Source organism: Eubalaena glacialis, chromosome 1 (assembly GCF_028564815.1).
Source record: "Eubalaena glacialis isolate mEubGla1 chromosome 1, mEubGla1.1.hap2.+ XY, whole genome shotgun sequence".
Taxonomy (NCBI): Eukaryota; Metazoa; Chordata; class Mammalia; order Artiodactyla; family Balaenidae; genus Eubalaena; species Eubalaena glacialis.
The window spans coordinates 231,819,465-231,963,643 of record NC_083716.1 but is presented as its reverse complement, the minus strand read 5'-3'; the positions used below and the strand labels follow the sequence as shown (position 1 = coordinate 231,963,643).

Genomic DNA, 144,179 nt, shown 5'->3' with positions numbered 1-144,179 from the left:
ATGCCTCCCTGCTTGGAGCTCTCCTCTCTCCCCACACCCTTCCCTCAGGAAAAGGGTAGAAAATGCCTGAAAGACACCCCCCCCCCCATCACACATGTATCACCAGGCCAGTGGCCCGCAGCCTCCAGCACCATGGGATGGAGACACAGGATGGAGAGGTGACCTGGCGCATCCCATACCCCCTCACAGGCTGGGCCATCTGCAGGCCTGGGGCCTCTCCCCACCCTGGCCCTGCTGCAGGGGTGCTGCGATCGAAACCAGAGAAGCACCTGGTGAGACCACCCCCCTGGCTGGCATCTCCTCGGCATGCTGGGGCTCCCTGGGGGCAATAACCAAGGTCACTAGCACACTTGTGTGGCAACTGCCCACAGGGCCTCCAGGGACAGCTGCCAGTGGGAGGGGGTGGGGGACTGCAAGTGTTTTGACTTTCCAACCGGCTCCCGGGATCAGCCCAGGACGGGGCGACCCGATGACCAAGCTCTGCCAGCGTCTCGCAGGAACAAGCCACCCAGGGGCTCCAGCCATCCTCAGTGGGTCCTAAGGAAAGGTGGGTGACGCAGAAGAAAGGCCAGGCGCCACACCCACTGGGAATCCTGCCCTGGGGGCACAACATTTGTATTCAGCGAGACCAGTGGGGCTGCAGGGACCCGGAGGCCCCCAGCAGCGGCTGCGATCCATGCGTGGGGAGCATCCCAGCCTGCTGACCCTCCAACCCTCTGCTGGTCCTCCTGTGAAATGTGAGCAGACTCTTCCTGACACGGTTTTGTTGGGATTAAAGGAGACAGAGACCCTGAAAGCCCTTTGTAAAGGATAAAGTGTTAGATAAAAATAGCAGATCTTTATCAGCTAAAGCTCTCCTTTTTTTTTTTGAGGGCCACCACCAGTCAGCTGTCGAGGCTGCACAGTGGCCATGCTTTGCTCCTGCGTTTGTTCGTTTGGGAAAACCAGAGAAGCAAAAGCAAGCTTATGAGAATCGCTTTTAAAAAAACCAGAAAACAAAAAAAAGTCAATGGGCTACAAAGCAAGAGCCCGAGGGCCAGCTCCACAATTGAAGCTCACAGACAAGGTGAGGCCTACCAGTTTTATAGCTGCCTTTCTGCTCCCGGCTGGGTCAGGTGTTTCTATGCGCCTGGGGGAGGGGCCGGGCAGGGGGGCCAGGCTGCCCCAGGTGGGGAGGAGGAGGTCAGGGAGGACGGGGAGTGAGGAGCGGCTCCAGAGGAAAATGAGGCAAGGCTAATGTGGCTGAGGACAGTCTCCAGCCGGGACCCCTGGATGCCACCCTGTGTCCTCACACGCCTCTGTGGGGGTCCCTGTGAAGGCTGGGGATCCCCCCCTTTCCCAGAGCAGTGGACAGTGGCTTCCTATCCTGCTCCTGCTGACACCTCTAGGGCACACCCATGGCTCACGCCCTGCTCCCCTCCCTACCCGACACCCCTCGGCCTGGCATGCAGAGGCCAAACCCCCAGAAGCATCATGGCTGAGCAGGAGGGATGGAAGGGAAAGCAGGCCCAGAGGCTGCTGGTGTCCCGGCTTTGAGACAGAGGCACTGGGACTGGGACGTAAAGCCCCACGTGGGCGGAAGGCCCCTGAATCCTGCCCTCGCTGTCAGTGCTTGAGAGGTCAGCCCTCAGAGGCCTCTGGGGAGCCTGTAGGCAGCCAGGGCTGCAACCTGGGGCCTCACCCCTTAGGATCCTGGGGGGCTTCCAGAAAGTAGAAAAATACTGTTTCTATGGCAACTGGGCTTCCTGAGCCACAGGCCTCGCTGTGCACTCGTGTGGGGCACGTGGGCCACATGTCCGGGGACCCGAGAGGGGCCCAGGCCTCGGCCTGCCTGTTTCACGGAGCCTGCGGTGGAGCTCCTTAAATGATTAGGCAAAGCCAGAGCCAGAAGAGTCAAGGGGAACTCAGCCAACTTAAGCATTAACTCAGAAGACCCGCAGGGCTCATGGACAGAGCTCCCCAGCTACCTTCCCTCGGTAACGATGTCGAAATTAACTGCAAGCAGATTAACTACAGTTGCAGGCTGCTCGGAGGAGGCTAGCAGGAAGCCAGAAATGCAGCCACAGCAGGCCCAGGCAGACGGCTGGGGGCGGGTCTCGCTTCACCTCCCCAGCACCAGTGCCCCCTCCTCAGCATCTTTCTTTCCCAGGCTGCAGACCACAACGGCAAGGGCACCAGTGAGAGAGAAAGAGAGAGACAGACAGACAGAAGCCTAGCAGGGGTCAGGGGGCTGGGCCTCTGCCCACCGAGCACACAGAGCTGTGCTCAGACGTACAGACATCAGCTGGGTAAATGCTGATAAGGCATCGTGAACTTGCCATCAGGGAAACCCATTCCTGCCTGTGACCCACTGGTGCCCACGGTGCAGGCCGTGTGAGGAGGAAGGGCGTGGACCCCGAGACACTCTCCACAGCCCTCTGCTCTGCGCTGCTTGGCTGGGCCAGGCAGATTCCCTCTTCTGTTCTGTTCCTGACAGTCAAGATGAGACCCCAGAGAACAAAGGCTGGGGAGGACGAGAAGCAGAGCTGCGGCTGGAAGGGCTCTCCTGGGGGAGACACAGCTCAGAGACACTGCAGGGGCTGCGCCTCCCTGCTCTTACCATAAACATTTTGTTTATGGGAAGAGAAACTCATCCTCTGTGGCAATCTGCTGACAGCCTTGAAACATGCAAGGATGGGCCGCGGGGAGAACAGAGAAGAGAGGGAAATGAGAGAGAAAGCAGAAAAACCACTGTGGCACAAGTCCAGACGCCACAGCCCCTCAGGGAAGGCCCAGGGCAGGCGGGCAAAGGGCAGGACTGCCCATTCACCAAGGTCCTCTTGGCCCAGGCCGAAGGGCTGGCGGGGATGGGGCACTGGGGCAGGAGGACCCTCCCCCAACCACTCCAGGAGACTCAGCTCCCTCCTGCCGAGGACCTGAGGCCAGGACGAGGAAAGTGAAATCTGATCCCCAGGTATGCGGGCTGGGGGAGGGGGTGACACAGGGGCCATTAATCAAAGGCAAAAGCCAAGGAGAAAATTACAGCGCTGAGATGACTGTATTGAACACGTTTCTCTCCTCTTGCAGGCCCCCAGGCCCGACTGTTCACGAGTCTCTACATGCCCACACCTGGCTGTGTGTGTGTGTGTGTGCGCTCGCGTGCGCACACATGGGGGAGCAAAGACACAGGCAGATGGTGGGGAGAGGGGAACTGGGCTGAGAGGCCCAGGGCAGGCCACGGGGCCTCCAAAGGGGAAGAATGACCCGGCCAGAGCGTACTAAGAGGGGGTGCTTCCCGTGCAGCCCACTTTCCAGGCTGGCTTGCTGCCAGCTGCCCATCAGCGCAGCATTATCTGGGAGGCAAGCACCACGTGGGCAGGGTGGGCAGCTGGAGGCGCAGCTGGGCCCTCACACCCATCCCTTCCTGGCCCACCGAGGCACTTCCTTCCAGCGGCACGTCTGGGGACAAAATCCTCCTTGTTTCAGTTTTTACTCAGAAGCAGGGGGAGGCCCAATGTAAGAATGCTCCTGCTGCCCTACCCTGGCCCCTGGGGCCTGCACACAGGTTGAAATTTTATTAGGACAGTTAGAGGGTGGCTCATTGGTGAAAGGCACTCGTGAACTCATCTGTTCATCGAGTGGTCCTTCCAGGGCTTTAAATCTTATTTTTGAGCCCAGTTCAGTAACCAAGGAGGGTTCCAGGGTCACCCCCAGCCAGAACAGACCTGATAAGCTTTCCTCTGGCAGGCCCATCAGCACGGGACAAACCCAAATGCCCTGTCTTGATGAAGCAGCTCCTGGGGCCTCCCAGTCTGCCTGCCCCAGGCTGATGCTGTCCTGGGCTACTGTGAATGCCGGGGGCCTGCTGAGCTTACTGGGCGAGGTAGGAGGCAAGAATGGGGGGGCTTGCTCTACGTCGGGCACTGGATGTGGGGGAAACGTACCCACTGGCCAGGCGAGGCCACAAGAGGCTCACAGAAGTGAACTCTCTTCCCAAGGCTCCGATTCCACCAGGCGACTGGCAGAGCCAACGTGCGACACCCAAAAGCCTCCCCTGATCCCCTGAGGGCCAGTGAGCTGTGAAAGTTTACTAATAAGCAGATCTGTCCTAAAGGGGCTGGGATTTTAATCCTCCTCCTGGGGCCCCATCGCTCCCCCTTGCCAATGAAGAGAGCTAGGGGACCCTACCCAACTAACAAGGTCTGGGGGGGAGGCATACCCAGCAGGCTCGAAGCCATTGAAAACAGCACAGGGAAAATGTTGATATTTCCATTTCATGCTGGATGAGGGGGCAGAGAGGACGCTTGACTTTGGAGCCAGAAGCTGGATGTCAGGTGATGCTGGCATCTGCCATCCCGCCTGACACCATCAGCAGGCTGCTGCCAGAGAATGTGCCACTCCTGTGAAATTCGGCAGAACTTCTGATGGAGTTTGAAATCCATCCTTCCACTGTCTGGCTGGTCCTCCCTCCTGCCCGAATCCTATAGCTTTTGGAGGCAGGGTCCAGTTTTCCAGGCCTCAGCTGGGTGCCCGGCCCTGGGAGTAGCAGCTGGGAGAAGACAGGGGTGAGTGTGCTGCCTTGGGCCCCCAGCCCTGCACCCTCCAGGGGCTAAGTGGAAGGGAGGAAGGAGGTTTAAAGGGCCCCCCGCATACTTTTAAAGCTGCAGGCCATGCCTTCAACTATGAAGTGTCCCCCCCCCCATCGAAGCATCAGAAGAAGATGGAGCTGCTCTGGTGGGGGCTGCAGAGCCCCCCCCCCCGCAAACCCAGCCCCGGGGGTCACTGATGCTGCAGCGACCACACCAGGGCAGGGGAGCGTGCCAAGGCTCTTCCTGGAACTCCCCACTTAGGTATCTTTGCTCTGGCTATAACACCCACCTCTGAGGACCCTCTCCTGTGTCCTCTCTTCCAGGGCACAGGTCATCCTGAAGCACCCACCCTCCCATACCCCCAAGCAAGGTTTAGTTTGAGCCATCAACTTGGGGAGGGGCCTTGGCGCTGAGGAAGACTTCCCATAAGCCAGCAACGGGAAGGGGGAGGGGGGGGGACGGGAGCTCGGTGCGCCCCAAGAACGCCAGGAGCGACGGCCGCGTGGAAGCAGCGTAGACGCCTCTGCCGAGGCACCACAGAGCCAGGCTGGACCAGCTCTCTCTCCCTCCCCTCCTTGCCCGCCACGCGTCCTGCCCCCTCTGGGCCCTCCCCCGGTCGGACTCCACACAGCTCAGACAGTTTTCCACGGCGGAAATGCCTCCTCTCCCCCAGGCCGTTGGGAAAGGGGAGGAGGGGAGGCCGCTGGAGGGGGCGGGGTACACCGAGGCCCGCCTCCACAAAGCGCAGCCTGGGTGCTAGAGGGCACCAGGGCACCGCGGGGTGGAGGGGGTAGCCCAGTGCGCGAGGGAGCCGGGAGGGGAAGGAAGAGGGCAGGAAGGCCCAGGCGGCAGCGGGGGGGCGGTGGGATCAGGGCACCCAGCCTCGTAACCCCGAATCTCGAATCCCGGACGTGCGGCCAGGCGGATTCTGGTTTATCTCCATTTCACGTATCATCACTTTCTGGTCCACCAATTCAGGTGCAGACTAACAGCACATCCCTTGCCCCCAGCAGTCCCCCGTTTGGGACGCAATCAATAGTCCCACCCCCTTCGTTGGCACCAGACCCCCTCTCCCCATTCCCCACCAATCACAACCCACCGCCCTACTTTGGGGAAACAATGTCCAACCCTCCTCCCATCCCCCACCTGGGGACTCGACCCGCGGCCCCTCCTCCATGATTGGAACCAGACACACATACCCCCACCGACATTCCTCGAACCTCTCCGGACCAGCTCCCTCCCCTATTCTGGGGCCAGGCGCCTAGGGCTCGGTCCACTTTTGGAAGAGACCTTGAGCGCTTCCTCACCTGGGACCAGCGATTCGGACCCCCTCCCATTCTTCAGACTTATGCTTTCGGCTGCCGCTGAAGGCCAGGACCCAAGGCCCCTCCCCACTTTGGGATGGCTGACCCATTCCGGAATCCCACTCCCGCTCCGCTCGAGGCTTCGGGGTCCCGATGCGCCTCGGGTAGTCGCCGGAGCCGGCAAGGCGCGCTTTGATCCCCCGTCCCCTGCCTGAGACCCCCGGTCTCTCTCACCCGAGCCGGCGTCAGCAGGATCTCAGCGGCTGGGGAGGGCGCCGGGGCCGAGGCCGAAGCCTTGTCGGCCTTGTCGGCCTTGTCGCCCTTGATACCGGCCACCGCGGGCTGGAAGCTGATCTTCACCATGGCTGCGCCGGGCCGCGCGTCCGCCCTGCAGCCTCCGGCCGTGCAGCCGCTCTCTGTGCAGCCTCTATCTGTACCACAGCCGCTCGGCTCTCCGCAGGCACCGGAAGTTTGGATCGCGATGGGTCCTTTCCTCTAACCCCACCCCCAGCCCGCCCCGCCCCCGCCCCCGCCCCCCCAAGGGAGGGCCTTGGCGCCCTGCGCGCCTGCGCCCCCTTCCCGCCAGCGAGGCTCGCAGTGACCCCTGCCGGGCGCGCTGCTCCGACCTGGGGAAGTCTAAGGTTCCCTTAACCACTCACTCACTCACTCCATCCATCCATCGCATCCATCCATCCAATCAGGCATGGACTCAGTCCCCATCGCTGCTTTATCCCTTCCAGCTGCCTCTCCAAGACCAGCATCTCCAGAACATACAGTTTTTGTTAAAACCGTGTTTGCCAGGCAAATGCATCTACTAGACAAGTTCCCGGTGCCCTCTATCCCACTTCATACCCTCCTCTTTGGAAATGCTGGAGCCCCCACTGAACCTGCTCACACCGCTCCCTCCTCCCACTTCCTTTTCCGACGTGTCCTGGGCCCTGGCAGGAGGCTTCAGGGCCAGGTGCCCAATTGCTTGCCTTTATCCTGCATCCTGCATCCATCTACACATCCTTCATTCTCCATCATCCTTTTTCCTTCATCCTTAATTCCTGCAGAACCTTCCGGGGCGTGCATGCGGAGGACACTGGGAGCAGAGAAATGAAGGCAGCCCCTGCTCTTTGACTCTCTTGTGTAACCTGTGGCCTCAGTTGCTGAGTGAAGGGTCCTGTTGGCCATTTCTCACCCACCCAGGAGGATTATGGCAAGTGTGATGGGAAGATCCGCAGGGCAGGGTGTCTGGAGGCTCAGTCCCCATCTTACTTGGGATGCCTTTGGGCTGCTCCACCGCGCCCTCACCTGTGACTCCTCCCACTCCCCATCAACCCAGTTGAGGAGCCAGGATTGGCCCCAGTAGGAAGGTCTCCTGGAATCAACCCCTGCAACAGTTCATTTTAAAACTAAAACCCCAAATGTGAACTTTTACATGTGTTTTACCTCTTTCCCCAAATTGAGTAGTTGAGTGCCTTTCTTAAAAAAGATCGGGTTTATTACAATTGAAATCACTGGTTATTTAAGACTTAACGATGGTAATGAAGCCCTAGAAGGTCAGTGGAGTGGCTTACTGGAAATGCAATGGTCTCGGACAAGTGTATACCCACGACCCTCCGAGTTCTATCAGCTCCCCAGAACTTATTCATCTTATAAATGAAAGTTTGTACCCTTTGACCAACCTCTCCTTATTTCCTCCACCCCCCAGCCTGTGGTAACCACCATGCTGTCTCTGGTTCTATGAGTTAGACTGTTTAAGGTTCTACATACAAATGAGTTCACGCGTAGTATTTGTCTTTGTCTGGTTTATTTCACTTAGCATAACATCCTCCAGGTTCATCCATGTTGTTCACAAATGGCAGGATTTTCTTCATTTTTACAGCTAAATAGTATTCTATTTTATATATACACACATCTTCTTTATCCAGTCATCCATCAATGGACACTTAGGTTGCTTCCATGTCTTGGCTATTGTGAATAATTCTGCAATGAACATGGGAGTGCGGATATCTTTTCAAGATACTGATTTCATTTCCTTTGGCTATATCCCCAGTAGTGGAATTGCCATCATATGGTAGTTCTATTTTTAATTTTTTGAGGCACCTTCATACTGTTTTCCATAATGGCTATACCTGCTAAGTATATCAAAGAGAGCGTTCTGCTGAAAAATATCAGTAGAAAGAGACAAATCTCTGGAAAATCTAATTAATAAATAAGAAAGAAAATATTAATACATTTCTATATCCTATAGAAAGAAGATGTAACTATAGACAAGGTGGATATTACAAATTATAATGTATTTTATATACAATCATATCTAATATATATATTCTGAAGTGATGATTTTATGGAAACGTATAAATGGCCAAAACGGACTCAAGAAGTAGAAGGGGACTTCCCTTGTGGCGCAGTGGTCAAGAATCCGCCTGCCAATGCAGGAGACATGGGTTTGAGCCCTGGTCCAGCAAGATCCCACATGCCGTGGAGCAACTAAGCCTGTGAGCCACAACTACTGAGCCTGCGCTCTAGAGCCGGCATACCACAACTACTGAGCCCGCATGCTGCAACTACTGAGCCTGTGCTCTAGGGCTCGCGAGCCACAACTACTGAGCCCTCGTGCCACAACTACTGAGCCCACACCCCTAGAGCCGGTGCTCCGCAACAAGAGAAGCCACTACAATGAGAAGCCCGTGCACCACAACGAAGAGTAGCCCCCGCTCACCGCAACTAGAGAAAGTCCGCGCACAGCAACGAAGACCCAATGCAGCCAAAAATTAAAAAAAAAAAGAAGTAGAAGATCACAATGCCCTATAATAAAGGAAACTACTGGGAAAAGTTCTCAAGCAATTATCTCAAAAAATGGTTCTGAGCAGCCAGACCACTTAACTGGATAATTCTTTCCAACTAAAGCAATAGTTAATTCCACTGATGCTTTGATTAGTTTTAGGTATAGACTATATCTTCTGATACAAAAATCTGACAAATAAAAGAGAAAAACATAATTTTAGTTATGAATAGAGATACAAAAATTCAGCAGTACCTCACAAGAACAGTGAAATGCCATGTAGGACTTCTCCTAAGAATAAAGACACAGATTTCGTGTTTGGAAATCTATTTGGGGAGAAATTGCTTTGTAAAATAATGCTTAAAAGTAATAGTTATTCAAACTTGAAAAGCAGAGAAAAGCATAAAGAAACAAAACAACTATTATGACAAAACCCACAATAACCACTGTTAGTGTTCTGTTATTTTTTCTCCAATATTTTTTACTCTCTGTGTGTGAGTATGTTTGTGCTGTGTTTTTTTTTTACAAAACTGGAACCACATTTTGTGTGTGTGCCTGTGTGTGTGTGTGTGTGTGTGTGTGTGTGTTCTCAACTGAGGGCAATTTTGACCCTCAGGGAACACTTAGCAATGTTTGGTGACATTTTCGGTTGTCACAGTGGGGGAGGGGGAGGGGGCAGGGTAGGTGCTACCAGCCTCTAGTGGGTAGAAAAGCAAGAGATACAGCTGCACATCCTTTAATGCACAAGACAAAAAATTATCCAGTGTAAAATGTCAATAGTGCCAAGGTTGAGAAACCCTGATTAATATCCTGTCTTTTTTCTTTTAAAAATAATTTCAGCATGTTCTCATGTGGTAGGCAGAATACCCACCCACCCCGCTCCCCATATCCTAATTTCTGGACCCTGTGAATTTGTTACCTTGCATGGTGAAAGGAACTTTGCAGATGTAATTAAGGTTATGAACCTTAAAGTAGGGAGATTATCGTGGATTATCTGTGCGAGCCCAGTCTAATCACACAAGCCCTTAAAAGCAGAGAACTTTCTCCGGTTAGAGTGAGAAAGATGTGGCAGAAGGAGGATGGAGATTTGAACTATGAGAAGGACTGGATGTGGCGTTGCTGGTTTGAAGATGATGTGGGCTGGGGGCAGGTGTTGTCAGGGAAACAGGTGCCCTTAAAGCCAGGAGAGAGGCTCCGAGCCGAGAGCAAGAAAACGGAGACCTCCGTCCCACACCCACACAGAATTGAATTCTGCCAACAACCTGAGTGAGCCTGGGAGAACATTCCCCTCCAGAGCCTCCAGATAAGGAGCCCAAGCTGACTGGAACCTTGCTTTTGACCTTGTGAGACTAGGCACAGAGGAAACAGCAGAGCCCACGTGTACTATTGACCTACAGAACTCTGAGATGGGGAAGCTGTGTTGCACTAAATTTATGATAATATGTTACAGCAGCAAAATAAAACAAATACATCTTGCATGATTAAAAATTGTCTCATATTCATGAACCTCTTTGTGTGTAAATCTTGTCTCATCTCATAGACCTTTTTTTTCAAACATTGCCGTGGTCCTCTCCAGAATTATTTTTTTCAATTTATCATCAGCCATATTTGTGAGAAGTGGCTATACTACCTTTGGTGAAGTCATTTAAAATGTGTCCTTTAATTTGATAAGTAAAAACATATACCTCAACATTATACTTTTTAAAATTGAAGTATAGTTGATTTACAATATTGTGTTAGTTTCGGGTGTACAGCATAGTGATTCAGTTATTTTTTCTGATTATATTCCATTATAGGTTATTACAAGATATTGAATATATTTTCCTGTGCTATACAGTAAATCCTTGTTGCTTATCTATTTTATGTAGAGTAGTTTTTAATCTGTTAATCCCATACTCCTAATTTGCCCCCCGCCACCACTTCAGTAACTGTAAGTTTGTTTTCTACATCTGTGAGTCTGTTTCTGTTTTGTATATAGATTCATTTGTATTATTTTTTAGATTCCACATATAAGTGATATATAGCATTTGTCTTTCTCTGTCTGACTTCACTAATCATGATATTCTCTAAGTCCATCCATGTTGCTGCAAATGGCAATATTTCATTCTTTTTTATGGCTAATATTCCATTGTATATATACCACATCTTCTTAAGCCAGTCATCTGTTGATGGGCTCTTGGTTTGTTTCCATGTCTTGGCTATTGTAAATGGTACTGCTATGAACACTGGGGTGCATGTATCTTTCCAAATTAGAGTTTTCATTTTCTTCTGGATGTATACTCAAGAGCGGGGTTGCTGGATCATATGGTAGCTCTATTCAATAATATAACATTTTGTCAATTTTTAATTCAAAAAATTTAAAGTGCCAGATATTTGCTAATTATGTATTTTTTAAAAGAATGTCTTAGATTTATCAATTCTGTTTTTTTTCTGTTTTCTAGTTACTTTATTTCTGCCTTTTAAAAAAGTGAATATTCTTTTTTCTTCAGATTTGTTCTGTTCTTCTTCTTTAACATTTTTTTTTTATTACTAGTGAAAATAAAACATTTGTTCTCATGTTCATTATGTCTCTGCCTACCAATTGGGGGAAATATTACCTATTTCATAGGTAATAATGATTAAGTGATAATATTAGGCTTAAATGAGATAATAAACAGCACAGAACTGGAGGTATCATAACTCAAATAACTTTCTGCTGCTGGTTATTGTTGGGATTACTTTCAGTTTTTCACTATTATAAACAATGCTGCAGTGAACATCCTCACTACTCTTCACAAAGGGCATCCAGTTCAAACCCCACCAGCTCTGCCACTACTGCTGCTTCCTCTCTGTAGTCTCCCCAGTTGGTGGGGGGGTGGGAGGTAGGTTCCATTTAAATCATTTGAAAAAGAGTAGTACTATTTTATCTGAATTTTTCAGAACACTGCTCAGAAAAAATAAAAATATCATCAACAGGTATACGAATTTGAAATATATTTTGAATCATGTTTTTTTACCCCATCACGTTATATGAGACTTAATTTCTAGTAAAATTTTTTAAAATTTAAAATGGAAATACTTTGTTTTTCTGAGGATGCAGTAAATATTTGCATATTGGAGAAATTTCAGACAATATAGGAAGTCAGCTGTATTAGTTAGCGAGGGCAGCCATAACAAAATATCACACATTGAGTGGCTCAAAAAATGGAAATTTTTTGTTTCATAGTTCATAGCTTCATAGTGCCGTGGTTGGTTTCTTCTGAGGTCTGGAAGGGAGAATCTTTTCCATGCCTCTCCCCAGGTTCTGCTGATTTACTGGCAATCTTTGGCGTTCCTTGGTGTGTAAAAGCATCACCCAATCTCTGCCTTCATCTTCACATGGAGTCTTCCATATGTATGTCCGTGTCCAAATTTCCCCTTTAATAAGGGCACCTATCATATTGGATTAAGGCCCCTCTTCATCAGCTCATCTTAACTAATTACATCTGCATCTTAACTAATTACATTACAACTTTGTTTCCAAATAAGGTCATATTCTGAGGTACTGAGGGTTAGGACTTCAACATATGAATTTGGGGGGCACAATTCAGCCCATAGCAGCAGCCTTGTCCAAAATTACGCTTCGCTAGGATAACTTCTGTTATCAGTATCGATACACAATTGGTACATATTCTTCTAGGTCTTCTCTACATGCATATATATACTCACAAAGTTTATCTTGTAAAAAATGGAATTATGCAGTTTTCTAATCTGCTTTTTTCAGTTAACAAAATGTTCTGAACAGCTTTCCATGTCATCAAATACAGATTGTAGTTTAATGAATGTATAGAATTGTATCCTTTGATGTGCCATATGTTATTGATTGAAGAATATTCCAAAATTTTGCTCTTCCAAGCAAAGCAGCCATGAAGATACTTGTATGCTGTGTGCTTCCTTGCTTCCTAGCTTGCTATTTTCCGAAGATACATTGCTACAAGTGGGTCTGCTGGTTTAAATGCCCTACCTCTTGCAAAATATTTTGATACATATTGACAACCTGCCCTTCAGAAAAGCTGCGACTGTTTATACTCCCTTCATCAAAGCACTTCCTCTTTCATACCTGCCCCTCCCCAGCCTTCCACACTTGAGCGAGGACGACTCTGTTCTAGAAGCTAACGCCAGATCTCGATCATCCTGGTGCCTCTTATTGGTCTCACACCCCGCACTGAATCTACCAGCAAGTTCCCTGGTCCAAAGTCTATCCATATCCGACCGCTTCTCCCACCTTGGTCCACGCCATCATCTCACCTGGTCTTTCACCTGACCCTTTGCAGGGTCCTCCCCACCTTTCCCGGCCCCCGCAAAAATCTGTTCTCCCTTCAGCCGCCAGAGGGCGCACTTTAAAAAGTAAATCAACCAAGCCCTGCCTCTCCCCAAGCCTGCCTCTGACTTCTCAGTTCATTCAGGATAAACCCCACAGCCCTGGCCAGGCGGCTCCTGACCCTACTCTTTAGGGTTCTGCCTGTGTCCTTTCCCAGTTTTTCTACTCGTGTGTTTCTCTTCATAAAAAACAGAGATCTCTTTGTATATTAGGAATATTAGCTCTGTCCATCAGAAGTCACTGGTGTTTTTCCACTCCGACACCTGCCTTTTGATTGCATTCATGGACTGTTCTGACATAGAAATCCCTCAAATTTTCCGTTACGATTTCTTCCTTGCCTGTACACTTAGACTCTCTCCTCTTTAAACATATATTCACCAATATTTTCTTCTAGCATTGTTATATATGTAGAATATCGAAATCGTTTGTCATTTCTTTTTCTTTTAAAGTTCTTGACGATTGTAACGTATTGGCTTTTCAAGACACATTTTAGAATGAATTTTCTACTGGTCTGCAAAAACCTATTGGGATTTTTATTGGATTTGCTTTAATTTGGGGGAGAGTCTACATTCCTATCCAGGAATATGGTTTGTCTCGCCATTTAAGCTTTATGGTCCCCAGGAAAGTTTTGTGCCTTTCTTTACACAGGTCATAAAGCTGATTCTTAGGAATTCTGTTTTGTAGTTGCTTTTGTGAGGGAAATATATTCGCAGCCAGCCTTCTTCCTGGGAACCCCATCGCAGGCCGGGCTCCTCTTCCTTCCGTCGGGGTACCTGGAGGGAAGGAGAGGCACGTTTGGGAACGAAGAACTTGGAAGTGGCGGTGGCCACGCCCAGCGTCCGCCGGCCCGGGCTGAGATTGGCACCTCCCCAGCCTGCTCAGGGCGATTAGGTGGCGCCTCCTGGTGGCCACCTCCAGGGCGGCGCTTCTGCTAATTTTCAATTTCACCTTCGCATCACCCCCCTCGATTTTACTTCCCTGCTAGAATTTCGAGACACCGCTCATCAAAGAAGGCAAACATTTTCAACGTTTTTGATTGAGAGAAGTACAATTTGGTAGATGAACTTGAAAAAGTCACTCTAAAGCCAAATCGACTCATAAATGTAGCAGCTATTTTTTCATGCACTCAACACCCGCTGATGGAGGGTGTCTTATGGGCCGGGCTGTAAGGATTTAGGCGTGAACCAAGACAGGCAAGGACCCTACCTTTCCCTTGCATCTTCTATTCTAATGAAAAGAGACCAGAAATAATCAAGTAAATAAATGTGATTGGGCTTCCCTGGTGGTGCAGTGGTTGAGAATCCGCCTGCCAATGCAGGGGACACGGGTTCGAGCCCTGGTCTGGGAAGATCCCACATGCCGCGGAGCAACTGGGCCCGTGAGCCACAACTACTGAGCCTGCGCGTCTGGAGCCTGTGCTGCGCAACAAGAGAGGCCGTGACAGGGAGAGGCCCGCGCACAGCGATGAAGAGTGGCCCCCGCTCGCCACAACTAGAGAAAGCCCTCGCACAGAAACAAAGACCCAACACAGCCAAAAATAAATAAATAAATTTATAAAAAAATAAATATAATAAAAATAAATAAATAAATAAATGTGATTATTCCCGAGTGTTACATGCTTTGAAGAAAATAAAACAGTGATGTGTAAGAATGGAGAAGGGGTCAGGGTGGGCTTCCATGAGGAGGTGTCACTGAAGTGGAGAGCTGGATGGTGAGGAGTCATTGCGGGAGATAGCTGGACTAGAGATTAACCCTCTTATCAAATATAGAGCCTGTATTTTTTTTTAGAAGTGGAAATTCAATCAGGAGACAGTGGAATATATGTGTCTTCGTTGCCTTGTCCATTCTTTCATATTCCTATTTTACGATGCAGCTATGTTTCACCAACAAGGTAAGAGTGAAGTTCCTGTTTGTCTGCAGACCCCGCCATTTGTACTTGTTCAGGGAATGTGGATGTTGTCAGCTTTGACCTGGGCGTGGGACGCATCTTGCCTTAGACCTTGAGCTGTCTTTCAGGCTGTGCTTAAGGATTTTTTTTTTTCTGTAATTATTGCTGTCAATACTGAAAAGAAAGTCTAGGAATTAACAACTCATAGTGTTATGAGCTAAATTGTCACCTCCCCAATTCCTGTGCTGATGTTCTAACCCCCAGTTCCTCAGAATATGACTGTAGGTGGAGAGAGGGCCTTTAACGTGGTGATTAAGTTAAAATGAGGCCATTAGGGTGGGCCCTAATCCCATATAACTGATATCTTTAAAAAAGAGGCGATTAGGACACAGACATGTACAGAAGGAAGACCATGTGAAGACACAGGGAGAAGACGGCTGTCTACAAGCCAAGGAGAAAGGCCTCAGAAGAAACCAGCCCTGCTGACTTGAGCTTGGACTTCTACCTCCAGGATTATGAGAAAATAAATTTCGTTTGTTTAGGCAAGCCGGTCTCTGTTACTTGTTATGACAGCCTTAGCAAACTCATATACTTAGATGAATGTTATCTTTAGAATGAAATTTAAAAGAATCAAAGTATAGTGGTTGAAATAAGTGACTTATTGTAAGAAATACTTGTAAATTTGGGCTTAGAAGGTTGAGCAGCATCCTACTAGGGTTGGGCCATGAGATTATAATGTGTTGAAACCCAAGAAAGCTGAGAGTTAACTAACCATGCTGCACCCGGGCGGGGTGAGGAAAGACTATTAACAGGAAAGAGGCGGAACAGGGAGCTCAACGGGCAGGGACCAGACAGCTTTCAGAAACGCATCCATTCAGCCAACTCAAGTAAGTGTCACCTACTTGCTAGAGGATGGAAGTGAATCAAGTTCAAGGGAGGGACACATGAAGTCAGGAGCAAACTAGACAACAGGGTGAAGCCGTCAGGTTTTCCCACACTCTGCTGAAAAAGACCATCAAACCATCCTAAGCAACCTTCTGGTTTCTAATTTAGCTTTCCACGTCCCCTGACCTGGGAAAGAGGGGTCCATCCCCCACCCCAAGTTTTGTTTATTGAACATCTACTTTGTCCCAGGTCCTGAGACGTACAGTGAGGGATATGGAGAGAAGTGCGTAGATTCGAGATCTGTTGGGAGGTAGAATAAGAAGAACTTGGAGAGAGGTAGGAAGTGTGGGGAGGTGGGAAGGAGAGAGATGACTCGTAGGTTTGGGGCCAAGGGACGGTGGTGAAATGAGATGGTGAAATGAGAAGCTGTAGGGAGGAGAATTAAGAGCTCTCCTAACCATATTGGGTTTGAGATGCCCTTCAAGCATCTAGGAGACATCAAATAATTTGATATGTGAGTTCTGGGCGGAGGCTGGGCTGGAGATATAAATTTGGGGTACAGCAGCTTAGATATTGAATTTAAAGTTGTGGGACTGGATGCGGTCCCAATCACATCATAAATCATAGATGGAGAAGCCAAAGGCCAGGATAAATTTTGTTGTGTTAGGTTTTAATTTTCACTTATATCAAAATATTTTCTTATTTTCCTTGTGATTTCTTCTTTGACACATGGAATACTGTGAAGATTGCTCTTTAATTTCCAAATATTTGGAGATTTGAGAGAGATCTTATGTAATTGACTGCTAATTTCTTTCTACTGTGTTCAAAGAACATCCTCTAACATATGCTATATAATTTCAATCCTTTTCCTTTCAAGTTTTTTGAGAATCACTTTATGGTCCAGCGTATAGTAGACATTGACAAACAGTCCATGTGCACTTGAAAAAAATGTGTATTTTGCAGTTTGGGGTTTAAAGTTCTATTAATGTCCATTACGACAGGTTGTTTGATAATATTGTTCAAATATCCTGTATTCTCACAGACTTTTTTAAAAATTAACTTTTTTTAGAACAGTTTTAGGTTTACAGAAAAATTGTAAATATAGTACGGAGAGTTCCCATATGCCTCACACCCCATTTCCCTTCTGTATGGTACGTTTACATTTGTATGGTACTTTTATTACAATTAATGAATCAATATTGATACATTATTATTAACTAAAGTTCATATTTTATTCAAATTTCCTTAGTTTTTACTTAATGTGCTTTTTCTCTTCCAGGATCTCACTCAGGATCCAACAGGACATTTAGTTATCACATGTCCTTAGGCTCCTCTTGGCTGTGACAGTTCCTCAGATTTTCCTTGTTTTTGATGACTGTTGGACAGTTCTGAGAGATTTTGTAGAATGTCCCTCTAAGAGGGGATTTGTCTGATGTTTTTCACATGATTAGATAGGGGTTATGGGTTTGGGGGAGGAAGATCACAGAGGTAAAGTGCCATTTTCATCACATTACATCAAAGATATATATTATCAGCATCATTTATGGCTGATGATATTGACCTGGCTGGGGTAATATTTGTCAGTTTAACCAGGCGTCCTGTACTTCATCTGGCACCCCCCTCTAGTGGTCCTCTGGGACTCTGCCATATGTCCATTTGGAACATCAGGGACATAAGATGGTCTTCAAAAGATTAAAGTTCCTCCTCAATATTTTTTGTCTGATGTATGAAATGCTTTTCTTACATTATCAAGGTTTCTTTCAGCCAAGAGAGCTCTTAGCCACATTATCATGAGCTTTTTCTCTCATGGGAAATAAGCTGGCTTCAGTAATAGCCCATGAGTCTTTTGAATTCTTCTGATGGAATTTTGGCTTGTACTCTGTAGGTATCCAGCCCAGCTGATCTTGCCATCTGCTTTGGAAAGATTCTCCTATAACGTTAAAGGGCAAATTCTCTCTAGATTGGATACTTGGCGAACATTCGTTTATTTTTCTTGCTATAATTCAGGAAGGACTTGAAATTTCTGCTGGTATTATTGCCTCTCCCTTTTTGTGTTTTTCTAACTTCCGTGAAGCTTTCTTAGTTTGAATACTTTAAATATGAGGGCACTGGCTATTTCATCTTCTTCGGCGAATTTAGTGTACATTCTATTTCTTTTAAAGTGTTTTAAGATAACCCTTTCGTTGAGTGGCATCAATCAGTTTCTTCAAAAGTCCTTTTGATTCATCACCTAAGAAGTCTCCTGTTTTCTGGTGCGTTCGTTATAGCTAACTCCAAGCTCCCACCATCCATGTTGTCTTCTAAGAACGCCAGCCAATTGCTTCTCTGTAGCAAGTGGCCACTTTGAGGCTTGATCAGATTTTCTGCAGAATTTTCTAACATTTCATTGTGTTTAATATGTTCACTCACTCTCCCTTTTCCTTCTTTGGCTTCTTGTGAAAGCAGCTTCGTGCATCCCTAAAAATCATCATTTTCATCCAAAGCATCTTTTAGCATTGTCTAAAGCTGTTCTTTTTTTCTTCTGATGCATTTTGAAGCCTGTTTCAGTTGCAGGTACTTGATATTGGATGTGTTTTGATGAATCTTCTAAAGACTGAATGTTTCTTGTAATGCTAGCCATCACCTCAACTTGTTCTGGATGTTTAGATTTCTCTTTGATACATCCTTTTCTAAAAGCTCCTATTTTAAGCCCAAGTAAAGAGTTGTCAGTTTCCAGCTCTTCATTAATGTCCTCCAGTTTCTTTTTTTAAGAATTAATTTTCTAGAGGAGACTAGATTCACAGCAAAATTGAGTGAAATGTATCCAGATTTCCAGTGTGACCTCCTGACCCCACACATGCACAGCCTTTTCCCTTATCAACATCCCCCATCAGATGGTACATTTGTTACAGTTGATAAACCTACATTGACACATTGTTATCACCCAAATTCCATAGTTTACATTAGGGTTCACTCTTGGTGTTGTACATTCTGTGGGTCTGGACAAATGTATAATAATCTGTATCCATCATTATAGTATCATATAGAGTATTTTCACTGCCCTAAAAATCCTGGCCATTCTAATAGGTGTGTAGTGGTATCACGTTGTTTTAATTTGCATATCTCTGATGACATATGATGTGGAGCATCTTTTCATATGTTTATTTTGCATTTGAATATTTTCTTTGATGAGGTGTCTCTTAAGGTCTTTGACCCATTTTTTTAATCATGGTGTTTGCTTTCTTATTGTTGAGTTTTAAGAGTTCTTTGTATATTTTAGATAATAGTACTTTGTCAGATATATCTTTTGCAATTATTTTCTCCCGGTCTGTGGCTTATCCTCTTGTTCTCTCTGTTTTTATTTTATTTATTTATTTTTGGCTGCGTTGGGTCTTTGTAGCAGCACGCGGGATCTTTCACTGTGGTGCAGGGGCTTCTCTCCATGTGGCGCAGGGGCTCCAGAGCGCGTGGGCTCTGTAGTTTGAGGCACACGGGCTTTCTAGTTGAGGTGCGTGGGCTCAGTAGTTGCGACGTGCGGGTGTAGTTGCCCCGCGGCATGTGGGATCTTAGTTCCCCGACCAGGGATCGAACCTGCATCCCCTGCATTGGAAGGTGGATTCTTAACCACTGCACCACCAGGGAAGTCCCTCTCTCATTCTCTTGATACTGTCTTTTACAGAGCAGAAGTCTTTAATTTTAATAAAATCTAGCTTATCAATAATTTCTTTCATGGGTTTTGCTTTTGATGTTGTATCTAAAAGGTCATCACTATACCCAAAGTCATCTAGGTTTTTCTCTATATTATCTTGTAGGAGCTTTATAATTTTACACTTCACATTTAAGTCTATGATCCATTTTGAGTTAATTTTTGTGAAGGGTGAAAGGTCTGTGTTTAGATCTTTCTTTCTTTCCCTCTCAGTCCCTCCCTCCGTCTCTCCAACCCTCCCTCCCTTCCTTCCTTTCTTTTGCATGCAAATGTCTAGTTGTTTCAGCACCATTTGTTGAAAAAAACATCTCTGCTCCAGTGTATTGCCAGGGGCACCCAGGTCTTGTCCAGCTTGATGAGTAGCTTGATGTTGTTGATAATGAATCTGCAGGTTGACTGGGATTGACTAATTTGGGCTGAACTTGGTTGACAGTTCTGCTGACCTCAGTTGGGCTCACTCCTGCATCTCAGGGTCAGCTGGAGGTTGACTGATGCTGAGATGGGCTGGGTGGCCCTGCTGATCTCGGCTGGGTTTGCTCGTGTGTCTCAGGGTTGGCTGGGTGTCTGCTGAGGTGGGCAGGGCTTAGCTGGGTGCTCGGCTCTTCAAGGCTGCCATGGCCCAGGAACCAGCCTCCAATTGCTGAAGGGAGCTCAGGTGGCCCAGAGCTCCTGCCACCGAGCTCTACCCAGCACCTAGTAATAGCCCCTCAGGGCTTCTTCCTCATCAAACATCTCACTCCTGCAGGAAAAGCTGAAAATCATGCCTTTCTTGCTCAGGTTGGCCTGTAAGTTCTTGAAGAGCCATGTGTCTCTCATCCGCCTCCAAGATGTCAACTACTCTTTTAACGGCGTTTTCTTTTCTCCTCCTGAAGTCATCATCCCCAGGAAGATGGTAGATTTCCGAAACCAGGATATAGAGTAAGAGCAGAGCAGATGTAGTTACCCATTTCTTCTTCTCCTTTTCTTCTTTCTCCTCCTCCTCTTCCTCCTTCACAGCTTTATTGAAGTATATTTGCTATACAAAAAGCTATAGATATTTAATGTATACAATATGATGAGTTTGGACCCATTTCTTCTTTTGTTTCTGTGGCTCGCATCACCTCACCACCCACTAAACAATAGAAAACACATGAAAAAAATCCCTAGCCTAGCGGGGCTCCAGCGAGTGTGGACACTTCCTCCTTGGCAGGATTGGGACCATTTTTTCTGATAGAGCTAGTTTTTGACCATCATAGAGTTTTCAGGAAGGAGTAAGTCAGCATCCGTGTCAAAGCTGCATCTGCTGCTATGCCATCATCCCCCCTACACCTTGTCCAAAGGTTACACGCCTTTCATTCTTGCCCTGGAAGAACAGCTGCAGTAAGAGCTCCAGAATCTCAGCCAACTGGACATCTTGCTCCTCATCTTCTCTTGTTTCCACCTCTCAGAGTCACTGGCCCTCCTTGGGGATTTCCCACGACCCCTCCTTTGGGCTGGGCAGCTGCAGCAAAGTGTGTGGGTGGGGGTGTGGGCATACAGAGGATGCTGTCCCCGTGCAGCAAAGCTGCTGTCTTCACTGGCTTTTGTCTGCTGGTTCCACCAACTACTACGAAAGGTGTGTTTCGATGATGGATTGCTGCATAACAAACCACCCCAAAACTTCACGGCGTAAAACAACTCATTGTTCCCCATGATTCTGTGGGGCCACTGGGCGTTTCTTCTTGTTGAGGTGTTAGCTGGTGTCACCTGTACAGTTGCAACCATCTGGAAGACTCACTCACATGTCTGAGGCCTTGGTACTTGTTGTTGCCTAGGACGCAACAGCTGTCCTCCACGTGGCTTCCCTGTCTCTCATATTCAATAGTCTAGTCCAAGAGAGTAAAAGAGAATCTTCCATGCCTCTTAAGGACTTGGGCTGGAATTGATATAGTGTCACTTCTGCTAAATTCAGTTGGTCAAAGCAAGTCACAAGGACAGTCCGGGTTGAAGAAGCGGGAAAACCGCTCCATCTCATGTTGGAAGGCATGGCACATGGTTGGAGGATGGAGGAACTGGTATTGGCCGTCTTTGGAGACAATCTTACCACAGGGGAGTTGCCTATCCAACGATGATTGTGAATTTAACTATTTCCCACTTAGTTCTGTCAGTTTTCATTTCACGTATTTTGAAACTCTGTTAATAGGCACAGACATATTTAGGATTGTCATGTCATCTTGATGAATGGACCTATTAATTATTAAGAAATATCCCTCTTTATCTCTGGTAATACTTCTTGCCTCAAAGTCTATTTTATTGATATTAATACGGTTACATCAGCTTTCTTGTAATTAGTGTTTGCATTGTAATTTTTTCATCCTTTTAAGTTATCTGTATCTTTATATTTATACTGCACCTATTATAAACAGCATGCAGTTAGGTCTTGCTTTTCTATGCAGTCTGACAATTAATTTTTAATTTTATCAGTCTATTAATACATTTAATGTAAGTATTTATATGGTTGAGTTTCAGTCCGTTATCTTGCTGTTTGTTTTCTATTTATCCTATCTGATCTTTGTTCCTGGTTTCTCTTTTTCTGTCTTCTTTTGAATGAATCAGGTATGTTGTAGTATTCTGTTATTGATTTTGCAGCTGACTTTCTTAATTTTCATTTATTTGAATTTTTTTTAGTGGTTGCTTCAGAGATTAAATAAAGCATGTATTCTTACAGTGTATGTTTAATTAGTATTAAGGAACTTCTGCATAACACAAGAAACTTACAACGATATAATTACTCCTCTCTTGTCTTTCACCTGGGTCATACCGTGCTTCTATATATGTTATAAACTCCACAATATGGCATTATTTTTGCTTTAAAAAGTCAACTGCCTTTTAAAGAAATTAGGAAAGAGAGAAAATAGTCTTCTATGTTTACCCGTGTATTTGCATTTCTGGCACTCTTTATTCCTTTCTATTAGATCTGCATTTCCATCTGGTATCATTTCACTTCAGCCTAATAAGCTCCCTTTAGCATCTCTTGTACTGTGAGTCTGCAGGCTATGAATTCTCTCAGCTGTAATTTTTCTGGAAATGTCTTTATTTCACCTTAATTAAATTTTTTTTTTGTAAAATAGAAATTATTCTTCTTTATGTCCATATTACAATGATATTTTACCATGACTTTGTACTAGAAAAAGTGCATTATCAATTACTACTTTATTTCCCAATGGATTATATTTAGGCAATAGAAAAAAATACAAACAATTTTTATTTGTATTTTAAAGTGTTTCCAAACATTAAGGCAGATGGATAGAAGCAAAATATTCTGTCATATATCTTTTTTTTTTTGGTTGTTAAATGTATACTTTTTTCAATTCAATAATTTTTATTAAATCTGTAGCTGAGCAACCATCTTCACAATCCAGTGTTAGAACATTTCAACCACCTTAAAATGTTCCTTCATGCCCATTTGCAATTCATCCTTGCTCCCATCCTCACCCCTAAACAACTGCTGATCTGCTTTCTCTCTCATAAATTTGGGACATTTCATATAAATGAAATCAGATAATATGTAATCTTTTGTCTGGATTCTTTCCATTCGCGTAATTTTTTTCAGGTTCATCCATGTTGTAGCTTATGTCTGTACTTCTTAACTGCCGAATAGTATTTCATTGTATGAGTCTATCACGTTTTGTTTATACGTTCATTAGTCTTTGGACATTTGGATTGTTTCAAGATTTTCATTATTATGAATAATACTTCTGTGAACATTCAGGTCCATGGTTTTGTGTGGGCATATGCTTTCACTTTTCTTGGGAAGATTCTTTGGAGTGGAATTGCTGGGTGACATGGTAAGCTTATGTTAACTGCATGGTTTATCTTTCTCCATCCTTTTACTTCTAACCTATCTGTGTGTTTGAATCTAAGGTGTGTCTTCTGTAGGTAGAATCTAGCTGGATATTGCTTTTTCACCCAGTCAGACAATATCTGCCTTTTGATTGGGATGTTCAGACCATTCACATTTAATGTAATTATTAATATGTTTGGATTTATATTTGCCATTTGGCTATTTGTTTTCTGTATGCCTTTTCCCCCTCTGTTCCTCATTACTGCCTTCTTTTGTGTTAAATACATATTTTTAGTGTAGCCTTTTAATTCTTTTGTTGATTTTTAAATGACATTTTAAGTTTCTTCCCCCCACAGTGATTGCTTTAGGCATTACAATATGCATTTAACCACAATTTACTTCAGATTGATACTAACTCAATTCTGGTAAAACACAGAACATTTGCTCCAGTCTAGTTCAATTCCATCCCCCTCTCCTCTGTGCTATTATTGTCATAGGCAACAAATCATTCTATCTATCTACCTATATATCTATCCATATGTATATATGTTATATACACAACACTACAGTGTCATACTTATTGCTTTATGCAAATTTATGTCTTTTGGAAGTTAAGGGAAGAAACAAGAGAAAAATATGTTTATCTGTTACATAAACCTACATATTTACCATTTCTATTTCTCTTTACTTCTTCCCATGGATTTAAGATCTGGATTCATTTCCTTTCCCCCAGAGGACTTTATATTTCTTGTAAGGCAGGTCTGCTAGCAATAAAGTCTCTAAGTCTTCATTTATCTGAAAATGTCTCTATTTTACTTCATTTTTGAGGAATCGTTTTACTGGATACACAATTCCTGACTGACAATTTTTTCTTTAGCATTCTGAATATGTCATTCCACTGCCCCTGGCTTCCATCCGTTTAGACAAGAGAAATCAGCTATTATTGTATTGTTGTTTGCCTTTACCGACGAGTTGTTTTTCTCTTGCTGTTATTAAGATGTTCTCTTTGTGGTTTCAACATAATTGAGGTCCTACTACATGGATCTCTTTGTATTTATCTTACTTGGTATTCATTGAGTTTCTTGAATGTGTAGAATAATATTATTGTATACACACTCATGTTGACTATAAGCACTTTCTTCCATCTGGTGCAGGGGTGATCCTTCAGATTCCTCCTAGAACAGGATGAGCTTTGACTGGGCTGCAGTTTTTTTTTTTTTTATTTTTTTTATTTATGTCTGTGTTGGGTCTTCGTTTCTGTGCGAGGGCTTTCTCTAGTTGTGGCAAGCGGGGTCCACTCTTCATCGCGGTGCGCGGGCCTCTCACTATCGCGGCCTCTCTTGTTGCGGAGCACAGGCTCCAGACGCGCAGGCTCAGTAATTGTGGCTCACGGGCCCAGCTGCTCTGCGGCATGTGGGATCTTCCCAGACCAGGGCTCGAACCCGTGTCCCCTGCATTAGCAGGCAGATTCTCAACCACTGCGCCACCAGGGAAGCCCCTGGGCTGCAGTTTTAATTCAACCATGTTCTCTGTGGTTAGCCCAGTCCCCAGTCTCCTGGGCCACTGGCTTTTTTATTTTATCATTTGAACTGGTAGGCATTTGGCTTCAATTTCAGATATTTTTGGTGCATCTTTGGATTCAGCTCTGGCAGAGCCCCAGAATCCAATCACCATAAGAATGTTTGGGATTATGCTGTTTCCTTCTACTTACCATCCTGTACCCTATTGCTGTTTTCTTGCCAAACTCAGAGGAGGAAATTTCTGGGCCAAGTGTCCTTGTGTTTCGTGCTCTTCCAGACTCCAATCTGTACCACAAACCCACTCTGTTTTCCAAGATCTGGCTGATTTCCCCTTATCTTTACAAAGTCTCTCCATCTATGGCAGCATTGCTCTTACCCAGACCAGGTTATGGAAGCTGCCTCAGTTTCCCGTTCACCTATGAAAGTCTCAGTCCTCTTGGGAATTTAGTTCATCAAGGCTTCCTTGTGTTCACTTTTTGCTAGCTTCATAGAAACATATAATTTCTATTTTGTTTGTTTGTTTTCCTTCTTCTTATCACAGGAATAAAGTCTTTTGAGACCTCTAAACCTTGGCTGGAAGCAGAGGTCAAATCTGGAGTTCCCACTGGGTGTACTGAACTGTAGAATGAATGCTCTCAACCACTCTGTTTTACTGTTATCTGAGTCCTGACCTCATAGGGCTCTTGTGAGGATTAAATGAGCTGATGCACGTACACCCTCAGTCCCATGACTGGCAGGCAGGCAGTGCTCAACAACCAATAGCTATAGTGATGATTACTAAGCACGGTGGCCTTGGGCAGGGCAGGTGCTGGGATGTTCCTGAGACTTGCTTTTAACCATCAGCCAGTGTGATGAATCAGGGTAAGGCAGTATTATTCTGAAGGACACTGCTAAAAATGTGACACCTGATGGTTTTTCCAAGCAAGTATTTATTGAGGGCCTACTATCTGCTGGGCACGCTCCTAAGTCCTCATAAACACGGGCTTGTTTCATCCTCATAGAAAGTCTAAGAGGAGGGTTTTACTCTCCGCCCTACACAGAGATGAGGAGACAAAGGAGAGAGGAAATGCATACACGGAAATGTCACTTAAAGTCCTGTATGAACTTGACTTTTTGTCTTATACATTTTCAAAATACAGTAATATTTAAACTGATACATCCTTTCACTGAGACAGTTATTAAACCTCTGACCTTCACAAGTGCAGGTCTGGTGTTATGGATTGTATGTTTGTGTCCCCCAAAATTCATATGTCAAAGTCTAACCCCCAATGTGATGGTATTAGGAGGTGGGGGGGGGTCTTTGGGAGGTGATTAGGTCACGAGGGTGGACTGTTCACCAATGGGATTAACGCCCTTATACAAGAGACCCCAGAGAGCTCTCTCACCCTCTTTCTGCCATGTGAGGACACAGGGAGAGGGTGGCCATCTGTAACCCATAAGAGGGCCCTCACCAGAACTGACCATGCTGGCACTCTGATCTCGGCTTCCAGCCTCCAGAACTGTGAGAAATAAATGTCTGTTGTTTGTAAGCCACCCAGTCTACAGCATTTTGTTATAGCAGACTGAAAGGATTAAGACATCTGGGGCAAAGTCCAACATCCTGCATGAGGAACAAAGGATTTCCCGTCACACTGGCCTCTGTGACATTCCCTCGATGTCAGGGAGCAGCCACTTGGTGGGTGTCCCTGGGAACAGCTATCCATCCCTCCCACTGCCCACACCTGCAGTGGAGTGTTGAACCCCTCCTACAGGGACCTCAGGGACCCTTTCCTTAGGGTGGTGTTTGGATGGATGTGACAGGAAGCCCACAGCGGCGTGGCTGGATCAAACAAGGGTGTGTTCTTGTCACTTACAAACAATCGGAGTGGGGTGTCCAGGCCTGGGCCGAGCCAGAAAGGCACCACGGCTCCGGGACATCTACCTCCTGCTCACCATCCTTAGCCAGCTGATGGGCTCCTGGGCGGAGTGGGTTACATGCGTGGGGTGGATGCAACGGGGCGAGCCTCAGCGAAGGAAACCCCGCCCCCGCAAGTTGCTTCCAGCTGAGTCGCTGCGAGCTGTACACTGAGCTGGGGAGGAACAGCTGGAGCTGCCAGAGGTCTCCCAGCCCTCCCGGGACTCCCTCGGCGGAAGCGAGCGCCTCCCGTGCTTCCCTGGGCCCAGCCCTGGGCGTCCGCTCTGCGCTGCACCCACACGGGCTGGTGCGGAATGAGGAAGGACCGCCGAGCCCGGAGGAGCCTTGCTCCCTCTCAAGCCTCGTCTGCCTGCACCTCGAGCAGGACAGAGATTGCTGCCCCCGTGTCTGCCGGTGAAGCTGCTACCAGCCAGACTCAAAACCCCGGCCAGTGGCAGCTCGGGAATGTCCTCCACGTGCTGGAGGCACGTGGCCCTCCCGGAAGGCCTGATGGCAGGGTGGACGCCTACCTGTCCCCACCGCCAGAGGCTGGACCTTCGTTAAGGCTTGGTTCACAGTTGCTCCAGCACAGTTTGCCGCTCGGCCTCAGGACCCAGGAGATCTCAAGTTCCCAGGGTGGGTGGGCAGCCGCCTCCCTCTTCAGCAAGTCTGAGCACCTGGCCCCAGGGGCGGGGACCGCAGCTACCGGACGACTGGGGTTTTGTTCATTCATTGGGTCAGCGAGAGGCGGCCCCGACGGTGTTTCGCGGGCGCTAAAATAAAGGCGCTTCGCTGCCGCCTGCTGGAGAAGCGTCGAATTAAGTAGACAGCCTGGAGACCATCCGAATGTGAATGGCGCCCCCTGAAAGTGTGCAGCTGCGGCCGCCTTAGTGGGCTGTACCTCTCAGCTGAGCCTTGAGTGAGGGCGGAGGACATAAAGGTGAGTGATATCCCTTCCCCCCCGGCCGTTCCCCATTCCTGATCCTGAGAAGCCTCCTGGTCTGAGGACAGACGCATAAAAATAAACCGCGATACCATGGTGAGGGATGCACAACACGCTGCGGGCGCCCTGCATCACTCTTCCGCCCAGCCCAGACCCGCGCCTTCTCTGGGTGGCCGTGCACAGCTCCCTGTGGGAGCTGGGTTCAGGCCTGACTCAGTCCTCTGGCCCCCGAGGCTGGTCCACACCACAGCCCAGCCCCCCCAGACATTCTCTGGTGGCCACGGCTCAGTGAGCTCTCCGAGACCCGGCATCTCCGCCATGCCCAGCCCCCTGCCTGCCCTCATCCTGGAGAGGCCCGTCCACCTCAAACCCGGACACGTGCTGGAGCTGCTCTTCCTTACTCACTTGCCCTGCCAGGCCTTGCCAGCAGCTGTTTCTGCGGCCAACCCCAGGAGCTGGGTAATCGACACTTGTTTCTTGGCATCTGCAGCTGTCACCTGCCCTCTCTTGCTCCTCCAGGTGTGGTCCTGGGGCCGTAGCGCCTTGGGAGCTTGTTAGAAAAGCAGGATCTCAGGCACCAACCCAGACAGACTGGATGCGAATCAGCTTTTAATCAAGGCCGCACCCCCGCCCCCGGCCCCGCCCCGCCCCGCCCCCCACCAGTGGCATGTTCATATCAGGTTGAGAAGCTGCTCTTAGCCTTGCCTCATGGTTCCAGGAACCTGTGAGGAGGGTGCCAGACAAACGGCCTCTCCTCCTGGGCGTTTAATGTAAACAGTTGGTCAGAGTGGGTGAGATTCTGAGACCCACTTTGCCACTGCTCGTTGGGCCTCAATTATCTGCTCTTGCCAATTTTGGAGGAAGGCAGGCACTTGGAAGAGAATGTAGAGTGTAAGACCGAGAAAGAAGAAAAGAGATGCTGCCTGCTGAGTCCACTTCTGGCTCTGCTACCCACTGCTGTGTGGCCTTGGCTGAGTGGCTTAACCTCTCTGTCCCTCTGTTTCCTCTTCTGTAAAATCAGGGTAATAGAGGGCCTAAGCATCTGAGTGTTATGAGGATTAAGTGAGTTAGCCCTTGTAAAATGCTTGGTAATCACTCAGTCAGTATTAATGAGAATCGTTGGCAGTTAATGAAGAACCTTGAAAGAATGTTGACATGGGTGCTTTAGGAAGATTTAGATGGAGACGGTTAGCAAATATTGGGCCAGCCAAAATGTTCGTTTGGGTTTTCCGTAACATCTTACTTTTTGGCCAGCCCAATATTTACCTACCAGTTACCACAAAAATAAAGTTGATACTTATTCTGTATTGCATCATCATACAACTAAATTTCTAAGTCTGTTTCCAAAGAAGGGAAAAAAGCTTTCTTATAATTTTAGAAGTCTTGTTATAATTGTTGCAAGGACATCTGACTCGAAACCTTGAGACCAAAGCATTTTGAGGCAGAACAAACAGGATTTGCTGTCGACTGGATGGGAGGAGATGGTGGGAGACAAGGCAAGGAATCAAGGATGATTGTTGATTTAAGCAACCAGAGCCCTGAGCCTGGAGGGTGGGAGGCCTGCATGAGTTCCGGTTTGGACCTGGTACATCTGTTGGACATACACGTGCAGCGGTGAAGATGCTGAATGTGCTGCTCTGTCCCCTCACATCCTGAAAACCGGAGTGGCCTTTCACCTTGCATTCAGCCACACATGCTGGGTGTATACCACACCCCACACCCTCAGCCATTTTTTGGATCAGTGATTTTGTTTCGTTTTATTATGAAACGTTTCAAGCAGAAAACGTTTCAGGCAGAAAACTGAAAGGATTTTACAGGGGAAAACGATATAATGGGGCAGGAGAGTCAAAGCTCCCATGCAGAAAAATTCCAAGAAATATATGTAGATACTTGCTTCTAAGGAGATGGAGCCTAACCCCCACCCCTCGAGTGCGGGCTGCTTATATCGACTGCTTCCTAAGAGGACAGAATTGAAAGAGGGAAGATGAAAGAGCAGCTTTGCATTGGAGAAACCTGACAACACTAGCTCAGCCAGGAGATCAAGGTCAGCATCGACAGGAATAGGTCCTGGTGATACTGTGCATCCTTGATATGCTGTGATGAGGATGGCACTTTACTTGTCTTCCTCCCCGAAACCCATAATCTCATTCGAATCATGAGGAAAACATCAGACAAATCCCACCTATGGGAGATTCTACAAAATGCCTGACCAGTGCTCCTCAAAACTGTCATCAAAAACAAGGAAAGTCTGAGAGACTGCACAGCCAAGAGGAGCCTCCGGGGACATGATGACTAAATGTCATGTGGGATCCTGGATGGGATCCTGGCAGAGAAAAAAAGACATTAGGGGAAAATGAAGGATACCTGCATAAAGTATCTTTACTAAGGTCCTTTACATAAAGGACTTTAGTTGATAATAACACATAAGTATTTGTTCATTAATTGTGACAAATGTCCCATACTAATTTAAGATGTTAATAATAGAGAAACCAGGTGCGGGGTATAAGGGAACTCTCTATACTATCTTTGCAATTTTTTTCTGTAAAACTAAAACGCTTCTAAAAAGTAACGTTTCTTAAAAAACACAACAACCATATACCCATCATGTAAATCCTACCCTTCACACTTTACTATCCTTATCACACTTCACATCTGCCCCATCCTCTTTTTTTTTTTAACAGCCTCGCTTGACTACCTCTTCCTGTTTGCTCAAAACGGCACTCAGGAAGCCCGGGACCGCCCGGCGCCCAACTGCCACAGGATCTCTGGGTCCCTTCCCATTTGTTAGGCTGGATTTGCTCTCTGGATGCCCCATGCCCCAGGCTTGGCAGCTGCTGAAAACAAAGAGCTCTACTGTCACCTAGTGGATCTTTAAAAGTAAAGCGTTGAGTGCAGGAAAACGGGAAGGAGGCCCAGAGTTGATTCCACCCTAGTCCCCTTCCCCACTGATCCCCATCTCAATTCTAATTGAGACCCGGATATTTCCTAACTCTGGCCCCGATTCCCAACTGTGCAATCATTTTGTAGGATTATACTATACTTTTCTAAAAAAAGAAAAAACTCTTTTGGAAGGGGGCAGAGCATGAGGGGATTGGGAGTTTCCGTTTTGCCAGCAGTTTTGACGACCGTGGAGAACAATTTTGGGGCCGTGGGTGTGCCCTGTCCAGCCGCCCCCTCCGGCAGCAGCGGCGATGGTCCTGAGCGGCCTCGCTGTGCCGGCCACGGTCTCTCCCGAATACCGAGGCGAGCGGGACGGGAAGGGAGCTTCCGGAGGGTGAGGGAGGCCCCTCACCTGGCCGCCCGCAGGCGTGGCAGTTCATGCCCCGGGGTTAGAAGGAGCACAGCAAGCACGTCTCAGTGGGGTGTCCCTGTAAGCAGAGCCTGGGGCCAGGGTTCAAGTGCTAGTCATTTGCTTGGGTCTCAATCCCGGGAAACCCCATACCGAGCGGGACGTGAGCCAGGGGAGGGAAAGCATCCAATAAAAAGCGTGTCAGCAAACCATGGGCGCGGCGGCTTCGAGCCGAGTGCTGCTGGGGAGCACCCACCCCGGCTGAGGGGCCGGCCGCTGGGTGAGGGCGGCTTCTGGGGACGGTAACTGCTGTACTTCCGGTGCCCGGGGCCACAGCAAGCAGCTTCCGGAGAGCAGAAGGGGGTGCCAAGGGACTGGGGTGAGGCCCTGCCAGGTCCTCTTGGTGTGTCCGTGTGATGGGGGTCGCCACCGGCCCCCACCTACTCAGCCCCAGGGATTTGGTCCCGGGCGGCCTCAGCCCAGGAGGACCGGGCGCTGTCGGGTTAGGAGCGGCGCCTCTGGGACCCTGGCCGCCTCCTGCACACGGGGGAGACTGTAAGGTGGGGAGCTGCAAGGAGGGGCGTGGGGGGTGTGGTTTGCAGGGAGGCCCGCCAGGGAGGAAGCAGAGGGAGCCGGCTGCCCGCCGCCTCTTAGGAAACTTCCCTGGGCCCTGCCCGCCGCCTCCGCACGCGCTTGAATCTCCAACGAATAGAGGACCCAGCTACTGAAAAGCGGAGCGGAAGCGTGCTGCTCGCACGGAACAGCGAGTGTGCAGGCGATACAACTGTCATCGCCAAGAAACAGGAATGCTCACGGGCTGCAGCTCATCTTGCGGAGGACGGTGAAAAACAGAAGCCTTCCCCCAAATCTTGGTGCCTGTCTTCCTGAAGGGCTACCTAGAAACGTGTTTCATAATCTCAGAGCACACGACCTCCTGCGCAGACACCGCTGCTCGCCACGCTTGGGGACCGAGGGAGGGTCCCCGGGCAGCGCGCGGACATCGGCCTTCCGTGCACGCGCTCTGCACCCTCCCGCCGCAGCGGGGACGGGAGCCGAGGCCCGGTGTGCGGCCCCCGCCCGACGGCCATGCGGGGACCCGGGCTGCGCCATCCCCCGAGGGTCACTGTGGGGCCTCGTAAAAGCGCGGCGCCGCGCAGCCACAGCCGGCGCCCCGGAAAGCGTGAACTCCGGGAGGCGGCAGTGCCTGCGAGAAGCTGGAAGGCTCTGGTCGCGTTAACCCTCTGCGGCTGCGCGCCCGGCGGCTGCGAGGGAGCGGAAGTGCGCGCTGGCGCCGGAAGTGGGGTCGCCGCTCGGCGGGAGGGAGGGCCTTGAGACTGAGGCGGGGGAGTCTCACCTCGTCCTTCGTGCCTTCACCTCTCTGCCGGGAGGGTCGTGAGGCGTGGGGAGGGCACAGGAGTGGCCGGTGGCCCGCCTCGGGGCCTCTGCGGGGCGCGGTGGGCGCGGGAACTCACGGCCTCCGGCGGCTCCCGCTTCCAGAACAAGCGCGTGAGCGCGGCCGCCCTCCGCGAGTCTTCGCCACCACGGTCTGTTTGACCCTCACAGATGAAGAAGGGAGAGGCCGGGTAACTTCGGCTGCGGGCGTGGGGACGGGGGGCGGGGCGGGGGGCTGAAGGAGGAAGCGGAACTCGCGTGAGAGCCCGAATCCAGGCCTCGGTGTGGACCCTCCTTCTGCGTGACGCTCAGCCTCAGGAGGGGCAGCGTCGCCTGGTCCCGCCGTCGTCTTTGGAGAAGCACGACAGACACGTGGGTTGAATTACCTATAAGAGATGATAACAAGCAAACGCTGTTATTCAGATTTCAGATAAGTGCTTTTGGCAAGAACACGTCGGGGAGGATGAAGATCCCATCCGCTGGCAAGGGTTACAGTAAACCTCGAGGACAGGGCTGTGTGCCACGTCTTAGCAGGTGGCCTGGAGGACAGACCTCCTTGCAGGTGTCGTTTAACACTGTGCTTCCATAGTTCCTTCAACCTTCATTATAGTTTCACTCAAGGGACTTCGCCCGTGGTCCCAAGGTAGAGAATCCGCCTTCCAATGCAGGGGACTCGGGTTCAATCCCTGGTGGGGGAACTGAGCTCCCACGTGCTCCCACGTGCTGCTAGGCAGCTAAGCCCACGCAGGGCCACTGCTGAGCTCCCGCACCTCAAGGCAGCAACTAAGACCCAACACAGCACCCCCCCCCCCCCAAAAAAAGAAGAAAGAAAATATAATTTCACTCAAGTAATTTATAAATAGTCCTGACAAGTGCTCACTTTTATCTTAGCGTATTAATAATCACAGAACCAGAGACAGGATCTACTCCCCAAATGCTACGGTCTAAGAAGCAACGCTTGTATAAGGCTTAATAATACTTAAGTGTGAAAGGAAGGGCCAGGGAGCTATGACCTAAATGAAAACCACATTTTTGACAACAAAAATAAAACCTCGAATGGGAAAAAAAAAAAGACTTGGAGACTTAGAGGCTTGTGTATTAACTGTTCCTGGGTACAGTTTGTGACAAAGTTTGTGCTAGTGTGTCTCCTGATGGTGGTGTTCACAGTGACACAAATGAATTTATCTATAAGACATCATAAAAACAACCCACAAGGCTGTTTCTCCAAAATTTTATTTTAATTTAAATTACAGGGCCAGCCAGATAATCTGATAAGAAATTTACTTTTCCTCAAGAGAAAGGAAATGCTTCCATGGCATTGTTAACAACTGTATACATCTCCACCTTTTTTTAAGGGTTAAAAATCACATTGAGTAACTGACTTATGTAAAATGAAACCTTTATAACACAAAAAGAAACCACTTCCAGTATAATAGTTTTGGTAATATGAATATATTAAATGATCATAACTTCAAATGCAACTTTTCAACTTTGAAATGTTTTCACATTTTTGTTTAAAAACAACAAAAAACCAAAAGTCTTAACTATCCCCAGATTCCAATGCGATAGTAACACATCAGTGTTTTCTTTGACACGCTGCACCCCTGTCTTCCACACAAAGGCTCTAGTGCTATGACAGCACTGCCAAAGTGGAAGCTGTTGTTTCAAGTTCTAAGAACCAGCTTGGCAAGGAAACCTTTCTTCCACTTGGTGTAATTAATGTTTGCACACGAAATCCAGATACCCAGCACTGGACCACGAGAACAGAATGATGCATCGCAGCCAAGTCTGCCTTCCTAAACGTCTTGGATATTTTCATTTCAAGGAGCTTGGATTGCTTTCTCTAGTTCCGATAGAAAAACATGAATTATTTTACACAGATTTTGGTAAAGACAGCCTCAGGAAAACCAATTGTAAGTGTAGACTGCCATTTCAATTAAATAGAATAAAATACATCTATGTTTTCTGGAGCTGTTTTCCTAACTGGTGCTCCTAGAAGGAGATCTTAAAGCCTGCTGAAACATCAATTGGGAGTCTCACTTTACTGGCTGATAAATAATTCAATTAGTAAGAGAGGCTAGCAAAGAATAATTATATAAATTTCTTAATCAGCTACAGCCATGCTGAATTCGAACTGGCAAACTCTGATTTGTAAGTTGTTAGTTGTGATCTTCATATCACTAAGATGAACAGATACCATTCTAATAACTTTACATAGATATATTCTAGGAGACGTTGTTCTGCCGTGGTCACAGTAACAAAAAAGTGGTGCAAAATCAGTTACTTTATAAATACTGATAATTTGCAGCATTAAGGAACAGGACATAAAAAAAAAAAAATTTCCCCATAGGACACCTATGACTAGGAACTCTTCTTTTCCTAAGAGAAGCCAAAGTTTTAATTATTCAGTTTCACAACTATTGTACTGGATTACTTTAAGAAAGAAAAGGTGCTCTACAGAGGTCTCCCACACACACAAAGAATCGGCGTTAATTTAGCATAATCGGTATCATTCATAGATCTGGAGAACTCATGACTCATTTTAAATGAATAAGGCCAATATTATGCAGGAAAGTGTAGCTGACTTGAGTTCCAGGTCTGTATTGTAGCCTACTGATGGCACCCCATTGGATAACTGAATACAAAGGACTGGTTTACTTTTTCTTTTAATGCTGTGATACTTAAATGTTAAATCAGCATTTTCAGGTGATCTTAAGTATTTCAATTACATATGAGCATTCATTTTTTGCAAAAACTCAATATTAGGTAATAGTTACATACTAATACAATAACATTCCTCTGCTGTACAAATTAAATCATTTAAAAGAAATGAGCATTCTAAGAATTATATACAAAAGAAAACTTTAAGCATTGTTGAAATGAAATGCGAGGTGTCGTTGCTAGCTCTACTGTTTTAAAATACCTTCAAAAAGTAAAATTAACAAATACCCTTCAACATATCCAGGTTTACAAGTCTCAAGAAAATCAAATGTCAAAAAATTCTAGAAAGCTGTGAAAAGCATATATACATTTTCCTTATGACCTTACGAAGCTTCACAATTTTGAGAAGCTGCTAAGTTTCAGTATCAATTTTGTTCGTGTGTCAACTTTATCCACCCAAGAAGCTCACATCTTGGATACAGCTCCCCTATGATTTCAAATAAAGCTCTGCACAATCTTCCATTAGTGAAGGCATATAATCTTACCAAGAATCCACACCCAGATCTTTAACAAAGATAAATGCAAACAAGCAGGTTTGCTCTGATAATATCAGTGCCCTCTTCCCCTCACACACACTATCATCTATGCATTTGCCTTCATGAACCTAGCCATGTTCAGAACTTCTACAGCAAACGGAGTCTTTGAATTCTGAAATGACACAAAGATCAAGAAAAAGTCCACGTGTGCTCTAGTGTGCAAGAAAGCAGCAGCTACGTTCTCCAACTTGGACTAAAAAAAACAAACAAGGTAAAATGAAAACCGTTCACTTAACAGCAGATTAGCAGTAATGTTCCTCATGAATCGATAACAGTGCCTGATGCTGAATAGCTAACAGCAAATGCTGAATTTGGATTTAATATTTTAGATGTTTATTGGAAATTAGGCTTCTTGCTGAGCTGGTCTCTTCAAATCCCTGATCTGTTTAACTAAATAGGTCTTCTCATCGTTAAACTGTTCATCCTCGGTCCTGTCATTCTGGAACTTGCTGAGGAACTCTATAAGTTTGGTCTGGTTCTTGAGGAGGATGTCTAGGATGGGCTGCGTCTTGTTAGGATTGGCTACAAACACCTGCACAGAGAAAAATCAACATCAGCCACAGGGAAAGAACAAGACACGGAGACATCTATGCCGCAGTTAGCAGAGCACATGCTATACACATCCAATGCTTCCCTGGGGCCTGTGGTGAAGCCAGGATTATTAATTCAGAGGTGTTCGCTTTGGAAGACCTTATTTTACAATTTAAAAAAGGGGGAGAATTACATGTTTTAGCACAAAAAGGATTGACATATTCACTCATGCTCTGAAACTCAGCAGTTGGTATTAAATATAGACTTTGATTTTAGAATAAAATGAGCAGGAGTTATTTCTGGGCAGAGGAGGTCAGAATGGATTTTAAGAACAAAAAGCTCCGTGGAAAGCATTAAGAAATGGATTACCCTTTATTTGTGATTAATAATCTTCTATGCCAAAGATAAATGACACCACTCTACAAACAAACTTTTCTTGTTCCCAAATGCAAATGGTATATACCCTGTTTCTGGGTCTATTTTTGTTTAAATGTTGTACCACACAACTATGAAAACTGACTGAACTGAGCTGTGTCACTGAGGTTACCAAAATGAACCTAATAAAACTTCAGTAATTTGTAAATGAAATGGGATGAACAACTAGTGTTTATGCTTTTAGTACTCTACCTTAAAAACGTGGAAGGCCTCAAACTGGATGTTACGGCTTTTGTCTCGTAGAAGGTTCATCATTAACTTGAGGTTCTCAGGTTTACTGATGTATTTTGTCATAATTGTGAAGTTGTGTCTGTCTAATAGTAGCTCACCGAGAAGCTGAGAAGACAAACAATTACTCTTCCATTATCATTTAAGATTTGAAGTAAAACCAAAGTTTTAAAAACAATTCATTAAATAATCATCATTATTAAGCACAGAATATTAGTAGGCACTCAACAGACTGATGAACTGAATTATGACCTAAAAGCTAACGAGTGCCTCCTATTTGTTACTTGAACACCTACCTACCTTTTCTTCTGGGGTTTAAACCTATGGTGAGTCTGACGCTGCTCTCTGAAGAGGACATTCAAGTCACATTTGGCCCAGAATCTGAGCCTGTCAGAACCTACTCTTTAAATATGCATTTGTGTTATCTCAGTAAAAAGAAACTATCAAAGAAACTGGTCAGACGATAAGTTACTGAATAACTGTATACCTTAGCTTAATTTAAAAATAATTTTACTATTTTTTATTTTATTTATCTGAACTTTACAGGACAAAGGGTTTCATGTACAAAGTTTTCCACATACTTACCCCTAAACACACCAAACTTACCATTTTATCTTATCTGATTCAGAAAGGTTTATAAAAACAAGTACTTTTCTGTTCCTTCTTAAGCAAGGTATCCTGAAGATACTCTAAGCTTTTCTTAGTGACTCCTCAACATCACTAAAAATGACATTAATTAAGCTAAAAAAAAGTCCGTGCCTTCAGCTAAGTCTGTGCTTCCTGAGTTCTATGGAGTTGACTATACCGTATCAGCCCTTAATTTTAAAATCGTCCCTGCCTGTTGTAGATTTCTCTTTTTCTGAAGCCAGCAGTCACCTCTTCATGCTGTCAGTGTGCCAACTTCTAGTCAAGGACTAGTGTGCAGGTGGTATAACCTGCCTGGGGACAGGGACCAAGCCGCAGTCCTTGTGGATACAGGCAGAAGCAGAGCAGTGGAGAGCCTGGCCCCTGGCACCAGCCTGCCTGGGTTCCAGTCCTGACTCCCTGCTCCCTGTGAGTTCTATAACCTTGAGAATGTTATTTAACTTCTCTGTGCCTCAGTTTTATCATCTGTACAATGGGAGTGGATAATGGTACCTATATCTTATGAGAGTATAGTGAGAAATAAAAGCATGAATACATGCAAAGCACGTTGGACCCGAGTCTAATAAGAGACATGGAGTGAGGTCTAAGGGAAGGAAAATGCATGGATAGAGCTACTTTGCCATGGTTTACTTGCTGTTATTAATTCCTTTCTGGGTTCCTGGCTATGTTCTAGATACTTGAAGTTTCCAGATAACTGATCTCTAGATAAATAACATGTCATCATAGTAAATCAAAAATAACCTGATGTGCAGGAAAACAAATCTATTCTACTTAGGATTTATAAAGAATTTAGAGGAAGAATTCAAAAGCTCAGATAGGTTTCACATCAAATCTGAATCACAAAATATACAGCTTTCAAAGTAAGAAGCCCCGTATTTACTCTTATGGAGGCTCAAAAGGTAGTATTAAGTATGTATAGACTTATTGGGTATTCATTTTCTGTCACAGAAACCAAAGAAATACTGAAAATGACTCATTTCAATGTGATTATCTAGAGAAGGATGACCAGTAATTTAAAGAATTTCTTTGGACATAAAATAAAAAATTGGGGGAATTCCCTGGCGGTCCAGTGGTTAGGACTCCATGCTCTCACTGCCGAGGGCCAGGGTTCATTCCCTGGTCTTAGAACTAAGATCCCATAAGCCATGCAGCGGGGCCAAAAATAAACAAACAAAAACAAACAAACAAATAAATAAACTGAAGCTTGGTACAGGGAATACAAATTTGCTGGTAAAATAAATATAGGGATAAATAAATGCCAATGTGGCAGTAAAAAAGAGAGTACAAATTAAAGTACATTTTTAGAGTACCACTGGTCCTCAGAATTTCTCCATGTGTTCATGAGAAACTGTAGGAATGAAAGACGTGCTTCATATCCATTTCCTTTGCTAGCCATACAGTGTCTCTGGGGCAATGATTCAAATCTGCTGTTGTAGCCGAAACAGCCACAGACAATATGTAAATAAAAGAATGCATCTGTGTTCCAATAAAACTTTATTTACAAAAATACACAGTGGGCTGGATTTGGTAGTTTGCCAAACCCTGTTCTAGAGTTTTAAATCTTTATTTAAGTTTCAAATGGAATTGTCCACATCCTATTTTGATACAAAGCAGCCAAACTCATCTGCGGTTCACAGTGTCACTGCTCACGGCCACCCCTCTCCCCTCACACAGCAAGCTTGTGCCATCTGGGCAGCATTCTGGGGAACAAAACACCTGCAGCGCCTTCAATTCGGTGATACGATTCTAAGTTTTAACAACAGGCTCCAAAATCTAAAATACCTCATTACTAAGTGATTAGTAAGTGATCACTTACTAATCACTACTTACTTAGTGAAGATCACTAAGTGATCTTCAAAATTCTGTATGTTCCATTTTGGTATCTCTAACACATGAGGAGGTGAGCAGGGGCAGCTGCCCCGCGTGAACCACTGCTGAACCCCGCCTGCTCCTTTCCACAAAAGTCTTGACCATGGGCAAATGCATTTTCCCTGCAATGGTCTAGAACCCATAGCACCATATCTCCCTTTCCCCAAACACACATTTCAAATAAGGGGTGGAGAGAAATGAACTACTTCAATAATCTGTCATACCTTGAGTGACTGTCTTTTTGTCACATAATTTTCTGAATGAAGTAACTTCTCATATTCACTGAAGAACTAAAAGACAAGAAAACACGTATCAGAGTTATTTTTTTAAAGACCAGTAGATAACATTAAAAAGCCTGAGTACAAACTTCTAACAGCACAAAGGCCAATCGCCGCGCAAGCTCAGCCCCTCCTGTCTGCTTCACACCCATCCTCAAGGTGATACCCACTGGTTACCTCCACGAAGAAGGCTCCTGGCCCCCTCCCAGCTCTAGCCAGGTGCGCATATAGGTTAAATCTGGTCCTCTTCTGTCCAAACTCCATATGCACACAACATAACTCCCTTTCCCCCCACTGTTTTCTCACTGTTGAGTCAGCTCTCATTTCCTGGTGTTAGATTAGAAAATTCCTATTTTTTACAACTCAACTAGTCCAAAGCACAAGCACAAAGAGAAAAGTTGCCTGTTCTTTCAAAGCAAGAAGAGAAAATAATTAAAAATAGAAGAGAGGAGAAAACCAGCACTTTTAAATAGGTAGGTGTCCCAAAGAAGGTAGGACTTGAGCTCAAACTTGAGTAATGGGAGAGAGTTCGTTCAGAAATGGGGAGAAGAGATACTCTTGGGGGATAAAAAGGGAAGAACACAGCATGAGCGAAGGGCCCCCTAACAAGAACAGTGTCCCTGGAATGGTAAGGAGCAGAAGCAGAGGAAAGCGGGGAGGTGGGAAATAGCAGTGAGGGGCACACAAGGGCTAGGGCCACACTGCCCAAAAGTCAGAAGAGAAGGCCAGTTAGCTCTTTAACTATGGACAGGTTTTAAAAGTTCCAAAATTTTGCAGTACCAGTATGACTCTGTTGGGTATCAGTGCTTTACTGAGACCTCTCCTTGGTTGTGGTGGGTGGTAGAGGATGCCTGCTTTGTAATTTGTCCATGCTAAAACTGTTTCTACCTTTGCTTTATGATGGGTTCTCACCAGCCATCCGTCTGTGGTTTAGAGCAGGGGTTGGCAAACTATAGCTCATGGGCTAAATCCAACCCACTGTCTGTTTTTATACAAGTTTTATTGGAATGCAGCCATGCTCGTTTGTGTATGGTAAATAAGTTCAGTTTATGAACTCTTTATGGCTGCTTTTGCAGTAGAACAGACAGGAGAGCTGACAGAGACTGCATGGCTATGAAGCCTCAAATATTTACTATCTGGGTGGCCCTTTAGAGAAAAGGTTTTCCAGCCCTTGGTTTAGAGCTAACCAGAACTGCCTATGCATTCATTCTTTTGCTTATCTCTAGGCAGAGGTGGGATGGCCATCTATTTAGTATGCAAGCAACTAAAACTTCTCTCTTCAGAGATGGCTGTTAACCCTACCTTCTCTCAAATGATCGTCAAGCCAATGATCAAACAGTTGGGTCTGCCTTTAATCAACAATGCAGAAACAGCAACACCTCAAGTTCTCGACAGAAAATGCAAGTTAAGATTTTCTGCCGCATAAGTTTTAGGGTAAGCTTGGTTGCAAGAAATTATTCTCAAGGAGAACTGCCTGGTTAGATTTTATCCCTGGGCCGGCAATACAGGACTAGGACAGACAGAGGACAGGCACTGTTTGGGCTCCTCAAACATTTGCTCTCTGTGAGCGCACTTCAGTTCAGCATTTTATTTACTGCAGAGGCACGCTCGGTGACTGCGTCCACTACATGACACTGTAATTCAATCCCCGTCTAAGAATGTCAATGGGAGAAATTTGTTCCAGGTCCCAGTGCTAGAAAAGGCTGTTTCTTTTGAACAAGCTTTACAGATACTGTGAGCTTTTCCTTGGTTTTGTTTCCCTCTATGCTTTAATTATTAGAAAGCTCAGAGTCAAGTGTACAGACTTTAAAGCGTGTGTTTTTGCACAGTAACTCCACCTCGGCTTAATTTAAATTGCCTGCATCTCCCCACTTTCCTTCTCCTCCTTGGATCTGACTGCACTGCATGCACATTTCTGTCAGCTGCCGCACATGAATTTGCTAAACTCCTGTTAACCAATGTCACCCATTAATAACATATAGGAAAATATTTTATCGCAAAATTAAAGTGACATCATTGCCGGTAGTAAATTTCTGGGAAATTAGTTTTTATCTTTGGTAGGTTTTAAATCAAGATACTCATATGTTTAATTAAGAAAAAACCTGGGAGACCATGTGGTAATAGAAATAATAATGCTAACGTTTATTAAATGCTTACTGTGTTCCAGGCACTGTGTCCTGCATTTGACACACACATTCTTATCTAATCCTCACAGCAACCCAGTAGTAAGAAGGTGCTATTATGAGTCTTCTTTTAGAGCTGAAGGTCCTAAAGGCACAGAGGGTGAATGAAGGCTGCTGCCCAAGAGTTGGAAGCGCACGGTGGAGCTGGGACTTGAAGCCAAACTCCACGCAGCCTGGTGCCAAAGCCCACGCTTCTAACTACTGTAAAAGGCACCAACAAAATGACTGTGCTTCCGATTTAAACCAACAAACGCACAGGAAAAAAAAAACACACCCACATCCCAATGTACACGGGCAGAAAAAAAAAAAAAATGACCAGCTATGTTTAAGCCATTGATGAGGCTATTTATGAGGGAATTACTATGTACTCAGCACTGTGTTATGATGTTACTGGGAGTGGGAGGGAAAGACGGGAAAAGGAACACAAGAGAATTAGAAAGCGTAGGTTTTGCCTCCAAGAATCTTCTAATTTAGTTCAATGGCACAGTGAACAATGAAGTATTAACAATACCTAGAATTTTAAAAATTCAAACAACTAGTGGAAGAATGAAAACCTAAGCCAAATCTTGAGGGAGAGAGAGAAATTTTAAGTGGATTGTTATTATCATAACTTCTCCAGGAGCACTTATGAGATCTTGGACAATGCCTACATTAAACTAGTACGGCATAAGGAAGTGCTCGTGGGAATCGTGGAGAGCAGAGCTGACACGTGGTGGGAGAGAACACATGACGCTACTGCTGTGGTGACCAAGGGCAACCAGGTTATCAGAGCACCCAGCACTATTCACAGACCTCTGCGGGTTCTACTACTAGCTCAATCTGGAGGGGGCCTTAAGGCTGGGCTAATCCAATGTCCTCATTTTACAAATAAGGACGGACTTCTGAGTCCCCCAGCGGGCCTTGGTCTTGGTCACAAGGAGTCAGCGGCAGAGCAAGGGCAGAACTGGCTGCTGCGTCCTCTAGGCTAGAGTTCTGCCCATCTACCCGCTGCTGTCCCTCTTTCTCTCTATTTGTAAGCAGCAGGAATGTGAGCAACGGAAAGTAAGGGGAAGATAAGAAGTCAGACAGTAATTTTCTTTTTATCTTAACTGTATATTATCATTCAGCAGCAAAGTGCTTTATTTTCCTCTTCTAAAGCGAAAAAAGATGCAAAGGGCAGTGTGTCGTCAAAAAGATAAAATTCTGTTTCTGACCACGTTAACGCTCTATACCTCGTTTTAGTAGAGAAATGATTACAGCACCAATTAAAAACATTGTATTTCCAAAATAAATACTTTGGTACAAAATCTAATTAAAATCTTTCATTTCTGGTAACAAAACTTACAATGTGCTATTTTAAAATAGTGTTTCATGTACTTACTCTATCATAATGTTGTTCCAAAAATTCTGCGCTGAGCAATTTATGTCTTGTAAGCAAATCCTAGAAAAAGAAAATACACTTTTTACAGTTGTTTGGCATTCACGTTCTTTTAGAAAAGAGAATCCTAAACATTCCACGCCATTTTACCTGATACAAACTGTTGTTAAAAATTACTATACTTAAAAACATTTGAGCATGAATTGTACTGAAAATGTTGATTCTATGTAAGAGCAAATAAAATCATTAATAATCAAATTGTGATTGTAATGATTATGAGTGTCACAGGTCTACAGCTCTTAGAAGGAAAAAATTAAAAAAAAATTATAAGGCAATGGAGATAAAAACTCAAAGAAAGGGAATCAAGAATTGAAATGAAATAAAAGTAAACGGTTGTGATAAAATGTCAAATAGTATACTGCTCCTGGTGGAGAAAGAAGACATTTCTTTTATTAGAAAAAGTACTGGAGGTTCCATCTTCTTCCTCCTAAATTCAGTTACATTCAGTTTCATATTGAATGCAATCTTTTTTCAGAGGTAGAATTTTTTTTAAAAGCCCCATCATATTATAAACATTAGCTCCTAAGTAAGCAGACTAATGATGCAAACATGTAGCACCAAAAGTTAGTATGACCTAGAGTCCAACTGTGCACCCCTATGAAATAGAGCTTATGCCTCACCCCATGAATTTCCCTGGAAACAACTCAAGGATCATTCATTCAGAAAACATCTACTATGTGCCAGATAAAGTTCTAGGTGCTGGGGCTACAAAGAAAAAAAAGATATGGTCCTTGCCTTCAAGGACATAGAAGTTAGCAATGAACTAGCCTTGGTCTCACCAGGTGGGAACAAGAATGGAAACATGTGACAGCAGGAACAGCCAATTCATCTTTGGTGAATTAATGAATTAAATTCCTTTAGAGCTGCCCACTGGAGAGGTCACTACCAATAATCCCCTTTCTCCAAACCAACTTTCCTTTAACTTGTTTTCTTTGCTGTTTATGTTTGACTTACCCAGGTTACAATGAACCAGTGTTTCCTGAAGTATGTTCTGAGAAATGCTCTAAGGAATGCTCCATGGTCAACGAATGAGGAAAGAGCTACAGCTCTGGTTCCCTCGTGGGGATCCATCAGGTTTCAAGAGATTTTGCAGGGAGCTCTTTTGCTGCCTGCTTGTTAGCACCCTTCCCTGAAAGGCCTCCTTTGCACAGGCTTTCCCCTGGCCTAGTTACTTCCAACCTTTGGACCTCGACTCAAACATCGCCTCCATGGGGAACCCTTCCTGACTGGTCACTGGCACTAAAGCATGGTCACAGTTATGACTTGACATCTGTGGGATTATTTTATTAATGTCTCTCTCATGATAGGCTGTGAAGTCTATAAATACAAGGGTCATGTCTATTTTTACTAACCTCTGAATCCCCAGCACCTATGCAGTACCCAGCACATAGTAAGAGCTTAATATTTAATAAATAAATGCATGAACCAACAGAATCAGGGAACATGTTTGGGAAAACAGCACATTAAGCAATCTTCAAAGTATGCTTTTAAGAAGGCTTCTAACTCCACCCCCAAAGACGTACAGGTGTTCAAACTGCTGGACGGGGTACGTGTCCTATGCCCATGGAAGGTCTACCCAATTTTTCCCAAATCCCCCTTGGGGGTTAAACAGGCAAAATTAGAAAACCTGGAGTTTGAGTACCTTCAAGAATCTGGAAAGAAATGCTATGAGGCTTCCCCATATGGGAAGGAGGCGATGGCAGGGCTAGAAGAATTCATATTATCTGTTGGTCCATGGGGTCAGACGTGAGGGAGACAGGAACATGAGCACTTTAAGGGAATGTATCAAGCATGCTTGTTAAAGAGTGTGTCCCGCCTCTAACACGCTACTGTGTGGTCTATGACGGTCTCTCCTGAGTTAGGAGCCTCAAGGGCAGGCGTTTGTCTGGACAGATCACTGCTGAACTGGGAATTCCCTGGCAGTCCAGTGGTTAGGACTCTGCACTTCCACTGCAGGGGGCCCTGGTCAGGGAACTAAGATCCCACAAGCCGTGCAGTGTGGCCAAAAAAAAAAAAAAGAGAGATCACTGCTGAACCTCAGGACCTAAAGACACGAGCAGGCACTCACGAGACTTGTGGAATGAACTGAATGAACAATGAAAAAGTGAATTTAAGGACTGCTGTGGCTAGATCCATGCAAGACCGAGGGTCACGTCTACTTTTTTGTGGCTGGGTCTTTCTGAAGGCCACTGTGAGGAAGTACAGAGCCGGGAGCCAGGGGCTCACCGCTCTGTCATGATACGACGAAAGAGAATGCCAAAGGAGGGGGTCTCAGAGACAACGGCTCTCCACTGGGGTTGGTTTCTTAGGAACAGGTAGGTAGAAAGTATTACTCTGAAAAGCAAAGACCCTAAATATGCTGCGCCAGAGTTTTTTTCTTTAGGTCTGAGTAAGGTGACTATTTACCTTGAAAGCTGTATCTCCAGCAGCAGCAAGGGGCTCACAGTTGGGCCACACACGACAAGGGGGAACTTCAAACATCTCCCCGTCAGAGATTCTACTTGTTATCATCTGGTTTAAAGAGACCAGGAAGCTCAGGAAACCACTGCCAATCTAGGAATCACATCTCCATGGCCTCGGGGTAGGAGAGACTGGAAAGGGGTGCTGAGGCTGGTAAAGCAGCCCTTCTCTAAGGAGAGTAAAACATTAGCAGGGAAGGAACAATTGCTGGGAGCCGGCACAGAGTAAAAAGGCTGATACTAAGCTGGGAAAAGAGGAAGCGGGGACTTGCGCAGAGCCTCTGTCTCCTGAGAGATGGGAAAAGACCTTACCCTTGGAACTAGAGCCGAGAGCTCTGGAGAGCTCAAACCAGGCTGGGGGACAGAAACCGACAGACCAGAAAACGAAGGCAAGTGGCCATGCAGCCAGCATCTGGTAAGCGACCTGCAGAGCGGACAGGGTGCACGCGGTCCCAGATCAGCAGAGCTGCTGGGCCAGCCAGCAGGGGGACAGAAAGAACATGATTTCTGACTTCCCAACCTATTAAATTCCAGTACAGCCAAGACCCTGGTATTACCTGGAGAAAGGTCAGGGATCACCTCCCAAGTCCAGCAGATTGAGCAGCCCACTTTTAGGGTGAAGCTGAATTAAATAAAAAGATTCCTAAAAGTTATGTGAGTTTGGGTCCCAAACATCATGTCACAAAGACAGCCCTGGAATCCCTGAAGAAATGCTGCTCACCGGGGGCTATTTTCACAGAGGCTTGGCAAGTCATGTGGCCCAATTTCGTACTTGATGACTGTCTATGTCCAAGGACAAGAGACTCAGTTCTTCCAACTGTTTGGTTCACCTTTGGAGCTCTGAAAGTTAGAAAGTTCCTCCTGTGCTAGAGTCAAAACCTATCCCCAGGTTATTTCCAGAAAACTGTCAGAGTCAACAGAACTAGGTTTAGTACATTTTCTCTAGGACCCACTTTAAATACAAGCGGTGCTCTCACGCAAGTCCCTACCGAGTCTCCTCTTCTTCAGGCTAAATACGTCCAGTTCCTTTAACCACTCCTCGAATGACAGGTTCTCAGTCCCCCTCACCATCTACTGTCTTCTGAAAGTCATCTATTTGTCTATGTGCCTCTTAAAGTGTAGCGCCTGGAATGGAACACATTTATGTGTTGTTACCTTATAAGCTTATAGTGGGGTGAGACCATCGACAGCTCCTTAGGTCACACGTTATGTGGTCACAGGTAGCTTAGGGGCAGGGCAGCAGCATCATACTGTTTAATTTTACTGGACGTACTCAGAATTTTGTTTACTCAGGGTGGGCTCTCTAGTCAGACTGCCTGGGTTCAAATTCTGGCTTCCCCATTTATGGTCTGACTTCCCCCAACATTTCTAGGCTTCAGTTTCCTGATCTGTAAAGGAGATAATAACAATATCTCCTTCATAGGGTTGAGTATGATATGACGTTACCTGTCTTTTAGTCATTATTACACTCTGTAACGATTATACCTAGCATTACCTATTATTATTATGCCTTACTCCCACATCTCATATTGACAGAGCTGAGTCCTCAGGAGCAAGACCTCAGTTCATCTGTATTTAACTTCGACCTGTTATCTTCTGGCCTCTCTGGATCTTTACGAGGCCTTATTTCAGGATCTCTGTTATCTGCCTTCTATCCCTTCATGGTATACATTTGTTATCACCCTTTAAGTCTTTAATAAAAATGTTCAGCTGTGCTGAGTAAAGACAAATCCACTAAAAATTTTGCTCCAGGAGGGTGGCAATCCATTTTCTGGCTCCTTATGGATATGGCGTTCAATTAATTATGAATTGCTACCCTGAAACCCCATCTAGCTCCTACCTTTTCATTGTTTCCATGAAAACAGACCTGTACAATTATTCAACATCTAATATATCCACATTGTCATAAAGGAATAATTCTAATAGCTACTGTTCACTGCACACATACTATCTGAAGACACAATAACCCTGACATACTAGTATTACCTACATTTTGACAGATGAAAAGACTGAGGTTAAACGAACAGCAGAGCTGGGAACTGAGTCCAGGCAGCCACGCCCTTAGCCCCCTGATCTACTGGCGTCTATGAGATTAGTATGACTGAACTTACTCTTAGTGAATCCATGCTGGCTGTGGGTACACGGTTTCCTTTCCAAAATGCTCAGAAATCATCTCTTTAGCAATACTTTCTAGTACCTTACACAGGTATAATATCGAGCTCCACCAGCCTCTCTGGGGAATCTACCTTCTTTTACTCTGGAAAATTGGAAATATATTTGTTGGCCTTCTGATGTCCCTCCCCATCTCCTTAATTTCTCAAAAAAAAAAAAAAATCACGAACAAATATTTGGCCACTGATTTACTATCTCAGAACCCCATTCATTCAAGCTATGAATCTTAGACATATTTCACGCAGGTAGTTTTAATTTCCTTTTAAGACTCAGCACCTGTTCCTTGGACTTTAAATCCAGGGTTATCGATAAGCTGCGTTTGTTTCAAAGTTTTTGTGTGTAGAGTGCACTTTCTGGGAAGGTAGCTCTGGTCATATTCTCGAAGGAGAGCACGAACCATCTATTCTTTTCTGCTATAAAAATGTTCTTTGCAAAGAAGACATTAGCAAACCAGAAGAGGAGCGGTCCTCCTTCCCTTCTTGTCAGCACCTCTGGTGTGAAGGTGAGACCAGAGCCGACCAGACTTTTTAAGGAGGGGTGGGGTGGTACCTTGATAGGTCTGTGCCTCTCCTATATTGTCTTAGTTTTGGGCTCTACTTAACTTTGCTTCTTGGAGAGCTCTCCATTCAGGAGGCTCTTTAATTAGCTCTGCCCCTTCTGTGTCATCAGGAGCATCTGAGATACAGAAGCCAAGCTCGCTCCTCACTGCTCTCTCTTCTAGAGCTCATCCTTAGAATCCTACATGGTTTTAAAGTTTCCCTTCTTCAGGTAGGGAATACCTGCCTGACTCTGCCCAATCCTTCCCTCTCTGGCTACCACGACCCGACAGGGTTGCTTTACCCGCAGTGATTCCATCACCACCGTTTTCTTCTTGGTGAGAATTTCATTCAAAGAAGCAATCCTAACTGAGATGGAATTATCAGCAAGGCCAATCAGGGACTCACATCTGTGGCACAGAGTTAGTCAGCACATCTCTCTCACCTCTGAGCCAACTGTGCCAGGAGCGTGTGACCTGTGTCCTCTTCTTGGTTAGGCGGTCTGGCTGCATTCTCCCACCCCACTGCCGCTCCTCTCCTCTGCCCTCACCCTCCTCCTCCCAGAGTGTCCCAGGCTCAGGCTTCTGGCTTTCTTCCCACCCAGGAGTATCCCTTCTTGACACATGGTGCTGCTACATCTCCCTTCATAACAGGTCTGCTACTTTTGAATGGGGCGTCCCCTTCCATCAATATATCCCAGGCCATGAGTCCCATCCCACCAAGTGCAGTGATACCTAAGATGTCATATTTACCACTCTATGGTATAATCTCAAATTCATTTCATTTTGCTTTGTACATTAACATATAAATATCTGAGGTCTTCTGACATCCTCTCTAATAGTCCCTAGGCACCTCTCACCTTATTCTCATTCAAAGTGAAAGCCTAATGGCCAGGTTCCCAGGCTTTCATCCCATTTTGAGGGTGTTCAATCGCCCTGAGGGACAAATTTTATTCAGAGACCAAGACATGTGCTCATTATCTCAATGGCTCTTTATACATAAAAGTGAACCTTCACAAAAACAGTGGCCACTTCTCACCGTTAACAGTGTTCATGGTTTCTGAGCACAGCAGTCTGCAGGTTAGTATATTAAATTCTGATTATATTAAAATTACAGTTCTAAATATTCACTTATGAGGTCAGACATTTTACATAAGGGAATATAACATATAAAGGCTTGCTCTCATTGTGAAAAACACTAATAAACATTACTGCTTTATCTACATACCTTAAACAGCACAGAACTTTGCAATTCAGAACAAAAATGTGCATGTTGTACAGTGGTATATCATCTGTGTATTTAATTTACACAAACACACAACAGGGAGACAAGGTAGGCGGGGGGGGGGGGGCGGGGGGAGGAGGAGCACTGGTGATTCTGCACCCCCCACCCCTTGTGTTTAATAAACAAGCTCTGACCTGAACAGGAGCTGGGAGACAGAAGTCCACTGTGCCCTTGGGCCTGTCCACAATAGGGAAATCTCTGTCCTGAGTGTGGTTCTAGTATACTGCAAATTAACAACGTCCCTGAACAGAAGCCAACTACTTTGTCTGATGCTGAATCAAAGAAACTGCTGCAGTATGTTCCAACACCGGAGAAAAATCTGATTTTCACATGTACTGCATATCTATATACCGTACTTGATGGGTAATTTAACAGAAAAGTGTACTTTTGACCGTACAGGACTTTTTGCCTTTTAGACAGACTTTAGAATCTAACTTTTCTACCCTTTTTAAGCTGTGACTCTACTGCGTATACCTGAGTCACAATACACATTTAAATATATCTTCTCTCTTCCCGCTAGAGGGCAGCCATGTATAGACTTGGAGGGTAGAGAAGGTTTAGGAAGAACAGCACACTTGTTAATCTCACTTGTATGTATATTTAGAATTCTATAGTTTTTATGTTACCTTGAATGTGGCAAATGCATCTGAAGCTATATCAAATGTTGACATTTCGACATATCTGAAGAAATCGTAAAACTGTTCTGACCACAAAATGATTTTTGCAAGTGGTTCATGTCTGATGCATTCTCTTAACATTATTCCACAATTTAGAGCTATTTCTGGAGACTCATACCTGCAAAAAGAAAAGACAAACATGACTGCTTTTTTTCCCCATCACTGTTCTTTTAAAAACTCTAACAGTTCCAATTTTTAGAACAGGAAGTTTCAGACATGTCCTAATTTAAGTGACAGAGCAGGTTACGAAATGCATCTCTCTCAGAGTAGAATATGTGCTCGGAGGGATTTAGTCTAGAGGGCACACACACATTAGTTGGTGGTGACTGCTTCAACCCAAAGAAAAATAACAGCCGTGAGAGCGATCATGAGAACAAAAGCTCATTACTTAAGCTAAAAGATTTGAAGAGACGCCTACAGGGTCACACTTCCAAATAGGGTTTAAGTTTTACATGTGGTGCTCTCATCAATTCAGAAAAACCAAAAGCTGAATCAAAAAACAATATGAAATAAGCAAAATAGTTTCCTAAAATTCATAGTATCTACACGGGTCTATCAAATATACAGCATTTATACTTCATTGTTTCAATTCAGTACTCAAAATAGTACTTTCAAGACCGCTGGCAGCAACACATAAATGCTACAAAGGATGTCACCAAGTGCCTAGTCAGGGATGGCCCGAGGGCTCTTGCAGTGGACACAGGGGACTCCACGGCATCCCTCATCAGCTTTCTGCACAGCCTTCCTCTACACCCATCTCAATGTCTCTCGTCTCTTCCTTCCCCGTGATCAGAAAGAGAACCTTGTTTTCCTCTCAGCCCAGCAGACTCTTCCGTTCTGATGTACATCAAACCTCTCGGACTGGACTCTGCCATTCTGCTCAAACACATCACTCTGTTCCTCCACCTCCTTTCAAGCTGCACACACAGGCTTAATCTCCTTCCCCACTCAGTGCCTCTAGTTTCCTGCCATCGAATCCATTTCCTAACGTTTTACTAGTAAAGGCCTCCGCTTCGCTAAAACAAATGGTCTTTTCTCATAAAAGAATTCTCATTCTGCTATTTAATTTCCTGACAATGCAGATCTTTGCATCTCTCTCTTTAAAAAAAGAAAAATTCTCCCAGCTCTCCTTTCTACCTCCTCTGTTTCTGTTTCTTGCCTGGCTGAGGTCTTTCCTCTGTTGCCTCTGGCCTGCTAGTGAACGCTCCTACGATCTCACGGTTCCCTCCATGACTCCTAAATTGCCCCAGCTCAGATCTACCCTGGGCTGTAGTTAGGCATTTTCTGTTGCTTCTGGACAACTTCAGTTAAAGGCCTACCATAAACTCTACAAGTCTAATATGGCATCACTATTTTGCTTCAGATATCTGGGTCTAAAACAGGTTTAACAGAACTTTCTTTGATAATGGAATACCTGGGTCTAAAACAGGTTTAACAGAACTTTCTTTGATAATGGAAATGTTCTATAACTATGCTGTCTACTGAGGACTTGAAATCTGGCTAGTATGACTGAGGGACTGAATTTTAAATGTCATTTAATTTAAATTAATTTAAAATTAAATAATTACGTGTTGTTAGTAGGTACAGTATTGAACAGCACAGTTCTAAACCTTCCCCTCTTTACCTACTCCCAACCTTCCCATCCTCAATGCCACCACTCCTTTTAAATACTTCTTTGCAATATCTCAGTTTCATTTTCTTTTATCCATTCCCAGTGCTGCATGAAGTCACACCTAGTCAGTCAAGTGACCCCTAACCAGCACCTTTGTTCAAGCTCTGTCTTAACAAATCTATCCGACGACTAGTGTATCAATAGCCTTTCCAGCTTAGGAGCTTAAAATGACTTCTTCTTGCTAATCAAATAGACGAACGTCTGGGCTTTGATGTCCAGGCTTCCCCACATCATCGCTACTCCTCTGGTACAACTCCTCTCCCACTATGCCATAAAACATTCCGACTATCTCCTTCCTGTTGTCAATCACTGTGTTCATTCCTGCCCTTGTACTCACTCTTTTTTCTGCCTATGCATATTTGAAACTATCTGGAACCTCAATCCTAAGTTCATCTCTGTTACCAACTCTTGCCTTATTGACCAAACCCACATTTTATCCCCTGAAATCCACTAGTAGTGTTATCTAGTAGTATTATCCTTCTGTTGTACATATGTTCATCACAGATCCTCAACAAGATCAAAACCACATTCCTTTGTATCACTTATGGCATGGCAGCTAGAATGCTTACTGGCTCTTAGGTGATTAAAATGTCTGTTCACAACATGGCTGATCATACAATTCATCTGTGCTGATCTGTAACAGGCAGGAGACTAGAAAGACAAGGGTAAGACACTTCGGTACAACAAGTTGGGCAGGTTTTGATGGCAGTTTGTCAAGCTTGTCTTAAATGATTAAACGTAAACCAGTGAGTACAAGGTAAACAGTTACGCTGTACAACCTGTTAGCACATTAACATTTAAATCGCCAGTGGAAAAACGACTGCTCCAGATTTAGACTAACACTAGCAACAGGATTATTTTCAAATGCACACTAATATTGTTAGCATAACTCCCCCAAATGTCTAACATCAAAGTGTCAATACTTATAGCCTGAGTGGATAATCACATTGCGTTAAAGTAGTCCAAACTAATTAATCAACAAAAGCAGAAAAATCTTTTTATTTTTTATTTTTTTGGCCGCGCTGCATGGCTTGCAGCATCTTAGTTCCCCAACCAGGGATTGAACCTGGGCCCTGGGCAGTGAAAGCGCCGAGTCCTAACTACTGGATTGTCAGGGAATTCCCAAAAAGCAGAAACATCTTAAACAGGTAGTTTCAACAGGGCCCGTGGAAGAAATGGCTGTTTCCGGGTCTGAGGCAGGATCTGTACAAAATGAGCAAGGGACATCTTGTGCCAGACAGCAAGGAAGCCATCAAAGACGAATGGGGTCTTGCCAAAAGGACATAGGAGCCAATTTGAAGGAGCTCCCAATAGCCCAAGATGGGGCAATTTGGACATAAAAATTTGGTCATAATGACTGCAACGGATTGAGACACATCAAATATATTTTAAAACCTCCTAAAACTTGAGGTCATAATGGTGCTTAAGACAATAACATACTCATTGCTCATCTAAGGAAGTGGCTAGGGCACCAATCGATTATACTAAAAAATGATACGGTGGAAAAAAATCAAGCATCTATTCTGTCTTTCCTATAGAAGTCACTGCTGAAGAACGAAACACATTTAATATACAGAGAAGGAATAACAGAATTAGGAAATCACCATTTTGAACCTAGACAATGATCCTCAATGGATACTAAAACCATTAGGTGAAGGGTTGATGGAGAACTTTGTGATGGACAGACTGACAACACCTACATCCACTGATCAATCTAAATATCACCAGAAGTAGGACAACCTGCGTTGCCCAATAGGAAGCAATCCCATCACAATCCCATTCATGAAGAATTCCTGCCCCCTCAAAAACTGAAGCTGAATCTAATCAAACTAACTTGAAAGAATAGAGGATAGAGGAACATGGTTACAGGTGAAACCACAGGATGCAAATCCCAAATATGTGGTTTTCCTGCAAAACAAATGACCCAGTTGCTTCAACAAATAAATGGTGTTAAAAGAAGGGGGCAGGAACTATTATAGATTAACAGAGAGTTAAGAGTCATATCAACCAAATTCAGTTTGCGGACCTTGCTTGAAAACTGATTTAAACAAAATGAAAAATGACATTTTTGGTGAAAATCAAGGAAATCTGAACACTGAATGGGCATTAGATAATATTAGGTTTTTTAAATGATATTATGGTTATGTTAAAGAATCCTTTATTATGTACTAGGGATGCATACTGAAGTGATGTTATGTTTGAGGAGGAAAAACAGGAGGCAAGGAATAGATGAAACAAGAATGTTAATAAATGTTAGTAATTGCTGAAGCCTGGTGACAGGTAGGAAAGGGGTTGTAAGGGGTGCGGGGAGGGCTTCTGTGGGATCCCAACACCAGTGGCTTCTCCTCGCCTCCCTAAGCTGAGGTTTCTGCTCTGGCCAGCTCAGTTGAGAGCTTGAAACCTTTCTTTAAATATTACCTCAAAAGTCTTACTTTACATGACATTAAACAATGTTCATATCATACCCCTGGCCATTCTAAAGTGAAAACACAGGCAGAGTTAACTAATCCATAGATTTTAATAACCGCTGCTTTCTATGGAAAAAGGAAGATTGGCTTTAAAAATACACAAAGGCGTCTGGCAGCTGCTCTAAGAACACTAAAATTTCAGACTACTCACTACATGTTCATACACGCAGCTCTGGATTGATACAACAAAAAATCAGATGCCAAAAATTCCGTATGGCAACATCTGAAGAAGCAACATAGATAGTTAGAACTAGAAAGAAGGAAATAGAATGCTGGCATCCAACACATGCACTGACTCATGCTTTGTCTAAACGAGTTTGAACTTGGGGGAAGTGTTAAACCACAGAGATATGAATCAGAGTGAGGCAAGCTATAAAGCTGGGGTAGGAGAGCAAGCTGATTCACACCACCAGTCATGCCAATAAAACAGTTGCCCGCCAATTTAACAGAACACCACCAGTGCACACGTACCCAGAGCTGGCAAACAACTCTGGTGTGAAACAACAGGAGGTTACCTTGCCAATCAGTGATGAGGGAGAAGAGGATTTTTTTTTTTTTTTTAACTTTTAGTTTTAAGGCTTTTTTGGTTTTTGCTTGATTTTTTTTTTTTTTTTTGAAACTGACAGGCTACCCAAGGATAAATGCCTGCTTAGTCCAACAGTAATTCCAGGAAGATGCACTGTGAATTACCAAATTAAGTGGGTTAGTGAGTAGACAGACACAGGTGAAAAGCAAAGGGAAGTACGTCATAAACATGTACTTTGTTGACTGCTGACTGAACAAGGTTAAGCTACATAGCATCCAAGCTCCACTTCCTGGGAAGCCTTTACTGCAGTACAGTGTGCATGTACGTCCAAAGAAGATGTCCTTAAATACATGATTTAGCTGATATGTCAACAATTAAGGTTTTTACATCTTAGAGAACAGACAAAAGAACACAGAGGACTTATTTTTTTTCTTCAGTCATGTATGGTTTGAGAATTTAAAGGCTCACAATTCACCTAACTTTAAAATCCCATGGGCATTTTCAAATTCAGTTTAGCTCACAGGTTAAACTTTAAGGAGGGAAATGTGTTCCAGAACTACGGGAAAATGAGCTGATGAAACTACAGAGGAAACGCTTTCTGACATTCACCATCCTGTTTTTGCCCAAGACCATCTTTCTTTCTTATTTTTCAAGTCAAAAATATAAATCTTATTACATTATTATACTTTATACATACCCTTTCAATAACATGAACAAAATATTCTGTTGGGTGCAGATGTATTCAACAGTAGGAGTTCTTGTACCAATTTGTCTTCTGAGAATATTGTTGAAAATCTGAGCCACGTCTTTCTTGCCCTATTAAGGAAGACAAAAATATCAAAATGCCTGACTAAATGCCAAAATGCCCTAAATAAACTCAAATCTAGGTACTGTATATTTATAATTAGGACTGAATATCTGACTTTAAAATGGTCACAGACATTAAATTTTCTTATTTTATTTCTTCCTTCGTAATTTCAAATTCTAAGTTTTAATAGTGAATTTTTTTTTTTAAGATTTTTTTGATGTGGACCATTTTTTTAAAGTCTTTATTGAATTTGTTACAATATTGCTTCTGTTTTATGTTTTGTTTCTTTGGCCTCGAGGCATGTGGGATCTTAGCTCCCCGACCAGGGGTCGAACCCGCACCCTCTGCATTAGAAGGTGAAGTCATAACCACTGGACCACCAGGGAAGTCCCTAAGTTTTAATAGTAAAGTATTTTTGACATGAATAATGTGTTGACAAAGTGAAATCTTACTATATGTAATTTCAATGATTTCTAACTCTCAGAATCATGCTGACTCAGATATGAAAAACAAAACCTTGCTATATGCTTACATTATTCAGGGATCTGATTCCCATCCAAGCAGCTTCAAATAGGATGCTTGTATTGTAAACAATACATATAGCTTCCTTTTATAGTGATGGAAGGAGAAACTGTACTGTTAGTGTAATAAAAATGAAAGAATTCTGTAAGAAGTTGAGCTTTAATGGCAAGTAGACATACCCTCCTATTAAAGGTGTACTTGGGAAAAACTTTATATATAGATAATTAAGGTACTAAGTATCACATGATGCAATAGTTCAGAGATCAGAGTTACACCACTGTACTTCACTAAACAAAACAGGTAGATGTTAACACAATACAGTGAAACTTATAATCAGAAAGCTGCACAAGAAAGTAACAAATGGAGAAGTAGACCCCAAGAGATGTTTCAGAACTGCCACTTTATAAGGCTGACAAGTCTGCAGGAGAGTGAGTGAAACGCTAGCTTTCCAGCACTAGAGATCACCCTGGGGCCTGTGCTAGGTCAGGAGTAGTAATGGCAATCTCGAAGAACCAGTCTCAAGGGCACACATTTCTTTTAAATTAAATTTATGTCTTTAAAGTCCCAAATGAATATTAAATTCAGGGTCCAGGTTGGGGAGTGGGGTGGGTAGACGAAGGAGAAGGAGCTGGATGGTCCAGTGCACTCCCACCTTTGCAGTGGAGATAAAAATCGTTGTTGCTGGAATTTGACACTCTATTAAAGACACATGAAACCAGCTATATAAATGGAAATATCATAGTTCTGTCTGTTCTAAAAGATAGACATAAATTTTTATTCTCTTTTATTATCTATTGATAATACATTCAAGTAACCTATGAACCACATCCTCCCCACCCTTCTCTAAAACTGAATCTGGCTACAGGTGTCTGTCATTTTCTCCCCTGGTTTTCCAAGTACCTGAATAGACATACAATCCCTCAGGATGATAAACACTGGGGCTTAAACAAAGCACAGCCATAACAAAGAGTCAACGAGGAGACTGCTCATGACCACGCCAGAGCCCCTCATTACACACTTCTCAGACTAGTTTATTCCGACTGGTATCAAGGACCATTTTTCTCACTAATAAATGCACTAAATATCCAACATGGGATGATCTGGCTGTATAAGCCTGGGCACCAATCTCAAACGCCTACCAGGGACGAGCAGGAAATGCAAATGAGCGCAGCAGGCTGAGGGAGAAAAAACAAGCTGTGCCGTCTGTGGCTCACCCAAGTGTGGATGCCAACGTCACGGGCTGAGGGGTCACACAAGACTACAAGGCCCAATGTTACCAAATTTTTCAAGGGAAGCCAGAAATTCAAAATTGTGTATAAAATCTCCTGCTGTTTTAATGTTATCCTCATTTAAATATTTAAAAGCAGTGCCAAGCAAACAAAACACATATAATCTCTGCTGTAATGAGTTCTCAGCAGGTTAAAAACAAACAAACAAACAAAAAAACCTAGATGTTCTCTATGATCTCATCTACCTCAAAAATTCTAACACTCTATGGTCTTCTTTAGATTGTTTATTCCTTGAGAGCCAAGAACCAGTGAATTATGTAAACCAGCAGCTGTTTATTAAATACAGCCTAAATGAAAGGGCATAACAAATACCTAAAAAACTTCGTATACGATGTAGTGAAAGAGGGGGAAAAAAACCTGGCCTAAGTCCGAGATACCCTTGAGTTTCTGCGTTGGCCCCGCTCATTAGGCAGGCAGCCCGGGTATGCTTACAGGTCAGTACCCCTGAGCCAAGAGCCCAACAGGAATCTTAAAATGTTTCAGAGGAGAGAACATACGGAAAAGGACTACGAACAGTTAGTGTTTTTGAAAAATAAAAAACTGATTTCTTACCTCAAAGTCAATGAGCTGTAAATCAGCTACTAGGGTGCTAAGGAGCCCACTATTATACAGTTCTTGAGCGAGTTGTGCCACCGCTTCTGTCTGTGGCTCTTTTTCATTTGTGCCATACAGAATTTCTTTCATGGCAACCAGATTTTTGGAAACTTCTTCTGTAGCCTGATTTTGGGGGAGAGGAGAAAATTCATTTTCACAAATATATATAACATACCTACACTTGCTAAATACCTTCTCTATATATTACATACCCCCAGACCCTTGTACAAGACACACAGGTGGGCAAGCCCCATCCTGGCCCTCAGGAGTCAAAAACTGCATGTGTGCGCACATGTGGGGACTGACATATGTGCTCGACAGGGAAGGCCAGCAGATTCACAACCTGTATACTTGAACGCTGAAAACAATGTTGTTGTAGTAGAAACAGAACAGGGAGAAAAAGTTCAGTTCTGCTCAAATGGGAGGGAAACAACATGGAGGAGGCACCTGAGCTGACCATGAGAATGGAGAGACACTGACAACCAAGAACTGGCTGGGGAGAAGGAGACTGAGGGGAACGAATGCCATGAACCGGGGATGAGGGAGAGGAAGCAGCACAGGGCCTGTCAGAGAAAAGGTGTGGAGGGAATAAGGGAGTGACAGAAGAAATGAAGCTGAAAGAGGCTTTGAATGCAAAGCTAAAATATTAGCAATAAATAACAAGTCACTAAAAAGCTTCCACTTCTGGCAAGATGAAAAACAAGGGTCAGATTTACCTTCCCCCATGAAAAAGACCAAAAATTGGAGGAAAATATTTGAAACAATGAATTTTAAACACTGAACTTCAGGCAGCACAGGAGAGTGATTCCTGAGAGAAGGGAAACAGACGAAGCGAACCTCACAATTGCCCTAGCTCACTGCCTGCCCGGAGAAAATTTCCAGGCCACATCACAGGGAGAGGGAAGCCAGGCAGAACAGGCAATCTCCACGTGAGGAGACAGAGCTGGCAATCTATGGAGGCCAAGGAGACTTGGTACTTTTGCAGGGCAAAGTACCAGGGAGGAGACAGCTACACTGAAGAGAGTGTTAGAGACCTGCCAAGACTCGCTTGCTACTCTATCTGAGTACTGGTAAGCACGCGCATGTGAGGAAAGTACCCAAGGCCAGGGAACAGAGCCATGGAGCTCACGTAAGGCTCCCATCAACCTGACGGAAAACCTCATATTCACAGGCATAAAGCAGAGCTCTCAAAGGGTTTTGTCTCTGCTGTTATAAAAAATTAGCCCTGGACTAAACTCTGCTCTCCAAAAAGCTTAAAAGCAAGCCTGGAAAGAATCAAAACTGGAAAACACAACCAATAATGAGGAGGAAAAACAGTCAACAGTAACAGCCCTGCAAAGTGACACAGATGGTAGAAATCAAACAAGGACATTAAAAGTTACTATAACTATAGTCAGTACGTTCAGGGAAAAAACGAGCACGTTAAGTAAAGGTATGGAAGACATAAAAAAACCCCACCAAAATCAAACACTTAAAAATAAAAACTAAAATTTCTGAGATAAAAATTACACTGGATGGGATTAATAGCAGAGCAGACAATGCAGAAGAAATGGTTAGTAACTATGAAGACAGAGCAATAAAAGCTATTCAAAATGAAACACAAAGAAAGGGAGAAAAAAGCACAGCAGTGAGCTACAGGATGACTGTAAGCAGTCTAATACATGTGTAACTGCAGTCCCCAAAGGAGGGGGAAGGACAGACAAAATATGTGAAGACATAATGGCTAAAAAATTTCCAAATTTGATGAAAACTATAATCCTATGGAGCCAAGAAGTTCAAAAAAATCCTAAGCACAAGAAACAGGAAGAAAACTACGCCAAGGCATAGAATAATCAAATTGCTTAAACTCAGTGAAGAGAAAATCCTAAAAAGCAACCAGAGGGGGGAAAAACATTACAGACAAAGAATCAAAAAATAACAGACTTCTTGACAGAAATGATGCAAGTCAAAAGACAGTGGAGGAACATCGTTAAAATTCTGGGGAAAAGACAAAACTACTGTCACTGTAGAATTCTATACCTAGTAAAAATATTATACAAAAATGAAGGTGAAATAAGAATTTTTAAGACACAGAAAAGCTGGAAGATTTTGTCACCAGCAGACCTGCACTATAGGAAATGTTTAAGGAAGTCCTACAGGTAGAAGGAGATTCAAGATGAAAATCTGTGTATACAGAAAAGAATGAAGAGCACTGGAGACAGAAATGTGGATAAATTGAAAAGATCTTTCCATTATTAAAAAAAAGTCTCTAAAAGACAACTGGCTGTTTAAAGCATAAGTAACTGTATTTTGGGGTCGTGCCATATGTAGAACAAGAATATGTGGCAACAATAGCTCCAAGGGGGGGCAGTGTTAAGGTTTTTATACATGAAGCAGTATAATATTTCTTGAAGACAAACCACAAGTTAAAAGGCATGCACTGTAAGTCCTAAAAGAACCACTAAAAAAACCAAAACAGTTACAGCTAATACGCCAACAAAGTAGAATACTAAAGATATGTGAAAAACATAAAGGCTATAAAAAGCTAAATAAACTGAAATATTTATGAGCAGAAATTACTTCAGGGAGATTACTTAGCACAGATTCAGAGGACATCAGCCTTTAATGGTACCTAAAGAATCATCTAGGTCCATGGTATTCCCTTCTACAACCTTCTAAATCTTCTTACCAAATAATCACATTGCTTCACCTTAAATATTTCCAGTGTCCAGTAATGCAGGATTAGCAGACTTTAGAATCAGACAGCTGTTAGAAAATTTCATAGTGAAACAAACATTGCCTCACTATAGTGTCTGTTGGTCCTGGGTCTGCACTGCAGATAAGGCAGTATCTTAACTTCTCTTCCACATAAAGGCTCCTCATTGAAAACAGCTTGCCTGTCTTCCCTAAATAGTCTTCTCCAGAAAAACCTCCTCTCAGCTACTTTAACTATCCTCCTGAGAAAGACAGGATTAATGTTTCAACTCTATCCAGATGGAATGATGCACAAGACACCGGACCACCATTTCCCTGCAAATGTTGCAAATTTAATGTAGCTCAGGGCTACCTTTAAGAATTTTTGCAATTATATCACATAATTCATTCAAAGCCAGATCTTCGGAATTAAACACTGCAATGATGGCTTTAACTCTTCTCACTATTTAATTTAATCTCATTAACAGCCCATCATTCAACACTGTGGAGGTATTTCTGAATTCTGAAGGACATCCAAAATGCCAGCTATTGCACCCATATTTGTATCATTTGAAATCTGATAGGTAGGTATGCCTCCCATGGCCTCAGTCATTAACCAAAATGCCGAAAAGGAAGTAACTGAATGGAGCCTAACATTATGCCTTTGAATCATCATGCTCTTTTCAGTAACAATGTATAAATAATCTTTGGGCATGGCTGCTCAGCCACTTACATATACACTTATTTCCAAATGATATTCAAAAGGCTTTCTGTTAAATACTTTGATAAAATAAGAATATACTATTTCCTCCACATTTCCTGAATATAAGGAAATGAAATAAAGTTAATTTGGTACGACCGTTTTACTTAAGTCTATGCTGATTTCTACTGACTACTGCTTTCTTTTCTAAATGCTTACAAAGTATCTTCCTAATAATCCCATTATGAAACCTTATTCAGTATCAATGTAAGCAGAATCTTTACCTCTTTGAGTCTGCTGTTACTACCCTATTCTGTTAATGTCTTAGATTTCTGACAGCAGTTTGTTGTCATCCCATATATAAATTTTGAGTACCCCAGAATGTACTTTTTCTGGGCCAGGAGATAAAAATCATTTATCAACAGTAAATGTTCTCTTATAGTCTAATTACACGTGTTGCCTTTTCAATTTCATTTTATTAATCTCTATTCTTAAGATGATTCTCTTTGACTAGGAAGAATCTGACATTTAGTAGGTTTTCTGAGTATATTATCTCTGCTGAATTTATTCAGTGACCCTATGTCATAGACCTTAACCCCCTCTGCTTCTCTGACTAGATCAAAGTTTTGAGGCTCTTAATAACCCTTCATGTGTCTCAGTTTATACTCTGCTTTGAAATCGTGATATGATTTTTTTTTTTTTTTAACTTTTGGGTTTATTTTTATTTATTTATTTATTTACGGCTGTGTTGGGTCTTTGCTTCTGTGCGAGGGCTTTCTTTAGTTGTGGCAAGCGGGGGCCACTCTTCATCGCGGTGCGCGGGCCTCTCCTCTCTTGTTGCGGAGCACAGGCTCCAGACGCACAGGCTCAGTAACTGTGGCTCACGGGCCTAGTTGCTCCGCGGCATGTGGGATCTTCCCAGACCAGGGCTCGAACCCGTGTCCCCTGCATTAGCAGGCAGATTCTCAACCACTGTGCCACCAGGGAAGCCCCCGTGATATGATTTTAAATCTGAGATCAGAGCATACTCTATGCTTTCTGATAGCAAAGGATGAAGAAGAAGTGCTCACTATGAACAAAAGATGAAGACCAAAATGTTCACTATGTTGGGGGGAAGGGGAGTGATAGCTAGAGTATGGGGTTTCTTTTTGAGGAGATGGAATTTTAAAAATTGACTGTGGTTGTTTATGGTTGCACATTATTGGTGAATAAACTACGAACTACTGAACTGTACATTTTAGATGGGTGAACTATATGATATGCGAGCTGTAGCTCAGAAAAGCTGTTTTTAAAAAATGGAGGAGAGAAGCAAGGAAATAGAAAGCTACTTATGGTGCTTCTAAGATGAAAGGCACCCTGGATTCACACATAAAGCCCTCTTCTTCCCTTTCAGCAGATGACACTGTCACCTACATGATAAGTGGGGAGGAAAACACCATCGAATTCTCTCCTCTGCTAACCATTATACTCACCTACCTATATTAACCCTCCTTGCTTCTGGATTCCACTCATCTCCTGCCTTCTCAGGATCTCATTCTGTCTGTTATCTTATCCCCTCATATAGTCGACTCCCCTCTTACTTGATTCCCCCAAACTCAGTTTTAAATATGATCTATTAGATTCCCACTAACAAAACTAAACAAGCTCTCCTCTGACTCCATAACCCCCTCCCAGCTACTGCCCGCCCGTAGTTAAACCTCTCAGAGCACCTCCCTGTGTCTGCTACAGTTCACATCTCTGTCCTATTCACTCTTCAGCCCAATCCCGTGAGGCTTCTACAGCTAGCACTTTATAGCTTTTAGACAGTCACCAATGACCTGCCTGCCATTAAAGACAATTTCTAGTCTTCATCACACGTGCGCTCTTGGCAGCATTTGAAGTTGATTACACTCTGCTTTTAAAACCTCTCCTCCCTGTCCTCTGTGACTTACCAACACCCTATTTTTTTTCTTCCTGTCTCCCTGGTTGCTCCTTCTGTCTCCTTTTTGGCTCATCCTCCTTGAGTGGGCCATTTAAATACTGGGAATTCCTCCAGGCAGAGTACAGGGCCCTCTTCTTCTCATTCTATCATTTCTCCCTAGGTGACCTCATCCACACCCACAACTTTAATTAACACCTAAATGCAGATGCCTCACAGATTCCTATCTCTAATCCAGTTCTCAGACTAGTATATTAAGCAGCCTGCTAGAAGTGTCTCTACTTGGATGTCTCAAGGTACCTCAAACCTAATGCATCTAGAACAGAACTCATGCTCTCGCCCCAAAGCCTATGTTCTTCCCTTGTTCCCTATTTCTGGGAATGAGATGCCACTATTGATGCTCTTATGTCAGAAACTTAGGATTCATCCTCGACTCTTCCCTCTTCCTCACCCTGCCCCGATATCTAATTCATCACCAAGTCTCCAAAATCCATCCATTTATATACTCTACCATCACCACCCAAGTCCCCATAACTCTTCTCTGGACTACTAAGGAGCCTACTGACTGGTTTCCTTGAATCCCCTACAGTCCATTTTCCACATCACAATTAGAACGATCTTTTCATAACACAAATATGATTAAGATTTGTGCTTAAATCATTTGTCTTAAAATGCTTAAATCTTTGTGTTTAAAATGCTTCAATTACCTATTGCTCTTAGGATGGAGAAAATTCCCTTTTAACATGGCCCATAAAACCCTGCGTGGTCTGACCCTACCTCTCTGACCTTACCCTGCACTGCAATTCCTCCCCCACCGTCCGTACACCAACGCTCTGGCCGCACTGGGCTCCTTTCGGGCCCCTGCACGCGTGGTTGCCCATAGGCCCACAACGCTCTTTGTGCTCACATTCTGCCCCCCCTGCTGGCCAACTCCCACTCTTCCTTCACTGCTCAGCTCAATGATCACCTCCTCAGAGAAGTCTTTCTAAGTCAATTCTATCATACATTCTACTACTACCCGGTACTTCTTCACAGTGTTCTCACATTTGTATGTAACTCTGCTTTTCCTTGTATTTCTAATTAACGTCTGTTTCCTTCTGCTCCATTAGTGGCCCAGTGCTTGCAGGTGCTCCACACGTGCTTGATGAGTGGCTGAGCATGAGTACACGTGATCACTGGGATATAAAATCCAGACGAACACTGGATGTAGGGAAATGTGATGTTCTCACACCATAAAGTCAAGGAATTCCTCTAAAAAAGTAGTGCAGATACAGGGACCTGAAGGAAGGACACTCTGCAACACCTCACCAAGAAAAGTTAAGGGAATCTACCTGACAGAGTTACAGTGGTGAGCAAGGAACCTAACTCCCTGTTTCCTCAGAGAAAACAGTCTGGAAGGATACACACCAAACTGAGTACAATATGCCTATGGGGAGGGGCAAGAAGAATACTTTCACTTTGCACTTTCTGTATTTCAGATTTGTTTGAATGTTTTACAGTTCATATTTTAATTTTTTAAGAGCAAAATGACAAAGGGAATGAGAGAAATAGATCAAAGTGTTTACTAAGTTGGTGACAATTGGCTTATCTAATTTCTGCTTCTGTTTCCCTCCTTTCACTCCTCCCCACACATCCCCCCTAAACGTTTAAGATTTCTAACAAATAACTAAGTATTGTGTATAGGTCTACACACGTAAATAGGTCTACCAACCACACCTTGAAAACCAGTGCCACAAACACTGCCAGATAGAAAGCTAAAGACTAGAATTGGGCTTAACAGATAAAAGGCTACTCAAACTACGGAGAAGTAGAGAATGGCACTGGGGACAAGTGACTTCCAAACCTGGGTATTTCCATGGTTAGTTACCATCGACACAGGATAATCAGCAGCATGATATAAAAGAAAAACTAAAATTCATCAACTTTATTGTTTATTAACAGTCCTGATACATGAGAGCAATCAAGTTCATATTTCAACTGAGGACTTCTAATTTCATGTATATTTCAACCATTTGTGTGAGTTCTGTTCCCCATTACAAGTTGAACACAATTACAAGTTGATTTTAAAAAAGCTTGAAAAAGAAATAAACATGACCAAATATTACTAAAAGATGATCAGAAAAGCTTATGAAATTAAGTGATTCACCAGAAAAGGTGATGCAGCAAGAATTTACTGAATGAAGACACCACATGCAGAATAAATAAACTTGGCTGTTCTTGTTCAGATTTCCCTTGGTTCCCTTCATCAGCATGCACATTAGTGAGCCTGCCCAGTCCCCCCTCTCTGGCCAGCCTGCATTATGTCAGTATGTTCTCTGCCTCTCTGACCACATCCTCCTTATCTGCCACCTCCCTGCTTGTCCCCTCACACCTACTAAGTAAGCTATTCACACTTACAGCTCCTCACACACTGTACCACGATCAAGCTGCTGAGATCATCATGACACCTAATCCACTGGGCTCCTTAATGACCGTGTTACCTGTCCTGTTAAGACTGAAAGTTTCAGGGCTGCCGGTGCTCACAGCTCCAGGTCTCTTGCTCCCCTAAACAATGTGGGATGTCCTTTACTGAAGACTTTCTCTACTTCAGCCCCCAGGGTAGAGAAAGTGACAGAACCTGTGTGCACAGCTGGTTCACTAAAATTCATGCTGCTCAACTGCTTTCACTCCAGCCAGAAACATTCCTTCAAACTGGATTGATTTTTCAACCAGTTACTCCCAGCAGCAAATACTTCAGAACTGCTTCACTTTCCACAACAGAATTTAGTTCTCTTTCTCTGCTCCATATCCGAACATCAGCTTCACCTCCCCCATACTGAAATAAGACTTTCTAATGAAAACATCCTCGACTTCCTTGATCCACCTTGATGTATTTCTGCCATCCTCTGTCTCGACCCTGGAGATACACCAGAATCACCTGGGGAAATTTTAAACAAAGATGCTCGCTCTCCTAAGAGACTTACTAAATGACAAAAGAAAAATAGTACTTTTACATGGAGACGCCCCTTAACCATGTGATCATCAAGAACGGTACTGAGACTACTGGCCTCGTGTGCCTCCTGAAAGGACCCGCTGCAAAGGGCACGGCATCGCTTCTGTGGTCTTTCTTGCCAAAAAGGCATCACCTGCATTGAATCATGAGGAAACATCAGCCAAACCCAAATTAAGGAACATTCTACAAAATAAGTGGCCAGTATTTTTCAAAAGTGTCAAGGTCATGAATGTCAAAGACAGACAGAGAAACTGTTCCTGATTAAAGGAGACTAAGTAGATGTTACAGCTAAAAGCAATGTGTGATCCTGAATTGGATCTTGGTCCAGAAAAAGGACATTAGCAGACACTGTGGAAATTTGAAAAAAGTCTGTGGATTAGTCAACAGTATTGTATCAATGTTAACTTCCTGATTTGATCATTGCACCGTGGCTACATAAAATGTTAACATCTGGGGAAGCAGGGTGAAGGGTACTCTTTTGCAATCATTTTATCAGTCTTAAAAGCTAATCAATCCTCTTATTTTGCTTTTACTTCACAGGTAAGAGGCAGCCGTCCGTAATCCCCAGGCTGATGGCTTTATGTATGTGTGCTGGGGAAAGGGCCCCTACATGAAAAGGAGGCTGGCCTTGCCTCAAGTCCCCCCTTGCAATTTTGCCAGTTGTGTGGCCTCATGCAAGGTTGCTGGGCCCGACGCCTGGTGGGATCTATTCCATTTCTTAAGATCTCAAATTCCAAATAAAGGTTCTCCCAATTCTCTTCTGCCCCGTCATCTACTCTCACTCTCTCGCCCTGGAGGCTTTGTCTCTGCTCAAGTGGCCCCAAATGCTCACACTACTCCCTTCCCCTCTCAGAGCCCATTCCCCCCCTCCTGCCATTCTCCTCCTGATGCCACAGCAGTTGCTACCTTGTCTCAGCCCCTGGCCTTGCAGTGCTCTATCTTCTCATCTGCACCTCTCATTTCCCTAACATACATTCAAGGGCTTTAGAAAGGGCTTGCTTACACTTCTTTATACCCTCCTCCCTCCAGTGTGACTGAGACAGTGATTTACACACGGTCTGACTTCATGATTTTGTTAAATGACTGAATTGTCTAGGACATTTCGTCAGTAGAACATGGTGTTCTGAGACACAGATGCTACACTTATGTGGCCAGTGAGCCTCATATTATGTTTCATGGGTACAGTCTACTAACAGTAGCCAACTGTTTTTATAAATACATGGTGATGAAGAGAAACATGTGAGAGAAGCGCCCCCCTCATGATAAGCCCGCTCACTTGACTGGCAAAAGATGCGGACTGTGCCTCACTAACTCACACACCGCTGACTCGTCTAGGTGAGAGACACAGAATTTTAAGTTCCTGATTGTCTTCTTACGGCTTTCGAGAAGTGGTTTACCCTGTATGATTCTACTAAGCAGCCATATATATAGTGGGAGTCTGGGGACACCCAGTTGAGCAGAGTCACAGAGGAAAGAGTCTGAGGCTTGGCAGAGCTTCTCAGAGTCAAGGCCGGGGTAGGGTGCGGGGCAGGCATATTAATCCTGTGCCATGAAGCCTCACTGACTTCCACAAACAACCAGTTGGTAATGACTTTATTTCTAATTAGTATCTTTAAAAAATACTTAAAAATTAAACAATTTAAGGTACAGGATCTACTTAAGCAGGAACCAATATTCCAAAGTTCACACCTACTACTCTCACCTCACTAGTAGCAATATCAGAACTATACTTCTTCCCCTCCCAGGGTGAGGAGACAAGTAACTACTTCAAAATTTTAAGCATCGTGCCCATAATGACTTCCCCAATTAGAACTAAGGCTGTGAGACTTCCCACTGCCTTTCTCTTTAAAAAAATACAACGAGGTGGGAAAAAAAGCAACTAGCTAGCCAAACATTTGTACAAGTGGCCTATTTCAAGACTTCCAAAAATTCAGATTTCATACTAAATCTCTTGCCGTAAACCCAATGTTTCCACAGTACCCATCCTTGTACCATTTTACCGTCATCAGTGGCAACCACTCAGATACCAAGTAGTGATACAAAAACAAATTTTTAGAAGACCAGAGGAGCTACTCACTCACCCACTAATGCTTCCAGACCACATCCCTGACGTGCTCGCAGCCCTTATCACCCACACCTCTTCTGGACCCAACAAGGCCCAACTACTCAGTAGATCCCAAACTGGCCTTACGGTGGGAGGTGTCCAATCACAGATGCAGGTACAGGGTTTATCTGCTGGAATACAACACTGGGTCTGCCCTCCCCTTGGCTCCCAATTTTCAATAGATAAAGTTACTTGTTAAGCCTAACTTACCAATATATAAAGCACACTTAAACACAGCAAGAGTAAAACGTTTAAAGTATAGATATGGCTAATTCAGAAATTAAAAGGCTAATAACCTTAAAAGAAAATATTCTACTTTATCATAATATTAACTTAAAATGATGAAACATTTTTCCCCTCCTATCAGAGGCAAAGACTTCTAGAAGATATACTGGTAGTGGAAAAAGAAATTGGTACAACTTTATTGGAGGGCAATTTAGCAAAATGTATCAAAAAGCCTTAAAAGGTGCAATCCCTCTGAATCACCCATTATACTTCTAGGGAATTTACCCTGGGGAAATAGATAATTACACAAAGATGTTAAGTACAAGCAGTGTCATTTACAATAGAAAAGGATCAGAACTAAAAGTTACCCCGCTGAACTGGTTAAATCATGGTGTACCCATAAAATGGAAGATTACGGCAAGCTTTAAAAACAATTAAGTAGATCTATACTGACATGCAAAGATGTTAACATTAAAATTAAAAAACAGGGACTTCTCTGGTGGCGCAGTGGTTAAGAATCCGCCGGCCAATGTAGGGGACACGGGTGCGATCCCTGGTCCAGGAAGATCCCACATGCTGCAGAGCAACTAAGCCTGTGCACCACAACTACTGAAGCCTGCGCGCCTAGAGCCCATGCTCTGCAACAAGAGAAGCCACTGCAATGAGAAGCCTGCGCACTGCAACGAAGAGTAGCCCCCGCTCACCGCAACTAGAGAAAGCCGCGCGCAGCAACGAAGACACAACGCAGCCAAAAAATAAATAAATAAATAAAATAAAAATTTTTTAAAAATTAAAAAACAAACCAGGACCTAGAATAGCGTGACCTCGTGTTTAGTAACTTACCGGCCCCAGAAGGAGAGGGAGAGAGCTAGAATATGCATGAGAATCTGTGAGGATATCCCACTATCTTAACAGTAGTCATTTCATGTGGGAGTGGAATTAGGATGAGCTTTATTTTTCCTTTTATACTCTGTTGAATTTTCTGAATTTTTGGAATGAACATATTACTAAAACATAATATTTCATGTAGATAGAAATATAGAAATCAATTAAAACTATCAGGCTTAATGAAGGAAGCATAGGTCTCTTGCACACACCCACGCTCCCACATTACCTACAGAGTGCTTACAAAAAGGGAAAGAGGGAGAAGCTGCAAATTTCGGCCTCCTCTCCCCTCACGTAATGGTTTCAAACGAACAGGACTTCGTCAAAAAGATACTGAAGTAAAGAGGAAGAATCTGATGACTCTAAGGTTTTGAGCCAGAAAGGCAATATTTCTTATACCAGTCAGTCAGGAAGAGAGAGACCAATTCTGGGGCAGAGAAAATGAATTCTGAGTTGAATACGTTAAGTCTGAAGGGATGCCTCAGCATGGAATCACAATATCTTAAGTGTTGAAGAGATGTCAGAGGTCATCGAAATCAGTGGTTTTTAAGTGCTTTTGAGGCCACTGATAATCACACTTCCTAATCCTGCTGCCATCATTTTTCAAAGTAAAGATCTTGTGTAGAACCCTAATATACAAATAAGGATAAGGTAAAACTGAAAAAGTGGATGAAGGGAGAAAGAACACCTGAAACCATGGCCTGCCTGCTTCTCCAGAGCACCCTTTGCACGTTTGTGGAACATTAAGTTTAAAGGCAAAACAAGAATATTACTCAGCCATAAAAAAGAATGAAATAATGCCATTTGCAGCAACATGGATGGACCTAGAGATTATCATACTAAGTGAAGTAAGACAGAGAAAGACAAATATCATATAATGTCACTTCTATGTGGAATCTAAAAAAATGATATAAATGAACTTATTTACAAAACAGAAACAGACTCACAGACATAGAAAACAAACTTATGGTTACCAAAGGGGACAGTGCGGGGAAGGGCAGAGCGATAAGTTAGGAGTTTGGGATTAACACATATACACTACTATATATAAAACAGATAAACAACAAGGACCTACTGTACACTACAGGGAACTATATTCAATATCTGTAATAACCTATAATGGAAAAGAATCTGAAAAAGAATATACACACACATATATATATCTGAATCACTTTGCTGTACACCTGAAACTAACACAACATTGTAAATTAACTATACTCCAATTTTTAAAAATGGTTAAAAAAAAAAACCTTAAAAAACAAGGCGAAACAAACACAAAACAACACTTTCCTTGCACACCACACCCCGATTTCTAACGAAATAAGAATCCTGCTATAATCTGTCTCATCAGAAGTATCTTATCAGGACTTCCCTGGTGGCGCAGTGGTTAAGAATCCGCCTGCCAGTGCAGGGGATACGGGTTCGAGCCCTGGTCCGGGAAGATCCCACATGCTGCAGAGCAACTAAGCCTGTGCGCCACAACTACTGAGCCTGCGCTCTAGAGCCCGCACGCCACAACTACTGAAGCCCGCGAGCCTAGAGCCCGTGCTCCCCAACGAGAAGCCACTGCAATGAGAAGCCCGCACGCTGCAACCAAGACCCAATGCAGTCAAAAATAAATAAATTAATTAATTAATTTAAAAAAAAAGTATCTTATCAAGTTTCTTTAGATATGTAGGTAGCTCTCTTTTTGTGGGTCATATGGTCTTTGTCACAACTACTCAACTCCGCCACTGCAGCAGGAAAACAGCCACAGACCATGTGTCAATGAATGGGTATGGTTGTGTTCCAATAAAACTTTATTTACAAAATCAAGTAATGGGCTGACCTGGGCCACAGTTTATTCACTCATGCTCTGAAAAATATCTGGTGGGTAGAAGGAAAGGCCAAAGGATATGTGAACCTGAAGTTAAATGTGGACACCCATCAAATCCTTTCGATCCTCCCTCAGAAATCTAGTCTCACATCTTGCTTCTCCTCCTTACCCTTAAGCTTTCCTTGTCATCAGAGTCCTCTTATCAAGTTAATCTTCTGCCATTATGTCCATCTTTACAACACTTCCAATCTCACCCCATCTCTGACTTTGAAACATTACTAGTGGGAGTGTAATGGGAAAGAGGTTGGTGGTTTTCTTATAAAACTAAACATGATCTTACCCAAGAATTGTACTCTTGGGCATTTATCCTACAGGAAGGAAAACTTATGTTCACACAAAACCTGTATGAACATGTTCATAGTAGCTTTATTTGTAATAGCCCAAACTGGAAACAGTCTAGATGTCCTTCAAAGGGTGAATGGTTAAACATTTCCCCTATGTGCACACTACGGTACATTCATGGAAAGGAATACTACTCAGCAATCAAAAGTAATGATTGATATGCACAACTACCTGCACAGATCTATGGGGAATTAAGCTGAATGGGCAAAAAAGCCAATCTCAAAATGTTACATACTATAGGATTCTATTCACAAAGCATTCTTGAAATAACAAAATTATAGGTTGGGAGAACAGATTAGTGGTTGCCAGCAAGGGTTAGAGATGGGGGATAGCAGATGGGTGTGGCTATAAAGGGATAGCAAGAGGGGACCTTGTGGTTACGGAAGAGCTCTGCATCTTGATTGTGGTAGTGGTTACACGTGTGATAAAACTGCACCGAGCTACACACATACACTCACAAAACTGTAAAGCTGGTGAAATGTGAATAAGGCTTGTGGACTATACCAATGTCAACTTCCTGGTCTTGATACCGTATATAGTTAGGTAAGATGTTACCATTGCGGCAAACTGGGTGTAAGGTACATGGGATCTCCCTGTATACTTTTTTGCACCTTCCTGTGAATTAAAAATTATCTAAAAATAAAGATTTAAAACAAAGCGGGACAACAGCAACAACCACAGATTTCTTCAGTTCCTTCAGTCTATCTTTAGGTTGTATATAAGGTGCTTTTCAATCTACCACAATCTACATCTCTAGTTTCACTTCCTACCATTCTCCTCTAGTAACTCCTATAGTCACCCTAAACTTGTCACTGTTTTCTGGATATGCCATACTTTAGTCTGTTTCACATTCTGTTCCCTCTCACTCTCTGCCTGCCAAACACCTTTAAACCACTTCAAATGTCACCTAATGCTATCTAATGTACCCGTCTCTGACAGAGGTAGTAACTGCTTTATCCTCTTGGTTCCCACAGAATTTCACTCATACCTCCAAGTATCTCTACGCTATATTATATTATTTTACATACCTATTTCCTCTACTAGATTATAAACTCCTTAAGAACAGGGACAAAACTTGATCCATGTGTCCATCTATCTGCCTATATATATATATATATATATATATATATATATGGGCACTAAAATGTCTATCGATTCAATCAGGTTGGGAATCTTTTGCAAAAGATGACAGTGGAAGTGATGACAGTAATTACTCCTATTGTTATCTTTTGCAAAAAAACTGTCCTGCTAACTACTGTAAGGATGGAACTCAGCATAAGGAAACATAATTCAAATGAGAATCATTCTTTAGTGTCATCTTTTTAAGAAACAATTTTGAAATGATTAAGCAGAATTTTCCTTGCTTCTGTTCCCTATTAGTTTACACAATCAAGTTTATTATAATTTACATGTAACTAGAGAAATGCCTCAAAGAACCCAGATTTTTTTGAGGAGGAGGGGGCTTAAATCATTTATTATTTTGTCTTATATTCTTCTCTTTTTTTGAGTTTCTTTATATCCACTCTGTAGCAAAAGAATCATTTTAAACAAAGTCCTCTAAATATATACCAATCTATTTTACTGCCTTAAATATTAATTCATTCTCAAAAAGGCATTAGATGATCTCATTAAAAAAAGGAAGTTCTTAAAGTAAATTAAGATAAAGGATGTGAGATGGAATCTAAAAGTAAACTGAGAAATATTGCTGGTGCCAAATACTTAATAATGGGACCAATTCTATTATCATATTAATTTCTAAATTAAAAAAGAATCCTACACACATATGTGCCTCTCTACTAAAGAAAATGTCTGAGTATACTAAGCTGAAAGATCATGGACTAAAAAAAAACCTATTAATAACCTTCTGGTGTCAAAGATTACTCTAAACAAGTTTAGTAACCATGAGTCACTGTTAAATGGCTATGCTATGAAAAGGCTATTCCCTTCCCCCCCTCTTAAATACGCCAGCAAACTTACTCCTCTCATGAAATGAGTGAATATAGCTATTCAACACTGTGAACACATGCATTCACAGTGATGAAGGGAACCAAGGATAAGCTGAGCAAGGCAGCTATACCTTCTTTACATAGCATGCAGTGGGCAGAGTGGGTAACCAGTCATTATGTATGCAGATCTATGGGACTGTCAGCAATGAAAGAACAAATTCCACTCCAACCCACTCCCATGCCCCAATTACCTAAAAATGGGGATGGTAAGATAAACCATGTTTTCTAAAAGTATAAGGAAAGTAGTTTTCAAATTCTCTTTAAAAGGTATGGCACAGTCCCTAAGGGAGTAATCTATTTGTATTATAGACAAGTCTTAATATGGCAACTGTGTACCATACAGAACATGTAAAAACATCAACACACTACAAAGAAAGAAAGAAGCACTCAAACGTTATATTTATCATTTTGTCTACAAGATCACAAGAAATGAATGAGAAAATGCCCATGGATATAATGAATAAAGCAGAAACAGACAAAATTTTACCATGGGTTTGGCAGAGCTAGGAGTGAATACCACCTCTGATTCTAATGTAACAGGTGTCCTAGGAAACAAGAGCTTTCTTCATGTGGATCATGAGAATAATAACAACAAATAATTCTACCTCAAAATAAGACGGAGGCCTATTCTCTACAAAGGCACCTTGCAAAATATGGCGTTGGATATAACAATGTGTCAATCGTACAAAGCTTGAATTCCTTCTAAAAGACCTAAGTGACCACCTAGCCCACACCAATACACATCCAGACAGGAACCTTGCGATCTCCCATGGAAGCTAACTTCCACTTATTATTTTCCCTAATATCAGGATGAAATTGGACTCCCTGTTTTTCCTCCACTCACGGGGCCTTAATTCTATCTCCTGTCACTGTCTGGAAGCTTCCCTTATCTAATATTAGATGATACCCTAAAAACATTTACTAAGAGCTCTAGGGCTCAAATTTTATTCTTTCTCTACATCACATCTCCAGTTCATTCAACTGTTTCTTATGGCAGAACTTTGAATTTCTGTACTAACCTGGTCACTCCCCTCTCCATACACTCTGGTTTCTCTACATCCTCAAATACGGACTTATCTACACAGAGCAGAAGATGATCACTTTGAATTTAGTGTTTTTCTATTACTGCAACCTAGGTTTTCAATAGTCTTTTTTAGGTGCTTTATTACCTGATCTATTTATTCTCAGGGCAAACATCTGTGGTTTCTAAGCCACCTATATCTCAGTTGGTACACGGAGAGTCTTTTTCTCTCTTCATTGAGTTATAATTAACATACAACAAAGCACACATATTTAAAGAGTACAATTTGATAACTTTGGTCTTACGTATACACCTCCGAAGCCCTCGAGACAGTGAACATGCCCATCACCACCATGATTCCACTGTAATCCTCTCATACCACCAACCCCACTCTAACCCTCCACATACATCCCTGCCAACCCCAAAGCAATCACTGATCTGTTTTCTGTCATTATGGCTATTCATAGAGTTTTATACAAACAGAATCATACATTATGTACTCTTTAGAGTCTGGCTTCTTTCACTCAACACAATTATTTTGAGATTCATTCATGTTGTTGTGTACAGCAATAGTTCATTCCTTTTTATTGCTGAGTAGTATTCTATTCTATGGATGTGACACAATTGGTTTATTCACACACCTGGGCAATTTCCTGTTTTGGATATTCCAAATAAAGTTGCTATGAACATTTATGTAGAAGTCTTTGTATGGACATATATTTCTTGTTCTCTTGGGTAAATACCTAGGAGTAAAATGGCTAGATGTAAGTTTAGCTTTTCAAGAAACGGCCAAACTTTGTTCCAAAGTGGTTGTATTATCTTACATTCCCACCAGCAGTTCCAGTTGCTCTGCATAACCACCAGCATTTGATATAGCCAGTATTCTCAATTTTAGCCATTCTGATAGGTGTGAAGTGGTATCTCATCATAGCTTTACTTTGCAATTTCCTAAGATTAATATCTTTTCAAGTGCTTATCTGAAATCTGTGTATCAGCTTTGGTGAACTGTATATTTAATCCTTTTTTTTTTTTTACTGGATTGTTTGTTTTCTTTTTGAGAGTTCTTCACACATTCTCCATGTAATCTTTTATCAAATACATGCTTTGTAAAAATTTTCCTCAGTCTGTGGCTTGTCTTTTCATGCTTTCCACAGTGTCTTCTGAAGAGTTGAAGGTTTTAGTGTTGGTGAATTCCAATTTATTATTTTTTTCTTTTATTGAGTATGCTTTTGGTGTCATATCTAAGAATTCTTTGCCTATCCCAAGGTCATGAAGATTTTTCTTCTGCTCTCTAGAAGCTTTATAATTTTAGGTTTTACATTTAGTTGTGTGATCCATTTTGAATCAATTTTTGTATATGGTATGAGGCATGGGTTCAACATATTTTTTGCACATGTGGCTATCAAACTGTTTCAGCACCAATTGTTGAAACTACTGTCCTTTCTCCACTGAATTGCGTTCTCACCTTTGTCAAAAATTTTCCATACATGTGTAGGTTTCCTTCTGGATTCTCTATTCTGTTCTACTGATCTATTTGTCTATCTAATATGTCTTTATGTCGATATCACACTGCTTTGATTACTCCAGCTTTATAATTCTTGAAATCAGATGGTGTGAACCCTCCAACTTTTTGTTCCAAGTTATTTTATTCTAGGTCTTTTGCATTTCCATATAAATTTTAGAACCAACTTGTCAATTTCTATTAAAAAGTCCGCTGGGATTACAATGACGTTATAAATCATTTGGGAGGGAACTGACATTTTAACAATATTGAGTCTTCCAACCCATGAATAAGGTGTATCTCTCGCTTACTTAGGTCTTTCATCTCTTAGCAATATTTTGTAGTTTTTAGTGTGCAGGTCTTTCATTTCTTTCGTCAGAGTATCTCTAAGTGTTTCATATTTTTTGATGCTATTCCAAATGATACTCTTAAATTTCAACTTTGGTTTTGTCATTGCTACTATAGAGAAATACAATGGCTCTTTGTATATCAATATTATAACCTGTAACCTTGCTAAACTCATACAGTAGCTCAACTACCTTTTTTGTAGATTCCTTCAGCATTTCTGAGTAGGTGATCATGTCATCAATACAGTTTTTACTTCTTTCTTTCCATGCCTTTTATTTCTTTTTCTTGCCTGACTGCATAGTCTGCAATCTCCAAGTACAAAGTTGAATAGAAGAGGTGAAAGTGGACATCCCTGTCTTATTCGTGATCTTAGAGATAAATGAAATGAGCCTTTCACCATTACGTATAATGCTACCCGTAGGGGTTTTTTTAAACATCTTTATTGGAGTATAATTGCTTTACAGTGGTGTGTTAGTTTCTGCTTTATAACAAGTGAATCAGCTATACATATACATATATCCCCATATCACCTCCATCTTGCATCTTCCTCCCACCCTCCCTATCCCATCCTTCTAGGTGGTCACAAAGCCCAGAGCTGAACTCCTTGTGCTATGCACCTACTTCCCACTAGCTATTTTACATTTGGTAGTGTATGTATGCCCATGCCACTCTCTCACTTTGTCCCAACTTACCCTTCCCACTCCCCCTGTCCTCAAGTCCATTCTCTACCCATAGGGTTTTTATAGATGCCCTTTACTAGGTCAAGGAAGTTCTCTTCTATCCTAGTTTGCAGAGTTTTTATCAGGAATGCTAAAATTTGGTTTAGAATTTTTGCATCTATGTTCATGAGCGATATTAGTCTACCATTTTCTTGTAATGTCTTTGATTTGGGTATCAGGATAAGCGTGGACTCACAGAATGAGTTAAGAACTATTCCTTCCTCTTAAATTTTCTGGAAAAGTTTGTGTAGAAATTGTGTTATATTTCCCCTTAAATGTTTGGTAGAAATCTCTAGTGAAGCCATCTGTGCCTAGATTTTTCTTTGTGGGAAGATTATTAACTAAATTTTGAATTACTTTAATAGATACAGGGCTATTAAGGTTATCTATTTTTTTCTTGAGTTGAGCTTGAGCCATTTGTGTCTTTCAAGGAATTTGCCTAGTTCATCTAAGTTGTCAAATTTGTTGGCAAATAGTTGTTCATAATATTTCCTTATTACCCTTTTAATACCTGTAGAATCTGTAGTGATGTCAGCTCTCTTATTCCACTCTCTTATTCTCTTATTCTAGATATTCCAGATACTTTTCTCCTGATGAGTCTTAGCTAGATTTTATCAATTTTATTCAACTTCTGATAGAACCAGTTTTGGTTTTATTGTTTTCTCTGGCTTTTAACTAATTTCTGCTTTGATCTTTATTTATGTCCTTTCTCCTTACTTTGTAATTTGCTCTTCTTTTTCTACTTTCTTAAGGTAGAAACTGAGACCTTTCTTCTTTTCTATCATATGCATTTAGTGCTATAAAATTTCTGAGTAATGCTTTAGCAACATCTCACTAGCTCTGATATGTTTTTATTCCACTCAAATAACTTTGATCCATGAGTTATTTATAAGTATGATATTTAGTTTCCAAATATTTTGGAATATTTCCAAGGCTCTTTCTGTTATTGATGTCTAATTTAATTCCATTGTGATCACAGGTATACGTCACATACATTTAGCCTTTTACTAGCTGATTTTCTGCCTACTTCTTCTATCAGTCATTGAGATTGGGGTACTGAAATCTCCAATTATAATTGTGGATTTGACTGTTTCATCTTCTAGTTTTATCAGTTTTTGCTTTGTTTTATTTTGCTTTATTTTAAAGCTGTTATTAGGTGCATAAACATTTAAGATTGTTATATCCCTTGGATTAACTGACCCCTATTTTATCATGAAATAACTATCCTGGATAATATTCTTTGCTCTGAAATCTATTTTTGTCTGATATTAATAGAGCCCCTCCAGTTTTCTTTTGACAAGTGTTAACATGGTGTATCTTTCTCCATCCTTTTACTTGTAACCTAATTGTGTCATTGTCTTTAAAGTGCATTTCTTGTAGGTACATATAGTTAGGATTTTTTCTTTTTTTTTTTAAACCATTTTTTTAAATCGAAATATAGTTCATTTACAATGTTGTGTTAGTTTCAGGTGTAGAGCAAAGTGATTCAGTTATATATATATATAATATTCTTTTTCAGATTCTTTTCCATTATAGGTTATTATAAGATATTGAATACAGTTCCCTGTGCTATACAGTAGGTCCCTGTTGTTTATCTGTTTTATATATAGTAATGTGTGTATGTTAATCCCAAACTCCTAATTTATCCCTGCTATACCCCCTTTGGTACCCATAAATTTGTTTTCTATGTTTGTGAGTCTATTTCTGTTTTGTAAATAAGTTCATTTATATCATTTTTTTTTTAGATTCCACATAAGTGATATCATATGATATTTGTCTTTCTCTGTCTGACTTACTTCACTGAATAGGATAATCTCTAGGTCCATCCAGATAGGACTTTTTTGTCCAACCTGACAATCTCTGCCTTTTAATTGGGGTGTCCAGACCATTTATACTTAATGTGATTATTGATATGGTACATTTGAGTTTATCATCTTGCTATTTGTTTTCCATTTGTTCCATCTGTTCCTTAATGCCATTTTCCCCTCTTTTTCTGCCTTCTTTTGGTTTAATCAAATATTTTTAGTGATTATGTTGTATCTTCTCCTTTGGTATCTCATCTGTTTAGACCCTAGTAAGGAGCTATACTTTTATCTGTACTGCATTTTATCAGTTACAATCATGTCCTTCCTCCAACTCCTGCCCCACTACCCCCAGCTAACTGACCCTTCTTTGGTGCCTGATTTAGTCACCTATAGAGTTTTCTATCCTTCTCCAATTTTTATCATTCACAAGCTCTGCTAATTAAACCTTTTAATTCTCCTCAGATAAATCAGTGACAATAAATGTTATTAAAAGTTTAAAGCTGGGGACAGTATCCTGCAACAGATCACCAAAACCCTGCCTAGGTGCTCAGAGTTATCCACTAATCAGATCCACTGGGTATCATTATTCATCCAATCATGAAAAGTGTCCACTAAGCATCCTGAACTACAGGGGAAGATAATTAATAAACACAAAACTATATGGAAGATACTAGGACCAACAGGGTAGATCTCTTGAGAAGGGTCATTTATCTCACTATTTCTGTGGGTGGTAGCACTACAAGGGAATGTGATACTTGGCCACCATCATAAAATTCTGAAGATACCTGGCTGGGATACCCTCTTATTGGTCATAAACTCAACATACAAATTATTACAACACTCTCAGTAATACATGTTTTATCCTATTCAGTAGAAATTAAGAGTTTAGAAGAGTTACAAGTTGACAGAACTATGTTAACTCTGTATTCCATTTTCAATAAATAAAAAATAATTATTGAGCTGTCTTTGGAAGGCTTATGTTCTAACAGAGGGAAGAACTAGTAAAAAAAAAAAAAAAAATCATTATTAAAGATGTTAAGTGATACACAGAAAACCAGAGCAAGACCGGGGGAACAGGAATGCCGGGGACTAGGCTGCATTTTAAATAGGGGGTTGGGTGAAAAGTGACATTTAAGCAAAGACTTGAAGGCAATAAGGGAGTTAGCCAAGCAGAGAGTTGGGGAAAGAACATTCTATGTAAAGGGAACAGGCCAATGCAAAAGCCATAAGGCAGGAGTGTGACTGAAGTACACGAGGAAAAGCAAGCCAATGTGGGGGGAATACTAGGAGAAGGGACCATTGAGGTCACGGGCCTGACTGACCAAGGCAAGGGTGGGCATTTATTTTTTGGTAAAAGCACCAGACAGGAAATATTTTAAGCTTTATAGGCCACATAAAGTCTCTGTTGCATAATCTTCTTTGCTTTTTAAACCAACCCTTTAGAAATGTAAAAACCATTCTTAGCTCATGAGCCTTACAAAAACAGGCCTAGGCAGGATTTGACCTGTAGAACTTAGTTCAGCCCTTGTAAGGATTCTGACTTTTACTCTAAGGGAAATATTATTTGACTCATGTTTTGAAAGAATCACTATGGTTGTGGAAAGGCAAGGGAGACCAGTTAGAAGAATACTGCAGTAATCCAGAGCAAAGATAATGGTAGCTCAGACCCAGGTGGTGACTAAGAAAATGGGGTGAAGTGGTCATTAGAGTCTGGCTTTTTAACACCCCCCTTCCCCCCGCAATAAAGTGGATGTATTTGCTCATGAATTGGATCTGGGAAGTGTGAAAGGAGTCATGGATGACTCAAGACTTTTGGTCTGAACAACTAGAAGGATGGCATATCATTAACCATGATCGGAAAGACTGTGAGTGGATGTGTGAAATCTGTGTTTTTGCTTCAAAACAAAGTAGAATTCAGAGTCCTTAAATTCCAGCATAACTTTGTAGCTACTTTATTAACTCTTCCAGAACTTCAGAATCATTTTTTGTCAAGGTACAAAAAGATCCTGCTGTGATTTGAATGGAACTGCTTTAAGCTTAAAAATTAATTTGATAAGAAATGGCATCTTAACTATATTCCATCCAATAACATGGACGAAGTATTCTTTTGTACCTCTGAATAAGGTTTTATAGTTCTCTTCATATAGGTTCTGCGTACTTCCTGATGAAAGTATTCCCAGACACCTTATTTTTTTGTTGTTGCTACTGTAAATAAAATACTTTTTTAAAAAAAATTACAATTTCTAGATCGTTTTGATGGTATTTAGGGAAGCTATGAATTTTGTATTTAGCTGCCCTAGTGAACTCTCATTTTCACACTGATTCTCTTGTGTTCTGTAAAGATATATGAATATCTCAACATTGTAATTTCCCCTCTTTATTTGAAATAGCTGTGTTTTTTATTTCTAAACCGTTTCTTTATGCGTTGCCTAGAATTTCCAGAACAACTCTAGATAACAAGTCATAGCAAGCACCCTGGTTTTAATGGGACTACATTCAAGTTTTCAGTCTTAAGTATGATGTCGAAGTTGTTTTTCATGGTTTTTAATTTAGAGGTTATATTTTCATCTTTCCATTGTTTTCAGGTCTCATTCCCTCTTCACCATTTGCATTAGTGCTATTTCCTTCTGAATCTTGATAAGACAGTGAAATCAGAAAGTTCAGGGTTTTCCTCCCTATTTCTAATCTATTTCAGGATAAGTAATTTGCACTGATTGCTCTTCAATCTTCAGAGCTGTCCCCTTCCTTTGAAATAAAATTTATTTTTCATAAATTCAACTAATTTTCTTTGCTTTATTTAGCAGGAGGTCTATTCTTGCTTAGGTTTAGAGCAGAAATTCTCAACCTCTGTTGTTACCGAAAAAGGTTCCCTGAGACCCTTTCAAGGGGTCCAGGAGGTCACAACTGTTTTCATATCAATGTAAACACATAATTTGCCTTTTTCCACTGTTGCCATTTGCACCGATGGTGTTGACCTCTAGCCTGAGTCAAGGCAGTGACAACAAACTGTAGTAGTTATCGTAGTTTTCATCATCACGCACTCAGCTTAAAAAAACTGTTTCACTTAAGAGTGTCATGAGAAAGCAGGAAAAAAATTCATTTTATTAAATTTTGACCTCTGAGTACACATACAACTTTTTAACACTTGGTGTGATAAACAGGAAGTACACATAAAGCACCTTCTGCCCCTTACTGAAGTATGACTGCTTGTCTTGAAGAAAAGTACTTGTATGATAATGTTTGAGCTATGAGCTGAACAAACTATTTTCTTTATGGAACATCACTTTTCCTTGAAAGAAAAACTGACGAATTATTCAGGCTTGTATATTTGGCAGACATTTTCTCAAAAATAAACAAAATGAACCTGTCTCCTTAAAGAAAACAACCAACAAACAGTATTTGTTGCCAGATTTGAATTTTGAAATTTGAATACAACATAAGTAAGTCTGACCACTTTCCAAAACTTATACTTTTCTGATGAGATCACAGTGGTGATATTTTAAAATGTGAATTTTTGATATTGAATAATGTGTCAACGTTTGGAAGATGTATGTAACTCAGTGATCCAATATTTTCTAAATGACCAGTGCATGTTACAAAGTCATGCATGGATAAAGGACCTTTTCAAAGTACAGAGTACGAGAAGTTCATTTATACAGTTTGAGTCTATTACAACCAAGAAACTATCAACTGTTGAATTTTGCTGTGGTATTAAAAAATATTCAAAATTATCTGAAAGGCTATTAAAATACTCCTCTGTTTTCCAATTATGCATCTGTATGAGGCCAGATTTTCTTTATATACTTCAACCAAAATAACATAACAGCCATCTTTAAAAGAAGTTAGTTTCATCATATTATTAACATTTATCTACATCTCTTACTAAGGTACGCAAGAAACTGTCTAGAATTTCCATGGAAGATCTACAGTAAAGTTGAATTATAGAAAATTTCACTAACTGTAGATTGCTTCCAATGACAGAAAGATATAACTAATAGCCTATAATTACAAATCTTAATCCCATGAGTGTGAAATTCCTTTCTTTATAAGAATACAGGTAAACCACAGTCTTAGACTTAAAAAGATGGTAGAAATTAAGCAGTTTAAGTGTCAACTCAAAACAAAAAACAACCTGCTAAAATAAAAGATAGGATGGAAAATCCTGTTCCAATCAAACACTCATCCAATGAATCATCAGGCATCCAGCCCATGGGAGACAGGTACTGTGGAGGGCACAGGTGGGCCAGAAATGACACATGAGTCAAAGAGCTCAAGGTCTAGTAAGGAAGACAAAAATATGACACAAATAAAATCATGTTGAAGATGGCAGCACTCCTGCCATTTCCAAAGGAGGTGGCCAAATGGTAGATTCATTTTAGAGGGTAAGGGTAAGGCCAGGAGAGGGAGTATTCTGGGAAGCCATATGGGAAAAAGAAATGAATTGGGTGGTTCTGAAAAATGAATGGGGGCTGAGGGGAAAATGGTGCAGGGGTGAAAACACGACAAAGACAGTATGGCTGATTGTTTGCTATTAATTGCTTTCAATGAACAGAGACAAGCTGAGATTGTTAGAGCATACAGAAAAAGGGAGAAAGGGGTTGAAATTCACCTGGAGAAGCACAGGCCAGGTCACAAAGGGTCTTGTGTGCTATGTGAGAAGGCTGAACTGAAGGTTTAAAGCAGGGGAGATATTTCAGAAAGAGCCCTAAAGAGGCTATTGCTAAGGTCCATAAGAAAGGTCATGAGAATTTCCGTGAAGTAGGAATGGAAGTTGGGATAAATTCATAAACCCCTTAGGAAGTAGGGGTTCATAGTATTTATTGAAAGATGATTTTTTGGGGGGAGGGGGGACAGATTGGTATGAAAGTCAGGTTTTGGACTGTGGTGACTGCGTAGAAGAAGATACTTGTCATGGATACAGAGAACACAAAAAGAAAATCAGGAGAGGTTATCTCCCTAAGAGGACTACCAGTGGAAACACTGATTTCAGAAATGAGATAAACTACATCAACAATGAAAAAAAACCCCCGAAATTTAAATAAACCATTTGAAAACCTCAAATGAAAAACTGAGAAAAAAGTTAAAAATGTATTTGTTAGATGGTAGTACAGGAGAAAACACGTGGTGTTTAAGCACCAGCAAATGCCACTTTAGGACTAAATTTTAAAAACCCCAAATAAACCCAAATTGGGATTTACTGATTTTTAGAAATCACCTCATAACTTGTCTTACATTTGCTCCTAATCAAAAGATTAAAAATATAAAATAAAGCCAAATACATACCTTTTCTGCTTTTTTGTCAGAAATGTCTTGCTTTTCCAGCACGGCCATGCTCTCCTTCAGGTTCTTCACGATGTCTGCAGGGGATTTGTGCGATTTTCCAAATGGGAACGGCATGGCAGCAGCGACCGGCGCCTCACTGCGCTCTGCCTGCTTCACCTGGGGACACAGCACAGGGTACAGGTGAGAAAAAGTGAGGTGGATAGAAGACATACTTTCTAAACCCTAATCTGAGAAGAAAAACAGTTTGAGAAAGTTACTTTACATCGCTTTCAAAATCAGTACTAGGAAACCCACAAATATATGAGAAATGATAATAAAATTACAGAACACTTTGTACTTTTCAAAAACCTTTTTAATCGCCCGCTCTCCTACCCACCCATTTGAGGAGGAACATGATGGTGCTGATGATGGAGGGCAACTAGCACTGCCAGGCCCCCTATTAAGCAATTGAATCCATCACCTATGGGATCTTTTCAAACAATTCCCCGAGGACATTATTCTACTCCCATTTACAGGTAACACTGAACGACGTTAAGAAACTGCCTCAAGGTACTCAGGGGTAAAACCAGCTCAGGTCTGTCTTGAGCCAAAGCGTCCTTAATCACCACACTATACCTCCAATTAATAGATATCTCTATTTCACAGTTGAGGAAACTGAGGTAAAAAGTTAGGTAAGGAGCTTAGCCAAAAAGCACTAGCAACAGACCCACTCTCTAGGTCTCTCCAGATGCGCCTTTTCCAGTGTTCATGCTGATGCTGCTTCCTCCTAAGCATCCTGTGGGTACACCCTTCCTCCTCTTCGGTCAGTCCTATGGTCTCAGGGCTGGAGAGAACCTTGGACAGAGCTTGGACAAATCTCCCATCAGATCCTCAAATTCTTTAAGTGACGGTTTCAACGTGTACTTTTTCTGCCTGGATATGACTATATCCCATGAAGGAACTCACTGGACAAATTCTGGGGACAATGAACTTCTGGAAGTTCTTAAAATTTTGCAGGTAGCAGAAAACAACATTTCAACCACATAAACCACAATATTACATCATGCAAGAGGACATCAACTGGGGCTTCCCTGGTGGCGCAGTGGTTGAGAATCTGCCTGCCAATGCAGGGGACACGGGTTCGAGCCCTGGTCTGGGAAGATACCACATGCCGCGGAGCAACTGGGCCCGTGAGCCACAACTACTGAGCCTGCGCTCCGCAACAAGAGAGGCCGCGATAGTGAGAGGCCCGCGCACCGCGATGAAGAGTGGCCCCCCGCTTGCCACAACTAGAGAAAGCCCTCGCACAGAAACGAAGACCCAACACAGCCATAAATAAATAAAAAATAAAAAAAATAAAAAAAAAAAAAAGAGGACATCAACTATTCCAAAAAGTCACCATGAAAAAACAAAGTTAACAAGATAAACAATGAAAGTAACTTGGGAACATGTCAGAAGTCACAATTTCTCTCACTAAATAAACTAAAAGAAGTTACACCCACAGGCATTAAACAATCTCATATAAGATACCAAAAGACAACACTGTTCCGAAGAACCTTATAGATCACTTAGATGAGTGATTTTCAAACTGTGAGTTCCAAACTCCTATATTTAACCATCCCTGGCACCCACTGCCCACCTCTGCCAAGGTGGGGAGAGGTGGGTCTCAGATACCTCAACCTTACTTTGGTTTTTTTTCCCCATCAACATAAAATATCTCTGTTGAATAGCATCATAACACTTCCTTTGACCTATGCCTAAGACTTCACTGGAAGAAAGTATTGGAATGTTTTTTCTCTAAAGTATGAGATACAGTGAACTGCATATCTGTGTACAAATAAACATTTAGGGGAAAAGAATGTGCAAATGAATGTTAACAAGAAGCTTACAACTAAATCATGAACAAGTATGTTATTTCTTGACATGTTTTGATATGATCTGTTTTGACCAATCTCTATACCCAAATATCACCTATATAGTTCACCTTCTGTCATCTTATAAATCCTCTTTTGATCACATTAAAACCACATCTTCATTAACCAAAGGGAAATGTCCTCAAACACAGGTTCTAAATTTACTTCTAAATATTTTTTCTACGACAAGAAGTTTGGATCAACTACAGGTGGCTGTTATATTTTCTCTCTGATTACCTGGCAAGATGGGACCCAAATTCTGGATCATTCTTTTCCATTACTTTTTTCTTTTTATTTATTTTTTAAAATTATCTTATTTTATTTTTTTGAAGAAGGGTAGGGGGCAGTGCAGCCTGCTTCTCTATAAACAGAGTGGATTCACACTCACGATAAGTCCTATGAAAATATAATCTTCCCTATTTGTACTCCACAAATAATAGCAGTGATGCTACAAGTCAATGCTGGGTAAAGGGTGGGAATGTTTAATGGTATTTTGCAGGAAATGTTAGGGTGCCATACAACAGAGATATTTTCAGCTCTGGCTCAATGGTGGAAGAAGTGACTTTACAGGGCAAAGGGGGTTTTAAAAAGTCCTACCACACACCAAATAGTGGTCATAGCAAAAAGAGTACAGCTGCAGAAGAGAATACATATATAAAGTGCTTTTGTGAGGGAAAGGGGAAGCATGACACAATCATTCCTCTTAATTAATACACTAGGCAGTCAAGATTCTGCAGAACATATAAACTAATAAAACTATACTTTGAGGAAATACAGTTAGTAACAAGTCCCCAAAACAAGAAGTGGACACTCCTCAGCAGGCTCCGATCCAATCCCAGTGCTGAAGCTGTTCATGACATGCTTCTATTTTCTCCCTGCCCTCCCCGCCCCTCATACACACGCTTTAAATATTCTTTTGATTTATTGTTTAAAAAATACAGCTAAGTATAATTAAAAAGTAAAAGAATAAATAAGAACTATATAAATAACTTTATTATAAAATGTATAAATAACAACTATATCATATAGTTCTTACTTTAAAGCCTGAGTGCAATAATTAAACAAATCCTTTTATTTCTTTCATTTACGTCCTCAAATCCACCAATTCTTAATCAACACAACTAAGATTTGGGGGGTCAAAAACAAGGAAATAATACCCCTTAAAACTTCTGCATTAGAATTTGTTTCTTATGTCTAAGTTTGCTTTGCATTAAGCTTATGCTAATGTATGCCCCTCAGTGTTCCAACTTTTTAAATAATTGAAAACACAGAAAAGTTTAAAATTCATGAATGGCTGCTAAGTGATGACCAAGTAGGTAGCCAATACATGTGCCTAGAACATTGCTAAAAGGCTGAGAAATGCTTTAAGAAATATAAGTTTTAATAAACATGTTAGATTAATATGCACAGAGCTACTAAGTATCGTGTTACTGACTTTAATAAAGAAAACAAAAGCAGCTATTGAGGCAAATGTTACGAGTAATATGGTGAAATCATGGATGTGTCATATAAGCATGTTCATTAAAGATGGGGAGAAAGATCCCAAAACAATTTATCAAAAGAGGGAGTACCTCTGGGGAGCAGGAAGAGAGTGGGGGACTGGTATTTTTTCTTACAAGCCCTTTTTGTAACTATTTGCGCCCTTCAATTTCACATGTATAATTTGATAAACATAAAACTAAGTGGAAAGAAATCAATAAATAATATAAAACAATCTATCCTTAATACATAAAAAGTACTATTCATAAAACATTTCCATGGAAGGCTGAATGACACAGAAAAGTAAGGCTGCCAATTTACTAATCTTACTCATCTCCAAAGTCAGAGCCAATAAAACCAGCAAACTTTGATCATGATCTATAAGTAAGAAAGCTATTTAATGTTACACACATGTGCATGTGCACACACACACACACACACACACACACACACAGCTAAAAAAAATACGGATGACTAACCTAGATTTCATGAATCACTAACTAATTTTAGAGACAATAAAGAACAACCTGAAATCCACATGAACAACCACATACAAACTTAGTTTAAGGGTTGAGCACGAAGCTTCAGTCTCCTTACTTCAGTCCTTAAAAGCAATAGAAGTGAATCCCTTCACAGAACAACTCATGACCTTCCAACAGTGCTCAAATGATAGCAAAGGCACCACTGTGAGTGAACTCTCCAGCCCACACTGCTTTCTCCCAGGAGTGGAGACGGTGCCTTGAAAGGGGCCTGGTCCACCATCGAGCAGAACTATTCACAGGGTTCTGTGTCCTTGAAGGATGTGAAACACCCAGGCACATGTCTGAGTTTTGGAACTGACAATCCCGAGAGTATGGAGATGCCAAAGCTGGAAGTAGCAATGGTTAAACAAGGGATAAGACGGTTACAAGACACCTTTCACCTGCCTGACTCTCATTTCCCACTTTCTTCCTTTGTCATAAGTGTTCGAGAGAATTCTAGGGAACAATAACAGCAAGAGTTCACTGAGTAAGGCCCTTCAATAACTTTTCATTGCCCTTATGGTAAAATCCAAATTCCCTACCATAGCTTTACCCATCTGCAACTCGCACAGCCCACAGAGGCTCGCAAAGAGGTCCAGCCACACTGAGGTCCTTTCTGTTCCCTAAACATGCCAACTACCTCTAAGCCAGAGTACCACAGACTTGCAAATATGGTAAAAATCTTAATTTTTAAATCTAGATGGATATATGGGTTTTCATTGTCACTCAACTATTCTGTACGTTCAAATTTTTTCTTAAACTGTGTTTTGCCTAAACTATGTTTCAGACAACTAGAGTTCATGAACGAAATGGACAAAAATACATACTATAATTGAAAAAATCCACTTAGTTTTCAAATACTAATTTCCCCATCCCTTCAAAAAAAAATTGGTTCATAATAAACCTCAGTAGGATTCCTTGGGCTGAGTCAAAACTACTAATGCCACTGGCAGAAAGCCAGTCATTGTTAGCATTATAGAGGGCTGTGGAAACCCATACCTACCATCTCTCAAACTGGGGGTAAGCTTGCTCCTGATGGGTAATTAGTGGTGTATGCCTGAATCCCAAAGGTGAAGAAGAGTTAGAGGGGAAATTTAACTTGAAAATTGGGAGGAGGGAGGACAGGGGTGGGGAATAATTTAGCATGCTTTTAAACTAAAATTAATATTTATGAAATAACATGCTAAATCTGCATGAAAGGAATTTGCATGAACATTTAGCACTGTTACACCCCTTAGGTTTCAAGCATTTGTTTTTCTGTCTTTCCAAATGCCCTTTCTTTCTGCCTTTAACTCAATGACTCATCTTTATTCCAATGCTGATGTCCTTTAAGGTTCTACCTTGGCTGTCTTCTTACCCTATATTCTCTGAGTGATCTCATCTACCCACGTTTTCAACAACCTGAAATCTACCTCCAGCCCCGACCAGTCAGCCTACATTTCTAACTGCTGCTTCGACAGATGTCCTCAAGGCAACTCAAACCTCATCCCCAAGTCCTGCTTGTTTTTCTAAATTCCCCTTCACAGTGAATGGATCCATTGTTCATCCAATCACATAACCTGGTCACCATAGCAGACTCTTTCCACTCATTAACTCTTCCATATAATCAGTTCACAATTTCAGTAAATTGTTTTCTAAATCTCTCTATCCCTACAGACATCAAGTGTAGACCCTCTATTCTCCACAAAGGGCAGTGGTTGTCAATGGGGCCAATATCACCCCTATGAGATGTTCTTGAAAATTTGGTTGTCACGATGAGTGGGACATTTACTGACCCACTGAAATCACTTTAAAAAGGTGGGTGGGGTTGCTTTTTGTGCCACTGTTCACATAAGCATAGTCCTTAGCTAGCTTCTATATCCTTGGGGTAGGGAGGAGAGGGCTAGGCTGGGAGTCAGAATAACTGAAGTTTTTCTATCTACTCCTGCATCTATGTCCATCACTGAGTGTTAAACTTCCAGCTTTTAAAAAATGGTTATACTATTCATCATGCAAAATTCAAACATTAAAGGACTACTCAAGGTAGAAAGTGAAAATCACCTGCAAAGCCTATAGGGACAGCTAGTATTAACAGTTTGATATATATTTTTCTTTTTATTATTTGCTCTATATTTGTGGTCTTTTGCATGGGGACTCTACTCTTTTCTCTAAAACAGATGGAGACCAGATGATAGCAGAAATGGTCACCTCCATCTTACAAAGCACAAAAACTTCAAGTCACTGGTCTGTTAGGTTAATACTCCTCAGAGTACAAAGCTCCATACCAAGAAACTGTTGGAGAACACACAGAACACCCACTGGGAAACTAGAAGGGTAACACCATTAGTTAGGACTGTTAGGCACTGACCTTCTTAGGCAATCTGACTGCTTTGGGCTCGTGCAACATACCCCTAACCCCTAAATGCAGCTAACTCTAGTCACCTATATACTGATAAATACTGAAAAGTAATCAAATGGTCCATAAGCCACTAATTAGGACATTCATTCATTCAAGTACCAACTGTGCACTCACTATGTGCCACAAACTTAAGGCACCAAGAGTGTCTGCTCTCAAGAAGACAACATTCTGGCATATATGGATGTGGGTGTATATGTTTTAAGATAATACAGAAAAGCTCCTGAATGACACCACATTCCTAGACAGTTGAGTTCATAGGACTCTGTGCTAACATATATGTTAGATCTGACTCATAAACTTGGTGGTCAAATGCAAAAACTGCAAACCAAAAACCCCACATACAATAATAAGACTGTTGTAGAGGACTATCAAGGTACTTAATTAAGCAGTCATGGAAAGTGTGAAATGTAGTAAACATCTGAACCCATTTTTTAGATAGCTGGCTCTGAGACCTAATCCCCTGCTTCTAGGGTTAATGTTACTTGATTCAGATAAATATTAAATATCTACAACATGCCAGATCTTGTGTTAGGTGCTAGACTACCCATATAGTAAGGTAGGGCAATTATATAAGGCACAGTAGTTAATTACATGGGCTTTAAAGATAACCCGGGTTCAAATCCTGGCTTCACCATGCCTTAGCTGACTTAGACTTTTCTAAGCCCCCTTTCCTCATCTCTAAAATGGGAGAAACAATAGCGACCTAACAACTTGGTATAAGAATTGCATGTGTTTCAAGTGTTTAGAACAGCATCTGCATATGGTAAAATCTGAATAAACAGCAGTTAAGCATAATTACATGGGTTTTTTTTCTTCTAAAATCTGATTCATGACTACTGTTTCCAGAGCCAAAATGGGTTTTAAAAAAGGTATCCACACAGACGGTATAGCAATATAAAATGAGTGATCTTATCCTTTTAAAACCTGCATCTAAAAGTTTTGATTCAGTTTTTGGAAGGATAGGCTACATGCCCTTCTAAGCTGCAAATAAGATGCAATGACTCAGCTCCATTAAAATAAACCATGGATAGCTTTATGCAGCAGCTGGACCTTTGGTTAATTACCAAAGCTACCATATACACGGCTCATCATCAACTATGTCAAAACCAAAATTAAGTGTTCAAGAGCATACAAGACGACCTGTAAAGTGTGCTTTGCAATTAATATATCTTGATCAGACTTTCAGGGGCCAATGATGTGCAACACTGGATACTATGCAAGAGTCAGACTGACATTTTTTTATAGCCTAGATGGTAAATCAGATGGTTGCCATGGTGGTAACAGTAGCAGTATTTTAAATAATGTAAGATCCCTCCTATAGCACTACGCTTCACAGTTTACAAAGCCCCGTCACGTCTCCGTTTAATCCCTCCCCCAATGACCTCTCACTTCATTCAGAATAAAATCCACACTCCTGACCAAGGCCTGCAAGGCTCCTTGTGATCTACTGCTCTCTGTCTTCATCTCTTACACTCTAGGCTTTAGCCACACTGTCTGGCTTGACATTCCTGGGCCCGGCCTAAGTACATTCCCCATACTGTTCATGGAGAGTTCTTCGCTCAGATCACCATGGCTCTCTCCCTCATTTTACTCACAGGGCCTTCCCTGACCAATGTTTCCAAAAGAGCACCTTTCCCCTAATCTCATCTCCTTATCCTGCTTCATTGCTCTTCCAGTACTTGTTACCATTATCTGACATATATGTCCCAGGAAAAGGACTCTGTTTGTTTCACTCATTCATTGTTGTATACCCAGACACTGGAACAGTGTCTAGAACATACTTGTAGAATATCTGTAGAATGAGCAAACTATCTTTTGATTCTCAAGGCAAGAGTAGAACTCTTTTGATTCTTCATTACTAAGTTTTATTTTTTTTCTGTTCTATAGATGAGTAAACTAAGACACAAAAATATTGAATAATTTGTTCAAATACCATGAAGCTAGTTAGGAAAGTGGAAGAGAAAGGACTTCCAAGGTTTTGACTCCAACTCTTAATGCACCATCTATCAGATTAACCAGTGTCTTTCATATGACAATGAATATGTTCACTATGTATCAGGAGACTTAAAAATGCTTCTCTCTTAAACCTGCTTCTCTTAGATTTATGTACCAAGATGGCAGCTGAATCATTACTTAAGACAGTTGAAAAAAAGGGAAAAAGCCCCAGGAAATATAACTGAACACTGTGAACTCATTCAAAAATCAATTCTTCTGAAGATTTCTACTGATGTGAAAAAATGCCCACAATTCCTTTTAACTGAAAACACTTTAGATACAAAGGTGCATATACATATTTATATGCACCATATATACATATGGGTGTATATATGTATATAAAAGTCATGTGTTCTATATATGCAAACACATGTGTTGACTAAGAGAAAAAAAATCAGAGGTTAATAATGGGTAGTGAGAATGTGTGTTCTATATTAAATTTTTCTTAATGTTAAATATTTACAATGTACATGTACAGTTTTTTCCTGATTATAAAAGTGCAATTAAAAAAAATTAGTACAAGATCATTCCCAATAAAAGGAACCAGGGCTCCATGAAGGAGCAGGAAAATATATAAGATGAGCCGAGCCTAGGGCATGTTACCTCAGAAAGCAAAGATGGATGAGGTCCTGCCAAAAAAGACACAGGAGCCAATCTGAAAGGCTCCCACAGGCCTAAGACGGTACAATTTTGGCATAAAAAAGAAAAATAATTGCAATGAATTGACATGCAAATTAAAATTTGCATATATAATATATAAATTATGTATTTAATAGTAGTACAAGTAACTATAATACAGTTAATATGAAACATTAAAACCCATGAAAATTATAATACTAAAAAAGAAAATTATTGGTCACCTTAGAGTTTGTGAGAACAACTCAATACCCCCAGAACTGGTAAATGAAAGAAAGGGAATGGCACATTTATCCTGTCTTTACTGCGTAGCCTGTATTTGAGGGTAACCAAATAGTTGAAAGGGAAAGTTCTTTATAGAAGATTCACAAAGTTAATAAATGTAGAAAGAAAAGTAGAAAATTATCATTTTGTAATCCTTGATGAAATAAGGGATCTAGGCAACAATTATCAACAGCCATTAAAATCATAGGTGAAAGGTTGATGGAGAACTTCATAGTAGATACATTGGAGCTGATAACTTGGAACACTGATCTATCATTAAAAATAGGAAAATCAGACATCAATGTGTCTCATGATAGGATGCAATAGGAAGTACAAAGGTCCATCTATAAAAATATTTGATCTCCTTTCCTCCACTTAAAAAAAAACTGAATCTAATCAAGTTCCTAGACCTATCAGTCTATAGGAAACACAGGGGATGAAGGAACAAGTTAAACATCACATGGAATCACCAAGTCAAACCCAGAACAAGGGCCCCTCGACAAGACGAATATTGGGTTTCTGCAGCAAATCAAATAGCATTAGCAGAGCAGGGGCAGGAAAGGCAGTGGAGAATGTTAAGTAATAAAAGAAACTCACTAGACATAGTCAAATGTATGGCTCTTCTCTGGAGCCTGATTCAAATAAACCAACTATACAAAAGATACATGGGCAAGTCAGGAAAATTATACTGGGTAGGATAATTAAGAAATTACTGTTAATTTTGTTAGGTATTATAATATAGTAGATATGTAAAAAATATCCTTATCAATTAGACATACATACTGAAATACAGGTGATTTGGGATTTGCTTCAAAATACTACAGTACCACCCCTCCCTAACAGTAAGGTGGTGGGAATAGATGAAACAAGGTGAGCAAAATATTAGTAACTGTTGGAGCTAGAACTTCATTATACTAGAGTATTTGATATACTTGAACATTTTCATAATTTTAAAAAATCAGTAATAGAGAACATTTTTTACTCTAAAGAATTGTTATGTTTCTTGTAATTGGTATGTCCATTGTGCTTTGCTTTTGCTTTTTTCCCGTTTATTTGCCTAAACGGTCAAAGTTAAATTTATGTATAACTGCAAAGTGATCACCTTAAACCATGTTTCTGACATAAAAACAACCCTTTCTCCTCTATAGTCTCACAGCTCTTACTTAACTGTTCCAATGTATACGTGTTGTCATTTTGTCCACTGTAATTCAATAAATAAACTTATCTGCTGATGGCACAGAAAAAGAATATCTACAGAGGAAACAGGTACACAGGCAATGCCTTCAACAGCTGACTTATAGTGCCCCTCCCTGAAATTCGTGGAAAACTACAGCAATGCCAGCATGAGTATCCCCGCCTTGGGAATGCCCCCCTTCTCTGCTTGTCCACAATCCTGCCCGTATCTAATTCCACTTATAAATAACAGCTCCTCCATGAAGACCCCCACAGTAACCTTCCTCCTCACACTCCTGAGCTTTCAAAATCTTGATTATAGTGTGCTTTTATTATTTACATATGTATCACCCTCAATGAGTCAGGAAGCCCCAAAACTGAATGTGGCAAAACTGAATACCAGCCAACATGTTACATGCGCATAACATTTGGCATATTGCTTTGCATAAGACTCCAGACACATGTATTGACTGGAAATGAAAAACAGTTCTCAAAACAAAAAAGGCCACAGAAACAACTGATACATAAACAACCAGGAGTTAACCAGAAAGTTTTAATCTGAAACCCAGCCAGAACAGGGTTACGGGCCACCACCTAGATGGTCTTGGAGGATAAGTGAGCAGGAAATCTAGGTAAGCACCTATAATCTAGCTATTGCTATGTACAAAGTTGGACCCACACCTGCTCACTTAACTGTTCCAATCTATATGTTGTCACTTGTATGTTGTTTGTGCCATGAATATAAACATGGCAAAATTCTGACTAAAGTGTAATAGATTCATGTAATTAATCAAGATGAAATACTGAAAGGGTGGATCTGGGTTCCCAAGATTGTGGCACGATTTGTAGAACCATCCTGTTTTGGATCTTCACAACTTTTTTGCATTGACTTTTTATTAATGTTAAATTAGAATGAACTTAATTGACTGATCACTTGGGCATTACACTGTGATGTGTATTCTCTAAATCCAACACTTTCTATCCATGAAACTACCCCTTCCCACTTTCCCCAATTTCTATGGTAAATACTTGCTGTACGTCTTTAGAGTCACATAAAAGGTCAGCCCTGAGATCCCATGTTGAACGTGTGCATCAGAATTCAAGGCAAGTCTTTTGACTTCAAATTCTCTTTGTATTTATTTGTCCTGTCATCTTACATACAGATCAAGTATCACAAAATGTACAGCATGGAAGTATGACTTAATTATCAAAAAGTAATCAGAAATAAATGTTCACTAAGTGTCTTTTTAAAAATACTGATCTTTAAATTCTGATCAAATAGACAAAAGGCAATTTCTAAGATTATTATGAGTTAAATAAATATGAAAAGGATACCCTTGACTGTCCCCTCCCCGCCCCCGAAAAAACCCCCCACAATATCAAAAAACAAAAATTGGCCCATATCTCTGTTCCATATGCTTTGGAGAGGATTTTTATTGCTCATCATTGACAACCCAAGTTCCTTTTTCTATTAAATATCAGAAGTGCACTGCATACAGAGCTAGGAACTACCTTCCAGTTCCAACTAAAATCTCCCAAACACATGTATAGGTCTGAGTGACCACGAACTTCTCCAGCCACTCATCTTTTGGGAAAATGTCATATTAACTAAAACAAAGCTCCTTTAGGCATATGCTTAATATTTATTTTTCCAGATCATTTTTTAAAAAGAGAGATTGTTGGAGACCTCAAATCTCTAACATTTTCAGAATTTAGAAGTGTAGGTTAGGGTAGACTATTCTTGGTGGAACTTTCTCCATGACCCTAAAGCTAAATGTACCAATTACATATATCATATGGACCATTAATTCTGTTTTTTGTTGTTGTTTTTATTGTTTTTGGTAACCAAAAGTAGTAAATAATCACTAGGTGAATCAATCTTTAATACTATTCCCATAAGTTTAAATTTCTAGAAAAAATTCCTATTTTAATTAATAGCTTTTGTTATGTATGAATTACAGATCGAGAACTTAATGAAATGGGCTTAGTAAATACAATGTTTAGAAATAATTTCACTTTTGTGTTCTTCTAATAGGCTTTCTGTTAACCCTTGAAGGTTTCTTTTACTCACACTAAACATGCGAATGTCAAATTATGAATGTTTATGAAATATGCTCTAATGATAAAGTTCATTCTTTATTTGAACAACAAAGCAAGAGACACCTGCTTATAGGAGAGAGCTTTGCTTCAGACAAAGTAATTTTTAGACAAAAGTAATTTTACAAGGATTTTTTAAAGCACCAGCTCTCGTTAAAAAAAAAAAAATCTGTGTATTAATTTTACAAACAGGAACCTCATGTTAAACCTCAAACACTTTTTGAGAGAACCATACTACTAGTGTCAAGTTTTACTGTGGTAATCTCAGTGTATCATGCAGTCATTATGGATTTCTAAGACTAAAATTATGATAATTCAGTACAACAGAATACTTCAAGCTACCTTAAATCCTTTCTGGAACAGGGCAGGGCACATATAAACAATCACTTAAACAGTTCTAGAATTCATTTAAAGATTTGGTTGGAAGTATTTCAACCAAACTGGAATTAGCTAAGTAATTCTTAGGAGTTAAGACTGTATCATGTTTCAGAGCTCTCTGACTTCTTTCTTATAAGTTTAAATTTTAACCTTAAAAATACACACACACACGCATACTAACTTGAACCTGGCTTCTGCAGAAAAGTTTGCTCTTATATACATCTGCTTTTTGCTCCAGTTGAGTATTGGCCCCATAATAGTTTTCAAATATCTTTTGTTGTTTAAAAGAAAGGTAGTTTGGTCAGGACTAAAATAAGTGCCATGAATGGGACTACTCTTCTAAATGTTTTTTTTTTTTTGTAGTTGTGACCAAATGAATATCAAGTTCCAAACCCACTTAATAATGTTATAAATAAAATCAAATTTTATAACTTGAGGTCTATGTCCTTACATTTCAATTATCTGTATGAACATAGCTTGGTATTTTATATCAATAATTCCACACAAAATATACCTTTAACAATGTCTTCTAAATTCATCATAGAAGTAAATATATACTCTTCATAGCTGAAATTGTTGGACCAACACAGCTCTTTTCTGAGTCAGCAGGGGGTCACTGCAGCATTTCTCCAAAGGAGAGACTGTTTTGTAACTATTTCAGCAAAAATACTCCGGTCATAGGCTTTGGGTTTTATTTCTAATGCGTTACTGTATTCCTCTTCTGTGCCCAACCTGTCTGCCCAGCTTTACTCTTTCCTGTAAGTCACATAAAATGAGTGAGGGTAAAGAAACTCCTGGTCTTTCTCTCTACTAGCTAGACCTATCTGACTCAGGACAGTCACTGAGTATGTGTCAGTTCATCTTTATTAAAAAAAAAGAAATGATCCCTGACTGGCCCACCTCTGGAAGCAATTTCTATAAAGAATGACTAAGTAAAGAGCTGTTCTGGCCCCAAAAAGACCACACAATGTTCTGTATACCAGATACGAGAATAAAAGAAGCCAAGGAGACTCTGAGTGCCTGGGGGTCAAAACACAAAGATTTTAACTTGTACCAAAAGCTTATGCCAATTTACACTGTCATCAACAGTGGATGACAGCAGCTATTTCCTCACCAGCCAACCAACACCAGCCCTACTAACCCTTTTGATGTTTGCCAATCTGTCAGATTAAAAATGCTATCCTCTTGACCTCCTTCTCTTCCCCACACATCAACTTGATTCTCTGAATTGCTGATCACTGATGACAGTGAACGCATTTTCATGCCCATTATCCGTTTGTATTTCCTTAGCAAAATTGTTTGTACATCTCTAATGCCCATTATTCTACTGGGTCTGGAGTCTTTTTCTCATTGATTGATAGGATACTTATAATTATGAATATTATCCCTTTGGCTGTTATTTTTTTTGCAAATATGTTAGTTTGCCATTTGCATTCCAACTTTTTGTCAATGTACAAAGTTCTCATTTTCTTATAGCTTTATCTATAATCTTTTTCTTTACGAATTCTGGGTTTCCTATCAGGCTTGTAACTGCATGCTGACTATGATGCAAGATTTCATATTACAGATACCAGACATTATTTACAGTTAAACAATGGTATCCTTTTCTGAAATTAGTTCTAGTAGAATCTAATTTAACAAACCTCACTATGATATCCAGTTTGACAGTGAGGCAACTTTCACACTAGCACTGCTTAGTTGTGGGAAAAATCAATCAAGAAATCCACTATAGTAACATGAATTAGTGACTTTTCTCCAATAGCCACCTAATTAAGTTATTGACGGGTGGGGTGGTACAGAATGTATTCTTTATAAATGGTAACTATACTAAAATACGTGTTAAATAAGGATGATGCCAAATAAACATTTAAATGATATATTTTTCAAAAATATAAATCTGTGATTTGAGAATTTTTTTAGATGTCATGTAGAAAGAAGAACTCAAAGCACTTTGAACAGCCTAATCAGACATATTAATATATAAATTACCATCACCATGCTAGCCTGTGAGCTGTCTGGGAACAAGAGCCGTAATATTCCCATTCAGTCTGCCTTACATTTAGCACTGTTGGCAGCCAAATTCCTATAAAATGTATCCAGTTGTGCTTTTGCTACAGATAAAGAAGATAAAACTTGAAGGAGCTGACTCAATCAGAGGACTCCCCTCAGTTATTCTCCAGAATCCCAGCTTGTCACCATCCCTCTTAGAAGTGTGGTGTTCCAAACCAGACCCTGTACTCCACACATGATCCAAGACTACCTACCCATAGATTTCATAAATGTAGTCTTAAACTCCATTAATAGTTTTGATACATTACATGGTAGCTCTCTACTGAGCAACATAATTGACCTGTATGTTCTGTAGTGAACCACATCCTCACCCATCGTTTACTACTGCCTTTTGGGACATAACCTGCTGGACTGAACAATTATTCCTATTAAATTGCTTCTTATTTAGATTCAATATACATTTGACATTTCAAAATTTTTCTTGAATCTCTAGTTTGTTATCCAGAGTATTATTAGCTTTCCTTACCAGATTCCTGTCAAATACAAATCTGTTCAGCAAGTCACACAGGTCTTCCTTTATTCCCTGTTAAAAGCACAGCACAAATACTGGAACCTTCCAATTAAAGCTGGCCATCAGTTTTGTATTGTGTGTACAGTCATTGATTTTTAAATTTTTTTTGACATCAGTCTTAGCAGTTTTATTTTTTTTTAACATCTTTAATGGAGTATAATTGCTTTACAATGTTGTGTTAGTTTCTGCTGTATAACAAAGTGAATCACTATATGTATACATATATCACCATATCCCCTCCCTCTTGCATCTCCCTCCCACCCTTCCTATCCCACCCCTCTAGGTGGTCACAAAGCACCGAGCTGATCTCCCTGTGCTATGCAGCTGCTTCCCACTAACTATCTATTTTGTGTGTACAGTCATTTAAACAACCACAAGGCCACCAGGCCACCTAACTCATTACCACTTACAGATAGCTTACAGATTTCTCTGATTTCTCTGATTTCAAGACACACATATATTCATACATAAAAAATATGTATCACATACACACAGACACACACACACAAAGTACCACCAAACATCACTTATCCTCACTATGTAAAACTACACTGACATTCCCCACTCTATTTTATTCTATCCTAGTCCCCTGCTCCCTTCCCTCCCTTTTAAAATGCTAGTCACAGCCCACTAAGTTGATTTCATAACCAACTGATAGGATGGGACGGGAAGTTTGTAAAACAGATTTATAATCAACCTGAGTAGTTCATTTACTAACGATAGCTATCTTATTCACAATGCTGAATTTCTCAAATTATCACGAGGCAAAAAGATTTCATCACTTGGTTTAAGACTTGAAATCATAGTTACATATTACAAAGCATTATTTAGAAATACTTGTAATACATGACTAATTAACTGATTTCCATGAATATGTTAAAGGCCTTTTATCAGTATGGATCTGCCATCTTTAATTTTATCTACACTGATTCATTCACAGATATTCTAAGGAATTTAAGTTACATTATCATAGTTTTAGAATTAGTTTCAGAAACATGAACTTCAACTATTCCTTGACAAATTAGCACTGAATTTAATAATATGAAAGGTTAATCAGTGTCCACATTTTTAAATGTGAAACCATTAATCTTCAAGGAAAAAATTATAAATCCATTTTTCTTCTGGTTAAATTTACTACTCACTTTGCCACAAGGTTGTGGAAGCACAGTCCATATGACCATGAGAAAACATCACAGCCTCACCCATGTTTGGTAAAGAAGAAAAAGCAAATAGCCAATCCTGCTCTTTTAAAAAGATGGTAATTCCTTAAAAAAATTGTGTAATTCAAAACTTGAACAGTAAACAAGTGAGAAAATTTGAAACAAAGTTCAAACAAGAAAAATAAAAGCCTTTTCGAAAATTATTTTTTTGTCAAAGAATTAAGATAGATTGAAAAAGTAAGAAGATACTGTGGTTCTAAAAAGTTACACCTGAGAGTGTTGAAATGATTATTTTTTTCCTTTCAGTCATTCCAATTAAGAACTGTATTTTGAAAAAAAAATTCCTTTTCAAAATTTATAACCTTAAAACTTATTTCTAGAGGATCAGATGTAAACCTGGAAAATCACTCTCCTTCAAGGTTCAGCATTGCTATTTCTGTTCTGGCTAAATGCCCACAAAAGCACAAACATGCCACAAAACCAGCCTGAGCTGAAGCACCATAGTTGGAGATTTGAAGGTTTGTTTTCTTTTAAAACTGCTCAAAGGCCACCGTATGGTGGTATTCAGTGTAAACAGACTTTTTCCAGCAGAAATATTTAGAGTCACAGAATACACAGTTGCATGGCCCTTTAGAGGATCATGTAGAACATTTTACCCAAAGATGATTTCTCTGAGAATTCTTCTAACCAGTCAACGTTCCTTTCCACCCCTCCAAATCAACACACTAACTGGCTGGCATATGGAGGCTTGATCCTGAGTTGAGAGAAAAAATCTAGATGAAATAATGAGGCTGAAAACATTTTATTTCAGAGGAAGTAACTGAATTCATTTGTCACCTGATTGGCATGATCATATATAAAAACTCTTGCTTGTGTTTTTGGAGGGAAAAAGTTCTCAATCCTACAGCCAAAACTCAGCTCGTGGACCAAAAGACGTGGTCATGCCTCATGTGGTACACACAGGAATTCTTCCAGGACTCAGAATACAGCTAGGGAGACAAGGCACACACAGGAAGAGTGAAATCTATGGAAGACTAATACATGCCACCAGACCCTGCATGACAAAACCCAAATAAGAGAGTCGAGTGGCAAGCTCAGAGGACAGACAGGGCACTGTGTGCTGAAGGTCTCACACTTCAACAGAGCAGATGCTTCTTGAGCTGCATTCTGTAGACAGAATAAATTTGGATAAAAGTCAGAAAATGTATTACAATTGATTAGAGAGCTTTATGCAACAATCTGAGCTCTGATAAGGAAACAAAAATTATTTTGTAATTTCATCAAGCTCTGGTGGGTAATAAAGTGTCGAATGAAAAGGAAGGCAGAAGGCAGTGAGTTTACAGAACTCACTGTAAACTTAAGTGCTGTTTACAGAATAAACACATGGCTTCTTTTATTGCTCAAAGAACATTCCCCACTTTATGGAGTGGTGCTTTTTAGGTGAGTGTTGACATCACAATATAGTCACAACGGAAAACTTGCTTTTTAATCTGAAAGCTGTATTGAAAATGCACAACAGAGACATCTTATATCCAAGGGAGTATAGAAAGTTAAGTTTTAGGTAGAGGCTGGAAAACATTCAGGAAAAGCTACAAAGGATACATTTTCTTCCATTAAAAACTTATTTCCTTCTACAAAAATTCTGAACATGGGATTCTGTTTCCCCTTTACTGTTCCAGCAGAAGAATGCTACCAACTCAAGTGAATATGATTCCTTGGCCTCAAAAATCCACCCTCTTAGTTTTTAACTTGATCTACCAAACGTTTGGGTTATTGCTAACCATGTCACCAACCTATCAGAATCACAGTGGTTTAAACAGGAAGTTAATGAGTTAAATGTTAAAATTAGGCTTTCTGCAGGTATTCTGTGGGTAGGGGGCACACAGGGTGAGTTTGTTCCATAAAAGTGGGAGTCTGGTGATCCAGGCTTTCTTGAAGTTTTTCCAAACTAAAATGGTGTTAGCCTTGAATCTCACAGAGGCTTTTAAACCTTGCCCTAAGGTCTGGAGCAGGTGAGGGTCCACCTCATCTCTAGCCCAAACACCTCACTTCTATCAGTTTTTTATGTTGGGCTTCTGTGTCAGAAATTTAACAAATTAAAAAAAAACTACTACCTTATGACGTAAAACACTATCCATTAAACATGTTTGGGGGACTTCCCTGGCGGTCCACTCGTTAAGACTCCATGCTCCCAATGCAGGGGACACATGGGTTGGATCCCTAGTCAGGGAACTAAGATCCCGCATACTGCGCGGTGTAGCCAAATAAAATAAAATTTAAAAACCAAAAAACATGTCTGCATGTTGGACTCAGACTGTATTCTGAGGAATTCAATGACCTGGCCTCCAAGTCAATTTACACAACTAGATTTGAAATCAAGTCCTGGTTAAACTTTTCAATTTTTCAAAGGCAGATGATTAGTGCTGCCGGCCCCCTCAGTTAATTGTTAAAGCAGAGTAGTTACTAGAAAACTATAACCTTGGACCTCTTTGGTACTCAATTTTCAGAAAAAGTTCAATGGCATGAATGATTATAGGGGGCCATTTCCATAGCTACAGAGCATCAGAAAAGTAGTAATTTAATTAAACTGTGCTCCAGTCTAACATTATTCCTATGTCTTGTACTAAGATGTCTTATACTTGAACTGGGTACTTTTACAGACACTTTAGAGAACAGAGAGAAGTGTACCAAGGACCCAGAGCCTTCATTAATAAAGGATCCACAGGGTCTCATTTCCTGGAAAAAGTATGCTTCTCCTAAGTGGCTGGTTTACTTTTTATCTCATGAACACAGCCTTGCAATTGATCTTGTTTTCTTCTTTGTTTTGGCTTCTAAAACTCAAAGCCAAATGGGTGGTCCCCAACTAGCTAGTGTAAAAGACATGCATTTATTTGTGTACTAACCCTGCCCCAGGAATCATTTTGTCTTTCCTTATTTTTCCTTTGCTCCTTATCTAATTCTCTGGGGTGAGGGAGAGGATGGGACAGAAAGGGGAAAAGAGAAGGAAACATACCCCTATTTTTTTCCATTTCCCTAAAATGGCAGGCAAGAAACATGAAAAAAAAAATAACTAGCTAATCTTAACATAAGGGTGTGGTTTTAACCTTACCACCATGATAAACTTTTTAAATACTGCAAGATCTAGTGCGTCAATTTTCTCGCTCAGGTGGAAATAGGTAACACTGCTAAGGGGACATCCCATCTGGGGAGAGATTACTAAATTAAGTCAAACACGGAAAGTGTATTGAGGCAATCAACGTGTATGGTGTGCAGCAAAATAAAGTACTTCCATCACTGTTCTTCAGAGTCAAATAATTTCTAGGAATAACAATGGCCACGGTCTCTTTTCTAACATGAGAGATGGCTGTTACAGCTCCTCCATCACTCAAAGAGCTCTGACTCCAGCATGCAACTCCTATTCAGTCCCTGTCGTTTGGTAAGTAAGGATAAATAAAAAATACTTCCAAGTTTATTCAACATATTTTTCAAGCCCCTATCATCTATGAGGCTTTACAGATACAAGGTCTGAATGGTTGTGTTTACAGAAAATATTTTTAGCCAGTTATACAAAATGTATTCTATTCAACTAGTGTAAAAAACACCATTCATAAATTAAAATAATGGCTGAGTTGTACTTCCAAACCTCTATTCTATAGTCTATTCCAATGTCTTCTAGGAAATTAGGAAAAACAACAAGAATACAACTAGGGGTCAGGGCATTTGGGGTGGCGGGGGGGGGCAGAGGCAAAGGGCATTTCACTGTAGCTGAAACAAACTGAGAATGATGAGATAAATCAAAATGCTACTCAATCAACAAACACTGCTGGTTTAGACTAAAAGCAGAACACCTAGCAGCTCCTTCTGTATTTCCAGGATTGTTGATACAAATGCAGTGGCTTTTCAGTCAGAGGTGGACTTCCTTTAGGATACTATGGGCCAATTCTTTACAGACTCCTCTGGGCCTTGAGGATATCTATGCCCAGAGGAGCTAAGAGGGAGCCTGCTTTTAAGGCTAAAAAGAAAGATAAAGGACAAAAGAATAGCAAGAAATATGTGGCCTCAGGGCAGACAAATAACCAAAAAGTCCTTTAGAACTTGTATCTTGGACACCTAAACAAATCAGATAGGAGGATAAGAATCCCAACAATCCTCACAGTTGGGAAAATCATAGGGTCACTCTATAGGGTCATAAGGTCCCCAGCACCATCCCCTTCTGGCAACTGCCCCTCCCACCCCACACCATTAACACAGCTCCAATACGAGGTGCTATAGTCCTATAAGAACCATACCCCTGCTGTCCCCAGCAAAGTAACCTAGAGGGGAAGGTATACCCCGGGCTAAAGTGTCTATTGAGGGGCTGAAGCTCCATGAAAGAAATGTAGGTGGCCAGGCTTTCTATCAGGTGGAGAAAGCTGGTCTGCAGAGAGAGGATGTTGGGGGGAGGGGGGCCACGGCAGTGAGTAAACAGAGAAACACTGTGGCAGATGGACACTCACAATAGAGTTTGTGTTCCTGGTGAGAACTCTTGGTGAGACCCCAGTGCATTTCTGCCTTGAGTGTTTGACTCCTCCCTGAGATAAACTTTCACTAAATCTCTGCCTTGTTGGAAGAAAGAGAGTTCCAAGTAATACAGGGGCTACTTCCTAGGCATCACTGCTCCAGCCCTGTGCCTCAGAAAGGCAACTCTAATAAGGGTAGGGCTTAGACATTGCTCTCTCAACCTTTTAGAGGCCAAAACTGGAGTAGTGAAGACTGAGAGTGGCACCATCTTTTATTCTTCCGTGTACTCCACATACCTACTTTTGGGGCTGGAGATCTGAAATGTGTCATTAAATGACACAGGAAGTAACATAAAAAAAATGAAAATGTGTAAATAGATATGTCCATTTATTGTCACAAACTGAGAATAAAGCTCAAGATTATATAAGCAAATGCAAATTAAATGCAATTTTTTCCCATGGACATCTTAAACTGAACTCTCAAGATGATTTTGTGAAACCCTTGATCTTTCCCTTGAAAACAGTTGCTCTGAAATGTGGAAGAAATATGGAAAAGTTTAAGAATTAAAGATTACATAAATATATAAGTGTAGTGAATACAGGTATATCATCTCTTTAAACAGTCCTTTTAAGAAACCATAAACAAAATGAAAAGACAACCTACAGACTGGGAGAAAATATTTGCTAACGATGCAACCGACAAGGGCTTAATTTTCAAAGTACACAAACAGCTCACACAACTCAGTAACAACAACAAAAAAACCCAATTAAAAAATGGGCAGAAAAAAAAAAAATGGGCAGAAGATCTAGATAGACATTTCTCCAAAGAAAACATACAGATAGCCAATAGGCACATGAAAAGATGCTCAAAATCACTAAGTATTATAGAAATGCAAATTAAAATTAAAATGAGGTACCACCTTACACCGGTCAGAATGGCCATCATCAAAAAAGTCTACAAATAACAAATGCTGGAGAGGGTGTAGAGAAAAGGGAACCCTCTTACACTGTCGGTGGGAATGTAAATTGGCTCAGCCATTATGGAAAACAGTATGGAGGTTCCTTAAAAAAACTAAAAATAGAGTTGCCATATGATCCAGCAATCCCACTCCTTGGCATATATCCGGAGAAAATGCTAATTTGAAAAGATACATGCACCCAAATATTCACAGCAGCACTATTTACGATAGCCAAGACATGGAAGCAACATAAATGTCCACTGACAGATGAATGGATAAAGATGATGTGGTATATACACACAATGGAATACTACTCAGCCATAAAAAAGAATGAAATAATGCCATTTGCAGCAACTTGGATGGACCTAGAGATACTAAGTGAAGTAAGTCAGAAAGAGAAAGACAAATACCATGAAATCACTTACACGTGGAATCTAAAATATGACACAAATTAACTTATTTACAAAACAGAAACAGACTCACAGACATAGAAAACAAACTTATAGTTACCAAAGGGGAAAGGTGGGGGGGGGGGTACATTAGGAGTTTGGGATTAACAGACACACACTACTACATATAAAACAGATAATCAACAAGGACCTGCTGTATAGCACAGGGAACTCTACTCAACATTCTGTAATAACCTACATGGGAAAAGAACCTGAAAAAAGATGGATATATGTATATGTATAACTGAATCACTTTGCTGTACACCAGAAACTAACACAACATTGTAAATCAACTATACCTCAAAAACAGTTCTTTTCTAAAAAAAGTCTTTTTCAGAGTTATATGGCATCCAACATCAACCATTTAAAAACTAGAACTCCGCAACTTCTCTTTCTTCAATAGTTCCCGAGAAGCTACACGTATGAGTGGAGTAAGAGTGAAAGAGGGAATTTGGGCAAAAACAAGGTGTTTACACTTAGAATCTCTCCATTCAAATGTCTGACTTGAGGTAAAGCAGAACATTTTAGAGTTAGAACATCAGAGTTCTCATTCAGAGAGAAAAGTCTTTTGGTTCAAAAGAAGAATCAGATAGCTGCCATGGCTCCAGAATAAATGTCTCAAAAATCAGGCTACTTTAGGAGGAGACACCTGAGGATATGAGAGACAACCCTGCTCCTTAAGCATCAAAAAAAATAAATAAGTAAATAAGGCAGGGAAGGGATCCAAGAACAGCTAGTTTTGCAATTGCTAAATGTTAGATGACATAATTTATCATCCAAACCAGGACAATTCAGGGAATAAAGGGTGACACAATGAATAATTATGCGAGGACAACAGGCATAAACCTGGACTTTTCCTGGCAAACCAAGACGTTTGGTTACCCCTACTAAACTATGCCTATCTTGCCTCCCCTATGACCAGACAACTTTTCTATTTCATTTACTCTGATTTAGCAAAGGCAAAGCACCCTCCACCTACTGCAAGGCCTAGCAGGGTCACCTGCATATAAATATTTGTCAGTGATGATGAAAATAAGTCTTTCTTAGCAATATTTGGTATTTCAAATCAGCAAACATCTACAATTCACCAGGAAGAATATGCCCATGTCATGGAATAACTTAACTCTTGAATCTCCCACCAACTACTCTGCTCCAGGCCAGGCAGTCAACAATTTGCCAGTTCCCCTATGTCTTAAATATTATCCTGACTCATCCTATCCTGCTCTCATTGCTGAAGGGATCAGAACAAGCTGATCCAATTGATCTAATTTGCCCCAAAGGTTAACTGTACTCTGTATTTACAACATTTACATAGCATTTACATTGTATTAGGTATTATAAGTAATCTAGAAATGATTTAAAATATACTGGCGGATGTACAAAGGTTATAGACAAATACTATGCCATTTTATACATAAGGGCATATTTTGGTATCCATGGGGGTCCTTGGAACCAACTCCGCTCAACCCCTGCCTGTGGATACAGAGGGCCAGGCTGTACATAAAATCGCCTTACCTCACGTCTCAACCCAACCCTAGTAGCGTAAGCATTAACAGTTTTTAAAATCTCTATTTAATAGCCTCTGCCCCATTGTTTATTTGAATTTCTTTTATTTAACCACTATCTGAATTGACTACTCATTTATCTAGTGCTTTTAGTCTTACAACCTGTTTGAAAAACAACATCTTTTAAGAGTTAAGAACATGAGCTCTTATCACACCCAAGATGTAATCCAAGACCCACCATTTAGTAGAAGTGTGCACAAAAACTCTTGGGCAAAACATTTACCTTCTGAGTCTCGATTATTTACAAAATGATAGGATGACTATTAAATTTTTAACATGAATAAAATGCCCAGGGTAGCACTGAAAACATAGGGAGAGCTTACTAATAAATGGCAGTTATCAGTCTGTATGAGCTTTTACTAATACTGAAGTAAATATTAACCTTTTGTCTATCATCATGCAAAGTTTTTTCACATATTTACCTTAGTGTTTTTTCCCTTTCAATCACTTGACAGCAATGGAAATAAGCCTGCTTCTCATCCAAAGGTCTGATAAATATTCAGATAAATGTTCTAATTTATGTTTTTATTTGTTTTCTCATTCTCGCATCAGATTTATTTTCATAAAGGGCTTAATTATCAAACTTGATTTTCCCAAAGAACAAATAACCAATTATCTAAAAATCTTTTGCTAAACAATCCTTCCTCTTTCCCCACTGATGTATGATTTCACTTATGTATTAGGTGCATATATACCTCTCACTGAACTCCCTAAGTTGACTTTTTAAAAATCTGACTGTACTCTCTGGACAAGAATACACTAATTTAACTTGGGAAATTTTTCTTCCTTCATAACATTCAGTACTCACATTCAAGAACATGGTAACTCTCCATTCTTGTCTTTTTTTCACTCAGTTAAGTTTATACTAGTTTTCTTCAGAGATCCTAAACATTTCATATCAATCCCCCCAACTTAGGAATTTTATTTTTTGTTGCTATGATGAGATTTTTCTCCCAGTATTTTTATAACTGGGTATTGCTAGCAAGAAAAATGCTACCAACATTTAAATATCTTTATGTGGTATACAACTATCTTATTGAACTCTCACTTTTAGTTTTTCAGTTGATTCTGTTGGTTTTCCTAGGTTTAAGATTGCAACATCTGCAAATATTGCTATTTTCCACCATTTTTTTCAAGCAGTTATACCTTTTATTTGATGCATTCTTGCATTGGCCAGGATAATATCAAACATCAAAGATGTATGGCACGCTTGTTTCATTTTCTGATTTCAAGGGGAATTCCACCAATGTTTTCCCATTTAGGTTGTTTGCTGTTGGTTTAAAACAGATATTCTTTTAAAGAGTTCATAATCAGGAAGAACTGTTGAATTAGCATTGTTATCTTGGCACATACTGGTATGATACCGCATGTTCAACGTATGCTGATACCAGACCCCAAGGGTTCAAAAACTAGGCTCTGTGACTTACTGGCAATTTATTCTTGGACAGATAATTTAACTTCTTGGCCTAAATTTCTTCACGCATAAAATTAGGGTAATAATAACAACCTCTTTCTTAGGGCTGTTTTGAGGACTGTTAACTGAGATAATATATTAGAACAATGCCTGACACACAGTAAATACCAAGCATTATTTGTCTTCTTTAATTAAGAGAATTTCCTATTTAATTAAATTTGGTGGTTTTTTTTTTTTTTTAATTTTATTTATTTATTTTTGGCTGTGTTGGGTCTTCGTTTCTGTGCAAGCGCCCTCCCTAGTTGCGGCGAGCGGGGGCCACTCTTCATCGCGGTGCGCGGGCCTCTCACTATCGCGATCCCCCCCGTTGCAGAGCACAGGCTCCAGACGCGCAGGCTCAGTAATTGTGGCTCACGGGCCTAGTTGCTCCGCGGCATGTGGGACCCTCCCAGACCAGGGCTTGAACCCGTGTCCCCTGCATTGGCAGGCAGACTCTCAACCGCTGCGCCACCAGGGAAGCCTTGCTGGTGTTTTACTGAGAATTTTCATGGCTATTTCCACAAGTGAAATCGAAACATAATTTTCTTCTTTTGTAATGTCTTGGCAGGTTGTCTCTCTTATATTTTATTATGTTTTTAAGAGTTCATGCTGGTTTTTAAACATGAATTTTATACCTCCTGGTATTTTTGTAGAATCTAGAATAAATGAGATCGTTTATTGATAAGTTTTTCAAGATTTTTAAAAGAACTTATCCTGTCTATATTATAGAGGTCTGAAGCTTCCCTCCTTTTTTTGGTTGGGAGGCCACGGCCTTTAATATACATGTAATATATTCCATGATTAACAATCTATTCAAGTGCGGCAGCTCTTAAGACAATTCCTAAAAGCAACCAGTTCCACTTTTATCATTAGCTCTTTCAAAGTTGCACGTGACATACAAATTTAGAGCCACTGCCTTTGTCTCTGGTCACTTCCTTCCAGATGCACTGCTATGCCTTGTTCCTCTTCCCTATTCCTTATTCCTTCCTCTTCTTAACAACAACAAAAGCATCTGCAAAAGATAGCTGTGCCCTTTCCAAACACCTATGATATCCTAGGCTAAGGACACTCATCCCTCACTACATTTCTATGATATCCTAGGCTAAGGACACTCATCCCTCACTACATTTCTATGATATCCTAGGCTAAGGACACTCATCCCTCACTACATTTAATTTTAAAAGTGGGGGAGCTTTCATAAGGTAAAAGAGAAAAAAGCTAACCACCCCCCCGGCATAAGGTTTTCGCTTTTGTGAGGACGGAGTGCACTCCCCTATTGTCCAGTCCTCTTCCATCAACTTACTTCCAGTCACTCACTAGGCAGTCTTCAGGAACAAGAGCAAGACTAGCTCTTGAGTAAACAAATGGGTTATGACCAATCTGAAAGAACAGGGGTGAATGATTTTAACAATATAAAACTAGGAAGTATTTAGTTTGCTGTGTGCACATACAGGAAGATGGTACTAGTTCTAGTTCCTTCTCGCCTACTTGAGAAGGCAAGGCACAGGGATGTGGGCCACTGTATCTGCGACTGATTTGCCAGATGCAGCCTAGGAAAAGTGTATTATTATAAAGCTATATTCTAATACAATGAACATAAGTAAAATGATCTTGTAAAGACATCAAAATGACTTCTCTAAGTCCTAAAAAATATTCCAACTTAAATTATACGATTTAACATTTTTCAGACAATCTCAAATATGAATGAAACTATGAATCCTTACAGATCCGTATCTTGGCTACATCCTTATCCAACACACTTAACAGAATCCTATTAGGAAAAGAAATAGTTAATAAATGGACAGTAGCTTCTAGAAGTCAACACTTTGCTAAGGACTCACCCCTTTCTGGAATCTGTCCAGCAATCATCAAGTTCAGTGTCTATGATTTGTGGATTCCACCTTTTCCTCTTTTGGAAGAACAGTACATTAGCTTCTCTCCTCTTCCTGCACAGCTCTCTCTCTTCACAGCTCCTCAAAGACCACTGACAGCTACTTAGTAATGTGAAAGTTCTCTCAGTGTCCTAGGATATCACACATCCTGACCAAAAAAACTTGATCTCATCTATTTCTGTAACAGAAATTTCCTATGTTCCAGAATGATTCTACATTTCAATACCTTGTGGTGAAGGCAACAGAGTATGGTGGGATACAAGTGCACCCTCTGGGACCAGGGTTTCAAATTTAGGGCCCCTTTCTAGGTGTATGATTTCAGACCAGTTACTTAGTTTCTTTTTCTCTGTTTACTCAACTGAAAATATGGGAATGAAAATAGGATTATTAAAGGAGTAAATGAGGTAAATATATATAGCCATCTTAAACTTTATACCAGCAGGTAACATATATGTGCCATGTTAGTAATTATTTATTCTTTTTACCTCATTCCTCTTACTTACACAAGTACAGAATCTTTATGCTTCTTTAATACTGACTTGGTCTGCCTCAGTGATGCTGATTAGAACCTCTCATTTCAGAAACTTCAGGTCATACTGAGCACAAATGGGCAATAAAAGAAACAACAGGAGAAAATTTAATTAGGGATAGACAATGTAAATGCCTCAATAGGTGACAAAAATGACTGAAGCAGCCAGCTAAGTTCAGGACAATGGAGAACAGTCTACAAACTGGATTTGGCCCCCACCACTGTTAATACCCTCTAAATGTTCCTTTTCTTAGGTCAGGACACAAAAATTAAACCCTCAATAGCATTATAAAATACTGAGGATGGGGGAATTTAAAAAATGCAGAAATGGAGATAAAACAGGAAAGAACAACTTTTACCTTGTTCTTCTTTTAGTGAACTACAACTATAAGAATACTAAATTAACCACTGATGTAGGTATGTACTTATTTGTACTTAATTACATGCTATAAAGAAAAACTATTCTAAACTTAAGATACTGTTAAAAATAGTTTAAAAAATACAATAATATGGCATGAAGCAATTATGAGTCCATTTACAATTAGGAGGCAAATCAACTTTAAGTGGGTCCTTATGGCTATTTTAAAGCTTACCATTCCAAAGGGCTGATATCAGAACAAATGATATATCCAGCTACAGATCAAAAAGAGTTCAGGTTCACCTGAAGGCCACTTTAACACTTTCAAAGTCCTAAAATATTTTTGAAAGTGTGTATGGTGCAGAAGGAGTTTTAAAACTTCAGTTATCATAAAAGCTAAAAGGTATTGGGCACTTAAAGCATATCAGACACATTATGCAAAGCACTTCTTACTGAATCCTCGAATCCTCAAGACTACTTCATCCATAGGTTCTACTCTTGCTATTTTACAGATGAGAAAGCTGAGGCAGAATGGACACTGAACACCCCACCCAAGAAAACACAACCAGAATCTAAATCCAGGAATTCTAAAGCAAGAGCCCTTCCTCTTCTAGGCTGAGCTTTAGTTTTCTCACTCACAAAACAGTCTTGACAGTATCTTCTCACTCTAAATCTTAAGAGTTTATAAATTCATGTAACCTCACAGTGTTTCTCAAATTGAATGGTGCATTATTTTAGTAACTAATAACATACATCTAAAAATAGAACAAAATAAAAAGTATCAGAACGCATGCACGGTACATAGGAAGGCCTAAGTATTGTTTCATGAAACTTCTTTTTCAGTTTTGACAGTGTGTTTATATATGTGCTGGGTCACTGATTAAAAACGGAATTTCTCACTGTGGGCTGAAGTTTAAAAAAAAAAAGGGGGGTGGGATTGAAAAGCCACTCATCTAAAGTGTTCATTCTTTTACTTAACAAAACTGAAAATAAATTATTCCAACCTTAATTGAATTCCAACTTGCTGTAAGTAATCATTCCAATTAAAAAGTAAATGCTTTGAATTCCATACTAATAAGTATGGAAATAGGAGGTTCTCCCAAATTATGTTCCAACAGAACCCTCCTTCAAGGTGTTTGTGGGTATTTCCTGGGGAAAGGAGGTGTTCTTGTTACCAAATAAACTCGAAAATTGAGAAATACTGTACATTACATTTCCCTCCTGGACAGTCAAAATGCACATCATTAAAAACTCTGAAAAGCTCTGCAGAAAAACAATAACACGACCATCATCAAAAAATAAAAACTGATGAACTGTTTTTAATCCAGTGCTTTCTAAACTTAAAATTTCTCTGGAACCTCTCCTACCAACTACTAATCTCTCATAAAACCATATTGTAAACAGACAGCCAAATGATCTGCAAGGATCATTTTAATGACCTGAGTTTCTGTCTCCCTGCTGGAGAATCCAGAAAAAGTAAACTGGCTGATAACATGCCATCAAAGAGGGGAAGAGTTGTTTACCTGGACTAGGAAACCTCTGAGACTGACATACAGAACAGGACCCAGCATAATGGGCAATAAAGACTGCCTGTGGAACAAATTAATTCAGAATAGATTTTTGAGGAGTTATAAATGCTCAGGGGTGGTGAATATCACTCTCATCTCTTATCAGTGACAGAACCCTGGGCTAGAAACCATCCTATGATCTAAGCCAGCCTACCACCCTTTCACAGGTGGAGGATTAGTACCAATTATAACCAAAGAATACTATCTTGAGCATATTCTTCACATCTTCAAATCTGTTTCTACATTTTTGGTCTTTTCTTTTCCACTCACATTGCCTTTAGTTAATATTTTTCCTTTCTGCAAAACAAACAGCTCATAACACTTCACAACATATAGTATTGATACTTAAAAGTTGACAGTGAAACTAGATGTGAGGCTTGAGGATTTGTTAATCATTAACTTAGTAAGCTTGTACTTCACAACCTCATAACATTCGTTTGTAACCATTTATTCATAAGTACAAAAGAAGAAAATTTGAAAAATAAATACATTTTGACGTAACATTACCTGAAGCAGAAAACTACTGCATTGTGAAATAACACGAGGCACCTGACCAACCAGAAGAAAAAATGTAAAAGCATGGTTACGTGCCACAGAGCTCACGTAAAGAAACTGACTTCAAGACCACAGGCAAAAGGAGAGGTGTCCAGTAGAGGGGGAAAAAGCCTACAGAAAGCTTACACACAGGATCACTGAAAATAAGAGCAAAAGAGACTGAAAGGGCTTTTCGGTCTGGTCCCCTTAGTATAATAATGGGACGACTGAAGCCTAGAGAGGTGGAAAGACCTGCCCAGAGTGACATGATTAGTGAACGAGTCAGGACCCAGCCCAGATCTTCCAATTCCCAGGCTTCTGCATTGCCCACTATAACACAAGGCCTCCCACCTTCTCTACAAGACCAACATGAAAAATAAACACTACTTACTGGTCTAATAACCACTAACCAAATTATGACTCTATACAACTAGAGCATTTAGAAGAAAACGTCTCATTTTGTGTTACAACATGTGGTTGCTGCCTAGAAACCTATTAATACCCTCTTAGGTATATTTACAAACCTTCATTCTAAAGTACTAAATCAAAAAAAGTCAGCAAGAAACCAAAACCCTATGGACTGAAATAAAACTATGTCATATGAGAGTCATACTGTTTCCGGGAGCACACATTTTGAAGTGAGGCAGATCTGGGTTCAAATCCTAGCTCAACTGTGCAATGTCTGTGTGACCTTGGACATGCCCTCACCTTGGCTTCCATCTGTAATGATGCTGGGGGATAATACCACTTGATTCTTCATCTATTTCAACTTTATATTCATACAACTACCCCCCCTCCAAAAAACACTTGCCAGCTACATCATGATTATAAACATTAGTATATCAAACACCTTTAAAAAAACGATTAAGTGCCATAAAGCATTTAACATATGAATACAATCTTTGTAAATGCTAGTGAAAAAATTCAAAGAAGACATTACTGCATAAAGTATAAAACTAACTTTCTTTCGAGCAAACTGGATAAAGATCAAAGAACCAGACTCTGCATCAGTCCTACAACTAGTAAGCAGCACAGCCCTAAGCAAGTGACTCCACCTGGCAGAACACTCCTCCAGTTACAGCTCAAAGTCAGCCACACCGCACTCCAGCTATGGTCAGGAAGAACCATTCCCACTACAGGGTTCCTAAAGCTCTCTTCTACTTGAAACAGTGTAGCATCAGCACCATCCCAAAACTCAGTATGAATCGGCCCTGTCCTAAGCACTCTACACACAGTAACTCGTTTAATCCCCCTACAGTCTTCTCAGATGGTATCATTCCTATCCAAGGAATCTAAGCTAGAGAGAAGTGAAGGAATTTGTCTAAAGTTACAGAGCCCATAGGAGGGCTGAGGGTTCAACAATCCAGGAGTCTGGTTGCATCTGTGCTTTTAACCACAGGTAATACTGGCTCTCAGAATCCTATAAATCCCAGAGTGGGCCTTAAACTACAGACATGTAAACAGAAAACTGTTAATGCTATTTCTTCCTTGTGTCCAAATACAGCTGATACATAATCTACTGTGGAGGAACAGAACAGTGACTAACATGTTAACAGTACCCTGTAAAAGAACAAACTACAGTTCATTTGACAAAGTTATAAAGCAGCAACTTAATTAAGATCAAGCTACAAAATGTGTATTTTGTTTCTCAAACGTGTTATTAAAATAATCAAAGTGTTGTGATGTTTTAACATTATCATACTTCCTTGGTTATAAAAATTTATCTGCTGGATAATGCTCCTAAGGAATAATTATCATATAAAACCAGAATGTCACTAAATATTGGTTAACTAGATTTTCTGCCTCTGTAACCATGCACAGGAAAATATATATATATACATATAAAGAAGCACATACAAACCTACAACTTAAACACTGTATTATGAGTATGGAAATCTCAAATTAGACACAATGTATTAAGGGTTATGCAAATAGGTATGTGCCAGACACTGCCAACATAAATGGCCAGGGCAGGCTTGACCTCCCTCCTTTGAAGCTACTTCACACCTGACTGACTTCTTGCAATTCTCTGCATGCCACTCTTCCTTCCTCTGCCAACTTAACATCACAGTTGCTAAAAAACCACAGTCTGCCGTCCCCTCACCCCCTCTATCTCAAGAGAAAAGTTAAAAGCTCAGTGGCGCCAGGGAAGCTCAGTGGGGTAGAAAACAAATCACATTGGAGGACAACACACACACGTACATATACACACACATGCGTGCGCACACCCCCCCCCCAAAATGCTGACTGCAATAAGCTGTTAACCTTAATTTCATCACCACAGTCTATCATCTGCCACCTAGTCTTGCAATAACTCTTTTCAGAATCCTTGGAAGGCCTAAGAAACAGAAGCAGAACAAACATTTAGCGTTTACTCCCAGACAAGTCTACTCTATAAATGCTGGTGGTACAAATATTTGCCTCACTGTGCTCTGCCCTCATACTCTGGACTGACAGGGTAGTGATTAGGGTCCAGTTGGATAGTCATTTGAGTGGTGAGACACACAAAGTAAGAAGTCCCATAGATCAATTCCTTCTTTAATTAAGGATGGCTGCAATACTAGTCTTCTCTCCAATAAAAAACAAATTATAGACTGATGACTAAATTGTTATGCAATTTTTAGGCTACTTGGCTTGATCTGCATTCACACAAATACAAAATCTTTATATCTCAATAATTAAATAACAAAACAAATCATAAGCAACCTAACACAGAGGTTCTAAGATTTGATCTTCTTTCCCACAATTTCATCACACAACAAAGTTTTACCAACATTTTGCCATTATACACACTAATCCACCTATCAGACTCCTGCTTCTATTAACACCAGATAACACCCATAAAATCAAATTTCTAAATAAAAGAAGCCATGGAAGAGGGAAATTGATGTTTAAAATAGAGACGCCACCAGAAAGGTAACCAGAAGACACTACCTGAAATGATGAAATCCTGCTGTATACTGGATTTTGTTTTTGCCTGCTGAGGTGAGGTGGGCGGAGGTAGGGGGTGGGATTTGGGTTTGTGTCTGTATTTTATGGCAGATGGCATAACTGTGAATGATCAATGAACAACTCCTCTTGGAAAAAGACGCTTGGTAAAATATGGCAGTAATTACAGAAATCTATAACTTACAAAAGTTGGTCAAAAGAAAAATACTTTAGTAAATATTCAGAAGTAATAAAGGATGCCCTGTGGTATACACATTTGCAATATACAAATAAAGATTCAAATAAAACCATATTAGGACTTCCCTGGCGGTCCAGCGGTTAAGACTCTGTGCTTCCACTGTAGGGGGCGTGGGTTCGTTCGATCCCTGGTCGGGGAACTGAGATCCTGCGTGCTCAGGGCGCAGCCAAAAAAATTAAAATAAATAAATAAAAATAAGACCAGATTATAAAACCAAGCCCCATACTTAAACTGGGCTTTCTCAGCTCTTCTTTTACAGTAACTTTATGAAAATGTATACAGTCTAACTCAGCATCACACTTTAAATGCCATTAGAAAGAGAAACAGAGACCTCATTAATACAGTTTAGATTGTAAAGCACAAGGGAAAAAACTGGTTTAAACAAGAACCTGCTAACGAACTAAAGTGATCTGCCTTGAAAAAAAAAAAGTCCCTTTTGTTACAGCAGCAAATTATTTCACAACAAATTCTATATTTTACTAAAGAAATACCGACAGAAAAATGAAACACATCTAGCCTGAATCTTTGTGATGTTATGATCAAAAAGTAGTTAACCTATATGGATGGCCTTAGTATAAAGACTATTTTTTAGGGGCAGTGGGGAGATGGGGTGGAGTGGGAAGGGGAGGTGCATCACAGTGTATAGGAGATGTTATACCAGCTATGAAAGTAATCTTTTTATAGTGCCTTTTAAAAAAAAGTACATCCACTCATATAGCAGAAATGTGTGATCTCTTCCATACCTGATGACAACACACATCCCAAGTAATAAAACCTTTCTTTATTCAACAAGCAATAGGATCCAAATCTTACAGAGAAGTTAAAAAATAGTCTTCAAGAAGTCTTTAGAAAAAATTCCGTCCACAGCAACAGTTATTAAGCATGACTACTGCATTTTATCTGAGGTAAATAAGGCAATCTTGTCAGAAAAAATACACTGAAGAAGAAAGACTTCCCTTACACTTCAATAAAATATTTTTATATGAAGATATTCAATGACAAAAATGAAAAGCCTAATAAAAGCTATATATATAGCTTATTTCATTATGTAAAGAAAAAAATAATCATAAAAAGACTGAAAAGGAAATATGCAAAAATGTTAACAGTAACTTAAGTGGTAAGATTACAGAAGATAATTTTAAAAAAATTTACAGTACTTCCTGCATTTTACAAGTCTTTTTTTTAACTGAAAAAAGTTGGCATTCACTTGTCATATAAACAAACAACAAATAAGTCCTTACAAAACCAACACAGGTTCTAAGCTGCTTCCATAGACCATATTTCTAGACTTCGAATAAAGGTGCTAATTATTTGCTAGTAATCTGGAAAAAAGGAACAAAATAAAGCCACAGACTTTCATTTCTGGCTCTCCTATAAATATTTTCATAACTAAAAACTAATATAGAATTTTTTTACCTTTCTAAGAAAAGGTTCTATGTCCAACTTTCTAATAGTGACAATCTGATTTTTTAAAGCATCAGTTTAGACTGCCTTACACAAAAACCATCTCAAAGAATTAAGTTATGTTCAGTTCAGTAGTTCCAAAATGTAGACACCTAATACACAGTGCGAGAAGTTTTGATGCATTTTAGTGAACTGCACCAACAGAAACACCTCATTTTATACACACCTTTCCATTACTTCTTAAGAGCCTGACATCTAAGGAAACTTTTTGCAAAAGGTACTTTGCTTAGCCTGGACGTGGATTTATTTGAATATCCGGGAAGCTGTCAAAATCGATCTCAAACTGCATTATACTCAAGGCACAGAATGTCACCTCTTTACTGGGCCTCCTTCTCTCCTTTCTTTCACAAGAGCACCCTTAATATCCCCTAGCTTACATTTCCGGGCCCATGAGTCACTGAGAAATGAGCTCTAAGTTTTCCTTAAAATGCCACTCAAACGGCTCCTCTACAGCATTCAACGATCTGTCGCCCCAGCAACTCTTTGGCCTACCCCCAGTCCCCACCGTGGCCCTACGCAACAAACTGCACTATCTACTATTTCTAGACTATACCTTTTTACCTTTGTCCTCTAGCTTTGCTGCTCCTCCACATACCGTTCTCTTCTGCAACCCTCCTCTCTCCCAAATCCCGTCGGGCCTTCAAGACCCGCTTTGTACCGCCTCGCCCAAGAAGCCTTCCAGATTTCTGCTAGGCGGAAGTGATCGATCAGTCCGGTCTTCTCTGGGTACCTTTCTAGCATTCTGTAGTTCTTTCACAGGACTTATCATCTCCTTCCCGGTATCGTGGTTATTTGTGTACTCGCCTTATCTCCTGCACCAGAGCGTAAGCTCCTCGGGGGAGGGGACCGCGGGCCCGGGTTCCCCTTTGAATCCCTCCGGCGCGGACCGACCAGGGCGCCTGCACGCACTCAGCGCGCAGGTTGGTTCAACCGAACCCGGGAACGCTCCGGCCGCACAATTCCTAACCAGAAATCGGTTAGGCATTTTCCCAAAATGAAGATCGCAGAGATGCTATCCGCCTCCCGATAACAGGAAGTTTACCAGGGACCAGGAGCGAGGTGGCCGGAGCCCTTGTGCAGTGGGAGTGACAGCTGGCCGGGCCCGCACTGCCCTGTTCTCCCGGCTCCGGCCACAGACGCCCCCACGCCGCCAGCCCCGCCACAGAACCGCGGAAAGCTGGCTGGAGAGCACGGGGCCTCCGGAGACCCGGCCGCAGGCCCCTGGGCGCCGCGCCGGCGAGGACGAGGGGGGAAGGCTCCGCGAGGGGCCCGGGCCGGGCGGAGAGGGCAGGCCGGGCCGCTCCCGCCGACTCCCGAGCCGGGGCCGCCGCCGCCACCCGAGAAAATGGAGGCAGCCCCGGGGTCGGTGACGGGCCGGGGCAGGGAGGCGGAAGCCGGGCTGGCGTCCGCGCCTCGAGAAGGGTCGGGCCGGGGGTCACTCACGGGGCTGGGCCGGGCGGCTCCCTCTCCGCCTCCGCGTCGTCGCCGTCCCCGTCCTCGGCCGCCGCCGCCTCGGGCTGCTCGCTCGGTCCCCGCGGCGCGGCTCGGGCGCTCGGCCCCTCCGTTGTCTTCCGCCCGCTCCTGCTCCCGGCGACAGGATCCCGCGGCGGCGGCGGCGGCTGCGCGAGCGGACGGCGGCCCAGGGGCTCCCGCGGCGGCCGCCGCACTGCTGCTCTTGCTCGCTCGCTCCGGCTGCGGCTCTGCTGCGGGGCCGCGCGCCGCCTTCGCCCGGCTCCCGGAGGCTCAGACTCTCCCAGGCCTCGCCGCTCCCCGCTCCCGGCCCGAGCCCGGCTTTGACGTGCGTCTGCGCAGCCGCCGAGGGCGCGACGTCGGGCGGTGCCGCAACGCCCCCTTCGGCCTCGGGCGCCCCCGGGCGGCCGGGCGGACTCGCGGCGTAGGAGTACCGCGCCGAGCCGCAGCGGGAGGGAGCGCAGAGAAAAGCGGAAGCAGAGGACGAGAGTTCCTCCTCTCCTTTCACCTGCAGCTTAGATGTTGGTGCTCAGACCGGTCTCGTCAGTCTAAGCACTCTTCCCGGAGGAATCCTACGTCCACTGTCTACGACCACTTCCTGAACTCTTAACAAAGCTCTATTTCTTCTAAAGGCCGAGGGCTGACTTGTGCAGACTCATTCCTTCCTACTATTGAGGGACAGATAACTCTCATTTTAGCATCCTCTGAGAGAGAGTGTAGAAAGTGATCGAATGACCCATATTAGTAGGATTCAACAGCCTGGATTTAAATCTCAACTCCACCATTTAGTCTCTATGGGCTAGTTCCTGTCCCTATTCCTACGTTCCTTCACATACACTCACACAAAAGTATAATAGCACAGTTACCATAGGCTTATGGGGTTGAACGAGATAATGCATTGCAAAGCTCTGACAACAGACTCTGGTACATAAAAATGCCATACATGTATATTTTCATTTCTTTCTGTTGCTTTGCTTTTAATTTGTAACTGAACAGCTATTTTTGAGTATCTACTGTGTGCCAGGCACTGTTCTAGGTGGTGGGGCAGTGAACGAAACATTACCTGTTCCTGAGACAAACAATAAACAAACCAACATGTATATGACATCAGATGGTTTTTAGTGCTATGGAGAAAAAGCACACAGGCTAAGGAGGCGAGGGAGTGCAGGGTATTGTTATTTATAGCGCTCCCACAGGGGGCAGCTACTTGAAGAAAGAGCCTGCTGTGAGCTATGAGTATGGGAAAGCAGAAGGAACAACAAGGACCAAGGCCCTGAGGTGGGAATGCCTTGGAGCCCAGCAAGGCAAGAACCCTGAGGCGAGAGAGGAGAGATAAGAAGAGAGGGAGGCCATATAGACCAAAGTGAGGACTTCGGTTTTTACTCTGAAAGAGAACGGGAGCTATTTGGAGGGTTTTGAGCAGAGAAAGGATGTGGTCTGACATTTCAAAAGAATTACTCTGGTTGTGGTGTGAAGCTCAGCCTGAAGGGCCTGAGAGTTTCATCCAGGAGACCAGTTGGAAGGCTTTGGAAATAGTCCAGTGACAAGAAGACAGACGAGGCCCAGTGGAAGACTAAAGAAGTGGTCGTGTTCTAGACACATTTAAAAGGGGGAGCTGACATGATTTTGCTGAATTTTTTTTTTTTTAAAGATAGATTTTATTCATTTAAAAAATTTTTTTGTTTATTTATTTTTGGCTGCATTGGGTCTTCATTGCTGCGCACGGGCTTTCTCTAGTTGCGGCGAGCAGGGGCTACTCTTCCTTGCGGTGTGTGGGCTTCTCATTGCGGTGGTTTCTCTTGTTGTGGAGCATGGGCTCTAGGCACGCGGGCTTCAGTAGTTGCGGCACGCAGGTTTCAGTAGTTGTGGCTCACAGGCTCTAGAGCACAGGCTCAGTAGTTGTGACGCACGGGCTTAGTTGCTCCATGGCATGTGGGATCTTCCCAGACCAGGGCTCGAACCCATGTCCCGTCCATTGGCAGGCAGATTCTTTTTTTTTTTTTTGATTTTTTAAATAAATAAATTTATTTTATTTATTTATTTTTGGCTGTGTTGGGTCTTTGTTGCTGCGTGCAGGCTTTCTCTAGTTGTGGAGAACGGGGGCTACTCTTTGTAGTGGTGCATGGGCTTCTTATTGTGGTGGCTTTTGCTGTGGAGCACAGGATCTAGGCATGTGGGCTTCAGTAGTTGTGGCACGTGGGCTCAGTAGTTCTGGCACACGGGCTTAGTTGCTCCACAGCATGTGGGATCTTCCCAGACCACGGCTCAAACTCGTGTCCCCTGCATTGGCAGGCGGATTCCTAACCACTGCGCCACCAGGGAAGCCTGATTTTGCTGATTTCTAAGTTGTTTTTTTGTGGGGTTTTTTGTCTTTTGTTTTCTCAAGCAACTGGAAGATACAATTTGGGGAAATGGGGAAGACTTAAACAGAAACAGATATGAAAGGAGGAACTTGGAAATACATTTGGGGGCATATTAAGTTGAGCTGCCTGTGAGACACCCAAGGAGGGAACTTGACGTAGAAGTCTGGAGTTTGGGGGAGAGGTCTGGGCTGGAGATAGAATTGGGGGAGTCCTCAGAGTAAGTAAAATCTCAATACAGTACTCAGTGAGATCCTTTAGGGAGAGAGGGTTAATAAAAGACAAGGCCAAGGGTGAGCCGAGGCCCCAACATTGAGAGGTCAGGGAGATGACAAGGAACCAGCAAAGGATGCTGAGAGGAGCCAGCGTGGCAGGAGGAGACCCAGGAGAGGTTCACATGCTGGACGATCAGGGATGGAGGATGGATCCATGGCTCTGAATGTGGCTAATAGTTCAAGTAAGATTAGTAGTGGTGATTGGTCATTGGTGTCAGTGCCACAGTGGTAACTAGCGGCCTTGGGAAGAGCTGTTTCAGCAGAAGTGGGTGGCAAAGCCTGACAGCAGTGCTCTCTAGAAAGAATAAGACCTAGAAAGACCTCTGTAGAGAGAACTGGGCTCTAGAATGAGAGACCATGGGTGCAGACAATTTTTTCATGACGCTTTGTTCTAAAGGAGAGCAGAAAAATGGAGCAGTAGCCAGAAGGGAAAGTGAAGTCACAACAGATTTTTTGTTTTATTTCATTTTGTTTTGTTTTGAGGATGGGAGCTGTTAGAGCCAGCTTACGTGTTGACAGGAATGATTCAGTCGTGAGGGAAAATTTGATGATGGCGGGGGTGGGGCGACATTTTCTGGAGAGTTATCCTTGAGTGAGCAAGAAGAGAAGGTTGCAGCGCACAGTGGTGGGTCTGGCCTTGGAGACCAGCAAGGCAAGCGTTCCCTCACAGTAACGGAGGACAGGCAGCCCCAGGGAAGAGGTGCCAGAACGTGTGGATGTTCCCTTTGAGGGCTTCTCTTTTCTCAGGGAAATAGGAAGCAAGGTCATCAGCTTAGAGCGTGGACGAGGTGGAGGTGTTGGAAGTTTGAGGGGAGAGGGGAAGGTGTACAGAAGGGCCAGTCAGCGGGATTAGTCTGTTTTTCAGAGGCCACAATTTGCTGGGAAGGTGCCAGCACAGGATGGGGGACTTGGATTCAGCCAGGGTTATTTTTGTTAGATAATTCCATGGAGAGAAAAAGGGGAAAGGAAGGGGAGAGTATATACAAGGAAGTAATAATAATAATTGCCGACTGTTGCCTCCGAGCTGGACAGGAAGGAATGAGGAAATGGGGGAGGAGGTGGGAGCCATGGGAGGGCAGAGACCCTGTGGAAGTGGCAGCAGGATCTAAAGAATGATGGGTGAAAGGATGGTGTAATCAGCACCGTAGGCCGAGTGAGCTGGAAAGGAGGAGAGCCAGGTTGCTTACCCTGAGACTATGGAAGAAGCAGCTTTTGGTAAATGACAAGGCCTGGGGCAGCTTCTCAAACTAAGGTCCACGTGCATCACCAGGGGATCTTGCTGAAATGCAGATATTGATTCTGTTGGTCTGGGGCGGGGCTTGTGATTCGGCATTTCTAACAAGTTGGCGGTGGGATGGGGGAGGATTATTCTTATTCTGGTTATAGCCTTGATACCAAAACCTCAATAAATGCAACACACACACACAAAGAAAACCAGACTAATCTTGCCAGTGAATATATATATGAAAAACCTAAATAAAAAGTATGAAATATAAGTAAAATAATAACACATTACAAGTAAAGTTCATTCCAACCAAGGACAATTGATCTCAAACATATTAGAAGCTATTAGAAAAACTATAGCTGTCTAGGCTCAGAGAGAAATCAACTGATGACAAGCCCTGAGCAAGCTGCTTCCTGAGGCTGCCTCTGCTTCTCTCTAGTCACCAGGGAAGGGAGGCGCCTCTCCCTCTTCAGTGAGCAGACTGCAAGTTTTATCTAATTTTGAAACTTTGTTCAATGAGGAGTTTACTCCCACAGCATTTTTTTTTTTTTTAAGAGGAGAGTTCTTTTTAACTGCAGTCCCCCAAAAGGTGGCCTTTATTGTGCTGACATTCCACAAAAACAAGTAGGGACCCAATTTCCCACAGAATAAAAGAATGCATGGGGGTGGATAATCCCACATGCTAGGTTTGGATTCCTTTGATTTAAGGATCAGAGCAGGATTCCAGATTAATCTCTTAACTGGGATAAGCCCACTGCAGCTGAGAATTATAGCAGCAAGATGGCAGAAGTTTCTGGAAAAAGGAGTTTGTAACAAATTCTGAAGCCGAAGTGAAAGGAACAGCATCATCTGACCACTTGACCATCTGAGCACTTGAATTTGCCCTTGGGGAGATACCTTCTCAATCCTTCTACTGGACTCCAAGCCCTTTCTAATAATATATATGTATTATATAATAGATTCTATAATGTATAGTGTATGAGGCATGACCTCTTTCTTGGAAATTCCTTGACCTCTTCACCTTGAAGCCCTCTCTACAGAGGCCCCTCACTCTCCCATGCTATGTCCACAGACCTCAGAGTTACACGGCAGGGTCATCATTCTCCTGGAGTCCGTGTTGGTCCTGTGTTAATTCTTCCATCACGTTCATTTCCCTTCCTCTCCTCTGCTGAAGCTGGGCCATCGAAAAAAGGCACCTCCCTGCCTTAATCACACCACTCGTGAAAGGACTTTGAAGCCTGAGTCACAGCTTCCCTCCCCACCCCACCCTGTGCCTGACTTCTCCAGGGCAATGTAAGTGCCACTCATCTGATATATTAGGTCATGGTTCCCTCATACTCTCTGCCCCAGTGACCTTCACTTCCACTCCACTCACCAACCACTTGGTAAGCCCCATCCTGGTCTCTGCAGTCACCAAGATTCTACCTTTGAAGCTTGAACTCTATAACTCTCCTGTTTAAATGCTCCTCCCACCCATTCACCCTTCCCACACCCTCATACCCACAAAACCTGCTCTGAATCTCATTGAAACTTTGTTTATTCAACAAATACATATGGAGAGCACATAATTACTGGGCACAAGCCGTGGGAATGAGACATTGGGCCAATACATGGCCCCTGCATGCAGTGAGCCTGTGGTCCAGGAAAGGCACACAAAAAAACAGCAATTACAGAAGAGTGAGACATGAAGTATAAATAAGATTTAGCCGGTTGAAAATGGGGGTAAATGCTCAGAGAAAATCATGTGAATAGCACCCAACGCAGGAAAGCACAGTGAATATACAGTATATACAGCTTAGAGCTTGCAGAGGCGAATTTTATTTTTTTAATTTGTCTTTTTTTTTTCCCCGACTTACTGAAGTATTATTGACATACAACATATGTAAGTTAAAGGTGTACAATATGGTGATTAGATACATGTATGTATTGCAAAAGGACTACCATAATAAGGTTAGTTCAAATCTTCACCCCCTCACATAATTATGATTTTGTGTGTATGTGTGTGGTGATAACATTTAAGAACTACTCTCTGTTAATTATAGTCACCATGCTGTACATTAGATATGTACATCTCTATGTGAATTACACATGTGATATATTATATGTACATTATATATATTATATTTACATTAGATATAGTATGAACATCTCTCCATTTCCCCCACCTGCAGCCCCTGGCAGCCATCATTCTACTCTCTATTTCTGTGAGTTCATCTTTTTTAGGTTCTGCATATATAAATGAGAACATGCAGTATTTGTCTTTCTCTGTCTGACTTATTTCACTTAGTAGAATACCTGAATACCCTCAAGGTCCATCCATGTTGTCGCAAATGGCAGGTTGCAGAGGGAAATTGGCACCAGATAAGGTTGAAGGATAAACAAAGTTCCAGTATTTGAAGATCCATATCATCCATGTTAAGGAGACTGGATTTCAACATGAAGGCAATGGGGATAGGTTGGGTGGAATGAACATTGAAACTTTAAGCCATGGAGTGACAAGCTCAGATCTGTACTTTAGATATATATATTTATTTATTTATTTTTAAAGTCTAGCTTCAAACCTTTCCCCAGACTTTCTTTTTTTTTTTTTTTATAATTATTTATTTTTATTTATTTATTTTTGGCTGTGTTGGGTCTTCGTTTCTGTGCGAGGGCTTTCTCCAGTTGCGGCAAGCGGGGGCCACTCTTCATCGCGGTGCGCGGGCCTCTCACCATCGCGGCCTCTCTTGTTGCGGAGCACAGGCTCCAGACGCGCAGGCTCAGTAACTGTGGCTCATGGGCCTAGTTGCTCCACGGCATGTGGGATCTTCCCAGACCAGGGCTCGAACCCGTGTCCCCTGCATTGGCAGGCAGATTCTCAACCACTGCGCCACCAGGGAAGCTCCTGTACTTTAGATTTATAAACATCACTCTGATCCTGCATGCAGTGTGGGTGGGAAGAAAGCCAGATTAGAGGTAGTGAGGCCAGTGGGAGGCTATTTTCATGCCGGCAAGAGAAATGGGGCCTGAACTAGGGGGCATGGAAAAAAAGTGAATCAGTTAGGAAAAAAAAAAATATCTAGAAGGCAGTAATTGGTGATTTGAAGGATATAGATGGCAGGGGAGAATATAGAATATAGGATGAAAACCTGGCTTTTGACATAGGCAACTGGTTGGATAATAGGGCTAATTCATTAGATGGATGCCATCTAAGAGCAGTCAAAAGATAGGAGGAAAACCAGGAGAGCATAATGTCCCACAGACACATTTCCAGAGAAAGAATAGTCAGCAGTCTAGTGCTACAGTAGGATCAAGTGATACAAGGTTGGAAGTTATCGGTTGGATGTGGCAACAGGAGGATTTTGGTGACCTTGGAGAGAGCCGTACCAGTGGAGTGATGGGTGAAGAGGCACTCGTACGGCAGTGGGTTTAGGGTGTGAACAGGAGCTATGGAGAGGGAAAATATGAGTAGAGGTTGCACTTTCAAGACAGGGAAGTGGAGAGGAAGGCCTGGTCAAGAGAGGGTCTGGAAGACAGCAGAGACTTGAGCACGTTTAAGTGCTTGTGGGAAGGAACAGTTAAAGAAGTTGAAGATACAAGAAAGAGAAGGGAATCACAGATGCCTGGAGGTCCCTAAGGAGGGAGGAGGCTTCATGGGAGCATAGGAGAAGGAAGAGGGCTCCCACTTTGTAATAGCAAAGACAGAAGAGGGTGGAGGTCCGGGAAGATGGTGGCTCAGTAAAATCAGGGGAATGTTTCCGGGAGTTGAGGTATGCAGGATGTGTTTTGTTAAGAAAAAAAAAAAAGAGTAATTTTGTCCTGAAGTAAACGGACTGGTTGTTCCAGAATGAGAAAGAGGAAAGTGTAGGTTACAACCTGAATGGATATAGAAAGGTATAGAAGGTCTAGAAAAGGGGATTTTGTTTGTTTGTTTGTTTATTTATTTATGGTTGTGCTGGGTCTTCATTTCTGTGCGAGGGCTTTCTGTAGTTGCGGCAAGTGGGGGCCACTCTTCATCGCGGTGCGCGGGCCTCTCACTATCGCGGCCTCTCTTGTTGCGGAGCACAGGCTCCAGACGCGCAGGCTCAGCAATTGTGGCTCACGGGCCCAGTTGCTCCGTGGCACGTGGGATCTTCCCAGACCAGGGCTCGAACCCGTGTCCCCTGCATTGGCAGGCAGATTCTCAACCACTGCGCCACCAGGGAAGCCCCTAGAAAAGGGGATTTTATTTGTCAAAGCTGGCTAAGGTTTGATGGATTTATTTATAAGATTTAAAAAAAGAGTTTTAGTATCAAATATATGGACACAAAACTAGAATTTGTTTTTCTCTCCATTAAAATGAGAAAATTATTGGTCTGCCCTTCGTGAGAGGTTTGGTAGATTGACTAATGGCCCCCTAAAGATGGCCATGGCCCAGTCTCTGGAACCTGTGAATATGTCACCTTACATGGTGAAAGGAACTTTGCAGAGGTGATTACGTTAAGGACCTTGAGATGGGGAGATTATTCTGGACATCTGGTGGGCTCAATGTAATCACAAGGGTCCTTATAGGAGGGAGGCAGGAGGGTCAGAATAAGAAAAAGGTGATATGACAACAGACACTGAAAGAGATTGAAAGCTAGTTCACTGCTGGCTTTGAAGATTGGGGAAGGGGCCATGAGCCAGGAATGAAAAGGGTCTGTAGATGCTGGAAAAAGCAAGGAAATGGATGCTCTCCTGAAGCTTCCAGAAGGAACCAGCTTTGCTGACACCTTAACTTAAACCCAGTGAGACTGATTTTGGACTTCCGGTCTCTAGAACTATAAGATAATAAATCTGTGTTGTTTTAAGCTCCTAAATTTGTTAGAGCAGCAATCAGAAATGAATATGAAGCTGTAAAAGGTTATTCTGTACCTTCTGTGTAGTTTGCCAAGGTAACAAAGATTCTGTGTTTTGCCAGAATAACTTTTTATGGTTTATGCTGACTTTATTATGTCCCTGATTATTTAAGAGAACAAAGTTTTCTTACTTAGGAAAGAGCTAAGATTCTTTACAATCACGTTACCTCCTATGTTTATTTTTAAAATCCTTTCTTGTCACTTTACGTAAGTACCAAGTGTTATTTCTCAGGAACTCATGATCCTACCTTATTCAGGTGTTCAAATATACTGACAACTTTTGATATTTTGTCTTACCCCAAATTGATCCTGAATAATACCTTTTGCACCCAAGACTATCTTTAAGATTTCCCAAAGGAAAAAACACAAAGGATTTGTTCTTTCATTGTAACAAGAGAAAAGGCAGGAAATAATTGGGTTTATTTGATGGTTACTATTGATGAGTTGCATAGGAAGAGTTGTTAAATCAGAAGAGATGCTGCTTAGCATGTCTCAGGGTAAATCAGTTTGGTAAATTGTAATTAAATTCGGATTTCAGGAACTATATGCTCTGGGGAAAATTCCTAGAGCGTTGTCAATACCCTCTTTGGCCCTGTTGTTTCTTGGTGCTGCTGTACCTGATAGTACAGTCATCCCTCAGTATCCACAAGGATTTGGTTCTAGGACCTCCCACAGATACCAAAATCTGTGGATACTCAAGTCTTATAGAAAATTGCAAAGTATTTGCATATAACCTATGCACATCCTCCCGTATTCCTTAGATTACTTATAATACCTAATACAATGTAAATGTTATGCAAATACAATGTAAATGCTATTTAAATAGTTGCCAGTGTGCTGCAAGTTCAAGTTTTGCTTTTTTGGAACTTTCTGGAATTTTTTTTCCATAATATTTTCTGTTCTCGGTTGCTGGAATCCACAGATGTAGAACCCATGGACAAAGGACCAAATGTAGACAACCACAGTAGGTGTTGTCAGTCATAATTTAGCTATTTCTTAAAATGATAACTCAGCCATAGCTTCTTTAATTTGAATTTAACATCTACTACAGTGGCAGTTTTCAACTGGAAACTAATATCCTTTACTATGGACTTATATTAATATGCAGAGGTTTAGGACCAATTCCAGATTTACAGAGTCTCTTTACTTGATATTCTTTATATATTCTTAGTGTATATTATGTCAGGATTACTATATGTTATATCTGAAGATTTTTTTCCTCTGAAGATTATGTTCCTCCATTTTTATAAATTAGATATAATATCTACTCTTCTTTGAAAATAGAGTTACTCGTTATGTTAACAGATATTTTGCCTAAAACATTTTCTGGATTGACTTTATTATTTTGGTTTCTATGCTGTAGAAACAACCAAATTTCCTTGTCAGTTGTACTATTCTTGTTATGAACTCCCAGCCGATCTTTCACTTTTGAAAATTGTCAGTAACAGGTTAACCACAGCCATCTTATTTTGTCATCTAAAGATAGTTTTTTGGGTTTCTCTGATGCTTCCCTGAAAACACTTACAATCAGCTATAGACTAGAGTGCTTGTCTTTGACAAAGAAGGGCTGTCTCAGAGTCCTGTGGAAAAGGACTGTGCTAGGCACTTTGGGGTACAGGCTTCTGATGGCCTTATTTAGACAACTGTGAGACCATACCAGTGGGCTGAGTCAGGATTTCTAGAATTCTAGCTGAGACACAGATGAATTCATGAGAATACAAAACCAAAATCCAGGGGAGCAAGAATTAGTTACCTAGGACTGAATGAATGGATGAGGGGTGATGGTGGGTTTTGTTTGGAATATTGTTGATGTTGTTTTAATGTTCTGTTTTCTAGGTATATAAGGAACTCCATTCTCTTTTCTCTAAAGCTATCTATAACTCATAATAATTCAGTAGACTATGCTTGGCTAACCAGAAACAAACCATGTGTAAATATCTTATGCTCCCTCCTTGATGGTTCCAAAATTCAGAAAGTCTTGTGAGTATTCTTAATTTCATGGCAATATAATTATTTGCATAGGTTCAATAAGAATCTGTCTTCTTTGTTAACAGGACATAATTGGAAGTACTGGTTATGGACCCAAGGCTTTGCCTGGAATATCATATTTGAGAATGATGTTCATTTGATCAGAAATGACCTGACACTTTTAAGGAACTAAGGTTGATTTTATGGAGCCAATGGTTACAAAACCTTCTTGGGAAAACTGGCCTGGTACTTGTTTGCTGAGTTCCCAGCCTTACAGGTGAGTAAGGAATGTCACTTCCTGGCAGGCCCATGAGCCTTAGGATAATTGGGCAACCTTGAGAAGAGAGGAATTTGCTCAAATTTATGAGTACTGCAGGTGAATTTGATGGCAAATTCTTGGCTTGGCTTCCTAGCCTGAAGAGGCTTTCAACAGTCCAATCTGAGATACCTTGTTAAAACTTCCAGCAAACAAACTTAAGCAGGCCTATGTGGAAGATCGCCATTCTGGAGGTACCTATGTAAATAGGCCAAATCTACTGAAACCAGCCTTATTTTGTGATCAAGAAAAATCTTTCTTTGAGATTATCTTTGTCAAAAGACGGGTATCAAAAAAGAGAAAATTTGTGTTTCAATTATAGCACACCCTTCCAGGTTATCAGACTCTCACCCTGTTCGTTGCCTTTGAGTTTTTTTTCTTTTTGCACTTCTTTGTACATTGCAGGTAGCTGATGACTGTGCAAACTCTGTCTTGTCTGATGAGATTTCACTGATCTCCTTCCCCCACCCCTCATGGAAAAACCAGTTTTGGTACCTACCTTTAAACTGGATTGGATCTGTTGCTTTGTCGAAATTGTCGATCCTTACCACATTTTCAATTCTTTCAGTTTTCTTCAATATCTGACTACAATCTTCCAAACTAACTTTTCAAATTTTTCTCCCTCCTGCCTGACTCAGCATTACCAAGAACTAAAACTTGGCTACCTGGATCCCTATCAGCACTCTAGGTTGCCTTGCAGCTGGCCTTTCCCCCCAGAATCTGAAGAAGCTCTGCAAGCTGTAGCCTAGTGACTTGGCTTCAACCTTTAAGGACCCAGCTCCACAGTAGACCATGCACAGGCTGGAATTCTCCCTGGACCACCTGCTGCTGGACCACTAAGGAAGTCCAACAAAATACTTGGATCACACATGCCCGTGAATGAAAGGTAGCCAAGACTATGCACAACATCACCAAGAGTATGGCCATCGTAGCTTTGAGAAACTCAAGGAGTGGTGCTGCAAGATTTTCTTCCTCTAGAATCCCCTGGACTCGTTAATGCTCAAGGTTCAACTCCTGGCTCTTTACTTTAATACAATTCTTATACTATTAGGTCTCTATTTTAGGCATCCCTCTTTTAAGATACCTGATCTCCAGGACCATAAAACAACTGACCTCTGCCCCACCTCTTAACAGATGGGCCACCAGTTTTAGAAGAACAACACCAGCAAGAATGCTGGAGAGACTATTTCTTAGGCCCTGCTTCATGCCACTCAGGAGGTTTATGCTTGCCTCTGAGTTGTTCAGTGACAAAAGATAGTCATCTTGAACGGGAAGGCGGGACTGACATCATTGAGCTTTATCTGAGCTCTGTGCAACTTCAGCAGTGATGGTTAAGAAATCCCCCCTACCCCTTTGTGCCTTGGAAATGACAAACCAGATAACCACAAAGGACCACACTGCCCTCAGAGTTTCCAAGGGCAGTCTCAACTCCATCCTTTCTCATGACTCCTGTAAGATTCCAAGATGACTCCCTTGTTTACCTGCCTCTATAAAACCCCTGGTCCCCTTCCTTTTCTTTGAGATGTTCCTCATCAATGAATGTTCTCCTTATTGCAATCACCTGAATAAATCATCTTCTTAATTATCAGGTGAATTTTTTCTGTCACAGCTCCAGTGAGGACCTCCCTTTGATGGCAGCCAGCACATCACCCCTGACTGCCCAGCTGGAATGACAACCATCTGTGCCCTGATACTCTGTTCAGTCCTCCTGAGGACAACCACCCTTTCGACAGCTCAGGACATGAGTAAACAGAGAAGGACAGCATGGCCCTAGTTGCCTCAGGTAGTGTTGGAGTTATGGAAGGAAACTCTCACAGCCTATGTTGAATGGGACGGAAAGGAATCAGTCTGAGATGCTTCTGAGATGAGCTGGGGGTAAACACACCCAGGGATGTCTTTAACATCAGCTGGACAGGTGCCGGGCAGAGCGCAGGCTGAGGCAGAGCTGGACCGCAGCAGGTGCTGCTCACTGGGGAGCTGTCGGAGTGACCATTATGAAGGGAAGGGTGAGTCTGAAAGTCAGAAATGCCAGAGGCAGCCCTAAAAGCTGGGAGGAGAGGAGACCCCAAAGAGGGAAAGTCCAGGGGAAAGACTGGCCAGCAAGTAAAAGGTGTACAGGCCTTTAGCCAACCCTGACCCCGTCTGATTCCTCTTCTTGGAGGGGAGCGAGGGCAGACAGGGAAGGCTCCACTGGGCAGAAAGTGTACCCTCAGGGGTCTCTGATGGCAGCATGTGACAGGATTCACCACCTCTGCAACTTCACAGGAAGTTGAATCAGAAAGAAGCCTTCCAGATTTCAACAAGGGCATGATGCCGAGAAGGGCGAGGAGACCAGATGATGTCTCCATTCTGGAATTGTCTCTCTTGTAGCCTGAGAGATCTAGACACCCATGGTGGTTTTTTTTTGTTTGTTTTTTGTTTTTTTTTAATGTATCAGATGTGATTCCCCAGACATGCAAGCATGTCTGGGGTGAGGTCCCAGGGGACGATGATAGCCAGGGAGCTCGTGAGAATCCTCAGGGCCCTTGGGTATTCTCTGTGCTGTCCCCAGGCCTAGCACAGTGCCTGGGACTGAGGAGCCATTTCATGAAGCTTAAGAATCTGTACTTACTGTACAAATTGTGTCCTGCGTCATAAAAAATTGACAAAGTTAGAAAGCTCATTAGAGGCAGGATGAGGGAATGGGTCATGCTGACTATATGACATGCAGCCAGGAGTCATATTAAACATGTTTGTTAACCAGAACTACACTAGTTCTACGAGTATATACTAAGCAGAATGGATTCTGGCTAAAAATCATCTCTGTGTATAGCAATGGTAGGACCTCTCTGGGCTCTGGCTCACTTATTATTTTAACAAAATCAGGGGACAGAGAGGTGGATTGACACTCACTGGGCTTTGAACTGTGCTTCCAGAACTGGGGTGCAAACTGAGGCCACTAGGTAGTCAGTGGATTAGAATCTAACCTTGACCAATAGGGCTGTGATGGCTGGAAATGGGCTCTGGTCCAGGAGATCATGTGCATTGTCTTGGTGACATCATCCATAACACCAGCAATTCAAGAGGCCAAAACCATTACAGAGTCCAGTTTTTCATGGGCCTCTGGCATCCAAGGTGAACAAAGGAGCCTTTAGAGTCTTCTTGGCCCTTGTCTTGACCTGAGTATATTCTGCCAGAAACCTGACATCTGGATGTTTCTGGGTTTCTGTCCTGGCAGCAGTACAGGCCTGTGTTCTGGCTCTTCCCCAAGGAACACGCTGAAGGGGTCATAATGGCAGAGCAAGCCTCCCCTGTCCTCTGTACTCTGGAAGTCCCTACCGAATGGTACAGGACCTTGTCCGGGGGCTGCTGAATGCAACACTGGCTTGTTGCTGGTATCTGGTCATGCTGGAGGTTCTAGGAGTGCTAAGCTATAATTTATTTAGAATGGAGGATCTTCCTTGAGTTAGGCTGGCCTCTGCCAGCTCCTGTTTTTTGGGCTCATATGATAAAGGTTTAGCTGAGTGGTTGCCTAGGCTAGCTGTTTGAAAACCCCATCTTTGAAAGTTAAGTGCCCACTCTAAGCGACCAGGGCTGAGTTTTCCTGTCTCTTAGAGCTGTTTCAAGCCACTGTTGTTAGCCTTTGAGGCCCAGTATGTCAGATTCTGTTAAGTTCATCTCTCCAAGCCTTAAAGCCTCTTTTAATGTTATTTGTGTCCTGGGAGTTGGTTTCTCACAGAACTAGATTCTTTGAAAAATAGGCAACAGAGCAAAAGTTTTCTAGCAACATGGTGGCCCCATATACATGTTTGGGAGGCTTCCAAGCCAGGCGGACATGGGTGGGCTGAGTTAGAATAGGCTTGGATGAGGGCAGATAAGATCATGATTTTGGGAGGAGTTTTTGCTAATTTTGGGGTCCAAAGAATATTCCTTTTATTCTGAGGAAGTCTGTTGATAGGATGGTAATGGAAAAGTGAGTTTTTGAATACCTATGGCAACCAGAGAAGTATTATTCCTGATGTATAAGAGTTTTGCCCCTTGAATGCAGAAACCCGGTCAAGTCAACCTTAAGTAGTTTGCATATACATTTGGGGGGAGGGGACACTGGCCCACACGTAGTGTAAAGACAGGGTCCAGGAAATAACTGTGGGTCAGAACATCAGTCAAGTAGGGCTTTGCCCCTGACCAGGAGGCCTTGAAGGACCACACCTGTGAGTCCTCAGAACCCACCTGGTGTGGTTCAGGCCTCAGAGTATCACCAAAGACCTGGACTGATCCACGCATGTCCAGAAGGCCTTCTCTGCTCTCCCACAGGCCCACATCTGAACTGTTTGTCCTCAGAATGTCCAGCTTTATGGATGGACTGGTTCTTCCAAATTGACTTCATGAATTGAAAATGATTGGAAGTGAGTCTCTTATTGTGACCACCTTGATAGGGCCACCATACAGGGTCTGGGCCTGGTGAGAAAAAATAGAGGCAGGGGTTTGAGGGCTAAAAGTACTTACATGGAATTTGTATGAATATGCAACCTAGTTAGATCCTAGTTTCCCTTCCAGACTGATGTCTCCTGTCTTGGTGGCCCCAGCCCCATTCAGGGCGGTCCGGTTTTAGCTGGAGCTCCCAGTTTTTCTTCTTTACAAAGACATCAGTCCTTGCTAGGTGTGGTCAAGGATTTGCTAACTCCCCATTGTAAGTTTCTTCTAGGTTGTCCTGGATGGAAGACCTGAGCTTCAGAAGATGAATATACTCTTTAAACTCTGTGTCTTGTATAATCTGGTTGAAGGACAGCTACCTAGGAGAGTGCTGGTTGCAGGAACTGGAAGAGGCTCTACGTTCAAGTATCCAAGTGAGACTGAGACCAACGGTTTCCAGTTGGGTGGCGCCAGGAGCAGTGGGGCGTCCAATACAGCTTACAGACAGCAGCTGAGGAGCTTGTGGGTGTGCTCTCGGTGGCAGCGGGGAAGCCCAGTACAGGGACTCATCTGTGCTAACTGTCTATATTGGTGTGAACCAGAGTTTAGAAGGCTCTTTGACACCCTGTAATTTGTCATGAAAAAGATCATAGTTACCTATGAAAGGTAGCCAGATCCTTCCTGTCCTTGATTTTAGGGTGGAGAGTTGGGTCTTGATTCCTGTAAATGACATCTTTCTTGGGGGCTGGGAGGGGATAGTTGGGAAAGAGCATCTATTAAGTTGAGGAAAGTGCATGATTCCCTTGGGTGGTTTGTCCATTTGGCTGGTGGGAGTGTGTGTGTGTGTGTGTGTGTGTGTGTGTGTGTGTGTGGTGCATACAGGTGAGTGAGTGTATGTGAGAGTGAACATGAATGTGTATAAATGTGAGGGAGGTACAGCAGGAGGTGGCCTGTAACACACAGGAAGCTGACTGACCCACCCCAGGTAGTGCGTGCTGGGCTGGTCAGAAAGGCAAGAAGATGTAGAGTTCTATTAACCTGTTGTCTTTTACCCATTTCTTTCCCTACCCCCCCAAAATGGGTTGAGTTTGGCAGGTAGGACAAGCCTCAATACAGGCATACCCGACCTCATACTGAAGGGTGACCAATGACCTCTGCCAGAAGAAGGATCCAGGGGTCAGAGTCTTCCAGGGACTAGAATAGAGTCACCAAGCCCTCACTCAAGCAGCAGCCTGGGCTGGAATCCGGCCGTCCCAAGATTCTGCTACAGTGGAAGAGAGCTCAGGGAAGTTGCCGGCTACTGTGGTTCAGTCCCACTGATTCCAGAAAGGATTGTTCAGACCTAGAATGAAGAAGACTCTCTCCAGTCCAGGCATGGTCTGAGTGACAACGCGCCATGGCACATGCCCAGATTGGTGCAGCTAGATGCAGCTGATGGACTTGGCACCCGGCCTCCACTTGCCATCAGGGCCCCCAAGAAGGAGCTGCAATATCTCCAGCTATTTTAGGATCAATACAGAAGATGTTATTTGTATTGCCACAGTGTCTGAGGAACGGTACATAAGGTACGTAAAGTGTGCTGGAGATGGCCCAGAGCAAATTCATCAAGCTGAAACTTGATTTCTTCCAGGCTGAGGATCTGTGTGTATAGTCTCGGTGTGGCTTCTGCAAACCCCAGTGCATCCAGCCATACCAATTCCACATTCACAGCACACTCTACTAGCCACTCCCAGGATCATGCAAATAAATTTCCAGTCATTTCTGGAACCAGCCCAGGGATAGGGACAGACTATGCTGTAGACAAGTTTCAAATGAAAAGAGATAAAAATTATTTTCAAAATATATAAAGTATCAACACTGTAACATCTTCATTGAAAGTGTTTGTAATCTCTTTGTAGATCTAAGTTGATCCAAGTGTTCAGTAGCCCAGGCCTCTTTTACGGTGATTACATTGCAAACCACCTCAGAGCACAGGCCAGATTACGGGTAGAGGAGATACCGCTAAAAACATAAAATCCCATCAAGTTCACCAATAATCATTACATGCTCTCATTCAAATTACCAAGCAAATAAGCTCTAACACTATGGAATGTTTTTAATTAAAATTACATTAAAACAGCCCAATTTCTATCTCACCGTTTCAAATGTAAGTTCCATCACTGACTGTTTTAACGAAAATTATCTCTAAAGAAAAGTCATCTTGATTAAATTAAAGGACAAATTGCATCATAGAAAGTATTTCTAAGCATGTTGCTATTTGCCAAGCTATCTTATGATAAAAAACTCAGTTCCGCGTTTTTGTATAATCTATATTTTCTAAATATAAACCTGTTATACAACTTTATACTTTCCTTGAGTAGAATTGGGCACACTTACACAATTGTATGCTTAATTATAAACAAAACTGAGCATTTTCACATTTGCTCTATTCAGCCATAAAGGTAACATAACAGTTGGCAATTCTACCATTAAAGTAATTCATTAATAATTCCCTTCTCCTAAGATAATGAATGTCCTGAGTCACTACTTACACAAGTTTCTTTGTAAGCTTATTTATCTTGATGTTTTAATGTCTTTCCCTGATTCTTATAATTGGGACCTGTAAAACCATAAACATTTGACATCCTGCAGAACTTTTCCAGATCAGTGCAGATCAAACCCTGATTTTACTTTAAATATTACCCTGCTCCATTAAGCAATGAAATCCTTTCCTAAAAGGCATTTCGAAAAGCACACTAAACATTCAAATCTTAAAGTCAAATACAAATACCCAGATACTCACACACTAACAAAATTTTAACAAAACTGATACAATTCAAATTGAACCAATCATTTGGGGGTGGGGTGAAAGAGGGCGGAAGGAGCTGGGTTCTACCGCGGGTAAATGCAGGCGTTCCTTCCAGATCTACTCCCATGTACCTAACAGTGTTTCTTCATTTCTTTAAAAATTAATAGGGAGCTTTGCACCAAACAACGGTCTCTCTCTTCCGATTAAAAAGAAGAAAGGAAAGAAAAAGCCTTAGATTTTCAACTTCCAACTTTATAGTAGTCAAAGTTTATGGCTTCTCCACTCTTCCAGGTCTGGAGGAGTTTAGCCTCTGGTTCTCTGAGGCTCAGGATGATTTGTTCTGGATGTTCTTCTTTGCTCCTTGCTGAGTCATTCGTGAGGCTTGATCACTTCCTTTGAGCTCATTGGCCTTTCCCAGGCTTGGAACCGGCATCACTCACATTTCAGTTGCCATTGTAAAGTTCCAAGGCGACGATCGATTATTACTTCACCTTTAATTTTTCCTCCTGTTAATCCCTCTCTGTTTTCTACCCCTGCCCCCCACACGGCCCAGCACCCATCTTCTAGTCTGTATTCCAGTCCTGCCTACACATCAGAGCACTTCCCCCAACAAGCCTTGCAAGGGCACCTCCTAAGGCCGGTAATGAGAGTTGTGCAGAGTCTGAGGGTAGGAATCAAACAATTCACAAAGACTTTAAGACTGTTTTTTAAAATCTTGAAGGGATAGTATTAAAATAACAAATTTTTTGGAAACTACTATGCACAGGTCCTGTGCCAGAGGCTTTACCGACCTGATTGCTGATCCTAAAGCAAAAGGGAAATGCTGCACTTCATCAGATCAAATGCTACTCTGTGTAACATTAAGGGAAAAAAAAAAAAAACCAACAACACCCTGTCAACTGTGTTGTAACCTGACACTGATTGCAAATTGCATCCTAATTTCAGAGATGTTAAAATGTGAAGGAAAAAAAAAAGAGTGCATCTTAGACTTGATGGTGAGGAGTTGTACAGAGAAAGCTGAAGCTCAGAGAGGCTGGGTAATGTGGCCAGAACCACAGAGCTAATCAGAGGCAGAGCTGGGTTTAGATTGTGCCGGAGTCCATTGCCTCTCCAGACGTTTGAAGGCTTTTTCCCCTGACTGGTTCCCTTTTCCCTGCCTGCCTGTTCTCAGGAACCAGTTCCTAAGCCATCTGTCCTGGAAAAAAGAGCCTCTGCTTTCAGACAACTGACAGGGCTAAAGCAAGTGTCGTTTTGAGACCGCGTTCCCTCCTCACCGTGCCTAATTACAGAGACTGCCCATTCTGTTGTCGCTAGGTTATTTTTGGCAGGGGGAGGGTGGGTGGGGAAGGAGTGGGTGTAGGTGATGGCCATGCAGGCTTCCCCTTCTCCCCCAGCTACTGGCTTCTCTATCTCTTACCCTGAGGCAGCAGCGGAGGGGCCATAGCCCTTGCCAAGTGGATTAATAAAAGCTGATTTAGGGGGCTAGAAGCTGCCGGGGAAATCTACCCACACCTCTCCTTATCAGGTCTTCTCGCCCTTCTCCATCAAAACGTGCTGCCCCTCTGATCCCAAACTCAACATCACCCCTTAGACTTCAAAGTTTTGTTTCCCTCTGAATTGATGTCCTGTGTCTCCCGAGGTGAACTCCCACCTGCTGAGGCCACTTCCCATTTACTTGTTTATTCACTGGATGATTTAATAAATATTTAGTGAGCACCCACTACACAGTACTCTGAAAATGAGTGATAAGCCAGCACACACACAGTTCCTGCCCTCTTGGGGTTCACAGCCTAATGCGGGAGACGGTTGTCATCAAAGAAGCTTGTAAGTTACTGTAGAAGGACAACTGTGATAAAAGTTTCTCAGGAAGAGCTGCAGCTAAGCTAGCACTCCCCCAGTATCCTGTGTGCTCCCCTGCATTTCCCAACACCCCTGCTCTTGCACTTTCAGTTGGGGCCAAGTGATTAATTCTGGCTAAGGACCATGCGTGGACATGATGCGTATCACCTCCAGGGAAAGACTTTAAGAGCTGGTGCATCTCTCAACTCTCTTTGTTCTGTTTTGATGACCATGGGCACCATGTAGATGGTGGAGCTACAGGATTAAGGGGTCTACCCAACCCACATTGAGCATTACATTTAGGGGAAATAAGCCTCTATTGTGCTTGCTCGCTGAGACCTTGGTTTGACCCCGTAGCTAGTGGTAATTGCCTTCACAGAATCACATGTTCCTATGAGGGAAAACAGGGAGACAACTGACCAGGCAAAGGGCCAGGAAAGGCATCCTTAGGAAAGTGACATTTAGGTCAGGGTCCAAAGGAAGAGTGGGAATTAAATTGGCGAACAGTGTGTGTGTGTGTTGGGGGGAGCATTCCAGACAAACTCACAGCCTGTGCAAAGGCCCTGTATACATTTCAGTCCTTATCTTCCTGGGTCACTTTGTTGCTGTGACATGGTGACCACACTCTCATTTTTCAGACTTCTCACTTCCTTGGCTTCCAAGACAGCCTCTTGCCTGGCGTTCCTTCTACTCAATCAATCAATTCTTCCAAGACTCTTTGATGGAGGCTCGGGATCTTAAGACCCGAGTCTTGCTCCTTGGAGTTCTATGTCCAGCGTGGTGCTCTTTTCACTTCTCTTCTGTGTCATTTCTCAGCCATCTAAGAATTTCTTTCACTTCTATGTTACCAATGCTCTGATATATATTGATATCTTTAGCCCTGATACTGCCTATAAGGGTTAAAAAAAATATTGTATCACATATGGATTGCATTTCTTGCTCCTGCATGAATGTGGCTGACCACCAAGTCCAAGTTCCTTGGGGTATGTACCCTCAGGTCTCAGCTTCTGTTCTCTCTTCAGTCTTACTCCCTGTCTAGTCATTGCAGACTCACTGCAATTCCAGTACACGCCATGTTGCCTCATGTGTCTCTGCTTCATTCTTACGCATCCTCAGTGCTCACCTTAGGCATCACCTCTCTGCCAGGAACCTTTGCCCGTTTGGCATCCTCAGACAGAGCCATGTGCTGCTCTTCTGGGCATGCCTCCACCACTGAATGTAACACAGCACATCAGACCCAGCCTCTTTCTCTTTCTCTCTCCCTCTCTCCCTCTCTCTGTCTCTCTCCACCTCTCCGTCTCTCTCCACCTCTCCATCTCTCTGTCTCTGTCTCTGTCTCTCTCACAGCCCCCACCCCTCTGCACACTTGTTACACTCTCCCCAAGACAGCTGGGAAGCTTTGCCTTTGCATGTGGCACTGACCCCAGCCTATGTCACCTCCCAGCTGCAGGGTCCACGGGACAGCTGGGAAGCTTTGCCTTTGCATGTGGCACTGACCCCAGCCTATGTCACCTCCCAGCTGCAGGGTCCACGAACCAGCTTCTAAGCAGCAGCACCTCTGGGACTCGGGACTCACTTCTGCATCCCCAGGAGAAAGTGATTGGGCCACTTTGGGTCAGGGATGATCCATGGGCAAATTAGAGTTGGGGGTAGGAAAGGGATCTCTTGAAACACAGGGGTGCCTATCTGAGCTGTGGCCAGCAAGGAAATGATACCCATCTCTGGTAGAGCTGATTTAAAAAATAAACCATGAAAAGAAACATCCAGAAAGAAGCACTAAAGCTGGGTCCTCTTCCCCCTGTCCTGAGCTAGCCTCTTTGAGCGGACTATGGCTCCTGTGAAGCTACCTGGGCAGGGCCGTCTTCTGATGCATCTGAGTGTTAATGCTACATTGTGATTCACATGTTTGTTGAAAATCAGAATTTTGTGTCCATTGATTCTTTGCCTGAAGTCCTCTTCTATAAGGGTTCACAGAAATGATATTGGCTGGATCCCCAGAATTGGCTTCAAGAAAGCCTGAGCTAATGTTCCTTGGGTGGTGCCAAGATCATGTGGAGGCTGTGTCTTGACTTTCCTGGGCCCTCACTCCTTGGAGACTGGCTGGTGATCATGGATTCAGATACTCAGGGGATCTGGGTGCTCTCAAGGGGCAAGTGGCCATGCATGTGACAGCACTGGGGAAAAGGACCAGTCAGCAGGATGCCTGGCTAGGCCTGGAGCCCCAAAGAGAAACCCAACCGAATGCCTGTCCCACAGGAGCATGTAGTGAGATATACACATAAATGACCCCCTGATGCTTCATCTCTTTTGCTGCTTTGTTTATCTTCATAGAACTCTAAATCTGACATGCCATGTAGTTTACTTATTTATTTAATTTATTTTTGTCTCCCTCCCATACACTCTGAAATGCAGATTCCATAAGGTTGGGGATTTGTTTTGTTTGTTTCTTTTGATCACTGCTGCACCCATAGGGCTGAGGGCAGGTGCATAGTAGATACTTAAGTATTTGCTGAAGGAATGAAGTACTGGGAGTAAGGTCTGTGCCAGGTGCTGGAGAAGATTAGTCCATACTAGGGATTCTGAGACGGCTTTCTGCAGCCAGTGTGCCTAAGCAGTGTCTCTCAGCGTTAGCCAGGTGAATGCAGCCAGGTAGGAGGAGCAAGGAGGGTGTCACAGGCAAAGGCTCAGGAGGAAGGAATAGCCTGATGTATGCTTGGACTGGCTGCCCTCAGTGAAGAAAGGCTTCTGGATGTGGGTGCAGCTGCAGTGGCTGAGCGTACAGGGACCCAGGCATACAAATACTGAGTGGGTGAAGGTAGAGCTTTGGGGTGGGTGAGGCTGGGTGACACAGAGGCACTCACTCCTGTGTTGGAGCTCAGCATAGGACCACGAGGAGGGTGTGCCACGTGGAGGCCTCTCCCAGCAACTGGACAGCCAAGCCCCTCGTGCAGTCAATCCCACTGGACACAGAGCAGGAGCTCAGTCTGTAACCGGAGAGAGGCTTAGGATCTCGGTCAGCAGAGGAACAGAAGGGGCCAGGACCTGGCGACAAGCACCCAGGTCGGCACAGGATTCCAAATGTCAGGGAGACAGTGAATGATGGCGACTTCAATCTATCCCTCGTTTTGA

The 144,179-nt window shown here is 42.1% G+C and overlaps 2 protein-coding genes across 2 annotated transcripts in view; both read right to left on the bottom strand.

Moving 5' to 3' along the window:
• Window positions 1–6,354, bottom strand: part of ITM2C (integral membrane protein 2C) — a 12,922-nt gene extending 6,568 nt beyond the window's left edge. The window contains exon 1 of the mRNA XM_061188356.1: window positions 6,107–6,354. Coding sequence (XP_061044339.1) covers window positions 6,107–6,235 — 129 coding nt within the window. The 5' untranslated portion in view covers window positions 6,236–6,354. The remainder of the gene's footprint in view (window positions 1–6,106) is intronic.
• Window positions 6,355–33,499: 27,145 nt separating this feature from the next.
• CAB39 (calcium binding protein 39) lies at window positions 33,500–121,354 on the bottom strand. Its single transcript, XM_061188346.1, has 9 exons — window positions 121,005–121,354; window positions 84,531–84,686; window positions 58,091–58,255; window positions 55,617–55,735; window positions 50,203–50,371; window positions 43,069–43,128; window positions 39,472–39,537; window positions 36,698–36,841; window positions 33,500–36,071 (listed from the first exon to the last, which is right to left on the bottom strand). Exons 2-9 carry the CDS (start codon window positions 84,642–84,644, stop codon window positions 35,883–35,885), a joined length of 1,026 nt encoding a protein of 341 aa, XP_061044329.1. The 5' UTR covers window positions 84,645–84,686; window positions 121,005–121,354; the 3' UTR covers window positions 33,500–35,882.
• Between the last annotated feature and the right edge of the window lie 22,825 nt (window positions 121,355–144,179).

Excerpts from the sequence above, each read along its gene's own strand:
- CAB39 (XM_061188346.1), bottom strand. The coding sequence starts at position 84,644 with ATGCCGTTCCCATTTGGAAAATCGCACAAATCCCCTGCAGACATCGTG. Across the intron at positions 55,736-58,090 it reads TACAGCTCATTGACTTTGAG|GGCAAGAAAGACGTGGCTCA; the intron begins GTAAGAAATCAG and ends CTTCCTTAATAG. Across the intron at positions 39,538-43,068 it reads TGGAACAACATTATGATAGA|TTCTTCAGTGAATATGAGAA; the intron begins GTAAGTACATGA and ends CTTGTCTTTTAG.